Consider the following 144,179-nt stretch of genomic DNA (forward strand, 5'->3'; position numbering starts at 1 on the left):
CACCAAAAGGCGCCTCTAATGATTAGTTTTCCCATTTTCAATATATGATTCGATTCACTCATGTGTCCCGCATTCCACTACCCTAGCTAGCCTGCCATCCTCGGATCGCTTTGCCGGGTCGGGATGTCACACTATATCAGCATACCAGGGGGCTTGAGTATTTGCCATTAGCAAAAGTTGCTCATGGGGAAAGCTTTATTGATTTGTAGCTTGGTTGTATCTTCTTCCCCCAACTCTAGCCTGGAAAGGTGGTCAGCTACAAGATTCTCGGTTCCCTTTTTGTCGCGAATTTCCAGATTAAATTCCTGCAATAAGAGAACCCAACGAATTAGTCTCGGTTTTGCATCTTTCTTCTCTAGCAAATATTTGATAGCTGAGTGGTCTGTGTAGAATATTGTTTTGGCTCCAATTAAATAGGCCCTGAATTTGTCAAAAGCAAAAACAATAGCTAACAATTCTTTTTCAGTAGTTGCATAATTCAATTGTGCATCATTCAATGTACGACTAGCATAATAGATAACATGCAACTTCTTATCCTTTCTTTGCCCAAGAACGGCCCCAACAGCATGATCACTAGCATCACACATAAGTTCAAAAGGAAGAGTCCAATCTGGTGTAGTGATGATAGGTGCTGAGATCAACTCCCTCTTTAACCTGTTAAAAGCATCTAAACACTCTTTGTCAAAATTAAAAGGCACATCTTTTACTAATAAATTACAAAGAGGTTTTGTGATTTTCGAGAAGTCTTTGATAAACCTTCTGTAGAATCCTGCGTGACCAAGAAAACTTCTTATACCTTTCACTGAGTTAGGAGGAGGTAGTTTCTCAATTACCTCGATTTTGGCTTTGTCTACTTCAATTCCCTTTTTAGAGATCTTATGCCCTAAGACAATACATTCACTAACCATAAAGTGACATTTTTCCCAATTTAAAACAAGGTTAGTGTCTTCACATCATTCATTACTGAGGATAAATTATGAAGACATGCATAAAAAAAAGAACCAAATACAGAGAAGTTATCCATAAATATCTCAATAGATTTCTCTACCATATCAGAGAATATGGACATCATGCATCTTTGGAAAGTTGCAGGGGCATTGCATAGTCCAAAAGGCATTCTCCTATAGGCAAAAGTGCCATAAGGACAGGTGAAAGTAGTTTTCTCTTGATCTTCAGGAGCAATAAGTATTTGAAAGTATCTTGAATAGCCATCCAAGAAACAATAAAAAGGATAACCTGCAAGTCTTTCAAGCATTTGATCAATAAAGGGTAAGGGAAAGTGGTCCTTACGTGTTGCTTTGTTTAATTGTCTATAATCTATGCACACACGCCAACCTGTGACTGTTCTAGTGGGAATTAATTCATTGTTTTCATTAAAGATAACAGTCATACCTCCCTTTTTTGGCACAACTTGAACAGGACTTACCCAACTACTATCGGAGATTGGATAGATAATGCCAGCATCCAGAAGTTTTATGATTTTAGCCTTCACTACCTTCATGTTTGGATTCAATTGTCTTTGATGCTCGATTGAGGGTTTGTAGTCTTCTTCCATCAGGATCTTATGCATGCATACACTCGGGCTTATCCCTTGTAGATCAGAAATTGACCATCCTATTGCTTTCTTGTGCTTTCGAAGAACCTGCAACAACCCTTCCTCTTGATCAAGCGTTAAGTGAGAGGGAATAATAACAAGAAAGGAGTTGTCCTCACCTAGAAATGCATGCTTCAAATGGGGAGGGAGCTGCTTCAGTTCTTGTTTGGGTGGTGTATCTTCTTTTTCTTTTTCTTCTGTATTATTTTCATTATTATCTACGCTATGTAAAGTGTTCTCTACACATTTATCAATTACATCTATTCTAAAACAATCATCACTGTCTATAGGAAATTTACGAGATTTTAACACATCAAAAACAACTTCTTCCTGACCTACTCTCAATGTCAGTTTCCCGTCATGTACATCAATTAGAGCTCTTGCAGTTACAAGAAAAGGTCTTCCAAGAATCAATGATCCTTCTCTTCCTTCATCAATGTCAAGGATGACAAAATCAATTGGAAAAATGAATTTTCCTACCTTGACTAGTACGTCCTCTACAATTCCTTTGGGGTATTTGATCAATCGATCGGCCAATTATAGAGACATCCTCGTTGGCTTGAGTTCTCCCATTCCTAGCATTGTAAAAACTTCATAAGACATTAGATTTATGCTAGCTCCTAGGTCAGCTAAAGCCTTTTCAAAATTTAAATTGCCAATATTACAAGGAATAGAAAAAATCCCTGGTTCCTTAAGTTTAGGAGGCAATTTATTTTGAATGATTGCACTGCATTCCTCAGTCAGTTTCACCATGCCCTAATCATCAATCTTTCTTTTCTTGCTCAAGATTTCTTTTAAGAACTTTGCATAGCTGGGCAATTGAGCAAGAGCTTCAGCAAAGGAAATGTTTATTTGAAGCTTTTTGAAGACGTCAAGAAATTTCATGAAGCTTTGGTCATCCTGCGTCTTTTCAACCTTTGTGGAAATGGAACGGGTGGAACATAGGGTTTCACTTCTTCCTTCTCCACCAGATCAATGATAGATGCCTTTCTCTCTTCTTCTTTTTCCTTCTCTTTTCTGGGCTTGTCCTCCAATTCTTTACCACTCCTCAAGGTTATGGCTTGTACCTGTTCTTTAGGATTTTTCTCAATGTTATTAGGTAACATACCTTGAGGTCTAGCTACCATCATGTTTGCAAACTGTCCCATTTGGATCTCCAGATTTCTTATCGCAGCTTATTGGATTTTGTTGTGTTCTCTTGTTTCATTCTTGAAATCCATGTGTGATTTCGAAAGGGCAGTAAGGAGATCATCATAAGACTTTTTCTCAGGAGGCAAGAAACCTGATGGTGCATTTAAAGTGTTGGTAGAATTACCGTATGAAAGATTCAGATGATTTCTCAACCTGTTATCGTAAGGATTCGAATATGGGTAACTCCTCCTCTGTTGGTTCATCACATAGTTTACTTGCTCCAAAGTTTATGGATTTGTAGAATCTAACATGCATTCTCCAATCCCATGTGGTTCATTACATCTGTCACAAGTTTGTATGATGGAGTTCACAGATTTAGTGGTTAGTAAGTCTAATTTCTTACCATGTTGTCAACCTTTGCATTTAGTGTTGTGATGGCATCAATTTCATAGATCCCAGCAGTTTTTCTTCTTTCAGAACTGCTTTGATAATGGCTATTGCTTGCCATTTTTTCTATTAAATCGTATGCCTCATCGATTTCCTTTCTTTCGAAAGATCCTCCTGCAGCTGCATCAAGTGTAATCTTAATATTAGGTGACAATGAATTATAAAAAGTTTGAACTTGTAACCATTTGGGCAAACTATGGTGAGGACATTTTCTCAACAAATCTTTAAATCTTTCCCAAGCTTTATACAAGCTTTCTTGATCATGATGAACGAAAGTCATGATCTCATTTCTCAATTTGGTTATTTCAGAAGATGGAAATAATTTAGCCAAAAAATTTCTGGGCTAACTCTTCCCAAGTTGTAAAACTTCCAGTAGGGCAAGATTGTAAACATGATCGTGCTTTGTCCCTTAGAGTAAAAGGAAAGAGTCTTAATCTAATGGCATCTTCAGAAACACCATTTTGTTTAAAAGTATCTCAAATTTCTAGGAAATTAGTGATGTGAGCATTGGGATCTTCACTAGGGAGTCCTCCATATTGAATAGAAGTGGAAAGCAACTGAATAATTACTGGTTTGATTTCAAAGTTATTAGCTTCCACTCTTGGTCTAGTGATACTAGAGGTAGCTCCATTAAGAGAAGGCGTGGTATAATCTCGCAATGTGCGGATATTTTGTTGCTGTCTGTTCTGAGGATTCACAGCAAGGGGTATGTTCGGAAGTTGAGGATTAATTTCGTCCATATTTGATTGTTGTTCAGATTTATTTTCTCGTGCTCTCCTTGCTGCGTTGTTTCTTCTGCAAGTTTTCTCAACTTCTGGATCAAAGATCAGAGGTTCTGTTCTTCCAAATCTTCTTTGCATAAAACCTGAGATATTCTATAGAAAAATTAAATGAATAAATAAATGAATAAATAAATGTCTAAATTAATAATAAGATAATTCGTATTGATATTGGTATTGCCAATTCCCCGGCAACGGCGCTAAAAACTTGACAGCTTATTTCGCAAGTGTACGAATCGCTACAAGTAATATATGATGAGTAAGATATCATTCCCACGAGGATTGTAATCCAAATACCAACATTATGTTATCTTGTTATTATTTAAAAGATAATTGAGAGAATTATTTTTATAAATGTAAAATAAACAAGAGTCAAGTAAACGAAAATTGATTAAAAGAAATCAAGGAATTGAAACTACTAGGGGTTTTGGTTTCACTTAATTCTATCCAATTTATTTCATTAGTTCATTAATCAATTTAATTATTCAAGTAGAGGAAACAACTCTGAATTCACTAACAAACTCTTCCGATGTATTGTTAGCTATTTTAATTCCATTTAATTACCTATCTTCCAATAGTGCAATCAAATATGAATTAAATCATTAAGTTATGTAGTTGTTTATAAATTTACAATTTAAGGTTGATAAATCATAAAAACCCCCCATGAGTCAAACCATATAGCTTCCGCATCAAGTTATTATTCTCATGTGTTTTATTAACCTTTTCTTATCAAATATCTTTCTTTCGATAGTGATAATTGAAATAAATCAATCTAGGGGAAAATTCTGCCTAGAAGCATTAAGTTCATTAATAAATCATAACTTGAATAAGGAAAAATAAATCTAGTTGCATAAATTGGAAAAGAGATTAAGCTACATCAAACCCCTAGTATAAGATTTTAGTTACACATAGTACTTAAATAAAACTCAATAATACTTGATAAATATTCCATAATCAATAAGAATAATGAAAGAAATAAACAAGATTAAGAGTTTAGAAATAAGAACTAGTGATAAATTGCTTAGATGGCTTCCTTGAAACTTTGCACGACTCTTGAATACTTAACTTCTAAAGAAAATGAAACTATGTACAAGACTAAGAGAAAGAGAGATATATGAGATGATCTTGGATATGAGATCTTCTCCCCTTTATATAGACTCCTTGGAAGGAAAATTCCACATAGTTTAGGGAATAACGTCCAACTTTGTTAGGAATTAAAATCCTCAATCAAGCCTTAATTTTCTCTCAATCATGACTTTCCCATGTGCATAGCTTAAGGATTGATTTGCTTGTGAAGAAAGTATCCAAAGTGATTTCATGAAAATGGTGGGAATAAGTTGGCAATTTTTGACTCAAAATCAAGATTTCTTGCTTGGCACGGGCATGCTGCCTGGCACGGTTTGGAGCGTGCCAGGTTCTGGAAGTCTAGAGGCTTCAGCACGGGCCGTGTTGTTTAGCACGGCCAGGACAGGCTTCAGCGCATGGGCGTGCGCTTTGACACGGCCAGAGGCGTGCACGCCTCTGGAACTCTGGAGCATATGTAGCACGGGCGTGCTTCAGCTGCACGGGCGTGCTTCAGCTGCACGGGCTAAGTCTTTTCCTCCAGTGCGAACACGAGCATGCTCCTTGGCACGGGCTGGGGCGTGCGCGCCTCTGGAAGTCTGGAGCAATTGTGGCACGGGCGTGCCGCTCAGCATGGTCTGGGGCGTGTGCGCGTCCTTCCTCTGCCTGTCTTGCTTTGCAATTGGCACGGGCATGCTGATTAGCACGCCCTTGCGTGCTAATTTATATTATGCCTCATCTTTGTCTTTTTTTTATGCAAAACCCTACAATTTTCCTCAAAATCAAGTGAGTTGTGTTTTCAAGGAAGCTTTTAAGTAAAAACATAACAATGTTGCATAAAAACAAATTGAGATAAATTAAAAACACTATAAATCTTAGTAAAAATTAAAATAGAAATACTATAAAAATTAACACTATCATCTAGCATGAGGCTATCCAACTTTCTTCGCGGTTTGGCTTTTAATAAAAATATTGTATCGAAGCATGAGTCTGTTTCGAATTAGCTGATGGAATATATATACACCAGCATTAAATTACTCCTCACGTGTCAAGATATAAGTCATTGAGTAAATTGACTATATTACACTTAATTTAATATTAATTTTATAAGAAAACCATTAAATTGAAGTATTAATTATTGGTTATATAAAAATGGTAAACATGGAAAAAACTATTTATTATTTTTTGAAACTACAAATGTGACAAGTATTTTGAAATAAACTATTTTTTTCAAATGTGACAAGTATTATGAAACTGATATAATATATTTGGAGCTCTAAAACGATTTATATATTAAGATGGAGCCAATATACTCAAGCTATTATTAATTTACGTTCAACTCCATAATTTCCATGTTTTTTGTTTTTCACAACTGAAATTCTTAAAGGGATTGGTAGGGTTTGAATCATTAATCACCCAAAATACAAATACCTTTACTGTATACAAAATTTATAACTTGCACTACTCATTACTCTGTCTAAGCAAACTAATGGTATTTCATAATACCCACAAAACTCTTATCTATCAAAAGTTTGTCTATCCTCACCATAGACATTGTCTCTGCATTACACTTTACTAAATTTAGCACTTCCTATTGAAATAACCTCACTCACCCATATCTCACCCCCATATTGTACTATTAGATCATAGTCTACTTCTACAAAATCTGTACATTACAATAGTATAAATTAATTAAAATGTTCATTGCAACTAGGAATGCCACGATTTGGTTTCAAACTAGAATAAAACCGAAATCAAATTAATCAAAATCAACACTAAATCGTAGTCAACAATTTTGGTTCCAAACCGTAACCAAAACTGTGCAACTTAAGGTTTGATTTTGGTTCTTTATTTTTTGCAATCGAAATAGGCGATTCCTGACAGTGCTTTCGCAAGTGTACGAAATCGCCACAAGTAATACATGATGAGTAGAATATCGTTCCCACGAGGATTGTATACCAAGTACCAAAATTATGTTAACCTATTATTATTTAAACGATAAATGAGGAAATTGTTTCAAGAATTTAAATTCAACAAGTAAAAATAAGAAGAGGTCAAACAAACAATTATTGATTAAAGAAAAGAAGGATTAAAAACTACTAGGGACTTTGATTTCATTTAATTCTATCCAATTTATTTTATTAGTTCACCAATCAATTTTAATTGTTCAAGTAAGGGAAACAACTCTAAAATTACTAACAAGCTCTCCCGATGTATTGTTAGCTATTTTAATTTCGTTTAATTACCTATCTTCCAATAGCATAATCAAACATGAATTAAATCATTAAGTTTGTAGTTTGTTTATGAATTCATAAATTAAAGTTGTTAATTCATGAAAACCCCCCATGAGTCAAGCCATATAGCTTCCGCATCAAGTTATTATTTTCACGTGATTCATTAACTTTTTCATATCAAAAATCCTTCTTCCGATAGTGATTAATGAAATAAATCAATCCAGGGGAGACCATCTGCCTGGAAGCATTAAGTTTATCAATAAATCATAACTTGAACAAAGAAAAACAAATCTAATATTATAAATTGGAAAAGAAATTAAGCTACATCAAATCCCTAGTATGAGAGTTTAGTTAAACATGGTACTTGAATAAAATTCAATAATGCTTGATAAATATTCCATAATCGATAAGAATAATGAAAGAAATGACAATATTAAGAATTTAGAAATAAGAACTAGTTAATAATTGGCTCGAGATGGCTTCCTTAAATCTTTGCACAACTCTTGAATACTTGAACTCTTAAAGAAATGAAACTATATACAGGACTAAAAATGAGATCTTGGACGAGATATGGGATATGAGACGGGACGAGGATGGGATGATTTTACAATGCATCCTTCCTCTCTTTATATAGACTTCTTGGGAGAGAACTTCTACATTGTTTAGGGAATAAATCCACATTGTTTAGGGAATAAATTCCACTTTGTTTAGGGAATAAAGTTCTCATTAGGCCTTAAATTTCTCTCAATCATGACTCTTCCATGTGCATAGATTAGAACTTGATTTGCATGTCAAGAAAGTATCCAAGGTGAGCTCATGGAAATGATAAGGAATGGTTGGAAATTTTGACTCAAATCAGCACTTGATTTTTAACATGGGTGTGCTGCGAAGCACGGTCTGGGTGTGCCAAGTTCTGAGTCTATGGGGAGTTCAACACGGACCGTGCTCAGAGGTACGCTTGGATAAGGACTTGTGGCACGGGCGTGCTAGGGAGCATGGCTTGGGCGTGCTAGACTCTGAGTCTCCACTTGATCTCCTTGATTCCAGCACGTGCGTGCTGATGTGCACGGCTTGGGTGTGCTAAAGCCTGAGTGTTTTGCTTTATTTTACTCTTTTCTGTGCCAAAACCCTACAAATTTCCTTAAGATCAAGTGAATTATGATTCAAGGAAACTTTTATATGAAAACATAAATAAAATTAAGATAAAAACTAAATAAAGTAATTAAAAATACTAAAAACTCCTAATAACACTATATTGAAAATACTATAAAAATAACACTATCAAAATTCTCCAAACTTAAACCATTGCTTGTCCTCAAGCAACAAAATTAAAAGCTAACAAAGCTAGCTTAATATAGTAGGGAATAATTATTCACAATTTCAATAAGTATCAAAAGTCATTAACATGAGAATAAATCATGTGTTTCCTATGCTAATTATATTCTAACAAAAAAAATTAATTTTCAATAAAACACAGTCCTTAATTTAAAAAAAAATTTACCAAGATTTTTAACACCAACAGTTATTCAACTTATGATAGATAGAGTATGAATTTTCACAAAAATCATTTAACCTTTAAATAAGAGGTTTAAATATAAGATCAACATTCCCATAGGCAAAATTAGTCATCCCTTCTCCACAATTATAATGCATTGTCACGACTCATTTCCATGGACCGAATCGGCACTAGGACCTGGGTGGGCTTAAGGCCCCCGAAGCCCGCAGTAAGCCTGTATTATTTAAAACTCGCATTCTATTCACAATTGTGGATTCAGGCCTAATAATTGATTTCACAATTATATCCAAAGTACAATCTAAATAATAAATGTTTATACTCTATTTATTCATTAACAACCAAGTTGGAATACAATTGCGGAACTCTACTCCATAATTCACTAACCTTTGCATTTACGTATTCAATACAATGATTATTCTCCTATCGACCCGTATCTTGTTCGTTCGATTGGACTCTAGGATTCTTTTTTCCATCTATTACCTAGGGAGGTTGGAGGGGGGTGAGTACTAGACTCAGTGAGTAGGATTAGATAACCCTCTCATCCCACACAGTCATACAAATGCTAAAATATTTTAATGTGGTCACCCGTTTAGTTATATGATCATGCAGTTTCACACAAATGGCAATACAACAGCAATCACAGTTATTATCACCTTCATATAATCATATCACATGGAAATTAGTCAGTGGAGTAACCGAAACCCGATGAGCCGTCCTCACACATGGCCCATCCATGTGCACCAGGGAGCCAATCCCCCATTCTGGCTGGCCGGTATAATCCTCACACAACCAGTCCTCTCATTATTTTGCCAATCTCTCTTTTTTCTTTTCTTTATATATATATATATATATATATATATATATATATATATATATATATATATATATATATATATACCAACAAGAGGCAACCCGGTCGTCTCTATCAAATAGAGATCATCAGGCGCTCAAAATAGGAGGCCACCCTGCGAGCTGCGATCAGATCTAAATTATCAGGTGCGCCCAAATAAAGAAGCCAACATGTGGTTAATGGTAACGGTAGGTGCACACGGGGGCGCCGATCTCCCATTTACCCGACTAATCATAATCAGGATCCATATAACGGTAACGGTCTCACAAACCCATGGTGATCCACTTCATCCCAATTCCACACAAACAAGGCACAGCAATATCACAGCACAAGTAATCAAGCAATATTTAATATCAACAAATAGTGCATCACAATATGGCGATAATGCATGATAACATTTAGTCGTAAATGCATGAATGCAGGCAGATGAGGCGAATTATCTAACATTACTCACAGTTTTTGTTGTCCTTAAAAGGATTGCCTTTCTTATTGTGCGCTTCTAGCCTTTTTTGTTCACATTCCGACACTTTATAAATATCTATATAATAAGAAAATTCTAAATAAGATTTCTAATTTGGGAAATGCAGTTTACATTCATTTATTTGTTTTTGTTATCCGTCGGTTTATTAACTTATCAAACTAAACTGTATCTCTATAGTGTATCTTTATCTGATTTATTTCTTCTAACTTATTCTTTAAATAAAATGTCTAGTTATTCAGTAAGTAATATTTTATGATAATCAAAATATTAATATTACTAATAATAATAATAATAATAATAATATTAATAATAATGATAATACTATTGTCATATATTATTCATAACGATAATAATATATTAATTTATTAAACTATATATAAATTCATTATTCTTGTTTATTTATTTATTTGTTTATATCAAAATTAATGTAATTAATCATACTTAACGATATTTACGTATTAATTTGATTGATATCTTAGAATTTAAGCATTTCTATTTTTGGTGAAAATCTTTATTATCTATTAACTACCTAGAAGTCCAATTTATAATTGATGTTCATATACTTCAATTATCTGTATCTAAATTCATAAATCTCCAATTTTGACTAATTCAATTAATCTTATATTCAATTAATTAATTAATCCAAGTTTTGAAATTTATACCGAAAACGAGCAACTAGGCCTTACAATGTACCGATCAAAAATCGGATTCGATTTTCGTGATTCGCGCGAAGAGTAAATCATTCTGCCTCTCGGAGTCCTCGCCGGAGTATCACTGGACCGCCGCCACCGCCGCCGTGCACGGTGGCTGGACACATCAAACCGCCCAGAAATTCACAACAATCACACCACTCGACTCAAAATTCACCAAGGATTCCATTTCTAGTGTTAATTTAGTGAGATCAGTCCTCTAATTGGCTGGATCGGGCCCGATAGCTGCTGCACCTTCGCACACAACCACGTCTCAAACTTCGATGAAATCGCAAAGTCATGGAGGGGAATTACTCACAGCGTCGTGGAGAGTCGATTGGCGCCTGTCTCCTCCACTGGGACCGCCGGAAACAGCGTAGATCGCCATAGATGAAGAAGAGCGACTGTCGCGAGGAAGACAGCTCCATCCTCGCCGCTGCAGGTCCGATCGGCGTGAAGGGAGGCTAGAATCGTGACCACCGGCGTCAGACGAACCTATCACCACTCGTTCAGATCGAGTAGTGGCCGGAGATCTTAGAGAGCAAAGGGAGAGGGTGCTGTCGTGCGAGGAAGAATAAGGAGAGAAAGGAAGGAAAGAAAAGAAAGAAAAAGAAAGGAAAGGAAGGAAAGTAGGCAGAGCCACTTCGGTTCGATTCGAACCGATTTGGTCCGATTTAGCAGTTTGGCCTTATTTTCTTTGGTTTTTGAGTTTTTCGCTCGGTTTTCCGGTCATTCATGTGGTTTTTCTACAAATTAAATTAATTTTCTAGTTCGGTTCAATTTATGTTGATTGTTTAATTTGGTTTCGTAAGATTTTTCCCATTTACTCAATATTAATACAAATAGTGACAGTAATGATATTTTATTTTAGTTTATATACCAATTACATACATAAACATAAATTTAAAATCAATTAATAATTTGTATCCCATTTTACTTCATCAAAATTTTAAGCGTTGTCCAATCAAAAATTTCAAATAATCCGTTTTTGGGCTTGGGCCCAATTCAAATTTGGGCTCAAGTTAGAATTGCTCGGTCTTAACAACCCATACTATCAAAAATTCGAATTTTTGATTTAATAAAAATTCTAAAGATTTGAAAATAAAAATTCGGGATATTTCATGCATAGAATTTAAAAGATCAAAAGGTCTTTATTTAGGTTGTAGTGGGGTTTTAGAGATATAATTTTAGCTAAACAAAGAAAAGGATAACATGGTAGACAAAAGTATAAAGAATGTTTAATATCAGGATTTTTATTTATATTAAAAACAAATTTTGATTTGTAAAGGGAGATTAAATTGAAGTTCCTTACCAGCTCAAAATTAGAGGTAATTTTTGGCAAGGTCTCTTCATAGCACTTTTGATAATTTCTTCCTTGCTAAAGTTCTCCAAACTTGAATTCTTGATTAATTGCTTCTCTTATGGGGTGTTTTTTCTTTTTCTTTTTTTTATTTTTTTTATTTATATTTTTTTGCTTTCCTCATTTGCTAGTATTAATGAAATTTTCTCCCTTTGTTGCTATGTTTTAATAAAAATCAAATCCTTCAATTACACATTATTGCACTTAGGATAGAAAATTAATTTGGTTTAATGTTTAGGTTTAAATATGGGTGAACAATAAATTTTTGATATAGGCTTCAAATTGATTGCAAGGGTCATACTTTAACTTAGGTGGTCTAAGCTAAATATGAAGTTTTAACAAAGAATGCCTAAATCATCTCTTTATAAATGTAAGCATTTAAAATTTTTGTCTTGAAGAGAATTTTAATTTGTTCTAGGAATGCGAAGGTTAAATAAATTTTAATTAAAACACATCTATATATCATAGAATTCACAAAATTAGTGTTTATAATCTTAGAAACAAATAGTTAAATCAAAGAATCATATTAAGTCAAAAATTAAAATTCAAGCTGAAAAATAATTAACTTCGAAGAACAACTAAATTCATTGCAAGTTAATGAATTATGATAATTTTTAAACTTGCTCATAATTATTCCAACCATATTAAACTAATGAAATAAACAAACGAAATAATAAATAAAAAAATAAAATTTTAACTGAATTTTCCTTTCCCCAACTTACTCTAGCACATTGTCCCCAATGTATATAAAAATAAGACCAATTCTCCAAACTTATCATAAATCATCAATGCAGGTAAGAAAACAAAAATAAAGTAGAAAACACCTTACCACCGTTGTATTGACGAATACAATAAAAGACAAGGAAATAAAGGGCATGATTTTAATGGCTAAATTCTGAAAATGGGAAAGAAAAACATAACACAATAATAATAATAATAATAATAATAATAATAATAATAATAATATAGACCTAATTGTTAAGGAGAGAAAAAAAAATTGAAACAAAAATAATAAAAAATGGAAAGAAAAATTCCTATAAAAATAATTAAAAGCAAATAATTAAAGACAAAAAAAAGTGAACGTAAGTCAAAAAGAAAGAAAGAAAGAAGGAAAAAGTGGGTAGAGTAGGACAAAAAAAAAAAGCAGAGAACAAAAAAAGAAAGAAAGAAAGAAAAAGTAGTTAGAGTAAAAAAAATAATAATAATAATAATTAAAAGCAGAGTAAGGAGGTGCGCCTGACCGTGCTGCCTGGGAGTGCTAGGAAGCACAGGCCTTGCATGGCCACCGGTTCGGTTCTAACCGGAATCGAACCGTACTTAGATAAATTGGAACCGGACCGAAACCAGTAGTTCATAATTTTGAACAGAAACCGACGGTTCAAGGGCCAGTTAAAATTCATGTGAATGTTAAAATATGAACCGAAATCGGTCCGAAATTGGTGGTTAACCTGCGGTTCCGGTCCGGTTCGAACCAGATGCACAAAAAATTGTAGCTTAAAATTTTTATAAAAAAATTTATATCACTTGATTTGATTGTAGTTGATTTGATTTATGGTGAAAAGAAGTAAAATGGTACATAAGTTATAAAAAGTTGTGAAAAAAATACACATTTTTTAAACTTAATTTGTATAAAAAATGGTACATGAATAGTTGATTTATATAAAAAAATACTTTCAAGTGTACAAAAAAAGAGTGTAACAGATAGTTTTTGATATGATAGGTTTTTTATTTATTTTTTGGTAAATAAATTTTATTCATTTTTAATCATTTATTTATTTATTTACTGTAATTTACCAAATTATCCAAAAATATAGCTATTATTTTTCTGTTATAAAGGACAATTTGGAAAACTAATAAATGAGAAACATGTATAAATATGATGAGTTGATAATTTTTTATTTCACAATCAATTATATCCTAACTCTTTTCTTATTCTCAATCAAAATTCTCTCAAATTTCCATAATTCATTATTTTTTCTATTGCTTTATTTTCCTTAATATTGGAATTATCTATTGTTTATTTTTTATTTTCTTACATCCAATTCCAAATTCTTTCTCTAATCTCAAATTTTTCCATTCATAAATTTACTTCATTTGATTTTTTAAATAATTTTCTTAGTATTTAAAAATAATAATTTCCAACTCATTCCATTAATTTTATATTCCATTTATAGTTTTTTATATTAGTAAATTAGCAAAAATTGTAAATTTAATGTAATAATAGTTCTAAGTTAGTTAATAGAAGTTTTTCTTTTAAATTTTATAATAATTCATTTAGTTAATAAAATTTAAACATTTTAAAATTATTATTTATTCATGAATTCGGAATCAAAATTTTATTATTTTTTTAAAAATTTGCATAATGCCGGAACCGAATCGGAACCATAATTTGAACCGTCAGTTCGCCGAAACCGAAACCGGAGGTTCAAGGGTCGGTTCCAGTTCAAAATTTTAAACATCTCGAACCGGCGGTTCACTGAACCGGCCATGCCTAGCACAGGGGTGCTGAGGAGCACGCCCTGACCGTGCTAGAGTCTGACTATGGGCGTATTTTTCTCTGAAAACAACACAGAGGTGCTGGACAGCATGCCCTACCCATGCTAGAGCCTGACTGTGGCACTTTCAATCAATTTTCAAGCCTCTTAATCCTTCTTTGACCTGCAGTATGAGTACAAAACACCAAAATAAAAGAAAATAATGGTTTAAAGATGGGAGAACAAAATGAAAAATACAAGTAATAATAAAATAAAATAAAAAAGATTGCAAAGGAAGAGAAAGAAAATGATGGGTTGCCTCCCATTAGCGTTTTGTTTAAAGTCTTTAAACTCTACTTTTAAGAAGTTTATCAAGTAACGGCATTCGCCCATAGTATGTATCATGTTGTATCACACATGGGTCTTAGTTGAAAATGCCCTCAAGATTGACTAGTTTGAGAAAATTTATGCTCGTCATATCAACAACATCTCGCTTTGAATGATGAACTTGGGGAAAAACCTCATTTTTTTATGATCATTAATAATCATGTTTGGAAACAAGAAATTGAGATTTAATCCGTCTTCAAAGGAATAGCATTTTTCACATGTAGGCTTTACTTCTTCTAAATATGCAATTTTCCATGAAGTTTCCTCAGGTTCACCTTGTACTCATCATCTTGTTATCTATTAATTGCCATGGTCATCAATTCCGTTGCTTGTACCTCCAAATTCTTTATTGCTGCTTGTTGGATCTTAAAACTCTCGCGAGTTTCATTCATAAATTTAATGTGAGATTTAGTAAGGGCAGCAATCAAATTCTCTAAATTCTTTTGTTTTTCTTCTTCATACTAAAAATTTTGAGGATATTGGTGATTCCAACCCCGCAGTGAATGATCCCAATGCCAACGGTAGTCAAAATCTGCCATGTCATTTAACATGTAAAGTAGATGTAACACCCACTGCCCGATCCCGAAAGACCCGACGCTGGATGCCACATTCGGTGCCGGAGGCACCGTCCTAACCTACATATAAATCATACAATCATATTATGAATTAGAAGTGACTTAGTATTCATAAGTTTAGCAAGTAATAATATTTTGTTTTGAAAATGATTTGGGAGAGTCCTACAGAAAAACTGCAAGAGTTTCTCCTAAAAATAGAAGTTGCCAAACATATGAATACAAAGCACTCCCAATTCCAAACTCCAAACTCCATCAAACTTCAATAACAACACAATAGCACTTCTATCATTTCATATCCTCAATAACATTATAATATTCATCAATTCAATACATTCATTTAAACATATCAACTTCTAATGTTCTAACCATTAAATAAGTCCAAGTTTATCTCCCAATATATACACCAAAATAATTTACAACAATATGCTTAAGTTATAAATTAACTAATACAGTCTCCAAAAATTTAATACTTATACATGCCATAATTCTTAGTTACCAAAAAAAAAAAAAAAATACTAAGTAACTATCAAAATATCTCTTCAGCTCTGATGCTACTCTTCAGGTCTTTAAGCAGCAAGCACAATCTCCAACCTGCGCGTGATAAAATCAACGCGCTGAGTATAAAATGCAGTGGTGCTCATAAAACACAACAAACCAATGTTGTGATGACAACATACTTAAAAAAAATCATTGATATACATAAAATCATTAAATTTGAACATGTATTACATATGCACACCAACACATCATACTTTAGAAATTCATTTGATATCATAAATACGTTGTGGTAAACTAAGAGTTATTAACATAATGTGATCTCATTTATTTCACTTCCTTAAAAATATTGTATAAGGGCTCACATACACTTAGGAGAAAAAGAAGCAGATAAGTTTTCATAGCTTATTCATAATGGCCTTAGGTCACCAACCTTTTCATAACATATAGAGCGCGTCGGCCCTAACATAAGACACCCACGTGCCTAGCATATGATCATAGCTTCTTATCATAATGGCATCAAATGCCGAGCATGCTCATCATACATAATAAAATCAAATCATGCATCAAATCCACACCAATTTCCGGACCAAAAATAACACCAACTTCCGGACCGGTGGTACTATTCACAGACCAGTAAACTACTATTGAAACACAAGAAAAATGGGGCGTTACAGTACATCTTCATAGTTGCTTTCCAGAAGGTGAATGCCGGTTTTAGAAAATCCATTAGCTACCCAATTTCTAGTTTCTTCATTTAATCTACAATAAAATATGTAAGTGAGATATTTATTTGTAAAATTATAACAAGAAAATCTCTCCAACAATTCATTAAATCTTGCCCAAGCTGCATAAAATGGCTCTAAATGTTAGTTGAATAAAACTTGCAACTACTTGTTGATGAAACATCTCAAAATACTTCGCAAGAAAGATAAAAAAAATCGATAAAATAAAAAAAATTACAAATAATATAAACAGATATTTCAATTAACCAACAAAAAAAAATGTCTAAATTAATAATAGGTTAATTAGTATTGATATTGGTAACGCCAATCCCCGGCAACGGTGCCAAAAACTTGACAGTGCTTTCAAAAGTGTACGAAATCACCACAAGTAATACACGATGAGTAGAATATCGTTTCCACGAGGGTTGTATACCAAGTACCAAAATTATGTTAACCTATTATTATTTAAACGATAAATGAGGAAATTGTTTCAAGAATTTAAATTCAACAAGTAAAAATAAGAAGAGGTCAAGCAAACAATTATTGATTAAAGAAAACAAGGATTAAAAATTACTAGGGATTTTGATTTCACTTAATTCTATCCAATTTATTTTATTAGTTCACTAATCAATTTTAATTGTTCAAGTAGGGGAAACAACTCTAAAATCACTAACAAGCTTTCCCGATGTATTGTTAGCTATTTTAATTCCGTTTAACTACCTATCTTCTAATAGTACAATCAAACATGAATTAAATCATTAAGTTTTGTATTTTGTTTATGAATTCATAAATTAAAGTTGTTAATTCATGAAAACCCCCCATGAGTCAAACCATATAGCTTCCGCATCAAGTTATTATTCTCACGTGATTCATTAACTTTTTCATATCAAAAATCCTTTTTCCCATAGTGATTAATGAAATAAATCAATCCAGGGGAGAACCTCTGCCTGGAAGTATTAAGTTTATCAATAAATCATAACTTGAATAAAGAAAAACAAATCTAATATTATAAATTAGAAAAGAAATTAAGTTATATCAAATCCCTAGTATGAGAGTTTAGTTAAATATAGTACTTAAATAAAACTCAATAATACTTGATAAATATTCCATAATCGATAAGAATAATGAAAGAAATAACAAGATTAAGAGTTTAGAAATAAGAACTAGTTAACAATTGACTCGCGATGGCTTCCTTGAATCTTTGCACAACTCTTGAATACTTGAACTCTTAAAGAAATGAAACTATATACAGGACTAAAAATGAGATCTTGGATGAGATATGGGATATGAGACGAGATGAGGATGAGATGATTTTACTGTGCACCCTTCCTCTCTTTATATAGACTTCTTAGGAGAAAACTTCTACATTGTTTAGGGAATAAATTCACATTGTTTAGGGAATAAATCCACATTGTTTAGGGAATAAAGTTCTCATTAGGCCTTAAATTTCTCTCAATCATGACTCTTGCATGTGCATAGATTAGAACTTGATTTGCATGTCAAGAAAGCATCCAAGGTGAGCTCATGGAAATGATAAGGAATGGTTGGAAATTTTGACTCAAATCAGCACTTGATTTTTAACACAGGCGTGCTGCGAAGCACGGTCTGGGTGTGCCAAGTTCTGAGTCTATGGGGAGTTCATCACAGACCGTGCTCAGAAGCACGCTTGGATAAGGACTTGTGGCACGGGCGTGCTAGGGAGCATGGCTTAGGCATGTTAGGCTCTGAGTCTCCACTTGCTTTTCCTTGATTCCAGCACGTGCGTGCTGATGTGCACGGCTTGGGTTTGCTAGAGCCTGAGTGTTTTGCTTTATTTTACTCTTTTCTGTGCAAAAACCCTACAAATTTCTTTAAGATCAAGTGAATTATGATTCAAGTAAGCTTTTATATGAAAACATAAATAAAATTAAGATAAAAACTAAATAAAGTAATTAAAAATACTAAAAACTCCCAATAACACTATATTGAAAATACTATAAAAATAACACTATCAGTTCCGATTTAAAACTGTGAAAACATGTTTTGATCAAGTGAATTATGATTCAAGTAAGCTTTTATATGAAAACATAAATAAAATTAAGATAAAAACTAAATAAAGTAATTAAAAATACTAAAAACTCCCAATAACACTATATTGAAAATACTATAAAAATAACACTATCAGTTCCGATTTAAAACTGTGAAAACATGTTTTTTATAAAAAAATCCCAATTTATTTCTTTTTGTTTTATTATATTTTTTAAAATAACTTTTAAGATTTTTTATTAAATTGGTTTAATTTCTTTCAAAAGTAATATTTATTATTATTATTTATTCAAACTACAAATCTTTAAAAAATATTTTAAAAAGTTTAAAATATATGATTTAATTTCGGTTCAAAATCAGAATAAAACTGAAATCGGCAGGTTCAAAACTGTTTTAAAAACCACTTAAAAGCGGTTCGGTTCTGATTCTACCTTTTTTATACCTGGAACCGACAATTTTAATACTGAAATTGGCGATTTTGAAACCATAGCGTAGCCGTGCCCAATTGCAACCATAGGTATCAAATGTCATTAAAAGCCTAAGCATTTTCGAACAATTACGTCACTGCATTACATAGCGAAAAGAATGGCAGTCAAGCAACAATAAATGCACAACTAACATACAACTATCTCACAAGCCATTTGAATAAAATCCCTAACTATTAAAGTTGTTTTCCCACATCAATTTAATCCTAATTACTTAATAAGAAAACTTAACCACACTTTTGTCATAAAAAACCATGACCCTAATTATAATTTAGATAGTATAGCCATAATAAATTAATGCGAACTATTGAAGCAATTAATATTTCTAAGTAGTATATATTATTATGAAAATATATTTTGTCATCATATTTTCATTCCTAATAAAATTTTTGGTTTATGTCCTAGGAACTAATTTAATATATATAAATTACTATTTCCTCAAATTAATAACATCTATGACAATGGTATTTTCATAATTTTTGTATTGAATTTTACTTTCGGTATCATGAAATCAAACAAAATAATATTATTAAACCTTCGCTTACCTTATTTTTTCCCCAAACACAAAAAACCCTTTCACTATACTTTCTCATAATTTACTTTTCTGTACCTTACTTTAATAAAACTTCCCTCACTCCATCCAAACAAAGTCTGAATGGCCTGTCGTTCAATAGACAGCGACAAATTTTCGAGTTGAACAGTATCAAACCTAAACTTAATAAATAAATAAAATTAATCGTAACAAGAAATAATTGACGGACAACTATTGTTAAAAAAGGAAATGAAAAAAGATGAAAGAAAGGGCCCCTAAAAGATCGAAACCATTGTCAAAGTCTAAAACCATATGCTCATTATCATAATTAAAGAAGTAAGTTGCACCCACCAGTGGCAAGGTGCCTAACCTGATAGCCAGACACCTAGCTCTATCTTGGCCTTGGCCATGGTTATTTGTGTACTTGAATAAAAAATTAAAAATTAAAAAGAAAAGGCACAGCTTTTAGCTAAAAAAAAAGGAACATTATGTATACTAATAAACGATGACCTTTCTTTTCAGGAAGAAAACAAGGAGCTTTGTATCCTGGGTTTAGCTTCTCTAAACAGTCAGACATAGATTTGAAACTAGTACAAGGATGATAATATCCAGCCAAATTATTTAATTTGACCACTAGTCTGTCTTGCATTCCAAATGTGTTTTCATCAAAACAAAAACTAAACAAATAATCGATTATAAACCACAAAAATGAGCACAAAGATTAAGAAAGTGATCTTTGTCTAATTCTGCTTATTCAAGAACCAAAGTAGTACAAATAGGGAATGAAAAGACCCAGTTAGGGCAAGAAAGCACCTAAGTAACCACAATATCGTTCCTTACCTATGGCAAATTATCTAAGTTACATTTTCTATGCTATAATTTCAAGCATAACAATTACTACTCCAACCAGCCAGTGCATTGCTCAAGCAAAGAGTTATAGCCATGAACATCAACATCAGCTCTTGTTTGTTTTTGGAGACTCACTGTTTGATCCTGGGAATAACATATTCCTTGATCCTACTCAACATATCCCTTCCTATTACTACCCTTATGGAATGAGCTTGAGAAATCATTCAACTGGCAGATTTTCTGATGGCCTTGTTGTCCCTGATTATATTGGTATCTTTTTCTTTGTAGAATGTTTTCCTTATTTTTTCAAAATTTATTATTTTTCATTTTTTTCTATTAATTAGACCCTCGTTAAGGTTTGAATTCGCAAGCTGATTTTTTTTTTTTTTGCCGAATTTTTTTTTTATTTGTTGGAAAGTCCGATGGGCCTAAATAGCACTGCGAGGTACATAATAAGTATAACCACGCTCTAGACTCGAGCTTGAAACCTCTTACTATATAAATGAGAAAACCAACCAAATCAGATTTGATTGGTTATGGAGAAATTTTTTTGTTTTTTCTAATTCACTAATAACAATTTTTTTTTTTAAAAAAAAAGCCTTATTTAATGCAAAATGTTCTTCACTTTTTCGTAGCCTTGTCAGCAAAGTTGCACATAATTCCACCATTTCTTAAACCAAATTCAAATTTTGTTGATGGAGCCAGTTTTGCTTCAGCTGGGGCAGGTGTTCTTGAAATTCATGCTAATGCGGTATGCAAATTGCTCTGCTTTTCTCTGTTTTACATCCTCTAATAAAGCAAAATGAACAAAAAGGAATGCCTTACTCTTGTTGATTATATATATTTTATATTTCAGATGAATCTCAAAATGCAAGTAACAAACTTGATGAGAGTGCTCAAGTCAATGAAACATAATTTAGGTAGCAAAGCGGCTAAGAACCTTACAAAAGGATCAGTTTACATGTTTAGCTTGGGAGGAGATGATTACTTTAACTTTGCAACCAATTATCCTAATGCTACCCAAGCTGAGATGAAAGGCTTTGTTAATTTGGTAATTGGCAATTTGACAAAAGGCCTAAAGGTATGATAATTTATCATTTTAGCAATAACACTTAGAAATATGAAGTTATTTTTTCATATATGTATATTGCTACTAGTATTGTAAAAGGATTTAAATGGAATCCCTGATCAAAATTTTAATATTTTTTCCATTAATTTCGTTTTAATTTAGATTTCGAGCTTGTGACCTCCAAATTCTAGGACAACTTCAAATTTTATTCATAAATACAATTGGTTTTTGTAATTATATTTTATAATTAAAATAGTAGATTTTGAAAGGAGAAAATATTGTAAAACGATTTAGTATTGGAATTTGGAGATCAAAAATTTAATTTTTTTAATAATAGCTTCATTTTTCAATACATTCTAACTAAATTTCGAGCTTGTGAACTCCTAATTCTAGGACAACTTTAATAATATTAAGTCAAAGTTGATTGATAAACACAATTGGTTTTTGTAATTACACATTTATGGTTGAAATAGAAGATTTTGAAAAAAAAAAAAAAATTTGCATTTAGATACTAAATTAGCTTGACCAACTAATTTATTATTTTAGGAATGGATAAAAACATCCTTGAAATTTAAAAATTTTGTAGCTAGGCTTAATCATTACTTGTGGTCTACTCTGTTTTGAAGGATATACATGAAGCAGGAGGAAGGAAATTTGCATTTCAGAATGTGGCCCCCATTGGCTGTCTGCCTATGATGAAGCAAACTTTCAACTGTACACCTGATCAATGTGCACAAGGACCCCTACAATTGGCAAGACAACACAACCTTGCCTTGTCCAAAGCCTTGGACAAACTTCAAAGAAACCTTAAAGATTTTAAATATTCAATTTTTGATTATTTCACTGAGATTGGCAATATGATAGATAACCCTTCTAAATATGGTAAGTCATATATATACAATTTATGCTTTAGTTACCCTTTACATTTTATATATTAATTGAACCATATTAAAACAATGATATCATATTTTTTAATTGTAATTTTGAAGGGTTCAAGGTCGGTAAAGTTGCATGTTGTGGCAGCGGAGCATATAGAGCATCTAATTGTGGAACTGAACCTTATGAGTTATGCAGAAACCCAGATGAATATGTGTTTTTTGATGGTGGCCATACCACTCAACATGCAAATTTCAGATTATCAGAATTAATGTGGAGTGGATCAACAAATATCACCTGGCCTTATAATGTGCAGCAATTATTTGAACTTCCATGATTTGACTAATTTATGTTGTGAGTCATCAAATAATTTCTCTAATTATTTCCTGTAAATAAAGCAAGGGCATCAAGTTAGTTCTTGCACTTGATAATCTTCTTTCTTTTCTTTTCTTTTTTTTTTTTTTTTTAAATTTTGTACTTAATAATCATGTACGATGCTTTAGCCTCAAAATAAAATATTAGCCCCTAATAACTATATAATAAATCTCCTATTCCAATGTACTTACTATGTCCTTTTCTTGAAGAATGTTGCACACGCCTATCTAGCACGAGGATATCTAACTTTCTTCGTGGTTTGGCATTTAATAAAAATATTGTTTAGAATTAGCCGCTGGTTCACGGAATATATATATATACCAACTTGGCATTAAAATATATTCAAGCTGTTATTAATTTATTTTCAAGTCCATAATTTCCAATTTTTTCATAACCGAAATTCTTAAAGGGAGGTAGGGTTTGAATCACTAGTCACCTAAACTACAAAATACTGTATTACCCTAAAAATATATGCCCTGAATTTTAAGTTAGCACTCAATTATCTTTACAATATAACCAAAAATAACCAAACTTTATAACTTGAACTGCTTATTACTCTATCTAAGCAATTTTCTTTCTCCTTTGAAAATATCCCAATTTTAGTTTAGATGATTCTTTTCTTTTCTTTTCTTTTCTTTTTTTTTTTTTTTTTTTTTTTAGTATTGGAGAAGAGAACTGGTACCTGAATTTATTGTCAAGTGATACATGCCTCCACTTCACTTATCTCTTGATGTGTGTAGTTAAGACATTGTTCAGCTTTTAAACTAACTTTTAACCTTTGATGAAAACTCTATTTCTATTAATTGTAGTATTCGCTAACATAGTTTTTATAATAGATTTTATAGGTTGAGGGAGCTTTTTTTTATGAAACCTTCAAGAGTACAACATTTCCTTTTAGCATTTAATTAAATTTTTTTGACAATCATAACCATTGTTTTTTTCCTTCCAAATTCATTTAACATTTAAACCGCTACTATAATAGCTAATCCCTACTAAAACAGTTAATATTGTCCAACAGACATTAGATGAAGTATTTTTAATTATGCTAGAGACGTACATGTAAAAAATAACAGGCTCCTAATTATATAAATCTGAAAGTTGCCAGTATTGAAACTGCCAGTCAACTATGTATATATAAATCTGAAGTTCAAAATCAAGTTCTTTGTAGCTGTAGAATAAAGAAAAGACCACAAGAATCTAGCTTATCAATACATTAAAAACGTGCTATCTAGCTCCCCATAATTTTTGACTCCAACCAAAATTCAAAATCATGCATAGATATTAGAAAACTTAACACTCTAATTGATACATTTCATCAGCCTTTTACACTTGCAGATGAGAATTCAGATTTCCAAAGCTTAATTGTCGGTGAATCATCACAAGAAGGCATATAAGCCGGCGGTTCACGTAGAGAGGTCTGAGGAGTACCGCCATTCTTCACTATAATAACTGTATCCATTCCCCAACTGTAGTGGCGATCTAAGTGACAATGCCATAACCATACTCCTGCAAGATTAATAGAAATTAATCCGTGCCTAGTTATTGAAAAAAGATTTAATTTAAGGTTAATTATAAAACTCCCATTACCAGGATTAAGTGCTTTGAATCTAACAGTAAGCCATCCATTCTTTGGAAGAGTAGCAGTGTTCAAATACGGTGGATCAACCAAATTGTATGTTTTGGGATCTTCTTCAAAATCGAAATTTCCTCCTCCAGATCCAACAACATAGAAACTGTGTCCATGGAGATGCATTGGATGATCCTCTGAAGCATTCAGTACATTAGATGATTGAAACACCATTTCCACTTCTTCTCCATATTCTAGCACTTTCACCTTCGTCCCCATTAACGATTGCGTAGTATTAGTTGGCAACCCTTCTGCAACGAAGTCATAGAACACCGGTGGCATGTCTGGGAAATCTTCAGTGTAAAAACCACTCATGTTGCTGTAACAAAGATTTCACATTTAGTTTCTAACTTTTGTCCTCTAAAAATATTACACTTCATTATATCTATCAGGAGGTAAAGAACCGCTAAGTTGGTTATAATGTATTCAAGTATATCTTTAGTAAAAATAAATTACAGAACCAAACATAAGCTAATCAAGGTGTAAGAAAAGAGCAAACCTGTAGTAAGCCTGAAGCACATCCGTTTTAGGATTTACCCAAGTAACGTTGTTTAAGCTTGCAGCAAGAGAGATAGTAACATTTCCTGAATTGTTAAACAAGAACTGGTTCTGAGAAGCCACTATATACATCCGGGTAGTGATATTCTTAGGGACGGTCTGATTATAAAGGCTTCTCAATTTATTCCTGAAACTAATTCCTGCATGATAGTCTGTGTAAGAAGGAAGGGTTGTGTAAGGGAAAGAAGGAGAAGCTTGTGGTAGAGTATAGTTGCCACTATATTCAAGAATTGCAGTAACATTTGTTTTGTCATATTCAGTAAAGATTGCTTTGTCTGTATAAAATTGTCGAGCAGCAATATAATATCGGCCAACAGACTGGTTTGTCGTCACAAGAATGTCCATGGTTTGTCCTGGACCTATCATTATATAGCTTGTTACAAAAGGTTTAAGATATGCTGCATCCATCCCCACAACAGTGAGATTGTGTTCTGCAATTGCCAAGAATACTTCTGCGTTCATAATTGCATTCACTATGCGAAGAAGATAAGTCTTCCCAGAATCAACTTGCCAACGGTATGTTGATTCTGCAACCAAAATGGCAATGTAGGTCAATTAACCTTGTAATTTGAGGTATAAATAGTCAAAACTTTGAGGTCAATTTACCGTTGGAGCAAGCGCAAAAGTCTCCCGGTTGGCTATTTATGGTGTAAGCATCAGAAACAGGCAAATCTGCACCAGTTGCTAGATCTTGTTCAACTACTAGATTCACATCATAGGTATACCATGAACCTGCAAGCAAGGAAATGAACCAAAAAGCGAAAAAGAAGAGTGGTTAATTAGAACCATTTAACATTTTATAGGTAAAGATTTGGAAAGAAATTGAGAAATTTTTGCATACCCAGTACAAGAATTTCTTCTGCATCAGGTTTGGGATAAGGGTAGGATTTTCCTTCTTCGGGATAAATTACAATGGCTCCATGGACAGTGTTTCTTGTCCAGTCACTATGGGCATGCCACCAAAGTGTACCTTCCTCATCAGAAAATATGACCTCTTGGGTAAAGTTTGTACCAGGCTGGATTGCACATTGTGTAACGTATTCTGGACCATCAGACCATGGGTTTCTTGGTTGCTTGACTCCATGCCTGCCACAATTTCAATTAATACTCCTGAATTTTTACAGGGAAAAAGGAAGAGAAGCTACCCTTTGGTGGGTACCTTGAAACTCAAATCCAAATCCATATGCATTTTAAATGATTATTTGTATAAAGTTGATTTACAAATCCATATTTTTATGTTTTGTATAAAAAATTTATTTCAAATTTTACATTTTTAATTTTGTGAAAATTACTGTGCTTAAATGAAGTTTACCTACTATTAAAATTTATAAATAATCTAAGCTTGACAAGGATATAAACTATTAAAAAAAATAAAAATAAAAATTCAAAAATTTATGTAATTCTAGCTGCATTTAAGGGACTTGATACTACCATTTGGACGTGAAACCTACACATTGATGCTCACGATTTCGATGGTGGTACCAATGATTTAATTAGAGGAGGAAAGTATTTAGTGCTCATTTTGGCTAACTCTCTATCATTTTTCTTTGGCTGAGTGGCATATATTTCCACTTGGCTAAGTGATCCTACTCACATTAGACTCAGCGCCCAAGTAGTTTGGCTGATAGGGGGTCAAGAAATATAAAGATGTTGTGGGGGAGGGGTTTCGACGAATACAAATAACCTTTGATTTTTTCAGATTTGGACAGCATCTAAGGTTTTCTATAAAATAATCTGCAAGAAAATATTTTCTCTAATTTTCTATTGTTTGGAACATTAAAAGAAAATAATTCAAAGAAAATAAGTTGTTGATCAATGGAAAATGAGTTATCAATTAAGGAAAAAAATTAAATCACATTATTAGACTAAATTAATTATCATTCTAGTATTTATACTATGAGAATAAATTTTAAATAGAAAATCTAATTATTATAAAAATTTATCTTTAATATAAATTCTTATAAATAATATGATAGGTGTAAATGCATTTACACAAAGGAAAATTAAAATTTTTAATTTATATCAAAAGTTGAAAAATATTTTTCAAAAATGTTTATATAAAGCCAAACGTGGAAAAATAATGTGTTTCCTGTAAGTTGTTTTCAGCAAATTATTTTCCGAAAACCAATAGAGTCTAAAAATAACTAATGAATTTATATTGTATTGAGATTGGTAAAGCAACTTTAAAGCTTTTTTCTGGTTGGTAAAGCAATATTTTGGATTAATTTTTTTTCAAAAAAAATAAAATTATCGCTTCTTATAAATAATCCACTAAACTCTACAAATTAGAATGCTAAACAAACACCAAATGATAATTTTAAAAATTAAAACAAGTAGTTTTCAAAGCACAATCTCCAAGAATTAGTTAAATAAGAAAAAAAATGATGGTGGTTCTGCAATTACATACCAGTGAATAGTGACTTTAAAGCCTCCTTGGTTGTGAACATTAACAAAAACTGTATCTCCCTTGTTCACATAAAGCACTGGCCCTGGAAGGCTTTCATTCACTACCAGAGCAGATTTTGTGCTACACAACCTTGTAAAATTTTTATCTTTCAGCTGAAAAAATAAATTTTTATCAATTGCAATTAATTAAACAAAAATTTACTGATTTAAATAAATAAATAAATACAAAGTGATTAATAAGAAAAGAGTTTATAATGGACTTACGACAAAATCATGATAATGGACTTTTCCTTCAACAGTAAGAAGAAGCAGAAAACTCAAAGCCAAAATTATCAGTAGTAGAAACTCCTTCTTTAACCCCATTTTAGTCCTTTCACTTGCTAATGACAGTGAAGACTAATTTTGGATCTCTTGATTTCTAGTTATGTGCTCGTAATGCTTCTTTTATATCGCAATCTTATCCTTCATTTGCAATTCTGACTTCTTGTTAATTTGGTTAGGTAAAGAAATCTTGTTATACTTTTTTTTTTTTTTTTAACTATTATATATAATACAGCTGAACTACCCTCCGTTCAACTTATCACTCTAGTACTGCGTTCCTGCTCTTTAATTGGACATAATGTGCTTGTTTTTTTAATTATTATTTTTATTATTTTATATTAAAATGGTGTCATATATTAAATATAATATATTTTATTAATTCACTATTATTTTAGTCCCTCACCCCCTCGCCATGTAATTTTTTAATTTTGCACCTTATGGATTGGGTTATTTTCTTTAATAATAGATTTTGATGTAATTTGTAATTATGTATTTGAAATTATATATATTTTTAATTGTTTTCTCTTGTGTATTATTTTCACTATAATTAAGAAATTAATTTATTATTTTCCTAGAATCAATATTAATTTATGCTAATAATTTATACACGAAATTAATAAATAAATGCGACTAAAAAATTCACAGTATTGTTTTTTTTTTTTTTTTTTTTTTTTTGTTGGTACTAAGAAAATTTATTAGATTCAGTTGAAGTAGATAGATTAAATATTTGAAATAATTAGGGTGTCAAAGTGTATATGATGATTGGATACAGTGACTCATTTATGTGCTAAAAAATCTTTAGCCTAAATATTTTTGAGCACGTGAAAAACACATGTTCTTCTTTTCTAAAAGTTAGCTATTGATAACACATGTAAATTTATTTTTCAGTCAAATTGAATGTGTTTTTGTTAATTAGCAGCTGGAGAGGGAGAGGAATAACAGTTGGAGACAAGATGAAGCTGAGGATGCCATACGTTCCAGTGAATATGAACATAAAAAGGAAACTTTTTTATATGGTTCACGAGTTTCGTATATTACGTTGAATTTTTTCAATTATAATAATTATGGCACTTCAGCTCGTAACCTAGTGTCGGCTTGCAAGCTTCCACGGAAACGTGGTCGTTTAGTGTCAATTTTGGGAATTTATAGAAAAGTTATTGGCTAAATCTACAAAAATACTCTCGATTTTAAACTTGTTGAACCCATTTTGTCATTTTTTAGATTTGGGCTTTCTATTTTATTTAATTGGGCCCGATTAATATTATTTTAGGTAATTAATTGATTAATTAATTTTAATTAATTGATTAATTAATTAATTAAAGAGATAATAGAAGAAGAGAGCTGCAGTTGGGAAAAAGGAGACAACTCCTCAAGCAATTATTCACCACATACAAAAGGTAGAAACCAAAGGAGCCAATGAGGGTAACATGCATCAGTGGATCTTTTGGTAACTGTCTGTGGAGCCTATAAAAAGAGGAAGAGAAGAGCAACCCAAGACCAACCAAATTCTCCGATGAATTTAAGCAAACTCTCCAAAGAGTCAATCAGTTTAATTTCAAAAGCCTTGTCTTTATTTTTTTCTAAGCATTATTTATTTATATTTTATGTAATTACAAGCTCTCTTTTCAATACAAGCAAGCAATTTATATTTCAAGCAATCAAACTTCTTTACAATTTTCTCTGTTCAAATTTATTTAAAATTGCACAATCGGTGAAGCATTTACTATGGATCCAAACCCACAGCTTAATCAAATCAATTGCACTTTATTTTTCAGTTAGTGTACTTCATATACCTAGCACGTCCGCAATTCTTCAACCCAAGCTGTCAACCAGCAGATTCGTTACTCTTTTCTAAAAAAAAACAAACAATCTTCAGTGGCACGCTCAGTGGAACCACTTTTGTGCATTCCATCTTTCACCTGAGTTTTAAGAGAAATCATCATGACTCAAAAAACTCGTTATGTTGTTGAAAAAGAAACTGCTACCGGGTCTCCGGATTCGGATGGAGGACTTATGAGAGTAGGCCTTAGAAGCCCTGAAAAAGGAGCATCTCCTCATAAGGAAGGAGAAACCAATTCTCCTGCTCAAAATCCCCAGAGGTTGCAGTTACCTCTGACGATCTCAATAAATGCTCGGTTAAAACACCTTCTATTTCTAATGATGTTGTCATTAACTTTAGTTCTTCTAATGTGAAGGCGATACTGGAAGCATAGAGGAATAATAGTCAGATGATGACCCAATTGCTGCAAACCATGAATATCTTTATGAAGAAGGTCACTGGAAAGAAGATTGATGTTGTGGACTCCCCCATCAATCCATTCATAGTAGTTGTCCACAAAGCCATTCTTGCATAGATGAAGCTTGGTTGTATCAATATCAAAGAATGCTCTGTTTTGCACTTTTTATTTTTATATGGATACCTCAATTTGCTACCATCCATATAACTCGGATTGCCAACTGCAAACTGCCAAATAATTCCAATCCTACCAAAAATTCTTTTCTAAGTATCTCATTCACCTCATACCTCTTGTACATCCATTCCCGATCACTTCGCATTTTTTTAGGTACTGAACACTCTATTTTCCAATTAAGGATAAAAGATTAATAGGATTTAAAAGGTTGTTAATGTTTTCCTAAGTACATTATTATTCATAATCATTTAGTTATTGTGCATAAATTTTAGCAGCACTTCCTCGTAAAAGTGTCAAATATAAATTGAAAACAATTACAATAACACTTCATATATCCAACACCATTCTCTAAACCACATTGTGGCCACAACTAGGCCTCCAATTCACATAATTTTCCCAATTTCACCATCATAACACAAATATATAACACATTTTTATTCTCTAATGCAAGTACAAATCCAGGGGCGAAGCCACATGCAACCAACCATTGACATCTGCCCACCCTGAAATAGGAAAAAAAGAAAACTTTAAGTTTTCATGCATTTGGGTAGAATCTAATTAAACTAATGCTTCTCATGTTTCATATACAAAAAGATGATTTGTAACACCTGCCACCCAATCCCGAGAGACCCGACGGCGGATGCCGCATTTGGTGCCGGAGGCACCGTCCTAACCTACATATAAATCATATAATCATATTAGAAATTAGAAGTGACTTAGTATTCACAAGTTTAGCAAGTAATAATTTTTTTTTTTTTTTGAAATGATTTAGGAGAAAACTTCAGAAAAACTGCAAGAGTTTCCCCTAAAAATAGAAGGCACCAAACGTGTGAATACAAAGCACTCCCAAATTTAAACTCCAAACCCCCATCAAACTCCAATAACAACACAATAGCACTTCTATAATATTTGTGGAGATAAATAATATTTTGAAAGAATTTAATTGGGGAATATTTGTAGCCATTAGATTAGATTACTAGTGACTTAATCCTAGCCATCCAATTTGGGGAAAAGACCAAATACCCTTGTTGCTTTATATAAGTCAACCATCAATTATTGAGCAACCATTTTTCTTTCTTCTTCTTTTCCTTACACGTCTTCTTCTTCTTCTTCTTCTTCTCCTCCTTCATTTTCTTCAATTCTTACTTACTAAACACATCAAATTCACCCCATCCAACTTGATTTAAGTAATTAATCTTAGAGAGTGAAGCTAGAGAAGTGATTTTTGGTGACTAATTTCAAGGAATTTGGAGATTTTCCTACTTGGGTCAAGTAAGTGATTTTATGATAATCTCATTATTTTTGGGTTTAGAGTTTTCTTTTAGCCTATACATGCTTAATCATGCTCCAATTTCTTCTTTTATTTGTTTTCTTTGTTTGATTTTGAGTTTCTTCCATGTAGAGGGTGGAGAGCCTTCTAACAAAGATAAGGGTAAAACTAAAGCTTAAGGAGCTTTGATTAAAGCTTTCTAAAGCTTATTTTGAAGGTTAGTGTTCATAAACATAATTACTTTAATTACTCTAATTTTTGATTTTGTGCCTTTAGGCTATCATGTGTATATTTTGGGATTTTAAATGAAATTATTGATTTGTTGAATTTGGGTTGTAATAACATGCACTTGGGTGATGTTTGATGAGTAATTATTATGTGGTAGACATTTCTACCTTCTATCTTTGTCGTTCATGTTCTTTTCATGGTTGAAGAAAGCTGAATTTGGGAAAAACGTGTTATTGAGTGAGATTAAGGACCATTTTTTGATCCTTTCTAGTTTCCATTTGTGTCTGAGTCCTTCATAAAAGTTGTAGGTCTACTTCTCAGCTTTCCAACCCATCCTCTTGGGTCAAATTTGGAGGTATATAGCTCAACTTATGATTGAAACACCCCAATTGACTCTGTTATGTCGGGCCATAAGCATCACTGAATTGAGTGCCCATTTTGACCACTATAATGACAAGATTAGGTTCTGCGATCTTCATGAAAGTTGTTTCCCTGTGTCTTAAGACTTCCCTGGTTCTGGATTGGTTTAATTTGAGTGTTTGGTTAAGTAGGACTTCAATAAACATTGGACTTGCTTTTGCTGAATCAGGTCTGGTCTATTAGTTTGTGTTCCTAGCTTTTGTTTGCTATCTTAAAAATTGATCTGGGATTTGATCCCTTCATAATATTTGTAGAATTGTTTCTTATCTTTCTAATGAATCTAATTTCATTCAATTTGGAGACCCATAACTCAAGTTATGTTTTGAAAACACAGCAAAGGTCAAGGTTACTTTTATGCTGGAAATTTTCTATGTTAAGTCATTTTGTTTAAGTATGAGAATTTTTATGAATTACTTAAGTTTAAATTAAGTTTCTATTATGATTTTAAGAAGATTAAAGAAAATATTCATCAATTAATTACAATCATTTAAACATATCAACTTCTAATGTTCTAACCATTAAATAAGTTCCAAGTTTACCTCCCTATATATACACCAATATAATTTACAATAACATGCGTAAGTCATAAATTAAATAATATATTCTCCAAAAATGTAATACTTATACATGTCATGATTTTATACATGTCACCACTGAGTTTTATACTCAGCGCATTGATTTTATCACGCACAGGTTGGAGACTGGGCTTGCTGCTTAAAGACCTAAACAGTAGCATCAGAGCTGAAGAGATATTTTGGTAGTTGATTAGTATTTTATGTAACTAAGAATCATGACATGTATAAGTATTACATTTTTGGAGACTATATTATTTAATTTATGACTTACGCATGTTATTGTAAATTATATTGGTGTATATATAGGGAGGTAAACTTGGAACTTATTTAATGGTTAGAACATTAGAAGTTGATATGTTTAAATGAATGTAATTAATTGATGAATATTTTCTTTAATCTTCTTAAAATCATAATAAAAACTTAATTTAAACTTAAGTAATTCATAAAAATTCTCATACTTAAACAAAATGACTTAACATAGAAAATTTCCAGCATAAAAGTAACCTTGACCTTTGCTGTGTTTTCAAAACATAACTTGAGTTATGGTCTCCAAATTGAATGAAATTGGATTCATTAAAAAGCTAAGACAAAATTATACATATTTTGTGAAGGGACCACAGCTCAGATCAATTTGTAAGATAGAAAACAAAAGCTAAGAACACAGACCAACAGACCAGACCTGATTCAGCAGAACCAAGTCCAATGTTTATTGAATTCCTACTTAACCAAACACTAAAATTAAACCAATCCAGAACCACAGAAGTCTCAAGACACAGGGAAATAACTTTTATGAAGAACTCAGAACCTAATCCTGTCATTATAGCGGTCAAAATGGGCACTCAATTCAGTGATGCATATGGCCCGACATAACAGAATCAGTTTGGGTGTTTCAATCATAAGTTAGCTATATATCTCCAAATTGGACATAAGAGGATGAGTTGGAAAGCTGAGAAGTAGACCTACAACTTTTATGAAGGACTCAGACACAAATGGAAACTAGAAAGATCAAAAAATGGTCCTTAATCTCACTCAATAACACGTTTTTCCCAAATTCAGCTTTCTTCAACCATGAAAAGAACATGAACAACAAAGATACAAGGTAAAAATGTCTACCACATAATAATTACTCATCAAACATCACCCAAGAGCATGTTATTATAATCAAAATTCAACAAATCAATTATTTCATATAAAATCCAAAATATACACATGATAGCTTAAAGGCACAAAATCAAAAATTAGAGTAAGGTAAGTGTGTTTATGAACACTAACCTTCAAAACAAGCTTTAGAAAGCTTTAATCAAAGCTCCTGAACCTTTGGTTTTGCCCTTATCTCTGTTAGAAGGCTCTCCACCCTCTACATGGAAGAAACTCAAAATCAAACAAAGAAAACAAATAAAAGAAGAAATTGGAGCATGATTAAGCATGTATAGGCTAAAAGAAAACTCTAAACCCAAAAATAATGAGATTATCATAAAATCACTTGCTTGACCCAAGTAGAAAAATCTTCAAATTCCTTGAAATTAGTCACCAAAAATCACTTCTCTAGCTTCACTCTCTAAGATTAATTACTTAAATCAAGTTGGATGGGGTGAATTTGATGTGTTTAGTAAGTAAGAATTGAAGAAAATGAAGGAGGAGAAGAAGAAGAAGAAGAAGACGTGTAAGGAAAAGAAGAAGAAAGAAAAATGGTTGCTCAATAATTGATGGTTGACTTATATAAAGCAACAAGGGTATTTTGGTCTTTTCCCCAAATTGGATGGCTAGGATTAAGTCACTAGTAATCTAATCTAATGGCTACAAATATTCCCCAATTAAATTCTTTCAAAATATTATTTATCTCCACAAATATTATAGAAGTGCTATCGTGTTGTTATTGGAGTTTGATGGGGTTTTGGAGTTTAAATTTGGGAGTGCTTTGTATTCACACGTTTGGTGCCTTCTATTTTTAGGGGAAACTCTTGCAGTTTTTCTGAAGTTTTCTCCCAAATCATTTCAAAAAAAAAAAAAAAAATTATTACTTGCTAAACTTGTGAATACTAAGTCACTTATAATTTCTAATATGATTATATGATTTATATGTAGGTTAGGACGGTGCCTCCGGCACCAAATGCGGCATCCGCCGTCGGGTCTCTCGGGATTGGGCGGCGGGTGTTACAAATCATCTTTTTGTATATGAAACATGAGAATCATTAGTTTAATTAGATTCTACCCAAATGCATGAAAACTTAAAGTTTTCTTTTTTTCCTATTTCAGGGTGGGCAGATGCCAATGGTTGGTTGTATGTGGCTTCGCCCCTGGATTTGTACTTGCATTAGAGAATAAAAATGTGTTATATATTTGTGTTATGATGGTGAAATTGGGAAAATTATGTGAATTGGAGGCCTAGTTGTGGCCATAATGTGGTTTAGAGAATGGTGTTGGATATATGAAGTGTTATTGTAATTGTTTTCAATTTATATTTGACACTTTTACGAGGAAGTGCTGCTAAAATTTATGCACAATAACTAAATGATTATGAATAATAATGTACTTAGGAAAACATTAACAACCTTTTAAATCCTATTAATCTTTTATCCTTAATTGGAAAATAGAGTGTTCAGTACCTAAAAAAATGCGAAGTGATCGAGAATGGATGTACAAGAGGTATGAGGTGAATGGGATACTTAGAAAAGAATTTTTGGTAGGATTGGAATTATTTGGCAGTTTGCAGTTGGCAATCCGAGTTATATGGATGGTAGCAAATTGAGGTGTCCATATAAAAATAAAAAGTGCAAAACAGAGCATTCTTTGATATTGATACAACCAAGCTTCATCTATGCAAGAATGGCTTTGTGGACAACTACTATGAATGGATATTTCATGGTGAAGATAGGATTTCTAGTGATTCGAGTCTGTTGTATAATGTATCATTTGTCGGTCAGCTTTCTGAATTTGAGTCAAATCCAACTTGGCAATATAATGAGATGGTTACCAATGCTGCTGGGCCAGAATTTCATTGGGAGAATATGGAGGAATTGCCTAACTTTGCGGCGCAAAAGTTGTTTGACATGTTAAGTGTCGCTAACACTGAAATGTGGCTTGGGTGCAGAACTCATTCACAACTATCTGTAGTGGCACAATTGTTACATATGAAGTCGAAGCACCGCTTCTTAGAAAGGTGTTTCAATGATTTTGTTCAGTTAATGAAAGAATTGTTGCCAGACGATAATTCTTTGGTGGATAGTTTTTACCATACAAAGAAATTAGTTCATGGTTTAGGACTACCTGTGGAAAAGATTGATTGTTGTCGGAATAACTATATGATATATTGGGGCATCGACTCTGACTTAAGAGTTTGTAAGTTCTATAATCTTGCTAGATTCCAAAGGCGGGGTCAGGGGATTAGGAGAGTACAAAGAGAGAAGGCCTTCAAGAAGATATATTACTTCCCTTTGATTTCTCGTCTTCAAAGGCTATACGCATCTAATGCAAGAGTTAAACACATGAGATCGCATGCTGAGCATCAATCTCAAGATGATGTAATGACTCATCCGTCAAACTCTAAAGCATGGGAACACTTTGATAATCAGCATCCTATATATGTTTGCTTCTGAGATCAGAAATGTGAGATTGGGGCTCTGTATGGATGGGTTTCAACTGTTTGGTCAATCAGGACAATAATATTCGCCATGGCCTATGATTGTAACACCCTATAATCAATGTGTATGAAAGAGGAGTACATGTTTTTGTCCATAATTGTACATGGCCCAACTAATCCAAAGTATAAAATAGATGTGTTTTTACAGTCTTTGGTTGTCGAATTGAAAGATTTAGGAGAGTTGAGGGTTGAAACATTCAATATTTCGGCAAATCAAAATTTCTTACTTCGAGCAGCTTTGCTTTGGACAATTAGTGATTTTCCCGCACTAGCAATGTTATCTAGCTGGAGTACTGCTAGCAAACTTGTTTGTCCCCATTACAAGGAGTATAATAGTGCTTTTACATTGAAAAATGGAGGAAATCAATGTTGGTTTGAGTGTCACCATAAATTTTTACCAGATGACCACCCCTAGAGGTGGAATCGATAATGGTTTAGAAAAAACATGATTGTTTATGATCTCCCACCACCTGTGAAGTCAGGAGCACAAATATTGGAGGAAATTGAAGATTTGGTTCTGATGAAAGTGACAGATTTAGGTGCAAAAGAGGTAAATGGTCGATTTGGGCGTAATAGTGGATGGAAAAAACGTAGTATCTTCTGAGATTTGCCATATTGCAGTACACTTCTTATCCATCACAACCTCGATGTGATGCAAACAGAAAAGAATGTATTCGAAAATATCTTCAACACTATGATAAACATTGAGGGGAATCAAAGGATAATGCCAAAGCTAGAGCGGATATGAAAGAAATCTGTCGTCACCCAAAACTTGAACAAAATGCAGTTACAGGGAAGCATCCAAAGGCTTGTTATGCATTAGATAAGTCACAAAAACAAGTATTGTGTGAGTGGGTTCGAACATTGAGATTTCCGGATGGATATATATCAAACATAGCATGATGTGTCGACATGAATAAATACAGATTGTTTGGCATGAAAAGCCATGATTGCCATGTTTTCATGCAAAGATTGATACTTGTAGCATTCTGGGAACTATTGCCAAGAAGAGTTTAGGAAGCAATAACAAAGTTGAGTATATTTTTCAAGGAATTGACCACAACTGTTATTCGGATAGATGATATGGACCGATTAGCACGAGAAATTCCGTAATCTTATGCAAATTGGAGCATATATTTCCACTTGGATTCTTTGATTCTATGGAGCATCTATCTATTCATCTGCTAATATGAATGTCAGATTGTAGGACCAGTACAATATAGATGACTGTATCCATTTGAAAAGTGAATCATTTTTATCATATTATAATGTCCTATAAAATGAATTATAAATTGAATTCTAGACACAATTAGATATATACCCTTTAAGTTGAGCAGTCATTATTAAAATTAGACTAATGTTTATGCAATTAGTAGACCGTTAATAATCTTTAATTAATTTGTTCCAAGCATCATTCGTGCCATATATCGGTGCCTTATTCAAAAACTATACCATCCATACGAAGCTTAAAAAATTCTTAAATGAACAAAAAAAAATCTTCATCTATAATTTATCTCCAAAAGTTAAAAAATAAAACTGGTATAGACTCCATTGATTAATCCATCTGAGGACCAAATCAAAAATAGAGTTCCACTTTATTCATTTTTCTTTCTAGTGAAAAATACCCTTATTTTCATAAAAAATTATTTTTTATTGATTTCATCCATAATATGAATTGAACTCATAAATGAATCTAGCAAGTCAATCCCAAAATTATATCTCCATTAATGAAGTCAGGAGTAAATCCGTTTGCCAAGCAAGTGGAAAGCCAATACCGATACCAACTAAACTGAGCTTTGAGATAAATTTTTTTTTTTTTTTTTTTTTGGAGAAAAAAAAAATACAAGGGTTTTTTTTTTTTTTTTGAGAATAGATAGATTGAGGGATTTGAATCCCTAAAATACAAGGTTTTTAATTGCATGAACTTTAACACATTCAATGAGTTCCAAAAATCCTTAATCTAAATATAAATAAAAACTTAATCTTGTTCTAGAGGTGCCTCCTGTCCAGTGACATTTAGTTTCGCTTTTCCAACTGGAGTAGCGTGTCACAATCAAGACCTGCGTGAACTACAAACCTAAGTAGGCTGCAACTGAACCAAGATCAGTTCAAGCAGCAATATCAAACACACCCTCAGCTCCTTTTGATAAGCCATAATAGAACACAGTGTAATCTAATTAAATAGGTTACCGCTTATTTAGTGGAGCCTTAGGACATTGAACTTCCAATAATACTTTTTCAAGATTGATGATTACAGGAATTAGACTCCTAAGCATCCATACTTAAATCAAGGTAACAGCATCCCAGGATCAATCTGATACTAGATCCTACAATTTTCAACTCATAGTTCATCTTTTACCAAAAATGGTACTGTACTACATTTTTAAAATGGCAATTTAACTATCAAGGAACATCTCATCTCGAAACCTTGGTATACAATGAGTAATCAAAAACAAAAAATTGAATTGCACTGACCACCAAAAAGAAACAAAGAAATGAACTAGGACACCATGAATACTAAAGGAGAGTCTGCAATAATTGGTCCCAATTCAGCACGCACAACCGCCTCTTTGCTCAGTTTCGGAAACTGCCTCAGGGATGCCTTGGAAGTATCTGCAGTTAAAATCAAGACAATGCAGTTCAAAAAGTTTGTTAAATATGCTTCACTGGTCAGTCATTTACATTTTAGAATCAAGTACAAGGATTCATGTGATACATATATAAAAACAACAAGAAAGAAAAGGGGATAAAACCAAAAGTTCATATCTATAAATCCAAAAAAACTGAGAGAATTCATATGTCGTTGAAACTTACATGCCATATCATATACCACAGTGAAACACATATTGCATTAATATGGTGTCAAGAATACAAAAGATACAAACATATCTATGATAAACAAACATAATCTCCAAACATCTCAAGCATGTACTGCCAATTAATAGCAAAAAATCAGCAATTGAAAGCATGTGTAAAAGAAATTCTACATTTTCTGAACTGAAAATATTAACTCAAATCTGCCCAACTGTGGTTACAAGTCCAAGACTTGTACTAAGTGATGGCCCCAATCAAACCACTTTTTGTATTGGTCCTTATTGTAATGGGTACTGAATAGTTTTAACTTTACATTTAGTCACTTAAAACGTTGTGATATCAGGAAAATCATAAGCAGAATTTTAAAAAGTGGTTTTGAGTTCCTAAAACTCAGAGATTGTAAGAGTTCTCTCTTAACGAGCTCTAGGAAATTACAGATTCCCTCTAAGTCTGACACCATAGAAAGAAGGACGAAAACTCCTTCTACAACACCCATTCTCACACCAGATCTCCCTAATTGAAAGACCCATAACTAGATCTAAAATTGGGACAATAACATTTGGTATCAGAGCCAAAAGTTATAGGTGACTATTCAATAACAACTTGATAGAATTCGGACATTATTCCTAGAGGAACAAGCTGCCAACAAAGTCCGACATGAAGAACTAGAATCGAAATTAGATGCCCTCACCCGTGTTTTTCTGATTCAAAACAAACATCAAGAATGGAAGGGAGCAGCCATAGTCAAGCACCAAAAGTGAAAGGTCCAGTAGATTCAGCCGGTCTAGAAACTCCTAGGGGCGCCACCGTCGTTTCAAAATTCCCAAAGTTGGATTTTCTTGGACCACCAATAAGGAGTGATACCTTATGAAAGTTGGCAAAATTGAAACAACCTAGAACTGCCGCAGAGCGAATAGTTTTCCAACGACCTTTTCAAGTTTTAATAGCTGTTTGTATAGCAGATAAAGCAGAGCAAAAGAAAGAAATAATCGAACAAAATCAATTGTTAGCACAACTAGAGAGTCTTGCTTGTAATTTGGCAGCCTCTAGACAGGAAGGGATTGGAGAAAAGCAATTTGAGAATGACGTAAAGGAAACATTTGAGGAGCTATTTGATCCAGGAATATTAATTAAATATAGAAGCACAATAAACAGCTCCTTATCTGTAGCAATAATGAAGGATGATAAGGAGTTTGTTTGCATCACATTTTTACAAGTTGAAGATTGCATGTCATCCATCCTTTGCGCTTGAGGACAAGCGCCTTTTCGAGGGGGAGTGTAATGTTATGGAGCTGCTGTACTTAGCTTAGGTTTACTGCTGTATTTAGGGTGTTATTATTTAGTTATTCAGTTTTTATCATGTTATTACTGGGGTGGTTAAGCAAGTTATTTCCTGTAATGGGTAGTTATTGTAGTGGGTAGTGATTAGCTTTACATTTAGTTGTTTAAAAGGATGTGATATCAGGAATTGTAAGCAGAATTTTAAGAAAAAGTCTTGAGTTCCTAAAACTCAGAGATTGTAAGAGTTCTCGCGTAACAAGCTCTAGGAGATTGCAGATTCTCTCTAAGTCTGTTTAGCTAGAAGGAAGAAAACTCCTAAGACGCCCCATCTCAAACGGGATCCCCCTAATTCAAAGACCCATAACTAGGTCAAAATTGGGGACTATAACAATGTGGTATTTGTTCAATGAGGGATTCTTAACAGAACCCTAATATATTTACAATAGAACCCTAATGTATATGAACAAAAGGGCTAATATGCACAAAAAGGGACCAGCTTTCCGAGAAACTCATCCCTAAGTCGGTTAAGGCCGATAGGCCATGAGGGAGCTAAGCGCACACTTCCTCAATTCCTTGGGCCATCTAGTTGAGCCCACAATGGGAATAGGGTCTTCTACTTCTCTAATACACTCCCCAATGAAATGGGCCAAATTACCAATGGGCCCACTATGTGGCATTGGGCCAATGTCAACAGTTCAACAGTTTAGACTAGAATATGAACAAAAAAACCTGAAGGGCCTGATTGCTATATTATCATTTAGAACTATGACTATAGTTACTATTATTTATCAATTTTAACTTACATGTCCTGTTCATGCTCATTAGCTAGAGCAGTTTTGGCAATACACAAGAATGCAGGATCAACATTGTAATCTTCTTTTGCTGATGTCTCGTAGTAAGGGATGTTTCCTTTTGAAGCACACCAGTCCTTTGCTTTCTTTTCAGAAACCTGCATAGCCATAAATTAGAACAAGACTTAATGAACAAAGATAATTAGCTTAGTGTATATCCTTACCACTCGACTATTTCCACCATCAATATCAATCTTGTTTCCAAGCAATATAAATGGAAATGTCTTTGGATCTGGTGGGTTTGCCTGGAACCAACAGCAACAAAAACCACGTTTTACTGTTGAGATTATTCAAGAAAGAACAAAAATAACAAGAAAGACAAAGAAGATGACATATCCATGAAAAATGAATAAACCAAGTATACAGATGCAGACAGTCAACCTCGAAAGAGCAGGCTATTATACATGGCCATTAAATTATCAGAACCGGCTGAAACTAAATCCTAGTCAACACATAGCTTAAGCTGCCTATTCAATAGAGGAGAACTATGTAACCCAGAATTGTCATGCGCTCTGCTAATGATCCAAGCTAGCATTAAACATAATCTTGGACAAATAGTTGTTAAAGGCACAAGGCGCACTAAGGCGGTTCCTGGAGCCTAGGCGCAATGCAAGGCGAAGGCGCGCGTCTGAGCGAGGTGAGGCGCAAAAATAAAGAAAAAATTTGAAAAATATAAAATAATTCTAAAATTGAACAAAAAATTCATATTAATAATATAAAACATATAAATTCTTAATTCACACTATATAATACTTGGAATTTCTAAATATAATTGAAAGTAATGCATAATAAGATGTTAAGAATTGTAACCATAGCTTTAAATAAATAAAAATTTCAGCAGCCTTAAACTAAAAGTAATAACCATTGCCTCAATTCAGCAACACAAATAAGCAAAAAATTCGGCAGCACAACAGCTTATAGTTGAAGCTATTGGACTTGAAAGAGAAGGGAGTAAAAGCTGATTGTTGAATCAAATTAAGAGGGAAATTGAGAAAAAGTCAAGAGAATAGTTGAGAAACATATCTTTCCTTTATGTTAATTAATTGCTGAATTAGAGGAGAAGACTCTTTGTGAAGGCTTTAATTGATTTAAATCATCTAATTGGGGGCTTTCTTTGATTGTTGATGAACTGGTGTAGAGGAGTTTGATGTAGAGTGGATCTATGTTTTTTCTTCTGCAAATCTACCAATATCTTCTATTTCTCTTACTTTTCTTTTTATTAATAGAAGTCTATATAAACAGAACCACATATATTAAAAAGAACCCTAAAAAATCTGTTGAAAGACAAAAGGTGCGCTTTTTTTGTGCTTTGCGCCCTCGCCTAGGAAAGGGCTTTTCCCAGAGGCACGCACCTCAGTAAGGTCGCCTGCCTTTCAGCTCTTGAGGCTCCATGACCTGCGCCTTGAGTCAGGCGCGCGTTTCACAACTATGCTTGGACATCATATGGTCAGTGTCATCTCAAGTAAAGTATCTTTGTTCTATAAACTAAACACAATTCGGTTGATCTCTAAAGTCCAATATATGTACAGCTCGTATTCTCATGCAATCATTCCGTAGAAGCTACTTATCCTTTCCCAATACTTGCCAAAAATAACAAAAGTTGTTTTGACACATTAACCCTGTCTCATCATAATAATATGTATTTACAACTGTATGCTTTTCATAAATTAGCTGCTGTCAAGTGTACTTAAGAAAGTTTTCAAGAAGAACAAGGACAAACACCAAAAAGTTAAAATTAAACCAAGTTTCAATGACGATCATCCATCCCCTGCTTGTTTATCCAAAAAAAGTTTCAATGACGATCATCCATCCCCTGCTTGTTTATCCCAAAAAAAAATTAAAAGGGAAAAAGAAAGACTTCATTGTTTTTTCCCTCTCCTGTTCCCTAACCTGTGGTCAAAAAGTTTTCAGTCAAAGTACCAGCAGGCCTATTCCAATCGATAAATATGGATACACATAATGCACGTGTACATTTAGAACTGCAGTAACTTGATGAAGTAACAATTTAGTCCTTATATAGATATTCCATCTATCAGATTAAAATGATATGAAAAGAAGATCAAGTTTTCCATGTCTGTCGAAATCTGAAAACTTTCAGATAAAGTAATCGGTTTCAGTTGTGTCATGTGTAACCTTACCTGTTCAGAGAACAAACTGCATTTGTATATCAATGTTTTGACACTAGGATTGATCCAAGAGTGTCACTCCAGCTATGACACCATCATATTCTACGATATTGCTCCAAAAAGATATAGCAGCCTCCAAATTGATCAGTAGAAGTTTCACTAGATTCAAACACAATGGTCCCAAATTCCATATAAACAAAACTGTTTCACCGCATCCTAGAGACCTCTATAATGTAGCCAACTACATGATTCAAATGCATACTTGAAAGGAAAAATCATCCCTCACTGAACCCAATAGCACTCTATATTGTTGCTAACCATACAATTCCAAAACACATGAAAGAAAGATAAAGTAGTTTAACATGAAACTCAAATTAAACCCAGCACCAGTCCCAAAAATCAAATGTTGCATTATAATATGACAGTTAAAGAACCATGCAAAAAAAACAGGGAAGTAAATTTCAATTTATTGCCTTCATACTCTACCTGTGACTCCAATTAACAAAAAACCAAAGGTCATCAATGGACTTAAAGTGGCCTGTGCCTAGTACTCTAGTTCTAGATGGCATTTTAACAATGCTAATGCTAACTTTGATTGAAAACCAAACCAAAATTGCTCCTAGGTTTATCTTTTCTTGGCTGCATAATAATGTAAGCAAGAATGTTTGATTGGAAACCAAATTAGTAATTTTGGTTAACAAATTTTCAAATCAAACTAAACTATTTTCTCAGAAAACAAACAAAATATTACAAATAGATTCAGAATCTAATTCGATTCACAACATCCATTCAGCTTACAAAAATGATATTCTATATAATATCAAACTAACTTATAGTTAAGAGTTAAGATTTGATTTAAGTATGGGTTAACAAGGGGCAACTAATAACTTTGGCATTTTATCATAAATTGGTAAATTGAAAATTCCTCACCCACCAAGTAAAACCAATGGTTTCTTGTTCACAACCAGATAAAGATAAACTTACATTAAATAGCATTACTTCATGGTATGCCTTCATCACACATATCCATTTAACAGGTTATTGTCTTTCACATTAATTCAATTCTTTCATAAGCTTGTTTGGTAGGACATTTAAACATGTGGAATCCATTTGCAAATGAATTTCCATTTTGCCATAATAAGTTTAAAATATAAAACTTAATTGAATTTCATATATATTGCATGTGAAATAAATTTATCATTCAATTTAATATGAGAGAGAGAGAGAGAGAGAGAGAGAGAGAGAGATAAAGAAATGGAGGAGCTAGAGGAGAGAAAAAGAGGAGAGAGAGGAAAATGGGCATTGTGGTCTAAAATTTTAGTTGCATATTGAAATTTTTTATGCAAATTGATTTAGTTATGTTTAATTACACAAAATTGAATTCGTCTAATTGAATTGCACATTTTTTAACATAACAAAAATTGGGAATTCAACTGAATTTCACAAAATTTATACTGAACGAGGGGACAAAGAAGAAAGAGTACCCTTTTCTATTATAGTAAGGTTGATTGTTTTTCACTTGTAGTAGGATTATTTCTGTTGTTTCTCATACAACGTAATGTACTGTCAGTTATGAGCCTGCATTTTATCTGAAGTCCATTTGACAAAAGGTATTAAAACTTCATGTCAAAAGTGAAGACTGAAAGAAAGTGCTAAGCTAAGAGCTACAATAGTAGGGAAGAACAAATAAATAAATATTCATGCTTGCCACTACCACCACCATGATTCACTAGTGATTCCCAACAACCATCACAAGCACAATTCTAATAAAACAAAACAGATCACAAAATGAAAATTTTCCATTATTTGATTTTGATGATATTGGTTTTTAAGCTCATACCAAACGTACTACCATCCTTTTTCACAAACACATGCTATACTTTAAAATTCAGTTAAGACAATTATATCCACAAACCAAAAACACACTCCTGTAAAATTTCAGCCCCATTTTTAACATACTAAATCAAAAATCAATTTCAAGAAGCACCAATCACAATTCTTGAAACAGTTCTTTTGGGATTAAGTGCAGGTTTGATAACATTGGTCTTTAAGCTCATACCAAACATAATTCACTACAAACTATGCCATCCTTCTTCACAAAATGCTATACTTTAAAATTTAGCTATTTACAATTATATCCACATACTCAAAAACATACTCCTGTAACATTTCAGCCCCATTTTAAACATATTAAATCAAATTATGTAATCAATTTCAAGAATCTCCAATAGCAATTCTTGAACAGTTTTTTGGAATTAAGTGCAGATTTGCGATGAATATCAAATTCATGTGAGGTTGACTCAGAGAAAATGTGATCCAAGTTTAATGGAACAAAACAATGGCATCAAGAATTTAAATTTATTTGCAGGAATTTCGACACTCTAATATTCTAATGAAGAATGGTTGACAAGTGCCAAGCCTCAAATTTTTGAACAATGTTCAAAAAAAGACATGATTTAAAAAAGAAACACTAATTGCAACAACTCCTAGGATTACATATAGATGCGACCAGTCCCTAGCTTATGACAAAACCAAGAGTATATAGCAAGTTTTCCTTACTTCTCAGGGAAAGCTTTTTGTTTCCTTAAATGAAATCAAATGAACCAAGAATTGTTCAGTTTGGCTTACAATTCCAGTATCCAGCATGCCTCCATCATGAAATATTAATTACTTCTTAAAAATGAAGTCATATTCTAACATTTGCAAGAATGAGAGGAAATGACACAAAAACAAGCTCATACTGATGTCAACTTCAATAAGACTAAAGGCACAAACAAAATTTACGAAAGCAAATTAAAAAACAAGCTAGATCATAGGAAGAAACAATATATATGACTTTTCTAGTTTACTCTTTTAATATAACTTTGTCTGATAAAGCCCCCAATGCGATGGAAATTAAGTTCTCTAAGAGGGTCAAGATGATGGCTAACTTGCTAGCCAAAAATTTAGCAGAATATATAAGAGCTAAATGATTGAATCCAAGTCCATCAAAGTTATGAGTAAATAGTAAGGGCATAACAAAGCAGTCTCCAGTGTACAGAAACCAGAGCCCAAAGCTCAAATTCTCAGCATGTAGCCTCCACCACCATTTATGTAAGTGCTTTGTACATCATGATTTTAAATCATTGTGGAAAAATCATAGATAAGGAACACTATTAAAAACAAGCGAAGAAAAGCAACAAATAACCTGCTTAAGAAATTCCTCATGCCAATTTTCAAGAGCATCAAATGATCGCATCACATTAACATCATAAACTAGAACACAGCAATCTGCCCCTCTATAGAATGCAACTCCAAGACTCTGAAATCTTTCTTGCCCAGCTGTGTCCCAAATCTAAATAGGTGAAATTTCAGCAAAACACAAAACATATTTACAAAAACTCCAAAACCAAATTACATAAAACATAGAAGAACCACTTGAACTAGAAAACCTACTTGCAGGGTGACAAGCCTGTCATCAATTTGTAGTTCTTTGGTGACAAAATCAGCACCAATGGTTGCTTTGTATTGCTGACTGAACTTCTTATGTACATATCTATATAAGCAATTAAGGAGCGAAAGAAATGCTACAGCAAATTTTGTTCATAATAGCTATTTATTTTGGGGGGTGGGACTAAAGCATAAAATTATGTCGCATAAAAATTTTGCTTGAATTAATTGTGTTCTCCAAATTATCATTCATTCCAGCTAATTGATTACAAGAAAAGTAAAATACAGGATTTCCAATCCTAGCAAGAAAAGGAGGGAAACCGATAATTATAAATAAATGCGGAAAATAATTAACAAACAAAATATCCAGATTAACAACAAATCATTTTCAAAAATCAAAAGAAATACAAAAATTAAAGATTTTCGAGAAAAATGCATAAAGCAAATTAATTAAAAGAAACCACAGAACAAACTACTTGTCCCTGGAAAAGGATACTGATTCATCAAAGACGTCTTGCCAACCCTGACATTCATCAAAAAAATAAAAATAAACAAACAATTTAGGTTGTTGCAACAATTGCTTCTGCCGAGACAAATACACCGAAATGAAATGCGGGAAACAAAACCCTAGAAATCGTACCCGCTATCGCCGAGAACGATCACCTTCAGCAAGGTACGCCTACGCACTGACATGGCGCTATATTACTTCGAATTATGCAACAGATTGCCGACAATAGAGCTGTTCAATTCAAACTCAAAAATATATAAATTAAAAAAGAAAGAAGAAATAAAAGCTTTCTTTTTCAATTTCTTTCACTGTTCATAACTTTTTATGAATAAGAAACCACATGGAGAAAAACAGAGATGGAGAGGACAGAGAAGGAGAAAGAGAGAAAAAAAAAAAAAAAAAGAGGAAGAAAAAAGGGGCGCCAATATCGATCTGCCTTTTTTGTTTACTTTCTTTTTTTTAACGAAAAAAATATTTTCAATTGGAGTTTTTCGTTTTTTCTAGCGTTTGCCGGCAAATTAATTAATTTACCTAATAATTAATTAAGTTGCCTCGAGCTCGTGCGTCTTGCAATTTTTTTAGGTAGGGACCACTGGTGATGACGTGTAATGGAGTGAGGCAAATGGTGGGCCCGTTGGTTGGTTAAGCACAAAGGATATATTCAGTAAAATTATCTGTTACGTGTTTTATGCCATATTCAGCAACAATGTTTAAAGTAACATTGCCATGTTTGACAGCAGTGTTTAAAGTAGTGTTTGGGTCAAAATTTTATCTTAATTAATTATAAAATTTGGTAATATAATATTTATCCTAGCGTTTAGAATTTGAGACATATTTCATGAAAAGCGTTTAAAATTTGAAACATGTTTCATAAAACATTATCTTTATTATTATTTAGTGTTTTATAATTTTTTTATGACACTTATACCTATCACTTATCTTTATCTTATTTCATGCTTTTATATCATTTTTTGTCATTTTATATTAAACAGCTAATCAAATAGTTATTTGTATCGAACACTTTTGTTCTAAACTGAACAACTAACTACTAACCGCTAACATATCTAACAGTTAACCACTAGTAACCACTAGTAAAACAGTCGACCGTTATTAAAACAACTAACAGCTATTAAAATAGCTAAAATTGTCTAACAGGCGCTTGGTAGAATTTAGTTATTTGAGTAATTTTTCATAAAATATTAAAAAGCTAAACATTACAAGAGTTGATCTTTGATAAGATATTATTTTAACCTCTAAAAACTTGTTCAAATGTTATATTATAGATAAATTGTAGTAGTGGTCACTTAAATTTACATTTAGTTTCATAAGGTCATAATTTTAATTTGTCACTTTTTAGTCACTAAACTTTGATGATTGTTTCAACAAGAGGTACTCACTGGAATACCATCATCGGAAATTCTAAATTGGAAATAAAAAAATTATTTTAAAAAATTCATGTTTCTCCTAATATATTAATTTGGAATCTACCTATTAATTTATTTAACAAATAGCGTCATTTACATTAAATAAGTTTAAAAAAATAAAAGAGAGAAAAATTTTTTCTCTATCATTTAGATTATTTAGTATTATTTCCTTTTCTTTTTTATACTCCTTTGTATTCATGATTTTATTTTGTGATATATGTAATTTTTAATGTCATATTAATATTTTGATTACCGGATTCTAATAAGTGATCTCCTGTTGAAAAAAAATTAAAGTGGAGTGACTAAAGAATGACAAATTGAAATTATGTGACCTAAATAAAACTAAGTGTAAAATTAGGTGACCATTTGTATAATTTACCCGCTATATTACCAAACACTATAAAAAAATAGCGTTTAAAAGTTACTCAAAAAGCTATTGCTGAGCACAACCAAATTAACAATGACTAGTTATAAATTTGGTATCTCAACTTATCAAAATTTTCTATTTTTGGTGTCTCGATAAAAAACAATTGCAAATAGGTATTTAAACCGTTGAAAAATTTTCAATCAAGTGTCTTCAGCTTACGTGGCTCGCTGGAATTACAAATAAGAAATGTGATGTTGTGCCACGATGGAATGTTTGTTGAGATATCAACTAATGATTTGTCAAATCAGTCTTAAGCAAATCAACAACTTTATCAAAGCAAATACGTTGTCTCTCACTCTATCCACGACTGTTGTCACTTCATCTTTCCTCCAAACCCTAAAACGCTTCATCAAGAAGTCATGGGAGATCCGATCCTCTTTAGATAGAATCTTATTTCTCTTTCTTTTTTTATTCAAATCTCAAATATGTCTCCTCCTACACGGAGAAGTACTAGTATGGCTTGTAAACATAGAATCCTAAGATATTGATTACTCTGGTTAAGCGTGGTTAGGCATGGCCATTATTCCGGAACCGCCTCTTTCGGTTCCAAAAAATTTGGAACCAGAACCGAACCAAAAATTTTCGGTTCCGATTCTGGTTTGGAATCGAACAGTTCCGGTTCCGGTTCCGGTTCCTTAACGGTTCCAAAACTGACGGTTCCGTACGGTTCTCCGACCAGTTTTCCGACGAATCGCATACTTTTAAATTTTAAATTTTGAAGACCGGTTTTCAAATTTTAAAAATTTGTGAAAATTATTTCTAAAAAAAATACACTTAAAAAATTAAAAAATGCTTTAATTAAAATTTTTTTTTGAAAGACTTGAACTTAATTATTTTTTTTAAAAAAAGTCTTCAACTGAATTTATTTTTTGTTTAAAAAAGTTGGAACATAATTTTTTTTTTTAAAAAAAAAGGGCTTCAACTTAATTTAAAAAAAAAAAAAATTAAGTTGCCTACGTATCTTCTTGGGGTTTAGAGGAATCAAAGTCCACGTAGTTCTTACTTTCCTTGTACCAATTTCACCCCTTTTAGCTTATTCGCTATTTTCACCACTGGTTGATGTTCCTATTGAGGACCCATCATAAAGATCATATAAATCTTCATTTTCTTTTAGATTTTCTTGTGCTATTAATTCGGCCTTGCTCCAATCATCCACGCATGATTGTGCTTCTAGTGAATCGGGTGTCATACGAGATCTTGTTTCATCAAGTATGTTTCCTGCTTGACTAAAAGCTTGTTCAACCGCAATAGTGGAGACCGGAGCTGCTAAAACTTGTTTTGCAATTAAAGAAAGTATTAGAAAGATATTTGCGTGACGACTCCACCAATCTAAAATTGGAAAATTATTATCTGCATAATTATTACCAAACTCAAAAGAAGTGGTTAGATAATTATCAAATTCAGAAAAAGAACCGGGTTCCCTTTGTCTTTTTTGTCTTTGTAGTAAAACCCGTTCAGCAACACCAACACTACTTACCCTTTGAGTTGGAAATTGTTGAATATTAAATTGAGAAGAATTAGAAGTAGATGAACTAGAAAATTGAACAAATTCATTATATAATTCTATAATATTTTGTCTAACTTCATGCAATACTACATTTATATTAACACTATCATCTATATTAAGATTTAATAATTCATAATAAGTAGTCAAATATTCATATAAAATATCAATTTTATATCTATGATCAAATACAATAGCAACAAGATAAAGGGGTGGTATATTTTTAAAATAAGATAACCATTTTTTTTTTCATTGAAAAAACACAATCTTTTAATATAAAATCATTTTCAAATTCTTGGAGTGTACTAACAATATTAATACACATAGGTAAAAATAAATGAGATGTGGGATAATAAACCCCACTAAATTTATAGGTAGCATTTTAAAATATCTAAAATTTTTGCACAAATATCCCAATTTTGTGGATATAAATTAATTTCTTCAATATTATTAGTAACAAAAATGCACAATAATTCTTTATAAGAAAAAGAGTCGTTTAATAATTCATAGGTTGAATTCCAACGAGTTGGGACATCCCTTGGAAAACGTTTTGGTCTTTTATTATTTTCCTTATAAAATTTAGCCCAACTTTTCATTACTTGGGGATGTCCCCATAAATATAAAATAGCTTTTCTAATTGGAGAAATATAAGATTCAAGAATTTTTAAACCATCTTGTACACATAAATTTAAAACATGGCAAGCACATCTTATATGAAAAAATTTTTCACCAATATTTGGTTCACAAATATTTTTAAGTTCAATAATTGATTTAGTATTAGCATAAGCATTATTAAATGAAATTGAAAAGATTTTCTTTGTCAACTTATATTCATTTAAAATTGAAACAATTATTCTATGAATATTATTTGCAGTATGTTTATCATCAAAAGCACGAAATGCAATAATTCTTTTTTGAATTTTTCAATCATTATCAATCCAACGACATGTAATGCCCATATAAGAATACATTTGCCAATGATCACTCCAAATATCACAACAAATTGAAACACGAATTTTCAGTTCAGAAAATAAAAGCTCTAACTCTTTTTTTCCTTTTTTCTATAAAGAAATAATAGTTCATTTTACAATCTTTCTTGGCACTCTTTTAGCAGAAGGATTTAAAACTTTTTGACAATATTGATTAAAACCTACTTTTTCACCAAAACTAAAAGATAAATGTTTCATAGAAATCATTTTTACTAATTCTTCTTTTTGTGTTTTTTCAGAATATTGAAATAAAGAAAGGTTAGAAGATGCGTACCCGGAAATTTGTGTTTGAGACCAATCAACTCCTATTTTTGTTGGATGTTTTGTCTCCAAATGCTTCCAAAATGATCCATAGCCGCCTGATTATTTAAATTTATAAGATTTTCCACAATAATTGCAAATTACATCGAACATTTTGTCACCTTTGAATTTTTTCGTGAAATGAATGGCGAATATGTTGGAACTCTGTCTTGCTCTTCGAAGAAGTTGTGTACCTTTCTCTTGCTCTTCCTCTTCCTCTTCCTTTTGTTGTAATTGCTCATTATTAAATTCAGATTCTTGAGTTGAAATTTCCATATTTTCATTTGGATATCCCTCAAAATTAAATCAGTTGGGAGTCAAATCGAAGATGTCTTTTGTAGGGATAGATGAATATTGTGTTTCTCCAATCTTTCCCTTGCCCTTAGCAGAATTTGAGTTTCCTCCACTTGCCATTATATGAAAATAATATATAATTTGGAAAATTGAATAAAAAAAATTAGAGAGAATAATTAGAGATTGGAATTAGAGATTGGAATTTCAATAAATTAATTCACAATAAATTGAGAATGAAAATTAGAGAGATTGTAGAGTAGAGAAGAATGATATAGAGTAGAGTGTAGTAGAGTGTAGAGAGAATAGAGATTTTTGTGTGAGGAAATTGTAAATGGAATGGAATGAGGTATTTATAATAAATCCAAAAAATCATTTTTCCACAAATACCTTAAAACTAGCCGTTATGCAGCCGTTTATAGTTGTTGGGAGGGGTAATTAAGAGATTTCACAACAAAATTAAAAAAAAAAGCTGCTGACAGTTTGTAACAGCTAGAACCGCCGGTTCAAACCGGTTCGAACTGGGCAGTTCTAATCGCTTGGAAAATCGGCGGTTCCATTCGGTTCCGACCGATTTTTGGAACTGCCGGTTTGCGGTTCCCAGGATACTGGAACCGAAACCGAACCGTATACTTCCGGTTCTGATTTCAGTTCGGACCGATTTTTCGATTCGGACTGATTCCGGTTCCGGTTTGGATCGGTTCCGAACCACCGGTTCCGGTTCTGAGAATCGTAATTGTGAACCCCTCCCCAAAATGCCATAGGCATGTGAATGCATGTGACATAAAGGAAGAAATGCACGTGAATGTATGAGTCGCCACCTTGTTTAATTGTTTTAGGGTAAACTAGGAAAAACCCTAAGTGACTCCAATTTTAATTAACCTAGTTACTAGATTAATTAGCCCAATGTCTAAGGCAAGGTCTTCGAACCCGAGGTGGATCCCGAGACTATGTCATGCTGATGAAACTAACCTAAGAATGAATGTTTTGCAAGGAAGATGAAATAATTTAGACCCATGAAAAAGATGTTTATGTGATTCGACTTGCCGCCCGGGGTTAGATCCCGAACGTGCCTACGTACTTCCGTTTGAATGGAAGATCAAAGTCAACGTAGTTCGATAGGCCTCTTTTAGAGGGCTTTGAATGGGATGCTTTATGCATGAGTGTGTGTATGCTTTGTGCATTTTGTTCAGGCATTGTGCCAAAGAATTGATTGTTTTAGGCATTTTGCCAAAAAGTTTTGATTGGACTTATTTGTGTGCCAGAAAAATGTTGATTGGACTTATTTGTGTGCCAGAAAAATGTTGATTGGACTTATTTGTTTGCCAAAAAAAAAATGAATTAAGGCTTTTAGCCAAAACATTTTGTGATTTAGGCAATTTAATTGCCGAAAAAATTGATTTTAAAGGCTTTTAGCCAAAATGTGTTGATTTGAAAGCTTTTAGCAAAAAGTGCCGATTTAGGCAAGATGTTGCCAAAATTGATTGATGATTTATTTAGGCGACTGTCGCCAAAAATTGAATGATTTAAAGCTTTAAAGCCAAAAAGATTGATTTAGTTTTAAGGCATTTTGCCAAAACTTTGATTTAAGCGTTTTATTGCTAAAAAATAACTGATCTTACTTATTGGCAATTTGTTTACCAAAAGTAATTAATCAAACTGCAATGTAGGCAATTTAATGCCAAAAGAACGTGAATAATTTAGGCTACTTAGTCACAATTATTGATGAACTGGACTTAAGCCGAAAATTGTTCGAAATAAAGGCAATCATACCATAGCCATTAATAGACTAGATATTTTAAGCCAATATTGTCGGATTTAGGCTTTAATACCACGATTATTAATTAACCTGGCATTTAGCTTAATCATACTTTAATTGAGGCAATTTACTTGCCTATATGATGACATGAATGCATTTATGCAGTTGTAGAATTAAAAGGAGTAGAAGAGAAGCATGCATGAAGTGCTAAAATTAAATAGGCAGAGTTTTGTTTACGTACCTGATTTAATCGTCGACCGCTTCTTAACTCCAGGTTAAGCTCCTCGTTAAGGGAATTAATTTTAATTTAATTTTAAGTGACCAAATATCACAACAATAAAATGAAATTAAAATTAAAAAAAATGCAAGAAAGCAGTAAAGAATCGCAAAGAGCGTAGGGAGAAGGAGCGTCCGTCAACACAGACTGAGTGAGGAAAAAAGGAGGCCCGAGGCCTGTATTTATAGGCGCAAAACGGACTGTTTCCGGTGGCTGGGTCGCCGGATGGACCGCCGGCTCGGCGGCCCGCCCGGCGGCCGGGCCGCCGGCTGAGCCGCCGGATCGGCGGCCCTCCCGGCGGCCGGGCCGCCGGGCCGCCGGCTGGGCCGCCGGATCGGCGGCCCTCCCGGCGGCCGGGCCGCCGGGTCTCAGCGGTCGGGCCGCCGGGTCTCGGCGGCCCGCCCGGCGGCCGGGCCGCCGGTTCGTCGGCGGCCTGCCCGGCGGCTGGGCCGCCGGGATGGGCCGCCGGCTCGGCGGCTGGGCCGCCGACTCGGCGGCCTTCCCGCAGCCAAGCGCCGGTCTTTCGGCGGCTGGGCCGCCGGCTCGGTGGCTGGCTCCGGTGGCTGAGCCACCGGGGCAGGCAGGTTTATTCCGGGGGCTTTTCCGGGAGTTCCGGACCTCCAAAAAATATTCCGAGACCAGTTCCGAGATCCTCGTAATTTTCCGGACGTTTCAAGTACCATATTGGCATATTTCCGATGAACTTTCCGAAAGGCCTCCGGTCCGGCCGGACTGTTCGCAGTCCGGAAGAAAACAGGCTTTTGAGCCTCAAAATTTGAGTGTTCACAGTAATATGGCCACCCCTAAGCGTGGTGGCCACTTCGGGAATAACAGTTTGGAGGCCTTTACTCTCCCTCTTAGAATGACTTTTGTTACTATTGTTTCTTAGGTTCATAGAAAGTTTCAATTTTTGGTATAATATAAATATATTTTGATTGGGGTTTTAAAGTTCTTAGTTGTGTGTTCCTTTTTGGATTTTTATGTGTAGTTAAAATTTTATTGCTATCTTTCTAGGTTCTTTTTTATTTGCTTGGTACTAAACTATTTGAAATTTTGTACTAATTGTTTTATTTTGTTGAAAATTGATTCTTTGCAATTATTTATTAGGATAATGATAATTCCAAAGCTTAAACTTTCACATTTTTTTTATTTGAGTGCTTGACCAGAAAATATTTTCAGTTGAATGTCCAAACATTTTAAAACAAACAATTAAGTGTTTATTGTTGGTTTTGTTCATCGAATTACTGACTTCGTAGATGTGGGTCATAGTTTGAGAGAATTAGTGACGTTTTATAACGAAAAAGGATATGCTAGGGAGTATTCTTTAGTTAAAAAATATTCAAAAATGTTTTACAACACTAATATTAAGTAAAGTCAAAACACTCAACAAATTCAATTCATTGATGGCCATTAAAGAATTTAAATTGAAGGCCAAGATTTCAAAGCAAGTTGCAGATTAAAGAAAGAGACAAAATCAAAATCAAATACGGTCAAGGTCAAAGGATATAAGAGAAGAGATAAAGATTGCCCCTTTCTCGAATGTAAAAAGCAACCATGAATGTACATAGAAGAAGTACAAACACGAAAACTCTAAAAAGATTCCTGGATCTTGAACTTTTTGATGTTGTTGCTTAAAGAAAAGAGAAGAGAAAGAATAACAACACCGGTAATTACGTGGTTCAATAATTGAGGCCTATGTGCACGGAATATTTTATGATTTATAAATTTTCACTCACACCAGTACATGAGTGAACACACACACACACACACATGTACACAATTATATACAGAGTCCATAGATTATGATGCGGAAATAGTTGCTAGAGAGTGATTTGCTTTCTGATATGATGGAGCAACAATTCACTTCAAGTTGACACTCATAGCCATTGTATTTTTTAAATAAAAAATAAACTACAAAAGAAAACATAGAACATAATATCAGAAATTAGCAAGCTAAGCAAAAAGAAATCTAATTCTATGAAGCATCAAAATTATTAACAAAGTCCAAAGGAAAGGTATACTTTTTTCCAGTGCAAGGGCTCCATTATCAGCATGTTCAAAAATAATCATCCAAAGTCGATTAAATAAATCAAGTGTAGCAAAATAACCCATATTATCAAATCATTAAACAAATCCAAAAGCCCTAGTATTGATAAGGAGGTCGCAAAGTGAGAGAGGATGAAGAGTAGATGAAGAAATCAATCTCAAAAAGGGACTTGGTTCATTTTGAGGCAACAATTAATGAAGGACAATTCTAGAATTTCATTAATTCATCCATGTGGGGTGCATTTGGCTAAGCTTTTTAGTCCATGTTGATTGCACATAAGTTAATATGGGGCCCACATCTACGAAGTCAGCAATCCGGTAGCAAAACTAGTAATAGACACTTGATTGGTTGTTTTAAAATGTCTAGACACTCGATTGAAAATTTTTTCAGATAGGCACCCATACAGAAAAAAATGTATAAGTTTGGGCATTGAAATTATCATTATCCCTTATTTATTTAGTCAAAGTTCTATTTTTTTTGGATGAGGAATTTGAGTTGAAAGAAAATGAGGTATATTTTATGATTGGTTGTTGATAAATTGTTAAGTTGGAGAAGATGAGTCTATCAAATGCAATTAGTTCCAAATCTTAAATTTTTAGACTAGACTATATCAAGAATAAGAAATGGGTTTTTGAGTTAAGATAGTAATGATCTTGTTGATAATGATATCGAAGTATTTTAATAAAGGGTTAAACATAATTGATGATGAAGAAGAGTGGTGGTTTTGTTGTGGTGATTTGTTAGTAGTGATGGTAGTGGCTTAGACATGGGACCAACATATGTTAATGAATTGAAAATTATAATTTTGTCCCTATAGTTTGCTATAAATAATAACTTTTTCCTTGTATTTTTAAAAATACATTACGATATCCCTAATGTTTTCCCCATTACATTAGTTTATCCTTCCATCTAGTTTACTCCATTTTAGCCATTAAAAACATAAGAAAAGACAATATTAGCCCTCAGCACACACAGATTTTTCGCTCTCTCTCTCCATCTCGGTTGAGTGACCTTGCCTCTCTCTTCCCTCCTCGATTTTGGCCACCAAACTGATGAAGGAAGGAGGTGGTTGACTCATCTTATGCTCCTAGTCAAGTTTTCGGCCTCCTCTCATGTGAAAGAGCCTCTGTTGACGTGAATCAGAGATGTTTTCCTTGACAGCTCTTGTTCATCGATTTCTAGTGATTCACACCGTTTCCGGCAGTTCCAGCGTTAGGGGCAAGCACCTGTCGATTCCCCACCCTCGTGTGACCATTTTCCCTTCACCAGTTCCGGCTATGGAGCCTGGATGGCAAAACCACCATATGTGATTGCTGATATACTTAAACAATACCTCTTAAGGGTGTTTTGGGGAGAATTTATGTTCTCTCTCATCTGACTAACACTTTCTACATTGATTTCCACTAAAAAATGAACAAATTTGGACGGAAGGATAAAATAATGTAAAAGAATTAAACATTAGGGATATATGTGGGTCCCGAATATATATGGCACAACCCTAGAGGGGGGTGAATTGGGTTTTCTAAAAACTGAAATAAATTTTAGAAATTCTAAAATAAAAAATAGAATTCTAAGTGCAGCGGAAAACACACGGAACCTTGTGAGAATAGAATATGGATTAGAATATCCTCACAATGTTCTAATTATAAAAGATAGAAAGTCTGTGCGAAGTGCAGCTATTGATTAGAACAGCTTCTCACTGACTTATATACTATCAGAACTTCTTTATGAAGGAAAGTTATAGAAATTGGAACTTCCTCATAAATTTTGAGAAAACATATAAAGCTATGTGAAAGACAGTTATTAAATTCAGAACTTCTTCATAGAGCCTTAATCAAATATTAAAGTAACTTTATGATGGAAAGTTATCAGGATTAGAACATCCTCATAAAGTCTAGAAAATAAAATAGAAACCCAAACAGTGAATTATACTGGGAATATAACAATAATTAGAACATTGTATATTCACTATATTAGAATACCAGAGTTCTAATGTTCAGGATAGATAAGACTTATTGCCGTTTTAGAACATCTGAATTATTAACAATTTCAGCGTTTCTAAAAATTAAACAAGAGTGTAAAAGAGACAGTATCAACCAAACTTCAGAAATAAGGAGATCAACACCGAGAGTTATAATGGTTCGGCACTAACTCGCCTACATCCACTCCCCAAGACGCATCTTGAGATCCTCAACTAAGTTATCTCTTTTAAAAGGTAAGAGACAAACCAACAGTACAAGGCAATAGATCAACACCTAGATCTACCCTTTTGTCCCACTAGATTTTCCAAAGGTTTTAGTTAACCTCAACCCTTTCTGTTTTTGGCAGAGTACAGAAAACTCGATTCAAGACATTACTATCCCACACATGGAGAAGGTCGCTTGATAACCTCTATCTCAATAGCTTCTAACCTAAGCTATTACACACAAAAGTTTAACAAATAAAGAGCCTGTCTACTATAGATTACACAATCTAAATAGACAGAAAGAAACGCCCATATAAGCACAGGAAAAACAATTTTATCAGATTAGAAGATCGATTAGAACACAGAATTGTTTTTCAAAAGCAATTGTAAAAATTCTTTTCACTTTAAATATTGAAAACGTTAAGAGTAGAGATGAAAAGAAAATGGGGGTAGAGAGTAAGTTTTGAGAGATAAGGATTCGTTCAATGAGAGAGTACTCTTAAAACAAAAACTCTTACTTCACCAAATGTTTGAGGCATGAACGTTCCTTTATATAGGAAGCGAAGAAGCTGTCGCCTTTTGGAAAGAGATTGAAACCAGAATATCTTCTTTCCTTATTTAGAAGATATGAAAATCTTTGTTACCAAAAATTATTTTATCCCTTTTTGGTAAGAAAATAAAACCCGATTTTCACTTTTCTTTAGAAAAGATTTTCGACAGCGTTTATTTTGGGAAGGATATTTTTGTGGAAGGATATTCTTACTAAAACCGAAGAGATTCTCTTTCGTTTTTAAGGAAGGAAAATAACTTTAAGTGTATTAGATCTTTCAAAAATATATTTCCGAAAAGAGAGTGATTTGTATTACCAAAAACATTAAGAGAAGAAATCTCTTTAGTTTTAGGAAAATAAATCTTTTCGATTTAAAGGAATATTTTCGAAAATAAAATATTTGAAGAAAACTGATTTTCCGAAAAATATTTTTGAGAGAGAAAAAGATTTTTGTGCTCATATATGGATTTTCTCTCTATCCTACAAAGTTTCCTAAATACCTAGCTACTAGGTTCTTCGAAATCTTCACACTCGATGTAGGATTTGCCTTGTACGATTTCTTTCCATGGAAATTCTGCATAAAATAAACTCAGCACACATAACATAATTTTAAATTTATTTATTTTGAATTAATCATCAAAATCCAAGACTTAGAAATTGACCCTTGAGCCAACAATATAATAGTGTATTTTTAAAAATACAAAGACAAAGTTATTGTTTATGGCAAACTATAGGGACAAAATTATAATTTTCTCCATATCATTATTATTATTCAAGAAATTACAAAAACAAAGCATGAGGTAGCAATAGTAATGTTAAACACAACTTTTTAATTGATGGCTACAGAGAAAGAAAATGATTTTGGGTTTGTGTTTCCTTTGTTTTTTTCTGCAATATCAAAATTAGAGTTTTTTCGTTTTATTCAAGAAAGGAAAGAGACAAGGAATTGTTTGGATGGATTTTGTTATATAGTTTAACACATGAATCTAACCTGGCATATCCACTGCCTAATCAGCGTATTTTAAAATATCTAGTTAGCCCCACTTTCCTATTTGTTATTCTGGCAAGCCATATAATTTTGAGACAATCAAGTGAAAATTTTTTAACAGTTTAAACACCTGATTGCAAATTTATAATTTATAATTAACCCAACTCTTTTAGGGTTGGATTCAAGGCTTTTACTACTATATAAATATATCAATTTATATATGGCCGAATACATCATTTGCCCCTGTACTTGTGCAAAAAAGTCTTTTAGCCACCTCAACTTTCAAAATGACCTTTTGGCCTCCCCACACTTTTTTTTTTGTAATTTATGCACACCTGTGCAAAGAGATGTAGCTTGAGAGCGCGCTATGACGTGGAAAAAGACCAACAAAAGTAGCCAAATAGTTGCCACGCTAGACGCCATGTAGGAAGAGTCAGTCTCCCTCCCTTGTCTTTGTTCTCAGTTTTCTTATTTCCTAAATCGCCAAAACCAGTGAGAGAAAGAAAGCTTTTACATCTAAGTAAGAAATCCTGCTCCATTTTAGATTAGGTAAGAAAGCTTTTTTTGCTATTTCCATTTTTGGTTAAGTAAGAAAGTCAGAGAAAGCTTCTTCCTTGAAGCGCTAGTCCTCCATTGAAGGTAATCTAAAGCTGAGGAAGTGAAGCGCACCCACTGAAAGAGACCCACAAAGTTAAGTCCTTTACTTTTGAAGCCTATTTTAGACGTTTCCATTATTTTTGACTTTTTTTTTTCAAAAGCGTGGTTATTACAGTATCGAGGTTTAACTTTATAGTGATTTATCGGACCATATATGGTTTTTTCAAAAATATGCTCAAGATTTAGGGTTTTTTCACAAGCACAGTGATAAATTTATTTGTTGTTGAAAAAGTGTAGAATATTTTATTGAAAGTTGAACTTTTTATGTTTTGTTTGTTTCTTTATCACTAAGATTCCTTATTTTTGTTCATTTCTTTATTAGTATCTACAATGGGTAATAAATTGATCAATCTGAGATGGCATCATGGTGGGTATTTTGAGTTAGAGCCACGAACTAGGTATTTAGGTGGTCATGTGACTATAAAAAAAATATGGGTAATGACTGCTTATCAGTGCCTGATATTGTTCAAATAGTAAGACATATGGGGTATAGCAATGTGTTCAAGGTACACACTAATTGGTTGGTTACTGGGAAAACTGAAGTTATAATTGCATCATATAGTGATGAATATATTTTAATGATGTGTCAATTTGCTATAAATGGTGACACTCTGGACTTGTATGTAGAGCATGACATTGATATAACTGAGGTTATTAATGATATCCCAGCCCTTGAGAATGTGGTAAATGAGGGAGTAAATGAAGTGGATGGGATAGGTGAGCTAGGAACCAATGTTGAAAGTGGCAATAATAGTTGTGGGGCTGTCTTGAGAAGGGGTGATCTGTAAGATGAGGAAATAGGGGTTGGGGCAAATATGCAAGAAAGAAATAGTGCAGCGTTCAGTGTGCAAAGAGAGAATGTTGGAGGGGCATAACAAAATAAGGTAAAAAGGGAAAATGTGGGGCTACCAACAGAACAAAACCAAATAAGAAAGCTTTTCAAAACATTAACTTTGTTAATTGACATGCAGAATCAGGTAAATCATCTATAAAAACGAAACCAAATTGTAACTCCTACATTTTCTTCACATTAAAGTGCGATGCATTTTTTTTCAAACAATGATAAATAATTTTGGAAATAGTACCCTATATCCATTTTTCACTATTCCATTGGAATTCCCATAAAAGCAAAAATTAGACACAATGAACATTCAAAGTCCTATGAATCAATAGGGGTACAGTTGGGGCTCAAAATACTTGCCAACAAAATCTTAGGTACAAAAGTTTTTAAAAAGTGCAGTATGATGTCTAGCAAGTTCAGTACTCCGGATAGCTTAGAAAAAAGCTTTTGCATCTAATACAATCAATAGGCTTTCAATAATCATGGCAAAATTCAATTTCAAATTCAGTATTGTAAGAACTTGAATTATGCTGAAATGCAACAACCGATCAAAAATAAGTAATTAAAGATATATAATGTCAAAATAAATTTTAAATAATTAGGGGGCTTAACTGGAAATTGTCATATACCAAGTATACAGTCCCTTCCTCAACTCTGAATAAAATTTTCTTTCGGTGCAAAAGATCCAACCACTCTGAGCTATGCTTTCTGATATAGATGCCCTAGCATCCTCGAGTTCTGCTTCATAAGAAGCTTAGTGGAGTGAACAATTCTTTTGCATTAGTTGCACAAACTGCATCCAAGTTTTTTGGTTTCACTGAGAAAGGGGTTTTAAGAGCCATTAGGGTTCTCTCAATGAAAACTGATCTTGGCATATAATCCTTCATTCGACAGGGAAATTCATTGTGATTTCTTGCCTACTCGTAGACCAAGCTTCAGTAATTAATGAGGTCATGCAATGTTTGCTGCAATTAATGCTTTCAGTGTGTATACATGAAAAATACGTGAGAAGGAAAAAGCAAATAATATCAAGTAAAGAGAACAATATGTAATATACAATTACTCCCACTCATTTTTGCTTCCACATAATTTTCTATGTTACACAACAACAAATTTCACGAAAAACAAGAGCACATTATCTCAATATGAATATTCACAGTAACATGCTAAATAACAACTTGACCTGGCACTACAATTTTTTTACTTTTGTTTTATGTATTAATAGTGAAAGTAAATGAAATAATTGATAAATCACATTACTGCAGGATTCATAAAAATTTTAATAAAAAAAATAGTCTTGTTAAAGAAAGATAATGGAGGAGAAAACAAAATAACAACTTACAAATCTGTACTTGGGAGCCCGTGCAGGTAGCTTCAATTAAGCCATGTTTTTAACATCGTAATCTTATAAAAGGAAAGTGTGGTGCACCCACCGACTTTTTATTTAGATTGGGCATTTCCACCAAACATGTGATCACCGAACACATAATCTGCATAAAAATTAGAAGTCTTAAAAAAGCTATAAGAAATAAATGTAAAATAGACACCACATTTATGAAGAAACTTTCAGATGAGAATTGCAAAGTGCTCAAATGGCCTACTGAGTAATAATGAAACAAATTATGCTTCAAGTAGCTAGAAACAAATCTATAATTGAGCTAGAAACAACTTTACAAATTTATAATTGAGCTAGAAACAACTTTAAATTTCATAACACAAATACACTGAGATTTAGACGTGATAGCCAAGTAGCTAAAATAATATTGCATATGTTGTATGGAATGTTGCAATAACTTATAAATTACATGTCTTTCTTTGCGATTGTTATCTAATACCACATAGAAATGTCTCGCAATGATAATGAAAATATTCCAAGTTATGTAGAATAGACAACAAATAAACATCAATCTCTATGCATGATTACATCAATGAAAAGTTACACAAAATTATATTTTCTTTTTCTATCTCACTTCTTTCAAGTATTAAAGCATGCAGAGATCTGCATATGCAATCCTCTAAAACAAATGTTACTCTTTAGTGTCACTTCCACTGGTGCACGACATATGTATATACCCTAAAAAAAATTTAATCCAAATTCTAATCTATGTACCATTCTTGGGAAGTTAGAATCACCAATCCCTTGAAACACTTCATTATACAACACACCACTCCAAGACAAGATGGAATGAGGATATGATTGCACTCCAGGAACATCATCCTTGTTGTATATGAGAGTGACAAATATAGTTCCATTGTCAACAATAACAGTGCCACCCCCAGTAAATCTTTTGATAACAGGAACATGATCTCGCAATATAGGTCCAATTTCAAGAAGTTCAGAAGGCTTCCTATCTAAACATCCACCTCTATGAATGCACATATCCGAAGAAAATGCATTATGACTAAAAAGCCACAAAATATATAGATATATACAATTATTTTCTCATGTATCCAGTAAATATTTACTAAGACAAATATATTACTACAATTACCAATAGCTATCTTAATCTGTTATTATCTTAATCTGTGAAAAGTAATCTAGGTAAGTACACTCTTTAAATTTAGAACATTGTAAATATTTTTATCCCCACAACATATGGTAAAGCAATTTCCATCACAATTTAACTAATTGTTGAGTTGGAAAATTAACATTAAAAAGCATCATGCTGGAAAAGCATTCTGATCATTCTAATTAAATAATATGTAGAGAAAAAATTTTTACTGTAGAAAACAGATAATCCAATAACAGCTTATCCAGACATTCCCATGACTATAGCGGGGGCATTTGTTCCATCATTTATAATACACCAATTATCTGAAGAGGTGTAAAGCAGCTTTTCCTCCAAATGATGTTGCTTAAGATGGACACTCCTTTGAATCTAACAAGATTCATCAGTGGACGCCCCACTTTTGTTGTTTGATATAATACATCATTAAGCAAGAGAAAATAGTATAACACTTCACCCTTCTACTTTATAATATCACTAATAAGCAAAAAATGCATCAACTTTTACGACTTATTTAAGTAAAAGGGTGAACAAAAACTTTACAGTTCTATAAGGCTCAAATTAAAAACTTTCAAGTTTGATTACAGCTCAAATCTTCATACATAATGGTAATAAAATTATGAATAACTATATATTCTTTATAAGTAATAATGAACATTTAAAATGAATGAGACTGCTATCAAAAAGCTATCAGCAAATTCAAGTTTAAATTAATCATCATAAACTAAATTTGGCTTACTGATAGAGAATCAAAATACACATGAGCTGAACTGTTAAACAATTGTGCAACTGGTTATTCGTTTATAATTAACAAATATCTAATATTCAGCTAAAAAATATTTGGGTTCCATTAACATCACTTCATTTCACATTATTGCTCCCCAAGCTAGGGTTTCCATACTATAAATCTCAAATAGGCACTTCAACAATAGATGTATAATTCCCAACTATGCCCATTTCCTCCAAATTAAATTATAATAACAAGCTACAAGCAGCTAGTAATGAAAATTTCATTAAATCTTTACGTACTGACATTGAAAATAACCAATAAATTGAATTGCAAAAGATCTTATTCCTCAAATTAACATAAGCTTGCTTTTCCACGCGTTTAATGATTAGAAAAGGCCCTTCATACCTCCATATTAGCCATCAGTGTAGACTACGGGTCTTGCTTAGGGCAGTAAATGAACTAAATTGTTTGTGAACTATTTGAGGCTCGGCTCAATAAAAGTTCGGTTTGGTTTGAGTTCAGTTTCTAAACGAACAAAACTTGAACAAAATTTTAAGCTCGATTAAACAAACGAACCAAACTTGAGCATGAAGTAGTTCGGCTCGGTAAAGCTCGCTAACTGCATCATTTGTGAGGCTCGCAAACAGGTTCGCGAACAGGCTCACCAAACAAGCTCATTTAATAGGCTCGTGAACATGTTTCTTTAAATTTTGATAACATTACACACTTTTTGACATTAATATCAACATTTTTAGGATTCTTGGATTTTATATGTAAAATATCGACTTAGTATGTAGCTGGCATGACTTCTGGAATAATAATTTTCATAAAGGTCAACTTTTTATGAGTGCTTAATTGATCTAATTTTTGCGAGTTGAAATATTTAATAAAATAATTTTTGAAAATTAAAGTGTTTTGCTGATGTAGTTTTATAAGTTGAGGTGTTTGATGGGTCAAAGTAAAAGTTAAGGGTGCCACAAGGTTAAATGAAAAAGTTCAGGGGTGAATTTATGTATTCAACCCATTTATAATTAATTATGTGAAGATAACTTCATGGCATCACAGCTAGCATCTCAAGTCTCAGTCACTGAACTATCATCATCATCATCACTATCATTTGCAGGACACAAAGCAAGCAACCATGTTCAGACCTCTATATCGCCACCATTATAGTTTTTCTTGGAGAAGGAGCCTCTTGATGCACTAGGAGTATCCAAAAACTAGGTCAAAGTGAACATTATTTAATTATTAGGTACATGAACTGCATATCATTACAAAAACTCAAGGAGAGAAAGAGCAAGCACTAAGTTAATCCAAGCTTTGTTAAGCTTAAACTTAGCTCACTAAAGGTATACTTGAGTTCGCGCTCAATCTAACGTGAAAAATTAAATTGGAACTCAGAGTGTTTACAATTTATAATTCAAAAAATAATAAAAGGAAAACTTAAAATGAGCTAAAATTCAATTCATTTATTAAACTAGTTTGAACGAACTTTTTTTCAAATCAAGTTCCAAGTAACTCAAGAGCCAAGCTATTCATACGGATTGCATTCTTAAATTAGCTCACTTGCACTAGTTTAAAATATCTTAAAATTAATTAATTTTTGGAAGTTCACAGTTTAACCATATTTTAAACCTCTAAGTCAATTTATTTTTTGTTTAATTTATCATATTATATATGTAATTATGTATTACTATATTGTGCACATCATGTGAATTGAAGGTGGTGGGGGGTATATTAAAGATTGCAATTACTTTGAATTGAGATTCTGAATGTCATTTTCCTATATGGCAAAAATGGTGACACTAACCATTAACAAAAATAGGTAAAAAAGGAAAGTGTAGGGCTACCAACTAACAGAACAAAACCAAATAAGAGCTTTTCAACACATTAATTTTGTTAATTGTCATGCAAAATTAGGTGAATCATCTATGAAAACCAAACCAAATTATAACTCCTACCTTTTCTTCAAACCAAAGTATGGATAAATTTTTCTCAAATAAATAATTCTGGAAATGGTGCCCTATATCCATTTTTCACCGTTCCATTAGAATTCCCATAGAAGCAAAATTAGACACATTGGTGGATAAAACTTGGTAATTCCTGGACATCTTTGTAACTATTATTTTGAGTATCCTTTAGTTAAAAATTTCCTTTAGTATGTTCTACTTTACTGTCCATATTGAAGGAAACTCTTCTTGCCCTTTTTAACCTTGATACTTAGAAGTCGATTATTGGAGGAATTCATTCTTGTTTTTATCAAATCGACACTTTTTTTTTTCAGTATATACTATCACTAACTCTAAGAATAACAATCTGGTTATTTGGCTAATTCTAAGATCAAGTGTCATCATTTTTGGTTCCTTATCTTGAAGAGTCATTGAAATGAGACCATCTGGCTTGATATATTTTTCTTATTTTGAAAGAAGTTATTTCAATGAAAATTGAATTTATAGTTAAAGAGTTTCATTTGTAAGCATGTTATATTGAGCTTTTTATGAAAATACTGTTTAAAAAGAAGTATTTACAGAAATGGTGTCTCCCAAAAAGTATTTGCAAATATCCTTATTTTGAAAGAAGTTGTTTCAATGAAAATTGAATTCATACTTAAAGAGTTTCATTTGTAAGCATGTTATATCGGGCTTTTTATGAAAATAATGTTTAAAAAAAAAGAATTTGCGAAAATGGTGTCTCCTAAAAAGTATTTACGAATATGGTGTTTTATTTCAAAGGCATTTGTTACACTTTGAATGTAACAAATGTATTGTTACACTATCACTATAACAAAAGCAATAAGTTTAATTTTTAAAATATTGGCTAACAAATTTTATCGAACAAATATTCTCTCTCTCTCTCTCTCTCTCTCTCTCTCTCTCTCTCTCTCTTCTTGTTAAATGTTGCAGTTATAGTGTAACAATGTCAAAACAGTAAGTTGATGAGATTGATAAGTGAGATTCGAACACAATAATATGATAGCTTTGTTATAGTTATAGTATCACAACCTAAATAGTTGCAAGAATATGTGCTAGGTGTTATTGTTATACTTATATATAATAATGTTATTTAATTTTAACTTTTGTAAATTAATGTACTTTAACTTTAACTTTTATAAATTGTTACACTGTAAGTGTAACAATGTAAATTTATGTTGTCAAAATCTATGTCATATCCATGTCTAACATTGGTACATTATAACTGTAACATATAAAAAGGAGAGAGTAAAAATAATATTTATCTAGTAAAGCTATTGGCAAGCATTAAAAAAATTAAATTTATTGCTTTTGTTACAGTTATAGAGTAATAATGCATTTGTTACATTCAAAGTGTAAGAAATGTCTTTGAATTGTCAACAAAACACCATATTCATAAATATTTTTGGAAGAACACCATTTTCTTAATTGCTTTTTTTAAACACTATTTTCATAAAGTTGTATTATATCATCTTCTCTACTATTAGTTTGACAGAGAAAAATTAACTTGACTCTGTTAATTGATTTCAAGATGATGGATTGATACAAATCAAAAGCGATCCATTTTCATCCTCTTGATGTCATTGTATTGTTCTACTTGCTAACTTCTTCATAATTCATGGGAGGCAGCTCAAGATTTTTATATCTATTTCTATATCAAGGTTTTCTAATAAATGCATTCTAGTAAAAAATGTGTAATCTTTTCTATATCGTGTAAGCGTATGAAAAGTTTAATTTTTACATAATGAGATACATATACAGGATACGACTCTCAACCAAAGAGTCACCATAGAGGTTTTACTTAATAGTTTGAATGTTGTATAGTCAAATAAAACTATATGTTGTTGAGCAAAATTATTAGAAAATCCTGCTTCCACGCATTATTTACATTGTTTTAGGTTACAAATGGATACCTAAATATACTCTACACCAATAATTTTAAACCATTGAACTAATGTCTGATTTCCACTTAATATTTGAAAGACAATTTGTCTTTCAAAGTAAATATTGCTCTCCACAGTGCTTAAGAAATTGATGTTGATGGTAATAAAGTTAAAATTAAATTTAAGGTGTACATTAAAATTAAAGTTTCCTATCTTTTATAACATGATTAGCTAATTAAATTAAGAGAAGGTCGGTGTGAGCTAATAAAAATAATTCCTCTAACATTTAGAAATTTATAGTTACTAGTTTGTTTATGACGTACCTTGCACGTTGACTATGCTCGTTATATACCCGTCCTTTATAGTCGTTTATTTTTTATTTATTTATATAATATTAACACACAAGTCCTTATTTAGATTAAAATAAATACAAGGGTTAATTAAAATAATATATTTATGTAATGAGTTTTGTTTATACATTTCTAATTGAAATAAAGATGATGTTTTTGCATGTACCTTTAAAATAGCACTTTGAATATGAAATTTGCCATTTCCACTCTCTTTGAAATACTTGTTCGATGCAACGTGAAAGACACTATATTAGTATTCATTATTATTCAAACTATAAGCAATGATTATTGTAAATATTCTTGAATATAAATATTATTTTTATATTACCTTTTTGGTAATAAGATCTCCTTACAGACTACATTTTTTGTGCATACTATCATTTTTTTTTTTTTTTCTTTTCTGATTTTACAAGGACTTTTGTTGTCAACATTGATCTACCTCTTGATAGTGCCACGTATAGTTTTCCATAAGAGAAAACATCTTGTTGTAAATATACACCAACATATGAGATTGTTTGTCCTTAAGCTTTATTTACTGTCATTGCAAAACATAAATGGATTGGAAATTGTGACATCCCGACCCGGCAAAGCGATCCTAAGAGGGCGGGTAGAGCGAAGCTCCTGGCTAGCTTCTAGGATGGCAAGCTAGCTAGGGTAGTGGAATGCGGGACTCAGGAATGAATCGAATCATATATCGAAAAGGGGGAAACTAATCATTAGAGGCGTCTTTTGGTGGAATGGTTGGAGAGTTGGAAGAACTCCAGGGTTAAGCGTGCTCACTTAACGGAAATCCTAGGATGGGTGACCTCCTGAGAAGTTCTAATTTCACCTGCGGGACAAAACCGTGCGGGTCTTGCCAATCTTGTATGGGGGATTTGGGTTGATTTAAAGCAGACAATTCCTCTGGTGATTAGAGTCGGGCGTGACAGTTGGTATCAGAGCCGGACCCCCTCCAGTAAATGTATGGTTCAAGGACGAACCATGCGGAAGCTGGTGGGCCTGTGACATTCCGACCTGGCAAAGCGATCCTAAGAGGGCGGGTAGAGCGAAGCTCTTGGCTAGCTTCTAGGATGGCAGGCTAGACAGAAACTGTTTTCTTTTGAAACGGAATGGATATCCTTCATTTTCTATAGGTGACAATGGTATTCTCAGCAAAAATACTTGTTTTCCAGCATGTTGTCCCATTTCTATTTCTGCATGAATTACATTGGTCCCAAAATTTCTGCAAACCATTCTGGTCTCATTGCATAAACCATTTAAAGGATCCATGTTTCTAAGTAATATTATTGGACAGTTTACTTTCAGTTCAAGCTTGTGTGTAGGTAGTCCATTCGGTAACAAAGTGTTCCAAAAATTCCTCTTGGTAGTAGTTATTCGTGTCATCTATTGCTTCATCAAAACTGTTGTAGATCTTGCTTTAACCAGGGAATATATGTATCATCTTTTGATTCAAGCTGTCGACATATTCATTTTTTATTGCCAATATCACACGATTAGTCATTTATTATGCCGAGCTTGCATTATCATGCAATGATGGAAATATTACATCAACTAATGCCCTCTCATAGTTGTCGTCATTTTCATGCCTAACTGTCATCTCTTCTAGTATCAGTATATTTCCTTCATCATTTGTTGCCTCTTCTCCATCACCGACTCTAAGTAGGAATTCACTAAAATATCTATCTTTTCTGGTTCTCATATTGTTTATCAATCTCAACACCTCCATATTGCTCCATAAGTAGGACTTCACAAGACTTGCACTGATTGTCTCTTGTCTTGTAGCTTTAGGAACTACTGGTAACACCTACTTGAAATCTCCCCCAAACACTATTACCTTTCCTCCAAATGGTTTAGGACATTCCATTATATCCTTCATGCTTCTATCGACTGTCTCTACTGCTAGTCTCTTAGCCATGGGTGCCTCATCCTATATAATAAGTTTTGCCCTATGGATTAATTTTGCCTGTCTGCTTTGTTTCGATATGCCATATAAACTTGATTCCAATGGATTTAATGGTATGCAGAATTGCGAGTGTGCACTCCTGCCTCCTGGCATTATCACCGCTGCTACACATGAGGTTGCTGTTGCAAGCACTATATTTCCTATAAATCTTACATTTGCAAGTAGTGCCCGATATAAAAATGTCTTCCTTATCCCACCTGGTCCATCCACGAAGAAGGCCCCGTGGGTGTTTGAGTTCACCCTGTCCAGTATCGCTCTATATGCATTTAGCTGCTCATTGTTCAATTTTGAAACTACATCGATGTTCTCTTGAGGTATTTCAACTACCATTTCTTTATAATTTCTTTTGAGTTATTGATTGACTGATGTGTTTGATCCTGTGCTATCTCAAGCAATTCATATTTCTTAATGTCTTTTCCTATACTCTGTAAGTGATACACTATGCTCTTCAATGTGCATGAGATTTGTGTATATATTGAGTTCGGGTGCAATCTACTAAAATCATCTGACATGGCATCAATGTAATCATCCCATAATTTCCTCACATTTGTTGGCTCATAGTATACTAATATTGCAGCAAAGAGTCTCCTTAATCCTCATGGCAACTGGTATGCTACTGCTTCTCTCATACATTGGGATGCACTTTGATTTGATTCAAGTAGTCCCCTTTTGATTGTTGAGTCTTTGAATGTTCGGCGTGGAAAACTGTCTACTGTTAATATATTGTCAAATGATTGTGGGCCCTTGTCACGCCCGACTTTAATCACCAGAGGAATTGTCCGCTTTGGATTAAGCCAAATCCCCCATACAAGATTGGCAAGACCCGCACAGTTTTGTCCCTCAGGTGAAATGGGAAACTTCCCAGGAGGTCACCCATCCTAGGATTTCCGTTAAGCGAGCACGCTTAACCCTGGAGTTCTTCCAACTCTTTAGCCATTCCACCAAAAGGCGCCTCTAATGATTAGTTTCCCCCTTTTCGATATATGATTCGATTCATTCCTGTGTCCCGCATTCCACTACCCTGGCTAGCCTACCATCCTAGAAGCTAGCCAGGAGCTTCGCTCTACCCGTCCTCTTAGGATTGCTTTACCGGGTCGGGATGTCACAACCCTTCACATGGCTCAAGAATAGTCTCTAAGTTTTCCCCCTCAATTGGATTCGTTGCATTTACACGTCCTATTATTTGCCTCTTCTTCCGCTTAGACCATACTTTACCTTACTTGTTCCACACATAATGCTCGAGAAATTCCCTATAAAGTAGTTTTGTTGCTTCTACATCGGTACAACATCTTCTGAAATACTCTATCAGCATTGTTCTTGATACATGATCCCATTTTATAAGATGATTAAGCTTCTCATTTTCCAAAAATGATACCATCTGTTCATGAGGGTTTATTTCATTTAGTTCAAACTCGTAGATCCTCCACATTGCTTCTTGAGCAGACACCCATCTTGCATTTTGAAATTGTCGTATCTCATCTACTTCTTCATCTTCATTGGAGATATATACTGCAACCTTGTCGTGCCCTTTGTAGATATATTTGTTAGATATTTGACTGTCTTTATGCTAGCACAAACCTCGACATTGATATGGCAGTTGTATCTTGTTAAAAGATATGGATTATAAGGGACAACCCATCTGTTGTCTAACCTATTCTTTCTTGTTGTGACTTGTACCAATGATTTTAAATACAATATTTTGAATTTACAATTAATTGTATTTATTTTTATATCAAAAAATTAACACAAGTAATATGACATGCCTCTCGTCTGTTGTTTGGTCTCTTGTAAATAGGGTATCCATCTTTTCCTTGTGTAGTTTTCGAAGAATATTGCCTCAGATTAATGAAACCTGCATTTATTATTTATCATACAAGGATATTTTGCATTTTGTCCTCCGCACGACCCGTGCATCGTATGTTTCGCAACCATTTTATATAATTTTGGATATTACTCCTCATCTGGTATCTCTGCACTTACATGTTTGTCAAAATCGTCTGGACTTGTTAATTTGTGTGATGGTTGAAGAATGGCTAACATATGTGCATGTGGCAATCCCCTCTTTTGAAACATGCACATGCACTGCAACTTTGCCGAAGATCTCTTTCTTATACAACTGTTCTTTTAGGTCTTGCAGTTTCACTCGGAATACTCTAGAAGTCAAGCTTGATCTGTTTTGAGCTGTTTGTGGTCAACTCCTGTTTAGTCTCCTCCCAATTCGGATTGCAGGTCATTATAATGAAAAGATATGGCTTGCCATGCTTTTATAACATAGTCATTGCATTAAGATATCATTTTTGCATATCTCTCGGGCCTCCAATAAATGATGCTGGCAACACAGACCCCTTACCGACTTTCTTCTCTCTTGTTTCTTCTGCTTTAATACTGTCCACAATTCCTTAGTATAATTCTAACCTGATTTGTGTCTGTTGTGTTTTGAAGTAATCAAGTCTTGTTAACTCTAGTTTGATATACATGTCCACAATAAATCGTTGCAAAAGGCATCCAACCATAAGAAGCACTGATTCATCAATTTCTCTAACTTGCAATTTATAGCAATAATACTCCTTGCATGACACTTTATTCAGTCCACCTCTTTTGATAATTACATTTATTTTTAATAGCATATTTGTTAACGTTACTTTAATGCTAATGCGTTTATTGATTTTATCAGTTATTATTTTCATATATAAAAGTAGTTTACCTTGTTCCTTGCTTTGTATCACCTCTGCTGCTGATCTGAAACGTAGGAAACTTTATTTCAATTTGTGTAATTGGGGCTAGTCCTCTCTGTGAAACATTTATTTGCTTTAAAACGTTTTGATTTCAACCGTTTTCTCCTTTGGGATTAAGCAATGGATATCGTAGTGGATCGTAACAGCCAAAGTAATGCTTAACTCTATGCTTATATCCAGAATGGGCCTCAACAATAATCTCTCTTTCCAATGATGCATTTGGATTGTTTCCTTCCACCCAAATGGCTCCCACTTCATTCGATATTGGAGAGTTGTATACCCTTTGATGTTCTCTTGCATCTGCTGCTATTTTGATTGTCAAGCTATTTTTTTCACTTGTATTGTTCAAGGATCGAAACAATTGAGCATAAGGGTTATCTTGAAGCACTCCCATGATCTTTTTTATGACATGTTCATTCAGTTGCGTGTTGCTAATGCTTCTCATCCTATTATGCAACTCATTATTATTATCATAAAAATATAATTGAAAATACTGTGGCTGACCATTTATTAGCAGTAGATTATGGGGTTCATGGTATATTTGTCCTTAAGCTCGAAAAGTGTAAACTCCTTTTCTGCCCGATGATAGATCCTTGTCCAAATTGTTGGTTATGTGGCAAATATCCCACATCAGGATTTTAGGAAGGGAGAGGGGCTCCTTTTGGCTATAAAAAGGAGCCTAGTTTCTTCATTTTAATCATCCCAACTTGTCTTCCAATACCTAGTGGGTTAGACAAGTTTCTCTCCTCTCTCAATTTGTATATTTCTTCAGTGAAATATAAATTTTGGTAGTGTCCGAGGACGTAGGCAAAATTGGCCGAACCTCGTTAAAATTTTGGTGTTCTCTCTTATTTATTGCTTTGTCTTTATTTATTTAATAGCTATTGTTGGGCAAAAATATTTTGGTGGTTATTGTTTGATTAATTGCACGTCTAGGTAAATTCTGTCAAACGACACGAATTTAGTCCAAGGCAAGTGGATTTTAAGTGAGACTGTTTGTGACTCCTCTACTTATCTGGGAATTGACCTGGTGTAGTTACTCAGTACAGTAATTCACATATTATTTTTAATTTGTTGGAAAAAGCCCAATTTCAACAACAAGTGGTATCAGAGCCAAGGTTACTAAGTATTCACTGTGGTTGCAGCATAGTCTGATCTGCCACATAAAAAAGGTTCCTTGGTTGTGTTCCGCATTTTGAAAATTGATTTTATAGCTATCAAATATTTAAAGCAGAAATGGCAAACGGAAAGAAAAATACCACACCTGCAACAACATCAACCTTAGTAAGAAATGTCGTATCAAATGCAAGATTTACAGTGGAGATTTTCGATGGCACCGGTCATTTCGGCATGTGGCAGAGTGAACTTCTAGACGCTCTCTTTCAGCAAGGTCTAGATGTTGCTATTGAATAAGAGAAACCAAACGAGATGGAGGAGAGTGAATGGAGGACCATCAATCGTCTGGCATGTGGTACAATTCGGTCGTGTCTTTCTAGAGAGCAAAAATATGCTTTCTCAAAAGAAACTTCTGCAAACAGATTGTGGAAGGCATTGGAGGAGAAATTTTTAAAGAAAAACAATCAAAACAAACTCTTCATGAAAAAGAATTTTATCGCTTCAATTATGTTCCTGGTACCACTATGAATGAACACATCACAAAGTTTAATCAGTTGGTGGCTAATTTGTTCAATTTGGATGTGACATTTGCAGATGAAGATTTGGCATTGTTGTTGCTGGCTTCTCTTCCTGATGAATTTAACTTTCTTTCAATGACTCTAATCCAAGGGAATAAAGATGTGACTTTCAGTGAAGTTTGTGCTGATCTTTACAGCCATGAATTGAGAAAGATAGAAAAGAAGGAAAAGGCAACTGAAGTAGAAGCTCTAGTGGTTAGAGGTCGTTCACGAAGCCAAAAGAAAGAGGGAAAGAAAAGTAGATCCCATTCAAAAGCCAAAGTTGTAAAAGATGAGTGTGCCTTTTGTCGTGAGAAAGGTCACTGGAAGAAGATTGTCCAAAGCTGAAAGCCAAAGGCAAAGCTGTTATTGATTCAAACATAGCTGGGTATGATGATGTAGACTCAGACTTCTCATTAGCTGTCATGGCATCTATAGACAATTCATCAGCAAATTTGACAAGTTTTGGTCAGGTATGGCTGCTAGACTCTGCATGCAGTCATCATATGAGTCCCCATCGGGACTTGTTTTTTGACTTTAAAGAACTTGAAAATGAAGTCGTCTATACTGCAAATAATGTTCCTTGCTTCACAGAAGGGATTAGTTCAATCCAGTTGAAGAATCATGATGGGTCAATCAGGATCCTGACTGATGTTCGATATGTACCGAGTTTGACAAAGAATCTCATTTCAGTGGGAGTCCTAGAATCAAAAGTACTCACTATAATTGTGAAAGATGGAATGATGAAAGGCATCTCGGGTGCACTTGTGGTGATGAAAGGAGTTCGGAGAAGGAATAATTTGTACTACTATCAAGGTAATACAATTATTCAATCGACAACAGCAGTTGTTTCTAGTGATGACAAAGAGTTGGAAACAACCAGATTGTGGCATAGGCGTTTGGGACATGCAGGTGAAAAATTCTTGAAAAGATTGTTAGATTAGGGATTATTGAAAGATGTCAAAACCTAGAAATTGGACTTCTGTGAGCATTGCACCAAAGGAAAGCAGTTAAGAGTGAAATTTGGCACCAGAATCCATAATACCAAGGGTATTTTGGACTATGTTCACTCTAATGTATGGGGACCCTCTACAACGGCTTCTTTGGGTGGCAAACACTATTATGTGACCTTTGTTGATGATTTCTCTCGAAGAGTTTGGGTGTATACTTTGAAATCAAAAGATGAAGTGCTAGGAGTTTTCCTCAAATGGAAAAAATTGGTGAAAACTTAAATTGGCAGACGTATCAAATGTCTCCGAACAGATAATGGAGGAAAGTACAAAAATGATACCTTTGATAAAATCTGCGTAGATGAAGGCATTGTTCGGCACTTCACAGTTAGAAATACACCATAACAGAATGGGGTGGCATAACGCATGAACCAAACGTTGCTGGAGAAAGTTCGGTGTATGTTGTCTAATGCTGGGTTAAACAAGAAATTTTAGGCCGAGGATTTGTCATATGCGTGCCGTCTCATTAATCGATTACCATCAACTGCTATTGGTGGCAAAACACCTATAGAGTTATGGTGGAGAGAACCTGCTAATGATTATGATTCCTTACATGTATTTGGTTCCACTGCATATTATTATGTTAACGAATTGAAGCTGGATCCAAGAGCTAAGAAAGCCATTTTCATGGGGATAAGCACAAGTGTTAAAGGCTATCGGCTATGGTGTACAGAATCAAAGAAAATAATCTTTAGCAGAGATGTCACTTTTGATGAATCTACCATGTTAAAAAAGATGACAGTAGAGCGGTCAGATGGTACTCCACAACAGGTGGAGTTTGACAGAAAAATCCCAGTGGCAGGTACTGAATCTGTAGAAACTCCTGAGGTAGAAGGAGGTTCAGATGAAGAGGAGGTTCAACTCCAAGAACCTCCACAGCAACTTGAGTCAATTGCACTTGATAGACCAAGAAGATCTATAAGAAAGCCTGTTCATTTTGATGATATGGTGGCCTATGCATCTTCAATTGCAGATGGTAGCATTCCATCCACTTTTAATAAAGCTGTCACAAGTTCAAAAGAAGTAAAGTGGAGAAAGTTATGGAAGATGAAATGAAGTCCCTTTATAAGAATCAGATGTGGAACTTAGTTGATCCACCAAAGGGAAAGAAGGCGATCGAATGCAAATGGGTATATGCAAAGAAAGAAGGATTTCCTGATAGAAATAATGTTCACTATAAGGCAAGGTTGGTAACTAAAGGCTACGCTTAGATGGAGGGAATTGATTATAATGAAATGTTTTCTCCAGTTGTAAAACATTCCTCCATTCGAATTTTGTTAGCTTTGGTAGCATAGTTTGATTTGGAACTAGTTCAATTGGATGTAAAAACTACATTTTTACATGGAGATCTGGAAGAGGAAATCTACATGACTCAGCCAGAAGGATTCAAAGTTGTTGGAAAGGAAAATATGGTATGCAAACTTGAAAAATCGCTTTACGGATTGAAGCAATCTCCGAGGCAGTGGTACAAGCGATTTGATAAGTTTATGCAAGGGCAGAAGTACACAAGAAGCAAATAGGATCATTGTGTGTATTCGCGCAAGCTACAAGATGGCTCTTTCATTTATCTACTTTTGTATGTTGACGATATGCTGATAGCTTCAAAGAATAAAGAAGAAATTGAGAATTTGAAGAATCAGTTGAATCAAGAATTTGAAATGAAAGATCTGGGCAAAGCAAAAAGGATTCTCGACATGGAGATAACCAGAGATAGGAAATTGGGGAGACTTTGTCTGAATCAGAAGCAATATCTGAGAAAGATACTAAAGCGTTTTGGTATGGATGATAAAACCAAGCCTGTTAGTACACCTCTTGCTCTTCATTTCAAACTCAGTGCAGCTCAGTCGCCAAAAAATGATGCAGAACGGGAATACATTTCAAAAGTTGCCTATGCAAATGTTGTAGGTAGCTTGATGTATGCTATGGTGTGTACAAGACCAGACATTTCACAGGCAGTTGGAGTTGTGAGCAGATACATGCATGATCCTGGCAAGGATTATTGGCAAGTTGTGAAATGGATTCTACGGTACCTTTTGAACACCCTGGATGTTGGATTGATTTTTGAGCAGGATAAGAATAGTGGTCAACGCATAGTTAGATACTGTAATTCTGATTATTCCGATGATTTGGATAAACGTCGATCAACTACCAGTTATGTGTTTACTCTTGCAAAAGCACCAGTTAGTTGGAAGTTTAATTTACAGTCAACAGTGGCTTTATCTATAACAGAGGCAGAGTATATGGCAGTTACAGAGGCTGTGAAGGAAGCAATTTGGCTTCAAAGATTGCTTGATGAATTGGGAATTAGGCAAAACAACATTGTTGTACATTGTGATAGCACTTTGGCAAAGAACCAAGTTTATCATGCAAGGACGAAGTATATCGACGTTCGATTTCATTTTGTTAGAGAAATTTTAGAGGAAGGACAGGTTCAACTCCAGAAGATTCAGATTGCTGAGAATCCTGCTGATATGTTGACAAAAGCGGTGATAGCTGTCAAGTTCAAATACTGTTTGGACTTGATTAACATTGTTAAAAATTGAAGCTTGGCACGACCAAGTGCATTTGTAAACATTGCAACTTTGTGAGAGATCGAGCAGAAGCTTGCATTGGTGGGATTTTCGCCAAAGTGGAGATTGTTGGTTATGTGGCAAATATCCCACGTCGGGATTTTAGGAAGGGAGAGGGGCTCCTTTTGGCTATAAAAAGGAGCCTAGTTTCTTCATTTTAATCATCTCAACTTGTCTTCCAATACCTACTGGGTTAGACAAGTTTCTCTCCTCTCTCAATTTGTATATTTCTTCAGTGAAATATAAATTTGGTAGTGTCCGAGGACGTAGGCAAAATTAACCGAACCTCGTTAAAATTCTGGTGTTTTCTCTTATTTATTGCTTTGTCTTTATTTATTTAATAGCTATTGTTGGGCAAAAATATTTTAGTGGTTATTGTTTGATTAATTGCATGTTTAGGTAAATTCTGTCAAACAACATGAATTGAGTCCAAGGCAAGTGGATTTTAAATGAGACTGTTTGTGGCTCCTCTACTTATCTGGAAATTTACCTGGTGTAGTTACTCAGTACAGTAATTCACAAATTATTTTTAATTTGGCAAAAAAAGTCCAATTTTTACAACACTAATTAACTCCGAATGAAGTGAATGCAAAGATACTATTGTACAATCTAATATTCCTTTTGAATTATTTTGCTTCATCATTAGTTGAGGTGAATAAATCCAGCAAATGTTTTGATATTTTTTATGTTGCAAGCTTCACTTTGCTATTTTGACAACAGAATATGGGTGTGTCATATTCAAACCTCTTAGCGCCACAATAGTTGCACGGAGAGACATTCTTTAGTTTCTAAAGAGCTGAACACATAGGATGATATAATAATTGTGCTGAGAGAGTACTATGATTTAATAAATTTTAACATGATATATTTATTTATTGTTACTATAACGTGATTTTGTCTTACCGTAGTATTCGCAAAATTGTATTTGTGCTCTAATAGCCATTCTTTCCTTTGCTTCTTTGTATTGCATTCATTTCAATCACTTGGGTCATTTGTTTGCTGTAATTTGTTGAAATCTCTCTTCCTTCTTTGTTTAGTTTTTTTTTCTACAGTTGTTAGTTTTTTTTATCTGTCTTTTCATTGTATACTTCTTTTACTTGTTCATGTAATTGTGTTTAATAATTTAAAATTTGGTTCTTTATTAATTGAAATAAATAAATTTAAAATAAATAACATACCATATCTTATGTTGCTCGATAAAATTGTCCAATGCGAATGTTGATTACTAATAAAATGACATAATAATACAAAATTATATTACAACAAATTGAGGTGCGAAATTACAATAATATTTATATGAAATTGGTATTTTATGAATATAAAATTAAGATTCATTTGGTAATAGAATAATTTTAGAACCGAGTAACTTCAATTTTTTATTAAAATTTCATTTTATAATTTAATGGTTTATAATAATTAGGTATTTATTTTAAATTATTTATATATTCTGTATATATATATATATATATATATATATATATATATATATATATATATATATATATATATATATATATATATATATATATATATATGTACACGCGCTTAGTCAAAGATGATTTAATAAATTAATATGAGTTGTTATTTCTTCTATATCTAGTTAGTTATTAAATGAACTAAATATTTATCAAATTTACATACTATAATAATGAAATGAGCAATAGAACCATTAAATCATGTAAATGGCAACGTAGACAATTTTTAATTCTGATTTAAATATTATAAAATTTTATTACTATTTTAATCTAAAATAAAAAAAAAATCACTATTGAAGTACACAGAGTCTTCAATATTTTGCATTACATGAGTAAATCATTTTTTTCCGAATCATTTTTAATAAGTAAAGATAAAAACATATCTCATGATAAAAACATATCATTTTTCTTTAGTCTTGTTCTATTTTCGACGTCTTCTTCATCATCTTCAATGACTATCGTTGGTCTTTCCAATTAATATTTCAGCTTCCTCAAACATTGTTGCTAAAAATGATGTCTTTCCACTATAAATGTAGAACATAAGCAAGTACCTGCAATATCTTCTTTTCCACCATCATAGCATCTTGCTTTACCATCACTTTGTTCATAAACTTTTTTACCACACATGTTTTGCAAGTTTTGAACCATGAAGCATCTTTAGTTACAATGCTTCTTATTTCCCCCTCAAAATAACATTCCACACCCTAGATATTTTAATTGTGTTATTATTAATAATAACAATATTAATAAAATTTATAACTTTAAATAAATATTAAACTAAAATACAAACTTTAAATGTTTGTCATTTTATTTCTTCTAATTCAACTTTTGGTCCCCGTTCAAAATTTTCTGAATTTGATAAAAAACAACTTTGATATTTTCCTGCCATATAAAATAGCTGAAAAAAAGAAAAAGTAAATTAGATATATTAATATATTAATATATGATTTTCAATAATAATTTCATAATATAGTTTGTTATTTGAAATTAAAATTATATAACTTACGTATTTCGAAGCTTATCTACCAACGGAGTATTTGAATTAAACAATATTGTACTTACAGAAGTAGATTGGATTTGAAGATCACCTATAAAACAAATTATAAAATCAAACTTTAAAATATTAATGTTAAAAAGCAAATTTTTAATAAATATATTTATTGACATCAAATAATATAGAAAAATAAAAATTTTTACCTTCATAATATTCAGCATGAACATTTGATAATGCTATAATTGGAAACTGGCCATCTTTATAAAAATACTCAAGAATTCGTCCTTCGTTCACAGCGACATCTTTCCATAAATATAGTTGTTCCATTCTAAATATTAACAAATAAAATCATCTAAGTTAGAAAAAAACATTTAAACAATTAAAAATATTAATTTAGTGAAAATTAAAAATAAGAGTAATAATTACTCTTCATTGACAATTTTGATGTCTCTTTTCATGCCACCATCGCTGGTTTGACTTGAACAAGTACACACAGAAAATCTAAAAATGCAAGAAAATATATATAATAGATGTTGTGGCAATTTTTAAAAAATTAATTTTAGAAAAAAGAACAACAAACCTAATAAATTTTTTTCTTCAGCATACTTCTTTAGATAATTCAGCTTTTTTTTCAGTATATTCTTCGGCATATTTGTTTACAATATCCAGATTCACAAAATTATACGTTACAATTTCTTTTGAAATTTTTATCCACAGTACTATATTTGTTGAGCGAAATTTCAAGCACATTGTGAACATTGGCATAGTGATCATTAATTTTCTTCACCGCACCATGTAGGTGTTTTCTTAAGCTCTCTTGTAACTCAGTTAACAAGTCAATTGTTGGCTCTGTGGTAAACACCTTTTAGAAGGACCAAAGACTCAAATGAGTACTCAAAAGTGCATTATAAGTTTTCATATGATATGCATGCTTAGCGTGCACCTTGTTGGTTATAATTGGAAAATAAAACATTACTGCTTTCTTCTTGTTGTAAATGAAAAAATGTTTTATTTTTAGTTCACCAAGTTAGAGAGAACAAGGTTTGCTAATTTCTTTTTATACATTGACAGTGAAACATCATATAATCAAAAGGTGAAAACAGAAAAATCAGGAAAATGGTGACTTAATAATTGATAAACTGTTCATCATGTGCAACGAACAATTGTCACCTAGTACTGAAGCATTGCTGTCGCTACAAAAAACAATGATGATCTCATCATTTTGCTTATAGAGGGAGCATTATTCCCATTCTAGGTAGTAGTTTTCAATATGACAATGAATGCATGATTCACATGACTGCTTTGGCGACTTACATAACTTGTAGGTCTGATTTTTGTGGTGTTACATTAGAATATAATTAAAGATTAGTTTTTTAACCATGGCACAAAAGAATGAAAGGAAAGGGTGTCGTGAACAATTCTTTATTTTTGGATGCTTGAACTTGTAAGAAGAAATATTTTAATGCTCCACTTTTAGCTAGCCAGTGTTGAAGAAAGGACGGTAATAATTATTGGATTTGGGCTATTACATCCTTATTGAAAAATATATATTTGTAACTTGGTTGGATCCCGGATTAAATTCCATTAAATTAAGGCATTCATTCCCTTCATGTAAAGGAGGAGTTCAACAGAAGTCATCTTTTACCTCAACCCATCATATATGGCACTTGTGTAACAATAGAATTTCATTGTGCTTGTATCATGGTACACGATGCTTCTATTGCCCTTCCCCTCATTCTTACTTTTTATGTTGTCGCATCGATGTTTCATTTTGTTTTGTTATGTAACTAAGATACAATGGCTTCACTTATATTTGGTTTTGGAAAAGAGAAGATAATATAGAATATAAATTGAAACTTGGTCTTGGACATGTTATGCTGATGGCATAACTAATAGAGTTATTTCAGTTTGACTTATTGGCAATCAGTTGGAGTTAAAAGTTTGGAGCAAGTGTGGTAACTCGTTTCGTATGTTAATTTTTCATCTTAAGCTTTTTAATAGTTGAGACACTGAATAATTATTACAAGTTATATGGCATAAAAGGAAGTTCTAGAAAAAAGAAAATTGTCTTTAGCTGGCACAAATATGGAATATCATTTTAGGATGATAACCATTCATAACAATCATTAAACATCTATATACTGGTGAAGAGTCCTCAAATATAAATTTAGAGATGCCACCAGGTGACCAGGTCTTAATTCATTATATAATATATATGCTGACATTGATTTGACTAACATCCATGAAAACTGCATTTGAATTAGCAGATCAAAATTTGTGCTTGGAGGTAATTTACATTTTTCCTTTTCTTTCCCTTTGCAGGAATTCCCGAGTTTATCTTGATCTCGGTGCATTATTATAATCTACAATCATTTTTGCTTTCATCTGGATACTTTGCAGGAAAGAGGAAAGCAGAGTCGGAGGTTCTTTCAAAGAATCCAAACTCCGGTACTACTTCTTGGCATTGCCTTAATGACTCTAAGCATATGATTTTGAAGATGCATTCCTGTTGCATATGATGGCTTAGAACTATTGATGTCTTTCATGTGAAAAAAAAAAGGTAAATGGATGTGATAAATACGATATGCATCTGAATAGAATTCTGTGGATGATCAAGATTCTTTGAGTTGGAATATCAATTACAAAAAATAAAAGGGCCATAAATCTACTAATGAACATTAACTTGTATCACTGCATGTTTATGATCGTTCTTGAATTTGAATGCTCTCAGGTGTTGTGTTAAGACCTGCCTTCATCTATGGAAAAAGAAGGGTTGATGGTTTTGAGATTCCTCTAGATTTGATTGGGGAACCAGTGGAGAGAATTCTCCGTGCTACCCAAACCTTCACCAAACCATTAAGTTCTCTTCCAGCATCATATCTCATTTTGGCACCACCAGTTAATGTCGATGATGTTGCACTTGCAGTGATAAATGCAATAACAGATGAAGACTTTTTGCAGTGATAAATGCATCAGAAACAGATGATGATACGGATGCATAAAAAGTCTGCAAACTATCACAGCCTCTGTGAATGTCTAAAATATTGGGTTATAATTTTCGTGAGGATAAAACTTCCTTAGATCCGGTTCATGGGTAACATATGGAGCAAATATATGAAAATATAAAATTTATTTCTTGAAAGAGCTTATTTAAGAAAGTGTTAGATGTGTCATTTGAAGATTTCCAACAAAATGATAAAAGGAAATTGATCAAACATTGTGAAGAGTCATGCAACAAGTATACATTCTGAATCATTCACCCGTCTCTAACAAAATCCAAAAACTTTTAGAAGGCAACAACCAAATACATTGTCTACCTAGAAAAAAAAAATTTCTGAGATCAATATTATTGGTTCAAGGAAAATGCCTAAAGATTTTGATGATTTACAAACCAAATAAATTTAATATTATGTATGTGTTAAATTATTTTATATAGAATTTTTTATGGTGAACTAATGAAGATTTGTGATTCCTATGACTGGGAAGATTATTGAAGACTATGAAGATAAAGTGAAGATTAATTTAGTTAGTTTGTAAGAGTTATTAGGATAAATGTAGGATATAGAGATTTATGTTATTATAAGGGCAAATTACTTATATTTTAAAATTTTCTTTTAAAATTATTTTTGAAATCTTTTGAGTAAAATTTTTTGAGGGAAAAATGCCTTTGATTATTGTGTTTCATGGAAATCAAAATACAAAATGGTTTTGGCAAAAATTTTGGAGGTTATGTCAAATCAAAAAAAGATTTTCTATAAAAAGCAGTTCTGTTCTGTTCTGACAGAATTGATCAGTTTCTAATAAAAGCTAACTAGTTTTTATATACTGCATATCACCTACCCGGTCTTGCTTGTTTTAGTACAAACAAATGACTAGCATCTTTTCTAACACCATCCCAAGCCATTCCTTTTAAACTTTTATGTCAGAAAAATATCTTCCTTTAAAGATATCTGAACGTTGCATTTCTAATGGGAAAATATTTTGTCTAAGTATAAAATGACTTCCTCTATCAAATCAAAAATCAAGAGTAAAAGATCAAAGTTTCAAAATATTCAAGGTTCTTCTCTTCAGCCTCCTTATTTCTTTTCTCCTACAAGTTTACTGAAAATTTTTAAGGGAAGAAATTTACAATAACTCTTTTGAAGAACAATTTTGATATTAATTTTTGTTTCAATCTCTCTTTTGTTCTTCCTATGCTTATAATGCATTTTTCTCTATTTATATAAATTTGTTGTAATTTGTTGTAGACTAGAGGTTTTAAATAAAAAATATTTGTGTATAGCTTAGATTGAAAAACTATGTTGTAAAGGTTATCAAACAACCGTCTCCTTTAATGAGATTTTAAAGATTGAATTTGAATTTTTTGTTCTTTGTAAAATAAAAAGGTAGAAGTTGACTAGAACCTTGTAAATATAGTGCGTCAAAGGTTAAATATAGGTATTTGATCTATTTTCTCTGCAATATTGGTTTGTCTCTTACTCTTTAAAAGAGATAACATAGTAGAGAATTTCAAGAGAAGTTCTTAAGGAGTGGATGTAGGCAGGTTAATGCCGAACCACTATAAATCCTTATGTTTATCTTCTTTCTAGTTTGAGATATTGCTTGATTACACTTGTTTTACACACATCTGTTTATGTTTCTAGAAATGCAAAATTATTAATGTTTTTCTATTTCTGAATGTGTAAAAGCTCTATCTTTGTGGAAGTAATAGAATTTGGATTTCTATTCATGATTTCTCCAATTCTAATTTATTCTACTATATCCTAAAGAAATTTGAATTTGAATAGTATTTTGTGCTCTAATTTTTTATAGCTTTATGAGGAAGTTTTAATTCTACTACTTTAGAATTTTGATCTTTGGTTTTAAAAGTTAAATTTTTTAAAAAACTCAATTCACTCCTCTTTTGGGTTCTGTCATATAACAGGACTCACAAATATATAATAAAAACAAAATAAAAAGAGTTCAATTTTGATTTTAAGAAAGGTTAATTTTAGAAAAGTGTATGTATATTTAAAGGAAACTTTTAAAAAAAGAGGGGCCAATTGTGGCCATTTCACAGTTTTCGGAACTGGAACCATGAGAAACTGGAATTGGTCAGAATCAAAACTGGAACCGTGAGGAATTAGAACTGGTAAGAATCAAAATTGGAACTAGAGGTCTGTGTCCGATTCCGATTCCAACTTCTGAGGAACCGTGAATCGGTGGTTCCAAGAATCGGCTGGAACCGGCGATCTTTCCAACCAAAACTGCCGGTTTGAACCGGCGATTCCACCCTGTTCCAATAACTTTTTTGCTGAATATTTTTGTAAAATCTCCAAATTAACCCTCCTAACAACCATATAATGGCTAGTTTTTTAAGGGTATTTATGGAAAGTTTATTTTTTTGAATTTACTGTAAATGCCCATTTCATTTAAAAAAAATAAATTAAGTTCAAGTCATTTTTCTAAAAAAAGAAAAAATAGTAAGTTCAAGCCTTTTTTTTTAAAAAAAAATTAAGTTAAGCTTTTTTATTAAAGTTTTTTCTAAAAGTTATTTCATAAATATTTAAATTTTAAATTTTAAAAAATTATTTCCTAATTTTTGATTTTATAATTATACGATTTGCCGAAAAATTAATCAGAAAACCGGCCAAAACTGTCAATTTTAGAACCGTTAAGGAACTGAAATCTGAATCGTACAAATCGTAACCGAACCGTCAGTTTCTAGTTCGATTTCGGTTTCAGAATTTTTGGAATCGGAATTGACAGTTTTGAAATCGTGGTCACCCCTAGGGCCAATTGATCCCCTTTTTTCTAAAAGTGGATCTGCCACTAATTGTTTAGAGAATTAAATACATGTATCAGACAGTGAACTTTCACTAATCTGAATAGTATATTTATTGTGCATTAGTTTTTTAAAAATACTCATTATTTTTACTCGTTATATAATTTTATTTTTTCTTGATTTATTTCAAAAGTTTATTATTTGCATGATAAGATATTGAAAAAAAAAAAGAGATAGATAAACCCGGTACTTTTTATTTAAATATCTACTATAATTTTACATATTTAAAAATAATAATATAAATTATTTATTATACAATTGTTCCCTTGACCAGGTCAATCTCCTTCTCCCTTTCAAAGAGCTGTCATATTTTAATAAGTGATTTAGCTTTTTAAGAAAACTGTTTCACTGAAACGTTGAAATCACTATCTTTATTATTTTGAATATTGGTATCTTTTTAACATTATTGATAAAAATTTTAAACGTACTCTGTTACTTATTTGGTAGCATGAATTCCTTGTCGACAAGGTTATTTATGAATGTTGCATCCTTTGTCTTTTTTTTTCTTATTCAACTTTACAAGAACCTTTGTTATGGACATCCATATCCCTTTTGATAGTGTCACATAGAGTTGTCCGTGTAAGAAAACATCGTGTGACCTATATTTGATATCATTTGCATTTGGACTTTGTTTATTGTAATTGTGAAACATAGAACAACTAGAAATTGCTTTTTCTTGAAATGAAACGGATATCCTTCATTTTCAGAGTGTTATTCAACTATTATAGGTTATATTAGCTCCAAAATTTTTATTTTCCATTATGGTTCTATTACACAGACAATTTGAGGCATCCAAATTACAGGCTCTATCACTTTATCCTCCTTAAATTTCATTTCGTCATTTAAAACTCCCTCACTATTATTGAAGTAACATTATAAAAAAAATTGTTTATTAGTTTCCGATACTCAACCAGTTAAAGTTGACACCGAGAGACTCAATAATTTCTACCGTATAGAAAGGGCCCACTTTAATCCCTTACTAAACTTACGTGATTTGAGTTGAAATTTTTTTAATTTTATAATGTCATTCGCTTGCTCCACTCATCATATAAAAGTGTGTATTTCACAAACCCCCAACCACATTATTAAATCCTTCTTTCCAATTTTTTTTTTTAAATTTTCACAAGAATTCTTTCATCAATATTGGCTATTTTTCGTTTTAAAAAATATAAATTAATTATTTCTCTAATATATCAATATTTAGTTTACTTATTGTCAATTTTATTCAATTATTTATAAACCATCAAATATTAATATAGGAGCATATTAGAAAAAAGTGTAGTTAAAATTAATTGTTTAAACTATATTAGATAATTTTCTTTAATTTTTGAAAAATAGAAAGAAACATATTGTTTGGTAGAAACGGAGGAAATAATAATATAATATAAATATTTTTAATTTCTTTTAGCAAACGCATGAATATTCTAAAATAAATATATATAGATATAGAGAAGAAAAATATAATATATTGAATTTAATTAATTAAATTTTATTCTAAATTTCAACATTATATAATAGAAGAGGAGAAATTAAATGAAAAAAAATAAAATACTCCCTCCGTCCCATTTTGTTTGCATGGTTTGACAAAACACGCGTATTAAGGATTTAATAAATAAAAGTTATTTTTCTTTTTACCCTTAACTCATTGAAAATATTAATAAAAGTCTCTCATTTAATGAAGGATAATAAATATTATTATGAGAAAAATAATTATTTACATATCGAAATTTAGAAGTCTTGCAAACATTTTGGGACATCAACAAACAAAATGGAACGGAGAAAGTATTTAATTTCATTTTGTATAATTTTGTACAAAAGCATATGTTCAAATTGTGTATTTTAAAAAAATTATTTTTTTTTTCTTGTTCTTTCCATTCTGTAATGTGGGGATTGTATGCACTTTATAATGATAGGAGCATTGTTCTGAAAATCGAACCGAACTGACCGGTTCAACTGGAAATCAAATTGTATTTCAATCTAGATTGCATAGGAAAATTAGATGTCTATAAAACTGGCTAAAAATCGATTAAAATCGGCGAACCAGACTGATTAAGAATCAGTTCGGTTCAATTTCTGGATTTTTCCTTAAGATGAGGACCTTTTTTAAAATTTAGGCTTCTTAAAAATTAGCCCAATGAATTTTTAATTTTTGGGCTTCTTTATTACTAAACCGAAAATCTTAATATGTTAATTAAAATAATTAAATTACCTAACTTTAAAACCACACGTGAAAAATAATAATAAATTTTATGGTAATTAATTAATTTTTTTTAATTAAATTTATTCATATTTTATTCTTTTTGTATAAAATTATTTACTAATTTTATATTCTTTTCGAAAAAGTCAAATTTGAAAATGTTTTTTTTATTTAAGATCAAAATTTTTTTATAACCTATATTTTCAATTTTATTTAATAAATATACTTAAAATACTAAATATAAAAATCCAGTTGAATCATATTGAATCGGTCGAACTCCTCCGTTTCAGTGAATCCTTACTTTCACTGGTTTTAAGTTTTAAGTTACCATGATTACTTGTGCTAGCAACATGCAAAAGAGAGAATTATTTATTACTAACTTCGATGATGTGGAATCTTTTTTCAATTATTTACTAAAAAAATCTATTTATATCCTTTTAACTCTGACTAATGACTGGGAATTGATAAATAATATTTTATATTACTCCAATAATAATTGAGAAATTTTTAAGTGTTAAATTGAAGTTTAAGGACAATAAGTTAATAAGGAAAATTATAAACCCATCTTCACATTATGGCAATTAACTATTTTGTGCTTATATTTTTTAAAATATACTACTTTGTCCCTATATTTTCATTCCGTCCAACTATTCTATCCTTCCGTCAATATTTTTGATTTTTTTGATAAATTTAAAGAAAAATACTGAAATATCCTCTCGTCTTCTTTCCTCTTCTTGTTTATTCTCTCTCCCTTCTGTCTCGCCTTCCCCCTCTATCTCCTTCTCATCAATTCATGCAATACCCTAGTTAAAGTTCGACTTAAAGAAACCAACTTACAGGAAAACATACCAGAAGATTTAGGCTTACATCCAAACTTGGATTATATTGAATGAGCTTCAATAAATTTTATGGGGAAATATCAGAAAATTGAGGGAAGTTACAAAATTTAACACGCTTGAAAATTTCCAACAACCAAATTTCTGGTAGCATACCAACTGAGATTGCCAAAGCAACTCAATTGCAGGAGCTTGACCTTTCCTCCAATGAACTAGTCGGAGAGATCCCAAAAGAATTATGCAAGATGCCATTGTAGGTTCTTCAGATGAATAACAAGCAGCTTTCAAGCAATATTCCTACTGAACTTGGAACGATGTCTAATCTGGAGCAGCTTAACCTAGCAACAAATGACCTACATGGATCTATTCCTGCTGATTTTCTTGAATGAGTTGCAATACACCAGCAACAACATTCCTTTAGTAGAGAGATAAGGATGTTTGTGTCCTTTCACAAACCTTTTAACAAAGAAATTGAAAATATTGACCAAAGGAGAAAATAATTGCTAGGAATCAAAACATAGAAACACATCAGCGTATTTTCAAAAAAATAGGGACACAGAATTTAATTTTGACATAACATGAGAAAACATTTATAATTTTCCCTAGAGTGATAGGATTTATACTCTCGCGACGGCCAGTGAAAATAAGCCCAATTGCCTACCAAAGTATGCTCTACGATAATAATTTTAAACCATTAAATTAAAATCTGATTTCCACTTGATATTTGATAGACAATTGTCTTTCAAAGTAAATACTGCTCCCCTCAATGCTTAAGAAATTGATGTTGCTCCTAATAAAGTAAAAATTAAATTTAAGGTGTGCATTAAATTTAAAGTTCCTTATTTTCTAGAACACAATTAGCTAATTAAAATTAAGAGAAGGTCAGTGTGAGCTAATTAAAAATAATTCCTCTTAACATTTAAAAATTTATATTTATAATTAGCTATGTAAAGATCACTCATGGCATCACTGCCAGCATCTCAAGTCTCAATCAGTGAAAGCCATCATCATCATTACCAAAGCAATCACCCATATTCTAACCTCTATATCACCACCATTATAGATTTTCTTGGAATAGGAGCCTCTTTATGTCTATAAGTGTCCGGAAACTAGGTCAAATAATGTTTTAGAAGGCAACATTATTTAATTATTAAATACATGAAATGCATTTCATTAGAAACACTCTAAGGGAAAAAGAAAGCGAGCACTAAGTTGAGCCAAGCTCTATTAAACTCAAGCTTAACTTGATAGAAATATATTCGAATTCAAGCTCAATCCAACTTGGAAATTCAAGTTGGAATTCAATTTATTTATAATTTATAATTAAAAATAATAAAAAGAAAACCCAAAAGATGCTAAAATGAACAAACTTTTTTTGAAATCAAGTCTCAAGTGACTCAAGAACCAAGCCGCTCAAAAATGGTGTGACACGAATCATTAACAAAATTAGGTAAAAAGGAAAAGTGAGGGACTACCAACTAACAGAACAAAACCAAATAATAGCTTTTCAACACATTAATTTTGTTAATTGACATGTAGAATCAGGTGAATCTTCCATAAAAACCAAACCAAATTGTAACTCCTACATTTTCTTCAAACCAAAGTGCGATATATTTTTCTCAAACAATGACAAATAATTCTAGGAATGGTGCCCTATATCCATTTTTCACTGTTCCATTACAATTCCCATAGAAGCAAAAATTAGAGACACAATGAACATTCAAAGTCCTATGAATCAATATGGTTAGAGTTGAGGCTCAAAATATCTGTCAACAAAATATTAGCTGTAAAAGTTTTTAAAAAGTGCAGTATTGTAAGAACTTCAAAAAAGGTTTTTGCATCTAATACAATCAATAGGTTTTCAATAATCATGACAAAATTCAGTTTCCAATCGAATATTGTAAGAACTTGAATTATGCTCAAATGCAACAATTGATTAAAAAATAAGTAACTAAAGATATACAAATGTCAATAAATTTTAAGTAATTAGGGGGCTTAACTGGCAGTTGTCATATACCTAGCATATGTCCATTCTCCAACCCCGAATAAAATTTTCTTTTGGTGCAAAAGACTAACCACTCTGAGCTATGCTCTCCGGCATAGATTCCCTAGCATCCTCGAGTTCCTGCTTCATAAGAAGCCTAGTGGAATGAACAAATCCTTCCGTATTAGTTACACGAACTGCATCTGAGTTTTTTGGTTTCACTGAGAAATGGGTTTCGAGAGCCTTTAGGGTTCTCTCAATGAAAACTGATCTTGGCAAATACTCCTTCATTCGACAGAGAAATTCATTGTGATTTCTTGCCTACAGAGTACAACAATAACATAAACTTCATACACCAGCTTAAGTAATTAATGAGGTTAGGCAATATTTGCTGCAGTTTTCAGTATGTATACAGGAAAAATAAGTGAAAAGTAAAAAAAAATAAAAAAAAAAGTCATCAAGTAAAGAGAACAATATGTAAACTACAATTACCCCTCCCATTTCTGCTTGCACAGTTTTCTATGTTACAACAAATAAATTGCACGAAAAACAAGATTACATTATCTCAACGTGAATATTCACAATAACACGCTAAATAACAACTTGACTTGACAGTGCAATTTTTTTACTTTTGTCAATCACAGTAATAATACACTGTAATGTTTTATGTATCAGTAGGGAAAGCAAATGAAATAATTGATAAATCACATCACTACAGGATTCACAAAAATTTTAATAAAAAATAATATTGTTGAAGAAAGATAATGGAGGAAGAAACAAAATAACAACTTACAGATCTGTACTTGGGAGCCAGAGCAGGTAGCCTCAAGTAAGCCATGTTCTTAACGTCATAATCCCATAAAAAGGAAGTGTGGTGCACCCACCGACTTTTTATTATAGATTGAGCATTTCCACCAAACTTGTGATCACCGAACACATAATCTGCAAAAAATTAGAAGTCTAAAAAAGCTATAAAAAATAAATGTAAAAATAAACGACAGATTTATGCATGAACTTCAGATGAGAATTACAAAGTGCTCAAATGGCTTACTGAGTAATAATAAAACAAATTCTGCTTCAAGTATTAATGAAAGAGCAAACTTAAAATGTTTATCTACAAATCTATAATTGAGGGAGAAACAACATTAAATTTCATAGCACAGAAATACACCAATTTAGATATAATAGCCAAGTAGTTAAAACAATGTAGCATCTACCTATAAATTACATATCTTTCTTTGTGATTGTTGTCTAATACCACACAAAAATGTCTCGCAATGATAATGAAAGTATTCCAAGCTATATAGAATAGACAACAAATAAGCATCAATTTCTATGCATGATTACATCAATGAAAAGTTACACAAAATTATGTTTTCTTTTTCTATTTCATTTCTTTCGAGTATTAAAGCATGCAAAGATGTATATATGCAATTCTCTAAATTAATGTTATTCTTGAGTGTCACTTCCACTAGTGCATGACATAGGTACATACGCCAAAAGAAATTTTAATCAAAGTCCAATCTATGTACCATTCTCTCGAAGTTGGAAATCACCAATCCCTTGAAACACTTCATTATACAACAGACCACTCCAAGACATGATGGAAGGAGGATATGGTTGCACTCCAGGAACATCATCCTTGTTGCATATGAGAGTGACAAATATAGTGCCACCGTCAACAATAACAGTGCCACCCCCAGTAAACCTTTTGATAACAGGAACATGATCTCGCAACACAGGTCCAATTTCAAGAAGTTCAGAAGGCTTCCTATGTAAACATTCACCTCTATCAATACACATCTGAAGAAAATGAATTGTGACTAAAAAGCCACAAAATACATGGATATATATAGTTGTTACCTCATGTACTCAGACAAATTGAATATGTATTAAGACAAATATGTTACTACAATTACCAATATCTATCTTAATCTATTATTATCCTACTCTGTGAAAAGTAATCTGGGTAAGTACGCTCTTTTCAAATTTAGAACATTGTAAATATTTTTATCCCCATAACATACACCAAAGCAATTTTCATCACAATTTAACTAATTGTTAAGAAATTATTAACATTAAAAAACATCATGCTGGAATAGCATTCTGATCATTCTAACTAAATTACAGCGGTGCAAAGCAAAAACTTTTACTGTAAAACAACTCCAATGATAGCTTACCCAGACAGTCCCATGACTATGGCAGGGGCATTTGTTCCATCATTTACAATGCACCAATTATCTGAAGAGGTACGGAGTAGCTTTTCCTCCAAATGAAGTTGCTCCAAAATGGACACTCCTTTGAATTTGACAAGATTCATCAACGGACGTCCTACCTTCGTTGTTTGATATAATACGGTCATTGAGCAAGAGAATAGTACAAATTCTTCACCCTTCTACTTCAAAATATCACTAATAAGCAAAAAATACATCTACTTTTATGAGTTGTTTAAACAAAAGGATATACAAAAACTTTACAATTATACAAGGCTCAAATTAAAAACTTTCAAGTTTGATTAGAGCTCAAATCTTCATACATAATGGTAATGAAATTATGAATAACTATATATTCTTTATATGTAATAATGAACATTTAAAATGAAGGAGACTGCTATCAAAACGTTGTCAGCAAATTCAAGTTTAAATTAATCATCATAAACTTAATTTGAATAACTGATAGAAAATCAAAATACACATGAACTGAACACTAAACAACTGTGCAACTGTAGTTGCATTGATGGTGGTAGTAGAGTACTGGTGGTTCCAGTGGTGGAGTGGTGGCTGCGATGGTGGTTGTGGTAGAGCGATGGTTGCAGCGGCAGTGGCGGCAGCAAAGTGGTGGTTGCAGTGATGGTAAAGCGGTGGTTGCAGTGATGGTGAAGTGGTGGTGGTGGTGGTGGTGTTGGTGGTGGTTGTGACGGTGATAGTAGAGGTGGAGTGATAGTTGCAGTGGTGGTGGTGGTGGTGATGGTGGTGATGGCCGGCGGCAATGGAGTGGTGGTGGTGAAATGATGGTTGTGATAATGGTTGAGAATGGTTATGGGCTTTGAGAAATGTAATGGACTTTACACAGTTTTTTTTTATATAAATAATATTACATTAATTTAGGAAATGAAAATTACACATGTAATCTCAATTACATTACATGATTAAAAAAAGTCTAACCAAACAATGTAATCAGTCATGTAATATAATTCCTATTCCATTACATGATTGATTACATCATACCAAACATAGCCTTACGTTCTTGGCTTCCATTTCTACCTTACAGATCAATATGTATCAAGAAATTCAAATCCTCAAGTTTGAATATAAAGAAAACTAACAACTCTAGCCTTCCAACAGTTTTATAAAGACAATGCCATTGATGATGATCAATGGCCCTGAATAATGGGAATTAGTTAGAAAATTAGAAAGTACAGATGAACTTTGCATGCCATTCATAGCACAAATGCAAGATCTACTAATCTACAGAAGTGTCTCATCAGAAGGACAACAAGAACCCAGTCAAATACATTAGATAATGAAGAAGACTTCAGATGGTACGTATTACACTACAGTTACACAATTACACTGCAATTATGGTCCTGTGACCTGGAATGTCCACTTTTTCATTACATGAAACAGAAACTCAACTTCAGATCTATGTAATGATCCAATTATAGATGCAATAATTGCTTATCCATGAAAGTAATGATCCAATCATAGATTTAATAATTGCCTGCAGTACATGATTTAAATAAAGAAAGTCATCATGGCATAATCTTTTGACCAAAAGACACATGAAACCATTTACACAGAGCTGTAAGTGACCACTACAAGCACACAATGGCTTTGTAATCTTAATCCTATTTCGCTTATACTTTTAAACTAGGATATTTAAAATTTGAAAGAAAGAGAAGAGTCCGTAGACAGCCAACAGAAAATATAACCAACAAAGAAAATGTTGCAGTAATGGTACTACAGTTCATCTCTCACTTTTGCATGCATGTTCCCATGTAGACATGTGCCCTACGATGTCAAGTGTGCATGTCTACAAATAGATTGTACAAAGCGTTATGCCTACGCACTCCACATCATAACACCTCTAGTGCCCCATGCCCCATGCTCCATGCCCATACCCCTATCATGAACCAACACATGCATGGTCCATGTGATTAAGATTTTGACATGTATAAAAACAAATAAATCAAAACATGATTCGTTTCAATCCACTTGTTCATCCTTCTCATGAAAAACTTCCTTTTCATGTCCTCAACTTTTCTATTCCTCCTCTATTTTCAATCATTCCACTTTTCTATGCTTCCCCCTGTTCCCCATCTTTCCACTTCTGTAATCTTGATACCAAGTAACCCTTTGTTATAACAGCATTGAATCCAACTCCCAGCCATGGAAAAACGGTGCAAAATTGCATGAAAAAAGAACTGCAATGTCGATGATAAAGTTTTAAGCTTTAAAAAAAAATCTTTCTCAACTTCCACATTACAAACAAAGAAAATAATTTGGATCTCAAAACAATATTCTCAACAAACTAAATTTAAAAAAAAATAAAAAAAAATAAAAAAAAAACAAAAAAAAAAACAGAGAATTGCAATTCAGTTGTGGAAACTTCCATTCCTCTCTCGACATAAGTAGTAATAGAATCCAAAAAAAAAAGTTGGAACTTTTTCCTTTCATTAATTTTTTTTTTTTTTTTGTTCCAATAAAATTGACAAGCCAAAATAACTTAAATTTCAGAAATATACAAGTGCTTCAAAGGAAGTTCAATACAACTTCCCTGCACAGCGAACACAAATGCAGGCAAGAGACCAAACATGAAATGTGCTAATTACACAAAATGTGATCTCGGCAAGTAGGAGAATGCATTCAACAGGAAACATACTTAGAGAACCAAACATGATGGTCCATACATCTCACATCCATAATTACTTCAATTCTAGAACTGAAGAAACTACCATTCCAATGGAAACACAAAGGATCAATACAACAAAATAGAGAGACATAAATAACAAAAGAAACGCATACCTAGTACTGCAGTTAGTTATCATTCTGAAAATGTTCCTCTTCTATACGACCGTCACAAAATGCAAAGAAGTAGAGCCACTGTTATTTATTCTGCAGTCTTGAGTAGCTCTGTTCCTATAATCATCCAATATCAACAATAATACCCCAAAAAAAAAATCTTTATTTCAAGCTCCAACAACTAATTTTCTGTCAACCAAATTAAAATAACAAAAATTTTGGTTAATTTAACTTCGTTGAACTTGATCAACCTCAAATTATTAATTTTCTTAACTATCAGATAGTTTAGATTAAAAAATACCAAATCGAAATTGACCCGATCTACTCATTTCTATCACAAAATCCAAAAAAATAATACAATTTATATTAATCCGAAAATCTCAAAAAAATAAATAAATTAATAATCTTTCGAATTCAAGTCATCAAAACATGAATCCATAAGCTATTTTTTTATATTATTCGATATTTAATTGGAAAAAGAAAACGTAGAAAAAAAGAAATAAATTGAAACAGTATTACCTGCAGATGATACAACAACTAAAAGCATGTATAACTTGTGAGGTTCGTTTCTCGCCTTACAGAGGAGAAGAAACCCTAACTAGAAAGAAGAGGAACAGTGAGAGAGATACGACGCCGTTGATCTGGAAAAAATAGATATGGCGTTGACGGTGCAAGTTAAGTCGGCGGTCATCGACAGGTTCTGCGATTTGTTATTTTTCCTTTTTCTTTTACTACGTTTTTTTTTTTTTTTACCTGCGTTCCACTTTTATTATAATCGTTATTTATATTCATTTAATATTTTTATTTATACAATTTAAAACATAAATTTTTATTTAAATTAAAATAATTACAATATTTATTTACATTACATTATTACTCTAAAATTATTTATAATATTAATTTTATATACTTAATTTTATTATATATAATAAAATGATTTCAAAATAAAAATCAACTCAACGCCTAAATTTAAATTTTATGTAAACTAAATTGTAGAAAAATAAAATTTTATTTTAAAAATAAATTAGAAAAATTAAAAATTTTCAAAGGCTAATTATGTGTAGATATATATTTAAAAATAAATTTATGAAAAAATCCTATCAAATTTTAAAAAATTAAAAAAAATTCAAAAGTTAGTTCTAATCAAAATATTTTAATTGGCTATAATTAAAGTTATCTTAGAATATTTTAAAATTTCACTAAATACACTATCAGAAATCTCATTATTCATTCCTCTGTTCTCACATTTATATACAGTATAAATTATAAATTAAGTATTGATAATTTAAGCTTAAGAATTTGCCAAATAGAGCCTTTTTAAAGAGCTTCAGCTGAGATTTTGTAATTTTTCTCGGATATCATCAATTATCTTCAAGCTGCAATGGTTGTTGAGGCACACTTTGTTGTCCCATTTACTTTTTGGCCTAGCAAAGTTTGGTTCCTACAGGTATTTTAATATATTATATCAGTGAATGAAATATTTTTATATATCCATTAAAGTAGATATAGGTAAATAATTACTTACTCATTGTGGTTGTTGTCTTTTTCTTCTTTGCTTTTGTTGCCGGCGACTTAGTTTTTGTTTGCTATTTTTTTGCTAGGCATTTCTTTTTTTCTGTTGTTTTGAGTTCAGGCCTTATATCTTTTATTATGACAGTGCTGCTATTTATTGTAGCCAAATATATTCACTATCATTTTGCTCTTAGAATCAGAGTATATATTATTTTGTTAAATCTATTAAATTTTTAACAAGTATTTTTGCAAACATACACCAAAATATATTTTTACTTTATTTATATTATCCAACCATAGTAGATATTTTTGTGAGACCATTTTCCTCTTAAGTCAAAGTACATATCAACTTATAGATCTATGAATTTTTAACATTGATTTTTGAATAGATACACCAGAAAGATTTATTTACTGTATTTACAATAGTCAAACATACTCAATAATTTATTTTCTAAAGTCGTTTTTCTTTTAGAATCAAAGCATATATCATCTTGTAAGTCTATGAAATTTTAACATGAATTTCTAGAAACCAATGAAATTTTTTCTTTATAAAATTTCTAATAATTTTTTAGTAATTCTGTGAATATACCATTTGATATACTAGTCATATTTTGACATGCATTATTTGAAGGAGTAATAAAATGGCTTTTTAGAGATTAGATTTGTGTTATTAACCTATTGTTGATTCTTTTGGTTCTGATTTGCAGAATATGCCAGATGATGTTGAGATTTTCTCATTGAATCACAGAAGTGCATTTTTTACTTGTTTTTCTCCAATTAAGTAAATCAAACCGGAGATTTGCTCTTATAAAAGTTCAAAAATCGCAATTCAAGATTTTTATTGCGGTTTGTAGGGTTTTTCACCATGGTGGTCGGAGGAGGAAGGATTTGTTTTTGCATCTTGGGTAGGAGATTTTATTTTGAATAAATTGTAGCAAGTGGTTAGTTTATAGGTTAATGGTGTCTATTTATTAAGGTTAGTTTGGGTATTTTTATTTTTATTTTTTTGTTTTAAAATGACATTCTCCTAATTTTATACTTTTATGAGATTTGGTTAAAATTAAAATGTTATTTTTTACATTTGTTAAAAATGCTTTTTTGTAACACCCACAGACCAATCCCGGAGAACCAGACGGTGGATGCCACAATCGGTGCCGGAGCACTATCTTATGTCATTTATTAAAGCTAGATCACAAATTAGAAGTGGTTAAATTTTCATAAGCAGGCAAGTATTAACATTTTGTTTTTTTTTTTTTTTTACAAAAATAATGTTTAAGGAAATTCCTACGAAAATTTCTCAAGAGTTTCCTCTAAAAATTAACTTGCCACACAAAGAAAATATACACACTTCCAATTTTCTCCAAACCCCCAAAACTCCAATTCAACACAACATACCACAAGCACTTCTAAATATCCATCAACATACGCATAATATTCGAAACACATTCTTTTCAAGGAATCTATAATCATCATACACCAAAAATATAATAAGATGTTATTTCCTTAAATAATCATAACTCTTAATACATGACAAACTTATTATATCCAACCTTCACAACCCAATATTTATATACATGCCAAAAATCACCATTTACAAAATATCCTACCCAAAATGCGATATCTACTCTGATGCTCGTCCTCTGGTCTTGAAGAACACCCTCCGCTCCTAACCTGCGCGTGATAAAAATCAACGCGCTGAGTGGAAGACTCAATGGTGCTAAATAACCAACAATTTAATTAACAATAATAGTCAAGGCAAAACTTAAATTACTCAACTATATAAATACCGAAATCGCATTCATTTAATTTAAATACTTTGAAAGCAATGAGAAGATTATAAATACAAATATGTCTTCATTCTTTTATAGCAACAATAAAATTTCATTTTTCGTTAAGGCTCATACTCATGCAGAATGAACATAAGCAGATTTGATCGTGGCCTATGTTAGCGCCACCCCCATCACATACTCGTGGCCTATGAAAGCACCATCGTGGCCTATGAAAGCACCACCCCATCACACAAATAAGCGCGTCCGCCTATTTATAAGGGCTGATAACCCTAGCATATGATCATAGCTTCACAATAAGAAAATCCATCTCATCATACCACGTCTCAATCATGCATAGTAGAGCCCAAATCAAAATAATTCTTTCACAAAAGCAATAATTCTTAATCAAAACCTCTTCATTTAGTACTCATCAGTTCAAAATTTTTACTCAAAACACTATAAATGTATATATACTTAATATAGTATAAAAGTACATAAATCAAGAACTTTTCAGCATTTTCATAAACTTGACCTTTGCTGGGTTTTCAACACATAATTTGAGTTATGGGTCTCCAAATTGAATGAAATTAGATTAATTAGAAATTTAAGACAAAATTCTACAAATTTTCAGAAGGGACCACAGCCCAGATCAAACAGTAAGATAGCAAACAAAAGCTCAGAACACAGACCAACAGATCAGACCTGATTCAGCACAACCAAGTCCAATGTTTCTTGAATTTCTACTTCACCAAACACTCAAATGAAACCAATCTAGAACGAGAGAATTCTCAAGACACAGGGCAACAACTTTTATGAAGAACTCAGAACCTAATCTTGTCATTATAGTGGTCAAAATGGGCACTCAATTTAGTAATGCATGTGGCCCGACACAACAGAGTCAGTTTGGGTGTTTCAGCCATAAGTTGAGCTATATATATCCAATTTGGACACAAGAGGATGGGTTGGAAAGATAAGAAGTAAAGATATAACTTTTATGAAGAACATAAAGCGTTATTGTTCCATTTGAGTGGTCAAAATGGACAATCATTTCGGATAGACAGGTAAGATATCATAACAGAACCAGTTTTGGTATTTAAATCATAAGTTGAGCTACAAGTATTGGAATTAGACATAAGAATATGTTTTGGAAAGCTGAGAAATAGAGCTACAACTTTCATGAAGAAGTCAGAAACAAATGGGAAGTATAAAGGGGTCAAAAATGAGTTCCAATCCCACAGCAGAACACATCTCACATAAAAATTCAGCAATTTCAACAAAACATACAAAGTTCCCAAAATATATTCAAAACCCTAACCATGTAAAAACAACTTAAACAAGTGAAATTATGATTGCACTAACCTTATTAACAAGCTTGAATAAGCTTGGAAAGCCTTACTCCTTGGCTTTCTCTTTACCCTTTGAGGATGGTTCTCCAACCTCTTCAAAGCATGAAAAATCAACATTACAAGCAAAACATGACAAAAGAAATAGTTGGAGCATGATTTAATGCATCAATAACATGTCTAAACCATGAATTCTACTTAACAATTCACAAAACTCAAAAACCACAACTTACTTGCTTCAATGGTAACTTCACTTCTCTTTGCTTTTAATCACCAATCTCAACTTCTACTCCTTAATTCTTAAGCATTAAGTCCTATTCTATGGTTTAATTAGGTAGTTTGGTGGTAAATTTGGAGGTAAGAAAATGAAGAAAATGAAAGAAGAAGGAAGAAGATGGAAATGGCGTGGAGAAGAGAAGAGAAGAAAGAAAAAAAAAATGTTGTGGTGTTACTTTAAGTGCCAAAGTCAAATTTGACTTCCTAAAATCATGCCAAATGTGTGGCTAAGATCAAGTCCTAAATAATCTCATCCAATGACTCTAAATATTCCTCAAATAATTCTCTTCTACTTATTATTTAACTCCACCAATTAATTAAATTAACTCCACTAAAATAATTCCTCTAGCATACCACACTAGAAATATTATGCATTTAATACATAAACTCTCCAAAAATATTCATTAAATATTTTCTACCCACCTAAATCATGCAAACATGCTCCAAAAATAGTAAATAAAATATTAACTATGCATAGTAATTTTTTCGGACTAAAATAATACCAAGTCCCGGACCGATGGTACTATTCACAGACCGGTAAATCACTATTACCGACACTAAAAGAAAAATCAGTCTGTTACAGTTCTCCCCCCCCCTTAAAAGAAATTCGTCCTCGAATTTACCTGGTGTAAATAACTGAGGATGCTGTTGTCTCATAATATCTTCACTTTCCCATGTAGCTTCCTCGGTCTTATGGTTTCTCCAAAGGACCTTTACCAAAGGAATTCTCTTATTCCTTAGTTCCTTGATTTCCCTTGCAAGTATCCTCACTGGTTCTTCCTCATAGGTCAAATCTGGCTCTATGGTAACAGACTCAATTGGTATCACATGTGATGGGTCGGACCGATACCTCCTCAACATAGGCACGTGAAAAACATTATGTATCCTATCCAGGTCTGGTGGTAAAGCTAGTCTATAGGCTAATGGACCCACACGCTCAATGATCTCATATGGACCAATGAACCTAGGACTAAGCTTACCCTTTCTTCCAAATCTCAATATCTTTTTCCACGGAGATACCTTAAGGAAAACCTTATCACCCACTGCATACTCTATATCCCTCCTCTTCAAGTCTGCATAGGACTTCTGACGATCTGAAGCTGCTTTCAATCTATCTCTGATAATTCTGACCTTATCCTCTGTGTCTCGAATCAAATCTGGACCTATAATCTTGCCCTCACTCAATTCTGACCAACATAGTGGAGTCCTACATCTCCTGCCATATAATGCTTCAAAAGGGGCCATCTGAATACTCGACTGATAACTATTATTGTAGGCAAATTCTACAAGTCGAATGTACTTCTCCCAACTGCCCTCAAACTCAATAGCACAAGCTCTTAACATATCCTCCAAAATCTGAATAACCCGCTCTGACTGACTCTGAGGATGAAAAGCTGTGCTGAAATTCAGCTTAGTACCCAGGGCCTCATGTAGCTTCTTCCAAAATCTAGAAGTAAATCTCGGATCTCTATCTGAAATGATGGAAGAAAGAACCCCATGTAATCTCACTATCTCATCTATATAAAGCTCTGCATATTGCTCCATGGTGAAGTCAGTCCTAACAGGAAGAAAGTGTGCCGACTTAGTTAGCCTGTCAACTATTACCCATATAGTATCTTTCTTTTTAGGAGTTAAAGGCAATCCAGTCACAAAATCCATAGTAACCTTATCCCATTTCCACTCTGGAATAGAAGTAGGGTGTAACAAACCAGAAGGAAACTGATGCTCTGCTTTCACTTGCTGGCACGTCAAGTACCTCGACACATAATCTGTGATATCCCTCTTCATCGCCGGCCACCAATAGTGTGATTTCAAATCATGATACATCTTATTACTGCCAGGATGCATAGCATAGGGACTACTATGAGCTTCCTTCAAGATACTCTTTCTCAACTCTGAAATTTTAGGCACACAAATCCGATCCCCAAAGTACAGGCAGTCGTCATCTTTAATCATAAATCTCTTTTTCTCACCCTTTTTGACTAAGCCTTTCCACAAGGTAATAGTCTCATCACCCTGCTGTGCATCTCTAATCTGCTGTAGTAGGCTAGGTTTCACCATAAGCTCTGCTACAAGAGCACCATCTCTAGTCACAGATAAGTGTGCATTCATAGCACGAAGAGCAACTAATGCCTTCCTACTGAGTGCATCTGCCACTACATTAGCTCTACCCGGGTGGTAATCAATAGTGAACTCATAGTCCTTAAGTAGCTCTAACCATCTGCGCTGCCTCAGGTTAAGCTCTCTCTGCATAAGCAAATACTTAAGGCTCTTATGATCCGTATAAAAGTGGCATTTCTCACCATATAAGTAATGTCTCCAAATCTTCAAGGCAAACACAATAGCTGCTAACTCCAAATCATGGGTAGGGTAGTTCTTCTCATGTGGCTTTAGCTGCCGAGAAGCATAAGCAATCACCTTGCCCTCCTGCATAAGCACACAACCCAGACCATTATGAGAAGCATCACTATAAACATCATATGGTCTGCCTGGAGCTGGCTATGTCAAAACTGGAGCCTCAGTAAGCATCGCCTTAAGCTTCTCAAAGCTACTCTGGCATCTATCAGTCTACTCAAAATGGACATCCTTATGGAGAAGTCTAGTCAAAGGGGCTGCAATAAGAGAAAACCCCCTTGACAAATCTCCTGTAATATCCAGCCAAACCTAAGAAACTGCGAATCTCTGTGACATTCGTAGGTGGCTTCCAATCTAGCACTGCCTCAATCTTCTTCGGGTCCACCCAAATACCCTCTGCAGAAACCACATGCCCTAAGAAAGCAATCTCAGTCAACCAAAATTCACACTTACTGAGCTTGGCATACAACTGTCTGTCTCTCAAGGTCTGCAGAACTGTTCGTAGGTGATGATCATGATCCTCTCTAGTCGGAGAGTACACCAAAATATCATCAATAAAAACCACCACAAACTGATCCAAATAAGGATGGAAGATCCGGTTCATCAGGTCCATAAACACTGCTGGAGCATTAGTCAACCCAAATGGCATCACTAAAAACTCATAGTGACCGTAGCGTGTCCTGAAAGCAGTCTTAGGTACATCTGATCCCTTCACCCTTAGCTGATGATAACCTGATCTCAGATCTATCTTCGAGAATACACTAGCCCCTCTCAACTGATCAAACAAATCATCTATCCGAGGCAATGGATATCGATTCTTCACAGTAACTTTGTTAAGTTGTCTGTAATCAATACACAATCTAAGTGAGCCATCCTTCTTCTTTATAAACAATACTGGAGCACCCCATGGAGATACACTAGGACGAATAAAACCCTTATCAAGCAACTCCTGAATCTGTATCTTTAACTCTTTCAATTCAGCAGGTGCCATCCGATACGGAGCAATGGATATCGGTGCAGTACCAGGCATAACCTCAATACCAAACTCAACCTCTCTCTCAGGAGGTAAACCAGGCAACTCCTCTGGAAACACATCCGGAAAATCACATACTGTGGGTATATCATGGACACTAGGAGACTCTGACTCTGGAGCAAGTACACAGGCTAAGAATGCCTCACAACCATGCTGTATCATTCTCCTAGCGGTACTGGCTGAAATAACATTAGAGAGGTAATCCATCCTCTCCCCCATAACTACAATCTCCTCTTCAGACGGAGTCTGAAGCGAAATCCTCTTATGTCTACAATCAACAATGACCCCATGTCTAGACAACCAATCCATACCCAATATCACATCGTACTCTCGAAAAGGCAACTCTATCAAATCACCCGGAAATACATACCCATGAATGACTACATGGCAATCTCTATACACCCGATCAACTACTACACTCTGACCCAAAGGGCTAGTAACCTCAACACTGTGCTCTAATGTCTCAGCATGCATACTACCCAGTCTACCCACATGTATGCATATGTATGAATGCGTGGAGCCCGGATCAATCAAAGCAAGTACAAAAGTGTCAAAGATAGAGAAGGTACCTGCTATGACGTCCGGCGCATCCCGCTGCTCCCTGTTCCTGATGGCATAAGCTCTCGCCTGTGCTCTAGCCTCTGGTCTCCCCACAGTCTCAGACACGGGTCTCTCACTCCTAGTACCATATCCCTCACTACGGCCTCTACCTCTGCCTCTCTGAACATAGGGAGCTGGCCTCCCAACCTAGTGAGCTGGATGAGTCACAGTCATAGGACAATCCCTAATTATATGCTCAGTGGATCCACATCTATAGCAAGCTCGTGTAGCTCTCCAACACACCCCAATATGTCTCCTGCCACACTGACTGCAAATTGGTATACCTGACCATGCAGCACCTCCACCACTAGCAACAGATGAAACCGGAGGAACTGATCTCGGAACTATACCCCGACCAACTGTCTGGCCCGGTCTGGCCCCCATCTGCGGTCCGCCTCTAAATCTCTTGCTACTAGATTGGATCCCTGAAGTCTGTCCAGATGTAGCACTCTGAAATCTCTTATACTGACTGCTCTGTGTGAATACTCAAATTTTGAGGCTTAAAAAGCCAGTTTTCCCAGACTGCAAACAGTCCGGCCTGCAACAGTGCCATGCCAACAGTCCGGCCTGAAACTCACCGAAAGTATGCCAATATGGTACTTAAAACGTCCGGAATGTCGCAACGATCACGGAACAGGTCCTGGAATATTTTTCGGAGACCCGGAACTCCCGAAAACTCCTCCGGAGTGAAAAAGCCCAAGTAACCGCGGCCGAGCACGGTGGCTCCGGCCACCGTGGCACCTGCCACCGGCACCGGCGGCACCTGCCGCCGGCCACGGCGGCACCTGCAGCCGGACATCCGGCGGCACCTGCCGCCAGCGACCCATTTTTTGCCTATAAAAGGCCACTTACCTCTTCAATTTTGACACCCCTGTCTGTGTTGACGGACGATCTTCCTCCCTCCCACGCTCCTTGCGATTTCTTTACCGCTTTTTGCATTTAATTTAATTTTTATTGCATTTTTATTGTGATATTTGCCCACTAAAATTCAACAAATTAAAATTAATTAATATTTCCTAAACGAGGAGCTTAATCTGGAGCTAAGAAGCGGCCGTCGATTAAATCAGGTACACAAACGAAACTCTGCTCATTTAATTTTAGCACTTCATGCATATTTCTCTTCTACTCTTAATAATTCTACAACTGCATAAATGCATTCACGTCATCATTTAGACAAATAAACTGTCTCAATTAAACACGATTAAGTTTAAATGCCCGGTTAATTAATAATCGTGGTGTTAAAACTTAAATCCGACAATATTGGCTAAAAGAATCTAGTTAATTAATAACTATGGTTCAATCGCCTTATTTCGAACAAATCTGGCTAAAAGTCCAATTAATCAATAATTGTGGCTAAAAGCCTTAATCAATCGCGTTTTGGCAACAAATTGCCTACAGTTTAATCAATCACATTTTGGCAACAAATTGCCTACGGTTTAATCAATTTTGGTAAACAAATTGCCTATAAATTAGATTAACCACTTTTTAGCGACAAATCGCTTAAATCAGAAGCTTTGACAAAATGCCTTAGAATTAATCAATCTTTTGGCTAAAAGCCTTCAAACAATCATTTTGGCGACAATCGCCTAAATCACATCAACTTTTGGCAAAAATTGCCTAAATCAACTCATTTCGGCCAAAGGCCCTAAAATCAACCATTTTGGCGACAATCGCCTAAATTACACATTTTAGCAAACGAATTGCTTAAATCAACACTTTTTGGCCAAAGGCCTTAAAATCAATCATTTTGGCGACAATCGCCCAATCAACACTTTTGGCAAACAGATTGCCTAAATCAACACATTTTGGCTAAAAGCCTTAAAATCAATCATTTCGACAATAATAAGCCCGAACATCAATTTTGGCAATAATAAGCCCAAATATCAATTTTGGCGACAAATCGCCCGACAACCGTTTTTGGCACAAATGCCTTAAAACCAACATTTTTGGCGACGAACGCCTAATCGAATCAATCGATCCTTTGGCAAAATGCCTAAACAAACATGCACGAAGCATATACACACTCATGCATTAAGCATACACCCTCAAAGCCCTTCAAAGAAGGCCTATCGAACTACGTTGACTTTGATCTTTCATTCAAACGAAAGTACGTAGGCACGTTAGGGATTTAACCTTGAGCGGCAAGTCGAAATCACTTAAACATTTCATTTGGTCCAATTACATCATTCACCTTGCAAAGCATTCACTCTTTTTGGTTAGTTAATCAGCATGACATGGTCTCGGGATCCACCTCGGGTTCGTAGATTGTGCCTTAAACATTGGGATAATTAATCTAGTAACTAGGTTAATTAAAATTGGAGTCACTCAGGGTTTTTTCCTAGTTTACCCTAAAATAATTAAACAAGGTGGCGACTCACACACTCACGTGCATTTCTGTCCTTAATCATATGCATTCATATGCCTATGACATTTGGGGTAGGGGTTCACAGTTTGGCGACTCTGCTGGGGAATGTACTTATGTAATCTTTTTTGCATAAAAGTGGACTACAATTGCTGTGTAAACTAACCAGCCCTTCTTTAGGGTTTTATTTTACTATGCGTTGTTTTGCAGGGTACCTTAACATTGAATCAAGTATTCTTTCTTTAAGAATACGAGATAAAGAGAATTTGGACTTAATTGTACAATTTAATTAAATCATTTTAAATTGTTGATTTATTTGCACGATTGAGAATCATTTTCTCCATTGCATAAAAAATGAATTTCAAATGAATTTCTTCCCTCTCTGTTCAAACTTCTGAGTCTGGATAGCAAGTAGCGCTGATCGGCAGGTCTCTTTGATTATGTCGACGGACAGCCAAAGCGTCCTCCCTGTTACCGCAAACCATCCCTAATCCTTTTGGGGATGGCCCATGGGCATGCGTACTGTTGGACCCACGCGAAACTCCTTGTTTCACATGTGGTTAGGTATATCCATGCTCAAGGTTCAAGGGTCCCTTTATAAGCCTATTCTCTATTTGCGTCATAGCCTATAGAACCTATCCCTTAGGACTGTATGCACCCAATAATGTGAAGCAAATCATGAACAGATTATGTTGTGATGTTGTGCGCATTCACGCATTCATCCCATACTTCACAAATAAAAAAAACATTCCATTTCAAAGAGGGAAAATCACATTTTGGTCTCTGAGACTTGAAAAATTACATTTTGGTCCCTGAGACCTGGAAAATTACATTTTGGCCACAGAGGCCCAAAAATTCACAATTTGGCCCCTAAGGCCCAAAAATTTCCAATTTGGCCATAGAGGCCCAAAAATTTTCAATTTGGCCACAGAGGCCCAAAAATTTCCAATCTGGCCACAGAGGCCCAAAAATTCTCAATTTGGCCCTAGAGGCCCAAGAATACCCATTTTGGCCCCAGAGGCCCAAAAATTTCCAATTTGGCCCATAAGGCCCAAAAATTCCCAATTTGGCCACAAAGGCCCAAAAATTCACATTTTGGCCACGAAGGCCCAAAAATTCTCAATTTGGCCCCAAAGGCCCAAAAATTCACAATTTGGCCTAAGGCCCAAACATTCACAATTTGGCCACTAAGGCCCAAAACTTCACAATTTGGCCACAAAGGCCCAAAAATTCCCAATTTGGCCCCAAAGGCCCAAAAATTCACAATTTGGCCTAAGGCCCAAAACTTCACAATTTGGCCACAAAGGCCCAAAAATTCCCAATTTGGCCATAAAGGCCCAAAAATTCCCATTTTGGCCACAAAGGCCCAAAAATTCACATTTTGGCCACGAAGGCCCAAAAATTCCAAATTTGGCCCCAAAGGCCCAAAAATTCACAATTTGGCCTAAGGCCCAAACATTCACAATTTGGCCACTAAGGCCCAAAACTTCACAATTTGGCCACAGAGGCCCGAAAATTCACAATTTGGCCACAGAGGCCCGAAAATTCACAATTTGGCCTCTAAGGCCTAGAAACTCACATTTTGGCCTCTAAGGCCCAAAAAATCTAAATTTGGCCCTAAAGGCCCGAAAATTCCCATCTTGGCCCCTAAGGCCCAAAAGTTCACATCTTGGCCCCAAAGGCCCAAAAGGCCCAAAAATTCACAATTCGGCCACAGAGGCCCAAAAGTTCACAATTCGGCCCCTAAGGCCCGAAAGTTCTTATTTTGGCCACAAAAGCCCAAAAATTCTCAATTTGGCCCCAAAGGCCCAAAAATGCCCAATTTGGCCCATAAGGCCCAAAAATGCCCATTTTGGCCACAAAGGCCCAAAAATTATCAATTTGGCCCCAAAGGCCCAAAAAATTCCAATTTGGCCCCAAAGGCTCAAAAACTCACATGTTGGCCTCAAAGGCCCAAAAATTCACATTTTGGCCCCTAAGGCCCAAAAAAAAAAATTCTTTGAGAACCTGGGGCCTTTCGAAAAGTCGAGGTGTCCAGCCCTAAGCACTCTACCTTACATATCACATCCCATTGGGTCCTATCCTAGGTGTCCTAGCCTACCAACACTACCCTACATTGTTTGGTCATACCACCCCACATCACAAGGGTCAAGTCCAAATACCTTACCCTTACACTACCCTACCTCACACTATCTCACATCCCCTATGAAAACACCTTATATAGGATAGTCTAATCATTTTGACTATATCCTTTCACAGGTACCCCTCCAAAGACCACCTGCACCCGAAACGCCAACTGAGCTCTCACCCACAAGACCAATTTCACCAATCGCACCAATGGCATCACTCACCGACATCTAGAACCTCATTGAACAACTGGAAGCCAGAATGGAGGCTAGAATGAATGAGGCATTGGCTGCCCAGAGGACTGCCTTAATAGCTGAACTAGGTGGTGATAATGGAAATGGGGCTTCCGCCGGGGGAAGTGGACCTGCTGCCTCCAATCAGGGACCCGGTGCTGCACCGACGTCCTCAAACCCTGCCCTGGATGACGTGCCCTCCAGAACTGCTTCTGAGCTGGAAGCTCAGAAAATGAGAGAGAAACTAGAACTCCTGGAAAGGTCTATTACTGCCCTTAAGACACACAAGGAAGTGGTGGACATGGACTCCTTGTCCTTGTTCCCTGAAGCAAGACTGCCCACGAAGTTCAAAATGCCCAACATGGACAAGTTTGACGGAACCATTTGTCCCAAAACGCACCTGAAAATGTATGTGGGTGCCCTCAACCCGTTTGGCCTGAACAGTGAGCTCCTTGCTCAGTTGTTTCAGCAATCTTTGACTGGTGCTGCATTAAGATGGTTTGTAAGCTTGGATCATTCAAAAATGAATAATTGGGAGGACATATGCAATGCTTTCAACATGCAGTACCATTATAATATCGAAGTGGATGTTACTCGAAGGGAACTAGAAACCACCAAGCAGAAAAACAATGAACCCTTTTCCTCGTTCCTTACGAGGTGGAGGGCCAAGGCCGCCCAAATGATTAATCGGCCTTCTGAGCAAGAACAGGTGGACATAATAATAAAAAACCTACAACCTGTCTACCAACAGCAGCTACAAACCCAGTACCTACCAACATTCCAGTCGCTCATTGCAACTGCAACTAAGGTGGAAGACTTAATCCAGTTGGGCCACCTCAAAGAAGACTCATACAAGAAGCAGAATCATGCTGGACTTTAAAAAACCGCCTACAAGACCTGGTTGACAATGGGTCTATCATCCCCAAGAGCAAACTGAACATCAACCAATCCCTTGCCTAACCATGGGATTAATGCAAAAAAAAAAAAAATTGCTGAACAAGAATTGTTCGATCCTTTCGAACTTTTCTTAGAAATGAATGAAGTTTGTGTCTGAGAAGGTTGAGATCAAACCTCCAAAAGAACAAAGGAATTGTTCATGACCAACAACAACCTGTCTGATCGATTTAAGCATCGAGAAGAACAAAGTCACTACAGTCAATCCAATCCTAGTCCATCACAGTCCACCTAGAGTCTATCTCTTAGGGTCTAGTTTTTTCTTGTCATTTTCATTTCCATTCAAGTTTTCATCTGTAAATCTAAGTGTCTTTTGTACACAAATTTTGTCTTATCAATAAAAAGTGATCAGTTTACGTTCCAATCATGTTTATACTCTTTCCTTATCCTTCCCTGTGAAAAAAAAAATCGAAAAAAAAAAAAATTAAAAAATTAAAAAAAAAATGATGATGAAAAAAAAAAAAAAAGATAATAAAAATTGGCAAAGAAAAATGCATTCATTTGCTCTGCATCAATCAAAGCTGGGGGCATCCTAAGAAGCACCTTCAAAAGGGAAGTTTTGAAGGGTAATCATGGAAAGGATCCAGCAAAAGGGTATGCAAGACTTCAAACAGTACCGAGGTAAAGCCGATTGAAGGGGTTAGGGCCATAATGGTTTCTCCGAAAACCCAGGAAAGGAAGATGCTCCGACGGAGAGGCGTCTGAATTTTGAGCTTAAAAGCGACAGAATAAAGAAGTTATGTTTGGAATTGGGTTGGGTCTGCACGAAGTCGCAATGCTATCCATACACTACTCAAGTCATCTCAGAATCAAGTTGCCTCGAAATTCTTTATGGAGAGGTTGCTTCTACGCAAGCAAAAGGAAAAACAGGACGAGAGGAACCCCTGGTCAAAAGGAAGCAAACAAGCAAAAAGAAAAAAAATAGGTGAAAAGGAACTTCTGCACAAAAGAAAGAAATCAAGGACAAAGCTACAGGAAATCAAGTTGTCAAAAACGGGTCAACTGCAAGCTCTCCGTTAAATTCAAGCCCATCAAGGGTAGATGACAAATCATTTCAGCCATAAGGACAAAGACCAAGCGGCTGCTCACATTTTTGAAAAAGCAAGTTAAAAGAAGCAGTCATTTCCACAAATTGGATGACAACAAACACCTTGAAAATCAAGCGCCAAGCATGGCACAAGTACAAGTGTCCTTATAAACAAGGACCATTTCTCAAATCAAGGAAAAGGAAGAGTCTCCTCAAAATTCCTTATGGAGAGGAGAACCATTGAGGAAATAAGTTTCAAATTCAGAGCAAGATAAAGTTCAAGAAAAAGAATCAAATTGACCTCAAGAATTCAAACATGGCGAAGCCACAAGCTCAAAGCATAAAAGCTTCTTCAACACTCAAGCCACTCAAGTTACCACCATAATGTGGGTATTCAAAACTCTTTGTGATGAATACAAGTCATATTTCAGTCAACCAGTGGTAAAACCACTACAACAACAAAGTCAGATTCGCCTAGGGTCATCTCTATCATACGAGCTCGAGTCAATAAGTTGATTCAACAACATCAAAGTTGGGAATGAATCTCGTAAAGACATCAAGCCGGGAAGGAATCCCGCGACGAAATCAAGCCAGAAATGAATTCTGCATCAACATCAAGTCGGGAATGAATCTCGCAAAGACCTCAAGCCGGGAAGGAATCCCGCGACGAAATCAAGCCAGAAATGAATTCTGCATCAACATCAAGTCGGGAATGAATCTCACAAAGACCTCAAGCCGGGAAGGAATCCCGCGACGAAATCAAGCCAGAAATGAATTCTGCATCAACATCCAGCCGGGAAGGAATCCCGCAAAGACATCAAGCCGGGAAGGAATCCCGCGAAGAAATCAAGTCAGAAATAAATTCTGCATCAACATCAAGTCGGGAAAGAATCCCGCAAAGACATCAAGCCGGGAAGGAATCCCGAGAAGAAATCAAGTCAAAAATAAATTCTGCATCAACATCAAGTCGGGAATGAATCTCGCAAAGACATCAAGCCGGGAAGGAATCCCGCGAAGAAATCAAGTCTGAAATAAATTCTGCATCAACATCAAGTCGGGAAAGAATCCCGCAAAGACATCAAGCCGAGAAGGAATCCCGTGAAGAAATCAAGTCAGAAATGAACTCTGCATCAACATCAGTCGGGAAGGAATCCCGCAAAGACATCAAGCCGGGAAGAAATCCCGCGAAGAAATCAAGTCAGAAATGAATTCTGTATTAATATCAAGTCAGGAAGGAATCCCGAAGAAATCAAATCGGAAATGAATTCCACAATCAGCATTAAGTCGGAATTGAATTTCGCCCCAACAGCAAGTCGAAAATAAATGCCGCACCAAGACGGAAAGGAATTCCGCACTAACATCAAGACGGAGATGAATTCCGCACCAGCCGAGCACGAAGTTCGCATCCCGGAAGGAACTACGAAAGACCTGATTCTCCCCATCCCCCGAAGAGTTCTTGGAGATACGTAGGCAGCCACAAAGGCGCGGTCACAAACATAAGTGTGCATCATAAAAAGCATTTTCTCTTTGCCAATAAAAAAATATAATAATAAAAATAATAAAGAAAAGAGAAGGAAAGAAAAATAAAAGCTGGAGTCGAAAACCCGAAAGGGCGGCTTCAGGCAAGAATTGAGCCCGCTAGGCTGAAAACCCGAAAGGGCGGTCTAGGCAAAAGTTAGGGCAAAGAGCCTGCTAGAGTCGAAAACCCGAAAGGGCGGCTACTAGGCAAAAGTTAAGGCAAAAAGAAAAAAAAGTGCTTTCAAAGGTCTTCTCAGGAGTATATAAATCATTTTTTCCAGGAACCACTGAATCCCTTCGAGTCAAAATTCACTACAAGAAAAATTTGAGTCTCTAAATCGAGTCTCCATCACCAGTGGTCATTCCACTACGAGTCACAAAAATCGAGTCATTCTCAAAAGTTCATTTTGAAAGCGTTACTCTTTGAGTCATTCCTCGAAAAAAGAGAGAGAGGAAAATGTCAATTCAATCCCCGGGGTTTCCAAAACAACCCTAAAAAATGTCAAACATAATCGTTGGGAGGTAATCCTTTAATACCTCGTCTCCACTCGGACCATCGTTTCTTCGATCCTTTCAGATGAGCGATGTCATCCACATTGTCCGTTTCCTCGAGTCATATAAGTGGCTTTGTTCTCATTGATTCCTCAATCGATTGGACAAGTACAACACCAATGTTTTGAAGTATTCCATGGTCAGCACCATTCTGGGGGCAAGAAGTGATAAAAACCTTCACCATTCTCCCATCACAAAAGTAGTCACGGAATTTTTAGTCTTTCATTAAGAAGAAATTCTATTTCAGCTAATGAGGGCATCAATTCTCTCAAGCAGGGGGCAAAATCCTCCGAGTCAGATTCAGGGGCAAGTATTATAAAAAAAAAAAAAAAAAAAGAAAAAAAAAACACATACACAACCCAGGGTGAAACCCTAACCAAGAACCAACCATTTGTCATCCAAAACCAAGCCATTTGACCATTTGATCATTTCGACTTTAGGTGGACCCTTGGTTCTCAAAAAAAAAAAAAAATAAATAAATAAATAAAACAAATCTCTTTTCAAGCCCTCATTAAGAGGCAAAACATTTTTTCAAGCCCTCATTAAGAGGAAAAATCTCTTTTCAAGCCCTCATTAAGAGGCAAAACATCTTTTCAAGCCCTCATTAAGAGGCAAAACATCATTTTAAGCCCTCATTAAGAGGCAAAATCTCTTTTCAAGCCCTCATTGAGAGGCAAAACATTTTTGCAAGCCCTCTAAGAGGCAAAATCTCTTTTCAAGCCCTCATTAAGAGGCAAAACATCTTTTCAAGCCCTCTAAGAGGCAAAATCTCTTTTCAAGCCCTCATTAAGAGGCAAAACATCTTTTCAAGTCCTCTAAGAGGCAAAATCTCTTTTCAAGTCCTCTAAGAGGCAAAACTTCTTTTTAAGTCCTCAAAAAAAAAAAAAAAAAAAAAAAACATCTTTAAGTTACAAACATATATCCATGCATTTGATTATTTCATTTCAAAGAAAAAAAAAAAAAAATACAGCGGCGAGGTTTCCTCCTCTGCCCATCCTCAAAATTTGCTCCTTCAGACAGCCACTGGCTCTCATAAATCATTTTTATGATAGCCAGTGGGGGACAACTGTGAATACTCAAATTTTGAGGCTCAAAAAGCCAGTTTTCCCAGACTGCAAACAGTCCGGCCTGCAACAGTGCCATGCCATTTTGGAAACTCACCGAAAGTATGCCAATATGGTACTTAAAACGTCCGGAATGTCGCAACGATCACGGAACAGGTCCCGGAATATTTTTCGGAGACCCGGAACTCCCGAAAACTCCTCCAGAGTGAAAAAGCCCAAGTAACCGCGGCCGAGCACGGTGGCTCCGGCCACCGTGGCACCTGCCACCGGCACCGGCGGCACCTGCCACCGGCACCGGCGGCACCTGCCGCCGGCCACGGCGGCACCTGCAGCCGGCACCGGCGGCACCTGCCGCCGGCCACGGCGGCACCTGCAGCCGGCACCGGCGGCACCTGCCGTCGACCACGGCGGCACCTGCCGCCGGCGACCCATTTTTTGCCTATAAAAGGCCACTTACCTCTTCAATTTTGACACCCCTGTCTGTGTTGACGGACGATCTTCCTCCCTCCCACGCTCCTTGCGATTTCTTTACCGCTTTTTGCATTTAATTTAATTTTTATTGCATTTTTATTGTGATATTTGCCCACTAAAATTCAACAAATTAAAATTAATTAATATTTCCTAAACGAGGAGCTTAATCTGGAGCTAAGAAGCGGCCGTCGATTAAATCAGGTACACAAACGAAACTCTGCTCATTTAATTTTAGCACTTCATGCATATTTCTCTTCTACTCTTAATAATTCTACAACTGCATAAATGCATTCACGTCATCATTTGGACAAATAAACTGTTTCAATTAAACACGATTAAGTTTAAATGCCCGGTTAATTAATAATCGTGGTGTTAAAACTTAAATCCGACAATATTGGCTAAAAGAATCTAGTTAATTAATAACTATGGTTCAATCGCCTTATTTCGAACAAATCTGGCTAAAAGTCCAATTAATCAATAATTGTGGCTAAAAGCTTTAATCAATCGCGTTTTGGCAACAAATTGCCTACAGTTTAATCAATCACATTTTGGCAACAAATTGCCTACGGTTTAATCAATTTTGGTAAACAAATTGCCTATAAATTAGATTAACCACTTTTTAGCGACAAATCGCTTAAATCAGAAGCTTTGGCAAAATGCCTTAGAATTAATCAATCTTTTGGCTAAAAGCCTTCAAACAATCATTTTGGCGACAATCGCCTAAATCACATCAACTTTTGGCAAAAATTGCCTAAATCAACTCATTTCGGCCAAAGGCCCTAAAATCAACCATTTTGGCGACAATCGCCTAAATTACACATTTTAGCAAACGAATTGCTTAAATCAACACTTTTTGGCCAAAGGCCTTAAAATCAATCATTTTGGCGACAATCGCCCAATCAACACTTTTGGCAAACAGATTGCCTAAATCAACACATTTTGGCTAAAAGCCTTAAAATCAATCATTTCGGCAATAATAAGCCCGAACATCAATTTTGGCAATAATAAGACCAAATATCAATTTTGGCGACAAATCGCCCCGACAACCGTTTTTGGCACAAATGCCTTAAAACCAACATTTTTGGCGACGAACGCCTAATCGAATCAATCGATCCTTTGGCAAAATGCCTAAACAAACATGCACGAAGCATATATACACTCATGCATTAAGCATACACCCTCAAAGCCCTTCAAAGAAGGCCTATCGAACTACGTTGACTTTGATCTTTCATTCAAACGAAAGTACGTAGGCATGTTAGGAATTTAACCCCGAGCGGCAAGTCGAAATCACTTAAACATTTCATTTGGTCCAATTACATCATTCACCTTGCAAAGCATTCACTCTTTTTGGTTAGTTAATCAGCATGACATGGTCTCGGGATCCACCTCGGGTTCGTAGATTGTGCCTTAAACATTAGGATAATTAATCTAGTAACTAGGTTAATTAAAATTAGAGTCACTCAGGGTTTTTTCTTAGTTTACCCTAAAATAATTAAACAAGGTGGCGACTCACACACTCACGTGCATTTCTGTCCTTAATCATATGCATTCATATGCCTATGACATTTGGGGTAGGGGTTCACACTCTGCTGGATCCTCTGACCTCTGGCCTGTCTCTCATTCCGAATAAGCTCTAGCTTTGTAGCAGCCTTCACCAAACCAGCTAATGTAGTGTGGGGCTGGGATGTCAAGTGCATCCTATACTCATCCAGTGACCCCTTCCGAAACCGCTTACACCGATCTGCCTCAGTAGGGACCAACTTAGAAGCATACCTACTCAACCGCAGAAACTCCCGCTCATACTCGGAGACAGTCATCCGTCCCTGCCTAAGCTCAAGGAACTCTGCTATCCTCTGATCCGTGTATAACTCCCCTACATATTTCTCCCGAAAAGCAGAGAGAAAGAAATCCCAAGTAACATCCTCAGCTCTCGCTGTCTTCACCATAGACTCCCACCATAGGTAAGCCTCTTCCTTTAGCAAGGAAACAGCACAAATCAATCTATCTGCAGGAGTACACTGCATCTGGTCCAAAACCCTCTCTGTAGCTTGGAGCCAAAATTTTGCTGCAGAAGGATCATCATCTCTCCGACCCATAAAATCCTCAACACGATACTTCCTCAGTCTCTCTACCGGGGTATGAACTGGAAAAGGGGCTGGTGCGACTGGAGCCTGGGGAACAGCTCCCGTAGCCTGCCTCAATGCAGCTACCAACTGCTGTACCAAATCACCCTGATTAGGCCCCGCAGGACCCACAGTAGCCTGCCCTACAGCTGAGGCGCGCTCTGCATCAGAACCCAAAATGCCACCAGCAACACCACCGGCTGGCCTACTGCCCTCTAACATAGCACCCTCTAGAGGGGCATAACTGTCCACCTCCTCATCTGGCAGGCGCTGAGACATCACTAAATACCTACAAAGACCAGCGGATTCGCATCAGAGAGAAATTCCCACAACAGACTAATATGGCATGTATTTAACTTAAATCACTTATATCATTACTCCAAAGCGGATAAACTCTCATACCAAATCATATCTCCTAGAATCGTCTAAACCTATGCTCTGATACCACAAAATGTAACACCCACCTACCAATCCCGGAGAACCAGACGGTGGATGCCACAATCGGTGCTGGAGCACCATCTTATGTCATTTATTAAAGCTAGATCACAAATTAGAAGTGGTTAAATTTTCATAAGGAGGAAAGTAATTAACATTTTGTTTTTTTTTTTTACAAAAATAATGTTTAAGGAAATTCCTACGAAAATTTCGCAAGAGTTTCCCCTAAAAATTAACTTGCCACACAAAGAAAATATACACACTTCCAATTTTCTCCAAACCCCCAAAACTCCAATTCAACACAACATACCACAAGCACTTCTAAATATCCATCAACATACGCATAATATTCGAAACACATTCTTTTCAAGGAATCTATAATCATCATACACCAAAAATATAATAAGATGTTATTTCCTTAAATAATCATAACTCTTAATACATGACAAACTTATTATATCCAACCTTCACAACCCAATATTTATATACATGCCAAAAATCACCATTTACAAAATATCCTACCCAAAATGCGATATCTACTCTGATGCTCATCCTCTGGTCTTGAAGAACACCCTCCGCTCCTAACCTGTGCGTGATAAAAATCAACGCGCTGAGTGGAAGACTCAGTGGTGCTAAATAACCAACAATTTAATTAACAATAATAGCCAAGGCAAAACTTAAATTACTCAACTATATAAATACCGAAATCGCATTCATTTAATTCAAATACTTTGAAAGCAATGAGAAGATTATAATACAAATATGTCTTCATTCTTTTATAGCAACAATAAAATTTCATTTTTCGTTAAGGCTCATACTCATGCAGAATGAACATAAGCAGATTTGATCGTGGCCTATGTTAGCGCCACCCCCATCACATACTCGTGGCCTATGAAAGCACCACCGTGGCCTATGAAAGCACCACCCCATCACACAAATAAGCGCGTCCGCCTATTTATAAGGGCTGATAACCCTAGCATATGATCATAGCTTCACAATAAGAAAATCCATCTCATCATACCACGTCTCAATCATGCATAGTAGAGCCCAAATCAAAATAATTCTTTCACAAAAGCAATAATTCTTAATCAAAACCTCTTCATTTAGTACTCATCAGTTCAAAATTTTTATTCAAAACACTATAAATGTATATATACTTAATATAGTATAAAAGTACATAAATCAAGAACTTTTCAGCATTTTCATAAACTTGACCTTTGCTGGGTTTTCAACACATAATTTGAGTTATGGGTCTCCAAATTGACTGAAATTAGATTCATTAGATATTTAAGAAAAAATGCTACAAATGTTCATAAGGGACCACAGCCCAGATCAAACAGTAAGATAGCAAACAAACGCTCAGAACACTACCTACAGATCAGACCTGATTCAGCAGAACCAAGTCCAATGTTTCTTGAATTCCTACTTCACCAGACACTCAAATGAAACCAATCCAGAACGAGAGAATTCTCAAGACATAGGGAAACAACTTTTATGAAGAACTCAGAACCTAATCTTGTCATTATAGTGGTCAACATGGGCACTCAATTTAGTAATGCATGTGGCCCGACACAACAGAGTCAGTTTGGGTGTTTCAGCCATAAGTTGAGCTATATATATCCAATTTGGACACAAGAGGATGGGTTGGAAAGATAAGAAGTAAAGATATAACTTTTATGAAGAACATAAAGCGTTATGTTTCCATTTGAGTGGTCAAAATGGACAATCATTTCGGATAGACAGGTAAGACATCATAACAGAACCAGTTTTGGTATTTAAATCATAAGTTGAGCTACAAGTATTGGAATTAGACATAAGAATATGTTTTGGAAAGCTGAGAAATAGAGCTACAACTTTCATGAAGAAGTCAGAAACAAATGGGAAGTATAAAGGGGTCAAAAATGAGTTCCAATCCCACAGCAGAACACATCTCACATAAAAATTCAGCAATTTCAACAAAACATACAAAGTTCCCAAAATATATTCAAAACCCTAACCATGTAAAAACAACTTAAACAAGTGAAATTATGATTGCACTAACCTTATTAACAAGCTTGAATAAGCTTGGAAAGCCTTACTCCTTGGCTTTCTCTTTACCCTTTGAGGATGGTTCTCCAACCTCTTCAAAGCATGAAAAATCAACATTACAAGCAAAACATGACAAAAGAAATAGTTGGAGCATGATTTAATGCATCAATAACATGTCTAAACCATGAATTCTACTTAACAATTCACAAAACTCAAAAACCACAACTTACTTGCTTCAATGGTAACTTCACTTCTCTTTGCTTTTAATCACCAATCTCAACTTCTACTCCTTAATTCTTAAGCATTAAGTCCTATTCTATGGTTTAATTAGGTAGTTTGGTGGTAAATTTGGAGGTAAGAAAATGAAGAAAATGAAAGAAGAAGGAAGAAGATGGAAATGGCGTGGAGAAGAGAAGAGAAGAAAGAAAAAAAAAATGTTGTGGTATTACTTTAAGAGCCAAAGTCAAATTTGACTTCCTAAAATCATGCCAAATGTGTGGCTAAGATCAAGTCCTAAATAATCTCATCCAATGGCTCTAAATATTCCTCAAATAATTCTCTTCTACTTATTATTTAACTCCACCAATTAATTAAATTAACTCCACTAAAATAATTCCTCTAGTATACCACACTAGAAATATTATGCATTTAATACATAAACTCTCCAAAAATATTCATTAAATATTTTCTACCCACCTAAATCATGCAAACATGCTCCAAAAATAGTAAATAAAATATTAACTATGCATAGTAATTTTTCCGGACTAAAATAATACCAAGTCCCGGACCGATGGTACTATTCACAGACCGGTAAATCACTATTACCGACACTAAAAGAAAAATCAGTCTGTTACATTTTTTTTTAATTGACTTGCCGTAGTGCATGTGAGACGCCTTGCCTTTGTGCATGAGAGTGGCATTTTGCGAATGATGGCAAATCATTAAGGCATTGCTACAATGGATCGTGACTTAGCCATGATGGCTCTTTATGCGGAGGAAGATTAGGTTATTGACGTAGGACAGTTACAAGCTCCCGCTGAGGACATTGATTACTCTCTATGTTTGGTTGGCTGACTCTTAATGAGCAATAGGGTTAACTATGGTGTTATGAAATCTGCCTTTGCTAATCTATGGCAGCCTGGTCGTGACTTTGTGTGACCGAAGTGGATCCAAAAGTGTTTTTATTCCGATTTTTCATTCGGTTGATCTGCGACGAGTTTGGAATGGAGCCCCGTGGTCTTTTAATAATCATGTCCTTGTCCTTGACAAGATATTGGTGAATACAGAGCCTCAAGATGTTCCACTTTTCTACTGTGAATTTTAGAAGCAGATTCATAGGCTACAGTCAAGTTTTATGTCAGAGGGTGTTAGTCGAATGCTTGGTAATTTTACTGGATCTTTTGTATCTTATGATCTAAATAATAATGCTACAATCTAGAGGAGTTTCAGGTGACTCTGTAACACCCACCGGCCAATCCCGGAGAACCAGACGGCGGATGCCACAATCGGTGCCGGAGCACCGTCTTATGTCACTTATTAAAGCTAGATGACAAATTAGAAGTGGTTAGATTTTCATAAGGAGGCAAGTAATTAACATTGTTTAAAAATAAAAAAAAAATATTGAAGGAAATGTCTACGAAAATTTCACAAGGGTTTCCCCTAAAAATTAACTTGCCACACAAAGAAAATATACACACTTCCAATTTCTCCAAACCCCAAAACTCCAATTCAACACAACATACCACAAACACTTCTAAATATCATAATACACCAAAAATATAATAAGATGTTATTTCCTTAAATAATAATAACTCTTAATACATTCTAGACTTATTATATACAACCTCCACAACACAATATTTATATACATGCCAAAAATCACCATTTACAAAATATCCTACCCAAAATGTGATATCTACTCTGATGCTACTCCTTTGGTCTTGCAGAACACCCTCTGCTCCTAACCTGCGCGTGATAAAAATCAACGCGCTGAGTGGAAGACTCAGTGGTGCTAAACAACCAACAATTAAAATAACAAGAATAGCCAAGGCAAGTCTCACAAATGCTTTGAATTACTCAACTATATAAATACCGAAATCGCATTCATTTCATTCAAATACTTTGAAAGCAATAAGACGATTATAAATACAAATCTGTCTTCATTCTTTTATAGTAAAAATAAATTTCATTCTTTAGTTAAGGCTCGTACTCATGCAGAATGAACATAAACAGATTTGATCGTGGCCTATGAAAGCGCCACCCCCGTCACACAATCGTGGCCTATGAAAGCGCCACCCCCATCACACAATCGTGGCCTATGAAAGCGCCACCCCCATCACACAATCGTGGTCTATAAAAGCACCACCCCCATCACACAAATAAGTGCGTCCACCTATTTATAAGGGCTGATAACCCTAGCATATGATCATAGCTTCACATAACAAAATCGATCTCATCATACCACATTTCAATCATGCATAGTAGAGCCCAAATCAAAATCATTCTTTCACAAAGTAATAATTCTTAATTAAAAATCTTCATTTCTTAATACCCCTCATTTCAAAATTCTTACTCAAAACACTATAGATATATATACTTAATATAGTATAAAAGTACATAAATCAAGAACCTTTTAGCATTTTCATAAACTTGACCTTTGCTGTGTTTTTAAAACATAACTTGAGTTATGGGCCTCCAAATTGAATGAAATCAGATTCATGAGAAAGCTAAGACAAAATTTTACAAATGTTATGAAGGGACCATAGCCCAGATCAATCGGTAAGATAGCAAACAAAAGCTAGGAACATAGACCAACAGATCAAACCTGATTCAGCAGAACCAAGTCCAATGTTTATTGAATTCCTACTTAACCAAACACTCAAATTAAACCAATCTAGAACGATAGAAGTTCAAGACACAGGGCAACAACTTTTATGAAGAACTTAGAACCTAATCTTGTCATTATAGTTGTCAAAATGGGCACTCAATTTAGTGATGCATGTGGCCCGTCACAACAGAGTCAGTTTGGGTGTTTCAGCCATAAGTTGAGCTATGTATCTCCCAATTGGACACAAGAGGATGGGTTGGAAAGCTAAGAAGTAAAGCTACAACTTTTATGAAGAACATAAGACGTTATTTGGCCATTTGAGTGGTCAAAATGGACAATCATTTCGGATATACAGGTAAGACACCATAACAGAACCAGTTTTGGTATTTAAATCATAAGTTGAGCTACAAGTATTGGAATTAGACATAAGAATATGTTTTGGAAAGATGAGAAATAGAGCTACAACTTTCATGAAGAAGTCAGAAACAGATGGGAAGTATAAAGGGTCAAAAATGAGTTCCAATCCCACTTCAGAAAATATCTAACATTAAAATTCATCAATTTAACCAAAACATACAAAGTTCCCAAAATACATTCAAAAACCTAACCATGTAAAAACAACTTAAACAAGTGAAAGGGAAAGAGAATATGATTGCACTAACCTTATTAACAAGCTTGAATAAGCTTGGAAAGCCTTACTCCTTGGCTTTCTCTTTACCCTTTGAGGATGGTTCTCCGACCTCTTCAAAGTATGAGAAATCAACATTAAAAGCAAAACTTGACAAAAAAAATAGTTGGAGCATGATTTAATGCATCAATAACATGTCTGAACCATGAATTCTACTTATTAATTCACAAAACTCAAAAACCACAACTTACTTGCTTCAATGGTAACTTCACTTCTCTTTGCTTTTAATCACCAATCTCAACTTCTACTACTTAATTCTTAAGAATTAAGTACTATTTCATGGTTGTTTTCGTCGAAAATCCCCCCGGATGACCCGAAAACATCCTTTTTGTGATTTTTGATGAAATATATATATATTTTTATTTTGGATGCGGTGCCGATAAATTGGTCTTATAAACAATTTTGAGTCACCACCCATTATTTAGGCAATGGGACAGTTTTCATAAAAATGACTCCATTATAAACCCAATTTTGTTTCAAGGCCAAATTATTTCAAAAAGACTGGTCAGGTGCACCAATGTGATTCTGGGTAAGGGAATTAGGTACGCTGGCCCGTTGGAAGCCGACGCCCGGAAAACTGGCCTCTATTAACCTATGATTTCTAATTTATTTTAGTTAGGAAAGCCAAATTATTTATTTATTTAAACCCAACCCAAACGAATCGGACCGAGTTCTTATGTGGAAAACTATTTAATCGTTCCAATCAAATCTAATTATCACATAATAACCATTCAATCAAAACAATTAAAATCAAACCAATAAAAGACCCGCTCTTGCCTTATGGTTAAAGGCGGGCAACAAACCGAATAAAAAATATTAAACAGAATAAATAAACAACCCGCTCTTGCCTTATGGTTCAAGGCGGGTAACAAACCGAATATGAAATAAATCGAATAAATAAAAGATCCAATTCAATATTAAATCCAAAAAAAAGAACAAAATAAAATCATGCATATTTATTATTTAACATCTAAGTCACATTTTATTTTTATTTTTATTTTTTTATTTAATTTCATTTTTGCATTCAACCAAAAATTATAAAATTCATACAAATAAATACACAAAATTACATTTTAGTATTTTAAGTTTAATTAAACTTTGATCTGTTCATAATTGGGCATTTTCAGATTTATTGAAGAAATTAAACTTTATTTTTTGTACAAAATTTATATATATATTTTTTATTATTTTTTTTATTATTTCTGGAAATTCGATGAATAGTGTGATGAACAGTGTGATGAATAGTAATGAATAGTGCGTGAACAGTGTGCGAACAGTATGATGAATAGTAAAACAGTGTGTAAATAGTGTGCGAACAGTGCGTGAACAGTGTTACTGTTTATCGATTTCTGGAAATATTGAAGAACAGTTACTGTTCATCGATGAACAGTTGCGTATTTTTGCCCAGAATTCATTTTTAAGTGATTTTTTACATCATTTCTTGTTTAAATATGATTTAAGGACATATAAAATGGCTAAATATGAACAGAATACAATTTAAAGAAGCTTAAATTACTAAAATCACAAAAATATGTAAAAAAAAAACACAAAAATGTGTAAAACTGATCCTTAGATTGAGGATTGTAAATGGATCAAATGTCTTTTTAGATCTCCCAGAAACTTTGCTTCCAAGGATTTAAGTGTGTTTTCTTTATATTTATTTTTTTGTTGTTTTCTCTCTTTTTATGCTTTAATTCACCTAAAATTGATATCTAATGGCAATTTCTCTTCAAATCAATTCACAAGAATTTTTGGAGAGAAATATGACCGCACAATATTTTTTTTAGGGTTTTTTGAAGATTGTGAAGTAGTGTAAAATTGTGAGAAAAAAGGCGTATTTATAGAGGTTGGTGATAGGTGTTAATTTTATAGTGTTTTTAATATAGTTTTTATTAGAATTTTAGTAAGTTTTATTAGTTTAATTTGATTTTAAATTCAATTCTAGTATAATTTTGTTCAAAGCTTCCTTGATTCTTAATCCGCTTGATCTAAGAGAAAATTGTAGGAATTTGGCACAGAAAAGAACATTTCAAGGCAAGACACTCAGCCTCTAGCACACCCAGGCCGTGCTAGAAGGCACAACCGTGCTAAAAGCTAAGGAAATCAAAGGAGAGACAGAAGAGAGCACGGCCAGGGTGGTGTCAAAAGGCACGGCCGTGCCAAAATGGGATCAGGGCGTGTTAAGCCTAGCACGCCCATGACAATTCTAAAAGGAGTGACAGAAGCAAGCACGCCCTGCCTGTGCTTGGTGGCACGCCCGTGCCTCAGGGATTCATCAGGGTGTGCTTGCCTAGCACACCCCGTGCTTCACTAGCCAGACTTCCAGACTAAAGCACACCCTGCCCGTGCCCAATGGCACGCCCGTGCGGCATAGACAGAACTAGCGTGAAATAGATACGCAAATCAATCTTTTTCTGACATGGGCCGACCTCGGGGAGTTTCCTAAACACACTAAACAAGACCTAGACCTATTTTGGGAGAGAAAGGAGTCCTAATCAAGAAGAGATCAAAAGCCTAAACAGTCATGATCTCCTATAGAAGATTTTGCACTAAATAAGGATTCTATTTCCTAAAAGGAGTCAGACTTACCTTCAGGAGCTCTATATAAGGAGGGGAACTTCTCATTGCTAGGGATCTCATTTTTTTGTGTTATTCTCTACATAATTCTCTTTCTCTCAAGACCTCAAGCATCCAAGTTTTGTGCCAAGAATCAAGGAAGCCATCTATATAGCTGTGATAAAGTTTTTATTTCTAAACTCTTCTTGTTTTTCTTTTCATTATTGTTTTAAGTATGATGAATGATTTAAACATGAATGAGTTTTATTTAATTACTATGTCCAGCTAAAACTCTTATACTAGGGATTTGATGTAACTTAATTCGATTCCAGTTTATAATATTAGATTTATTTTTCTTTATTCTCGTTGTAAATTATTATTGTGCTTAAAGCTTTCAGGTAGAAAATTTCCCCTGGATTGAGCTATTTCAATAATTGCTATTGATATGAAAAAGATAATAATTTACTTGAGAATAATAACTTGACGTGGAAGCTATATGGTTTGACTCAAGGGGGGTTTTCATAATTTAATAATTATTAGGTTGTGAACTTACAAAACAATCACAAAACCTAAGGATCTGATTTATGTTTGATTTCACTATTGGAATATAGGTAATTATACTAGATTAGAATAGCTAACAATACATCGGGAGAGCTTGTTAGTGACTCTAGGGTTGTTTCTCCTACTTGAACAATTAAAATTGATTAATGAACTAATAAAATAAACTGGATAGAATTAAGTGAATTCAAATTCCCTAGTAGTTTAATTCCCTGATTTCTTTTCACCTAAATTAAGTGTTTGGTCTCTTTCTGTTTTTACTTTAAAATTATTTTCCTTATAGCAATCTTTCTGATTGCCGTTTAAATAATAATAGGTTAACACAATTTTGGTACTTGATAAACAATCCCTGAGGAGACGATACTCTACTTACTTTATATTACTTGCTACGATTTCGTACACTTGCGAAAAACGCTGTCAAGTTTTTGGCGCCGTTGCCGGGGATTGGCGTTTCAATATCAATACGAATTACCCTATTATTAATTTGGACATTCTTTTGTTTTTATTTAATTTTTCTTTTAAGCACTATTCCAGGTGTTTTATGCAAAGAAGATCAAGGAAAACTGAACCTCTAATCTTTGATCCGAAAATTGAAAGAACTCTTCGTAGGCACAACGCTGCAAGAAAAGCACGAGAAATAAAACTCGAACAACAAGCAGACATGGCCGACGAAAACGAAAACAGAAACGAGAACATAGTTGGACCACCACTTCAACATCCGGTCCGTACCTTAAGGGATTATACAACACCTAATCTGAATGGGACAACCTCAAGTATTATAAGACCTAGGGTAGAAGCTAATAATTTTGAGATTAAACCCGCAATCATTCAAATGCTCTCTACCTCAATCCAATATGGGGGTTTTCCTAGTGAAGATCCTAATGCTGACATCACCAATTTTCTGGAAATTTGTGACACATTCTAACAAAATGGTGTTTCTGAAGATGCAATCAAGCTAAGACTTTTCCCTTTTACTCTTAGGGATAAGGGAAGATCTTGGTTGCAATCATGTCCCGCTGGGAGTTTCACCACATGGGATGAATTAGCTCAAAAGTTTCTAGCTAAATTCTTTCCATCCTCAAAAACCACCAAGTTGCGCAATGAGATAATGACATTTGCTCATCATGATCAAGAGAGCCTGTATGAAGCTTGGGAAAGATTCAAGGATTTGTTAAGAAAGTGCCCACATCACAGTTTGCCCAAGTGGCTACAGGTACAAACTTTTTATAATGCATTATCTCCTAACATCAAAATTACTCTAGATGCAGCTGTAGGTGGATCCTTTGAAAAGAAGGGAATTGATGAGGCATATGAGTTGATAGAAGAAATGGCAAGCAAAAGCCATTACCAAAACAATTCCGAAAGAAGAAGAACCGCAGGAGTCTATGAAATAGACGCCATTACAGCACTTAATGCCAAGGTAGTTAACATGGTAAGAAAATTGGACATGTTAACTACTAATCCTGTAAATTCTGTTATGCAAGTTTGTGATAGGTGCAATGGACAACATGGAATTGGAGAATGCATCATGGACTCTTTAAATCCACAAACTTTGGAGCAAGTGAACTATGTGATGAATCAAGGAAGAAAGAATTACCCCTATTCAAATTCATATGATAACAGGTTAAGGAACCATCCTAATCTATCCTATGGTAATCCCAACAATGCCTTGAATGCACCACCGGATTTCCACCCTCCAGAAAAGAAATCCCATGATGACCTCCTCACCGCTCTTTCTAAATCACACATGGAGTTCATGAACGAAACCAGAGAGAACCATAAAATCCAGCAGGCTGCAATAAGAAATTTGGAAATTCAGCTAGGGCAGTTTGCAAACATGATGGCATCTCGACCTCAAGGTACGTTACCTAGCAATACTGAAAAGAACCCAAAAGAATAGGTGCAGGCTATCACCTTGAGAAGTGGCAAACAATTAGATGAACCACCAAGGAAAGAAAAGGAAGAAAAAGAACAACCAAAGGTGCCTATCATTGACTTAGAGGAACAAGAAAAGGTAAAACCCTATGTTCCCCCTGTTCCCTTTCCACAAAGATTAAAGAAAGCACAAGATGATAAGAGCTTCCTCAAGTTTCTGGATGTGTTTAAGAAGCTTCAAATCAATATTCCTTTTGCTGAAGCTCTTGCTCAAATGCCTAGCTATGCTAAATTCCTAAAAGATATCCTAAGTAAGAAACGAAAAATTGATGATCAAGGAACGGTAATGTTAACAGAGGAGTGCAGTGCAATTATTCAAAACAAATTACCTCCAAAGTTAAAAGATCCAGGAAGTTTTTCTATCCCTTGTAACATTGGTAATCTTGACTTTGAAAAGGCCTTGGCAGATTTAGGTGCTAGCATTAATCTTATGTCCTATGAAGTTTTTAAGATGCTAGGTATGGGAGAGCTCAAACCAACAGGGATGTCTTTGCAATTAGCAGATTGTTCTATTAAATATCCTAGAGGGATTGTAGAGGACGTGCTTGTAAAGGTAGGTACATTCATCTTTCCTGTTGATTTTGTTATTCTTGACATTGATGAAGACAGGGAAGGATCTCTAATCCTTGGAAGACCTTTTCTTACAACTGCAAGAGCATTGATTGATGTCTATGAGGGTAAGTTGACTCTAAGAGTTGGACAGGAAGAAATTGTCTTTGATGTACTTAAATCTTGTAAACTTCCTATGGACTATGGAGATTGTTTTTGAATTGACGTTGTTGACGAATGTGTGGAAAACACTTTGCATGTCGACAGTAACATTAATGAATCAAGCATCTTAAATGAAAAAGAAAAGGAACCACCGAAGCAAGAACTGAAACAACTTCCACCTCATTTAAAACATGCATTCTTAGGTGAGGACCATTCTTTTCCTGTTATTATTTCTTCTCACTTAAGCTTGATCAGGAGGAAAGGTTGTTGCAGGTTTTAAGAATGAATAAGAAAGCACTAGGGTGGTCTATCTCGGATCTACAAGGAATAAGCCCAAGTGTATGCATGCATAAAATCTTGATGGAAGAAGACTACAAACCTTCAATCGAGCACCAAAGGCGATTGAACCCGAACATGAAGGAGGTAGTCAAGGCTGAAATCATTAAACTCCTGGATGCCGGTATCATTTATCCAATTTCCGACAGTAATTGAGTAAGTCCTGTCCAAGTTATTCCAAAGAAGGGAGGTATGACTGTTGTCTCTAATGAAAACAATGAATTAATTCCCACAAGAACAGTCACAGGTTGGCGTGTGTGCATAGATTACAGAAAACTAAATAAAGCAACACGCAAGGACCATTTTCCCCTTCCCTTTATTGATCAAATGCTTGAAAGACCTGCAGGTTATCCTTTTTATTGTTTCTTAGATGGCTATTCAGGGTACTTTCAAATACCTATACCTCCTGAGGATCAACAGAAAACTACTTTCACTTGTCCTTATGGCACTTTTGCCTATAGGAGAATGCCTTTTGGGCTGTGTAATGCCCTTGCAACCTTCCAAAGGTGCATGATGTCCATCTTTTCTGATATGGTGGAAAAATTTATTGAAATATTCATGGATGACTTTTCTGTGTTTGGTTCTTCTTTCGATGCATGCCTTCATAATTTATCTTTAGTAATGCAACGATGTGAAGATACTAACCTTGTGTTAAATTGGGAAAAATGTCACTTCATGGTTAGTGAAGGTATTGTCTTAGGGCATAAAATCTCTCAAAAAGGGATTGAAGTAGACAAGGCAAAAATTGAGGTGATTGAAAAACTACCTCCTCCTAACACAGTGAAAGGAATAAGAAGTTTTCTTGGGCATGCAGGGTTTTACAGGAGATTCATAAAGGACTTCTCAAAAATCACTAAACCTCTTTACAATTTATTAGTTAAAGATGTTCCTTTTGATTTTGACAAAGAGTGTTTAGATGCTTTTAACAGGTTGAAGAAGGAGTTAATCTCAGCCCTTATCATCACTACACCAGATTGGACTTTACCCTTTGAACTCATGTGTGATGCTAGTGATCATGCTGTTGGGGCTGTTCTTGGACAAAGAAAAGATAAGAAGTTGCATGTTATTTATTATGCCAGTCGCACATTGAATGATGCGTAATTAAATTATGCAACTACTGAAAAAGAATTGTTAGCTATTGTTTTTGCTTTTGACAAATTCAGGGCTTATCTAATTGGAGCTAAAATAATAGTCTACACAGATCACTCAGCCATCAAATACTTGCTGGAAAAGAAAGATGCAAAACCGAGACTCATTCGTTGGGTACTTCTATTACAAGAATTTGACCTTGAAATTCACGACAAAAAGGGAACCGAGAACCTCGTTGCTGACCATCTCTCCAGGCTTGAATTGGGGGAAGAAGATACAAGCGAGCTACAAGTCAATGAAAGTTTTCCCCATGAGCAACTTCTTCTAGTGGCAAATGCTCAAACCCCTTGGTACGTTGACATAGTTAATTATCTTGTTTGCAAAATTCCTCCTCCCAATTTTTCTTACCAACAAAGGAAAAAGTTTTTTCATGATATCAAATTCTACTATTGGGAGGAGCCCTTTTTGTTCAAGTATTGCAGTGATCAGCTATTCATGAGATGTATACTGGAAGCGGAAATGGAAAGTGTCCTTAAATTTTGCCATTCAATGGAATGTGGAGGTCACTTTGGAGCAAACAAGACAGCTGCGCGTATATTAGAAAGTGGACTATATTGGCCTAACCTATTTAAAGATGCTTTTAACTATGTTCGTCTTTGTGATCGCTGTCAAAGGTTAGGTAACATTTCGAAGAGACATGAGATGCCCCTAAACAACATCCTTGAAGTCGAAATCTTCGATGTATGGGGACTGGATTTCATGGGACCTTTTCCACCATCATACTCCAATCAATACATTCTAGTGGCGGTAGATTATGTGTCAAAGTGGGCAGAAGCTGTTGCTCTTCCAAATAACGATGCCAAAAGTGTGATGAACTTCATCAAGAAAAATATTTTTACAAGGCATGGCACTCCCAGGGCAATAATCACCGACGGATGTAAGCACTTTTGCAATAGATATTTAGACTCCCTTCTTGCAAAATATGGTGTTACTCATCGTGTAGGTACTCCATATCATCCTCAAACAAGTGGACAATAGAGGTCACTAACAGAGAAATCAAAAAGATCCTCGAAACCACTGTTGGACAATCAAGGAAGGATTGGTCCAAAAAGCTGGACGATGCTCTATGGGCCTACAGAACTGCATTCAAGACACCTATAGGTATGTCTCCATATCGCATGGTGTACGGTAAGGCTTGTCATCTTCCTGTCGAATTAGAACATAAGGCGTTTTGGGCCATTCAATTTCTTAACTTTAATGCAAAGGAAGTTGGTCAAAAGCAATTGTTACAGCTAAACATGATGGATGAAATGCGCCTCCATGCTTATGAAAGTGCCAAAATATACAAAGATCGCACCAAACACTGGCACGATAAGCGCATTATCATGAGGGATCTAAAGGTAGGCCAGCAGGTGTTGCTCTATAACTCTAGGCTCCGGTTATTCCCTAGTAAGATGCGCTCTAGATGGTCCGGACCATTCACAATCAAGGAAATCTTTCCTCATGGAGCAATTGAAATAGTGGATGGTAAGTCAAATCGAAGTTTCAAGGTAAATGCTCAACGTTTGAGAAATTATCACAGTGACAATTTTGAACCCATCAAGAGCACAATTGGTCTCGTTTAGCCTAAGCCAGGTTTAGTGCGCCGAACTTAACGACGTTAAACAAAAGTGCTTGTGGGAGACAACCCATATAACTTTCTTGTTAATTTTCGTTTCATTTACTTGTTTTATTTTCTGTTTCATTATTTGCAAAATTCCCAAATTTTCTCCATAATTGTTCTTTTGTTTTAGTTAGAGTTTTAATTGTAGGAAAAAGTGAAAATCCAGAAGCCAGCACGCCCGTGCCATAGGGTGAGAATCTAGCACGCCTAGGCATGCATCGCAACACGCCCGTGCGTTTTCCAAAGGTGGTGACACTTGAGAGTCAGAGGAGAGCACGCCCGTGCCATAGGGTGAGAATCTAGCACGCCCAGGCATGCCTCGCAACACGCCCGTGCGTTTTCCAAAGGTGGTGACACTTGAGAGTCAGAGGAGAGCACGCCCTAGCCGTGCCCCTCAGCACGCCCGTGCCATAGGAAAAGGAAAAGATCACTTAAAGAGACAGAGACAAGCACACCCTGGGCGTACCGTACAGCACGCCCGTGCTGTCCACAAGAAATTTTTCAACTTGAGAGGCAGAGGAGAGCATGCCCTTGGCGTGCCCAGTAGCACACCCATGCTAACTGCGCGAAAAATCTCAGCCCAAGGGTCAGAGAAAAGCACGCCCTAGCCGTGCTTGGAAGCACGCTCGTGCCAGGTACGCCTTCTCGTTTGTTTTGCAGGTCAGAAGAAAGCATGCCCAGGCCGTGCTTCGAAGCACGGCCGTGCCACGATCAGACCCACTCATTAATTGGCGCCCCTATTTAAAGAGCACGCCTTTAACCGCCCCACTTCCCATCTTGCACGCCCTAACTGTCACCTCTTCTCTCTCAAATTTTCTCTCTTCTTCTCCTTTTTCTCTCAAATCAAACACCCTCCATACCAAATTTTCATATAATCATCTCCAACCATGCCTCCTAGATACAAACGTAGCAGACCCGCATCCTCCGTTGCTGCTCGAAAACGCGCAACTACGCGATCTTCCACGGCTCCTCAACCTCCGTCACCACCTGCACTTCCATTCGAGTTTGCCTCGTCCGAGCAACAAGAAAGGTACACAAAACTAACTCTTCGGCCTATTTTACCAAATCGATTCATTGATGAGGCTGCTTTAGCACAAGTGGGTCTTAGAGATATTGTGTTAGAACCTCTTAGACGAATAGGGTGGGGGCAATTTCTTGATATGAAGGATTTAGTATATGCACCATTAACTCTAGAATTTCTAAGTTCTTATTCCTCTTTTATCCGATTTTTGCCTACCTCTCCCCCGAGCAAGATTCGCTTTAGGCTTCTTAGAGGAGATTTTGAACTGTCAATGAATGAGGTTAGCCAAATTTTCGGATTTCCCACAGAAAATAGTCAGATACAAGTACCTAGTGATTTTAATGAACGTAATGCTTGGAACCATTTTACTGATGAAGTGAATTACAATCCTAGGTATTCAAAAGCCTCTAAATTGAAAAATCATGGTCTTAGATACGTGCATAAATTCTTATCTAGTACTATCTTTGGAAGGAGCGAAAGTGATGGGGTTCTGAGTTTAAATGAGTTATACTTTTTATGGGCCATTGAAAGAGGAATTCTACTCAATGTTGGGTATTGGTTGTGCCAAAAATTTGCAAGGGTGGCTAGAGCCGACAAAGGGGCTATAATGATAGGGTGTTTTGTGACCCGAATTGCTAGATACTTACAGGTTTGGAACCCGGCTAGGCCAATCTATGATAGTGTAGGGGGGGACGTGGTACCAGACTGGATTTAGATGTTATGATACATATGAAATTGATTAAAAAAGTTGGGGATGCGTATCGGATAGTAGGTACTCCAGCAGTTGCTTCTGATGATGCAGGAGCCGAGGCCGCAGGTGGTGCTAACATGGAGGAGGATATCCCTCCACCTTTTACCTCTTCTTTTGGTGCAGGTACATCCGGCACTGGTCCATCGTTCCAAGGCACGTCCAACATGTCAAATGATGAAGTCCTTGCGAGGATGATGTCTCGAATGGACCTTTTTGACACGCGCCTTAACGGGATGGAAACGATGATCGCAGACCGTTTCCAGTCCATCGAAATCATGAATGGCAGCCTTGATTCTAGGATGGATACCATGCAAGGCCAGCTCCAGACCATTCTCTAGCTTCTACAGCCACCCCCACCACCGGAAAATTGACGGATTTTTCACTTATCTTTTGTTTTGTTTATGTTCTAATACATTGATCTATTTACTTTCATTTTTCTTTTTAGTTTGTTTGAATTCTTATAACTTTTAGTAGTTTCACTTTCTTAGTGTTTAGTTGTTCTTTTAGCTAAGACACATTCCGCACCCGTTCTATTGTATTGTTCAATACAATGTTGGTAAGGTTTCTTCTACTCTCTTACTGCTTTTCTTCTAAATACTGCAATAAGTTTGGGGAATTTATTCACATTGGGGACAATGTGATTGATTGAATTGGGGGAAGGAAATTTTAGCTAGAATTTTTTGTTTCTTGTTTAACATGATTGGAATGATTAAAAGCAAGCTTGAACGATCTCATGATCTAGTAATAAGTGTTGAATTGGGTTCATTCTAAATTCTAGTATATTTAAGCTTTGAATTCTGAATTTTGACATAAACATGTTCATTGATCTAAACTATTTATTTATAGAATTTAAACACTGATTTTTATGAAAATTATGATATATAGGTGTGTTTAAATCTAAAGCTATTTAAACCTTGGCATTCCTAGAACAAATTAGAACTCCCTTCGAGGCGAAAAATTTTAAATGTTTGCATTTTGAAAGAGATGATTTAGGCATTTTTTGTTGAAACCTATATTTAGCCTAGACCACCTAAGTAAAAATATGACCCTTGAAACCAACTTTGAAGCCTATAAACCATAAAATTTTCCTTTTCACCCTCAATAAACCTAGCCCTTAAAGCTAATTCCAAATTTCTACCCTAAGTACAAAGGATGGTATGATTGAAAGATTCGATTTTTAATCAAAATATTGCAACAAAGAGGGAGAATTTCTCAATTGATACTAGCAAGTTTACCAAATAAGAAAAGAAAAAAAAAATCAAAAGAGACACATGAAAAACAATCAAAAGAATTCAAGATGAATAGAAAAAGCAAGGAAGAAAAGTACCAAAATATCATGGAAAGACCTTGCCCAAAATGTCTCTAGCTAGTAAGGAAATTCAAAACAAACACTCCCTAGAACTAGAAAAATTTTGATTAAAATAGAATCCTGGATATCATACATTCTCTTGTACTTTTTGTCTAACTTTTATCCCTTTCTTTGATTAAGCAAAAATTTACACCAAGAAAGCCCCATTACAACCCAAAATAAAGACCTTTTGATCTTTTAATTGTATGCATTTAAATTGTGGAGAAGGGATGACTAATTCTGCATATGGGAATGCCACATTTGCACTATCAATCGTCTTATTCTTAAAAGGTTGAAAATTCTTTAAATGATTCATGTCCTATTTATCGTTAATTGAATAAGTATTGGAGTTGACAATCTCTTTAAACTTATATTTTATTCAATGAACGTGCTTTATTCAAGAATCAAAATCAAGCTTAAGTGTGAGTAGCATGGAGAACAATTGAGTTTATTCACTTGTTTACTAATCGTGATACCTTGAAAGTTTATTGAAATCATCTCCAACCATGGTAAGCTAGTGTCGTCAAATTATTTTTCTCTCTTAAAATTTAGTTTTGTTGCTTGAGGACAAGCAATGGTTTAAGTTTGGGGAATTTTGATAGGTGTTAATTTTATAGTGTTTTTAATATAGTTTTTATTAGAATTTTAGTAAGTTTTATTAGTTTAATTTGATTTTAAATTCAATTCTAGTATAATTTTGTTCAAAGCTTCCTTGATTCTTAATCCGCTTGATCTAAGAGAAAATTGTAGGAATTTGGCACAGAAAAGAACATTTCAAGGCAAGACACTCAGCCTCTAGCACACCCAGGCCGTGCTAGAAGGCACAACCGTGCTAAAAGCTAAGGAAATCAAAGGAGAGACAGAAGAGAGCACGGCCAGGGTGGTGTCAAAAGGCACGGCCGTGCCAAAATGGGATTAGGGCGTGTTAAGCCTAGCACGCCCATGACAATTCTAAAAGGAGTGACAGAAGCAACCACGCCCTGCCTGTGCTTGGTGGCACGCCCGTGCCTCAGGGATTCATCAGGGTGTGCTTGCCTTGCACACCCCGTGCTTCACTAGCCAGACTTCCAGACTAAAGCACACCCTGCCCGTGCCCAATGGCACGCCCGTGCGGCGTAGACAGAACTAGCGTGAAATAGATACGCAAATCAATCTTTTTCTCACATGGGCCGATCTCGGGGAGTTTCCTAAACACACTAAACAAGACCTAGACCTATTTTGGGAGAGAAAGGAGTCCTAATCAAAAAGAGATCAAAAGCCTAAACAGTCATGATCTCTTATAGAAGATTTTGCACTAAATAAGGATTCTATTTCCTAAAAGGAGTCAGACTTACCTTCAGGAGCTCTATATAAGGAGGGGAACTTCTCATTGCTAGGGATCTCATTTTTTTGTGTTATTCTCTACATAATTCTCTTTCTCTCAAGACCTCAAGCATCCAAGTTTTGTGCCAAGAATCAAGGAAGCCATCTATATAGCTGTGATAAAGTTTTTATTTCTAAACTCTTCTTGTTTTTCTTTTCATTATTGTTTTAAGTATGATGAATGATTTAAACATGAATGAGTTTTATTTAATTACTATGTCCAGCTAAAACTCTTATACTAGGGATTTGATGTAACTTAATTCGATTCCAGTTTATAATATTAGATTTATTTTTCTTTGTTCTCGTTGTAAATTATTATTGTGCTTAAAGCTTCCAGGCAGAAAATTTCCCCTGGATTGAGCTATTTCAATAATCGCTATCGGGAGAAGGGTTATTGATATGAAAAAGATAATAATTTACTTGAGAATAATAACTTGACGCGGAAGCTATATGGTTTGACTCAAGGGGGGTTTTCATAATTTAATAATTATTAGGTTGTGAACTCACAAAACAATCACAAAACCTAAGGATCTGATTTATGTTTGATTTCACTATTGGAATATAGGTAATTATACTAGATTAGAATAGCTAACAATACATCGGGAGAGCTTGTTAGTGACTCTAGAGTTGTTTCTCCTACTTGAACAATTAAAATTGATTAATGAACTAATAAAATAAACTGGATAGAATTAAGTGAATTCAAATTCCCTAGTAGCTTAATTCCCTGATTTCTTTTCACCTAAATTAAGTGCTTGGTCTCTTTCTGTTTTTACTTTAAAATTATTTTCCTTATAGCAATATTTCTTATTGCCGTTTAAATAATAATAGGTTAACACAATTTTGGTACTTGATAAACAATCCCTGAGGAGACGATACTCTACTTACTTTATATTACTTGCTACGATTTCGTACACTTGCGAAAAACGCTGTCAGTTGGGCGGGACATTGTGGCACAGTAGTACAGTCACTGTAGCACAGTAGTACAGCTATTGTAGCACGATTACTGTAGACAGACACTGTAGACGAAAACTATAGATGGACACTATAGACGGAAACTGTAGATGGACACTGTAGATGGACACTATAGATGGACAATGTAGCACGCAGCTCTCTTTTTTTTTTTTTTTTTTTTTTTGACTTTAAATCCTTGGATTAAAAGATTTCTAGATAGCATTAACCCATTAATCCTTATGTCCTCATCGGATCAAGCGGGGCATAAAAAATATGCGTCAACAGTTTGCCCCCCACTTTAGCATTAATTGCATAAATAATTAATGTTAAAGTGGTCCACTGACGCGCCTTCAATCTGGTAATCATCTTCAAAGCTCGGTTTGATTGGCTTGAAGGATTTTGGGTTGACTTGATCATCTGGTCACCTCCTCAACTCAGTTTGATCGGCTTTGTTGGCTCCAGTCTGTTCTGTGAACAACTCCAAAGCGCGGTCTGATCGGCTTTAGAGGGTTTGATGGTGTCCAAAGCTCGGTGTAATCGGCTTTGTTGTTCACCTCTTCAGCTCAGTGTAATCGGCTTTAGAGGATTTGATTGTGTCCAAAGCACAGTGTAATCGGCTTTGTCCACCTCCTCAGCTCGGTGTAATCGGCTTTGGAGTGTTTGATTGTGTCCAAAGCACAGTGTAATCGGCTTTGTCCACCTCCTCAGCTCGATGTAATCGGCTTTGGAGGCTTTGTCCACCTCCTCAGCTCGATGTAATCGGCTTTGGAATGTTTGATTGTGTCCAAAGCACAGTATAATCGGCTTTGTCCACCTCCTCAGCTCGGTGTAATCGGCTTTGGAGTGTTTGATTGTGTCCAAAGCACAGTATAATCGGCTTTGTCCACCTCCTCAGCTCGGTGTAATCGGCTTTGGAGTGTTTGATTGTGTCCAAAGCACAGTGTAATCGGCTTTGTCCACCTCCTCCGCTCGGTGTAATTCGCTTTGGAGTGTTTGATTGTGTCCAAAGCACAGTGTAATCGGCTTTGTCCACCTCCTCAGCTCGCTGTAATCGGCTTTGGAGTGTTTGATTGTGTCCAAAGCATAGTGTAATCGACTTTGTCCACCTCCTCAGCTCGCTGTAATCGGCTTTGTCCACCTCCTCAGCTCGGTGTAATCAGCTTTGGAGTGTTTGATTGTATCCAAAGCACAGTGTAATCAGCTTTGTCCACCTCCTCAGCTTGGTGTAATCGGCTTTGGAGGATTTGATTGTATCCAAAACACAGTGTAATCGGCTTTGTCCACCTCCTCAGCTTGGTGTAATCGGCTTTGGAGTGTTTGATTGTATCCAAAGCACAGTGTAATTGGCTTTTTTTTTAATTAAAAAGAGCAATTTCTGTGTACAAACAGATTTTGCCTTACGGGATCAAAGAGCAATTTCTGTATACAAACAGATTTTGCTTTATGGGTCAAAAGAGCAATTTCTGTGTACAAACAGATTTTGCCTTTTTTAAGTGTTGGAGCGTCAACGGCTTTGAGAAACTATCACTGGTTGACCTGAAAACATTCTCAAAAGAAAAGAGTAATTTCTGTGTATAAACAGATCTTGCCTTTGTTAAATATTGGAGCATCACATGCCCCCATGCATTAGAAATCATAAACTTTGAAATTTGAAATTTTGCATCAGGACAAAAGATTTTATTTTTGCCCCCAGTCTGAAATTTTGTCCTGAGACCAAAAATATTATCTTTTACACAAACCTTGAAAATCTTATTATTTATTTTTTTTTATCCAAAATTTTTTCTTTTTTTTTATTATTATTATTATTTTCAGATATACTCTTCCTGATACGGTGTTGAAAGGAAACTTACCTGAGGGTATTTTGGCGAATTTGGTGATTTTGCCCCCCGTGTGGCGAGCCGCACACCGACTCCAGATTGATTGATTTTGATTTTTTTTTAATGAATAGTTCCAGCAGTTCTCTCTTTATTGGTTCTTGTTTCCTGCACTAAAAGACAACAAACGACAGCAACAAATCTTTTCTTTTGAAATTATTTGCTGGATTAGCATTTGGGTCTCCTGCCCTTGGATTAAGGAATGAAAGAATATTAAACTGGATTATTTAACTAATGGACAGAAATTTACATTTTTGACAAAAAGGAATGGGGTGACCATTTTATCACCTGCAATATTTAGAAAGAAATAAAAATATGCAACTCCCTCATGTATGCATGAACCTATCTAAGTGCTAGGGATTTATTTTTTTTTATTTTTTATTTTTTATTTATTTTCATTATTTTTATTATTTATTTATTTTTTATCGATCCTTCTAAGGAAATCACCGAGAAAATAACATTCGATCTCCTGGTCGCCGTCCGAAAGAATTCAACACTCGGGCGTGACCAATCGCCAAGGGTCCTCAACACAAATGAGCAAATTCTGACCAGATAAGTAGAGAGGAAGGTCTTGTAATCAGCAGTCATACCCCAAAAACACAAAGGGAAGAAAAATACGAAAATCAAGCTTCTTATTGATCTCTTTTTTTTTTTTTTTTTTTTGCTTTAATACAATAGTCATTTATTCTAACTACTCATTCGCCTATTCTCCTTCATGAGTTTTCAACCCAGCGAGCTCATTTCTTTCTTTTTATTATTATTATTATTATTTTATTTTATTTTATTTTATTTTTTCAATGATTGAAACCATCATCTCAGACATAGAACCTTTTCATTTGGTCTTGATTGAGGATCCGACTAAAAGGTTTCCCTTCCGTAGTGACCAATTTAGCGACACCCTTGGCCAACAGCTTCTGAATTCTGAACGTTTCATGCCGGTTGGGTTTGAATTTCCCTCTAGGATGACATCTGTTTGGAGGCAAAAATCATTGCCTGTAATTATGTGATGAGGAGCACCATAGTGACTGAAAATGTTCTGTTCAATAAATCTAGCCACCTGTTTGGCATTCAATGAATAAAACAGACTTTTGAAAAACTCACTTTCGGCTCCCCTTTTTTTTTTTTTATTTTATATTTTTTTTGAATGACATCCCATTCTTGCAGTACTGTCGATCAGAATATCTATATATGGAAGAGGGAAGTCATCTTTGGGCGAGACTTTGTTTAATTTTCTATAGTCGACACAGACTCTTAGCCTCCCATCCTTCTCAAGCACAGGGACTATGTTTGCTAACTACTCAGGGTAGTGCCAACCTTCAAGAACCTGCATTTAGCTGCTTCAGAATTTTTAGCCTGGACCTTATCTTGCCGCTTTGGTCTGACCCGTTTTCTTGGCTTAATATTCAGATTGGTAGAGGTGAAATGCTCTGCAATTAACTTGTTAATCCCCGGCATATCAGCATAACTCCGAGCAAAGATTTTTGAATTCCTCTTGATGCATTCTTGGAGATCCTTTTTGAGCTCAAGCTTAAAGTCCGATCTGATTTCGATTATTTTGAGATCTTCGGTGGTGCTTAGGTTAAATATGAAATGAGCAATGCATTTATGTCAAATATTCGTGTGGTATAATCAACGCCATAAACATGACAATCAGGAAAATGAGAAAACAAGTAATCAAAATTCACTTCTATTGATTAAAATGGTAAATGAAATTCATCCAAATTGTTCCCAAAGCAACATTCAAAAAACAAAACAGGTTTAAAAGCTTGTTTAATATAGCTACTTCGTCGGCACCAGGAGCATCCTCGGTCTTTGGAGCAGCTTTTTCTTTCACCTTTGTATGCTTTGACATCTTCAGCATCTTCCTCTCAGCTTCCTCTGCATCTTCCGTTGCAGTCCTCCCGAATGTTTAGCACACATCCTCTCTTCCAACCCCGCCTCTGCCAATATCAGCTCTTCAGGCAAACTGCTTCCAACTGCATTAATTGATCCACCTGTTTGAGAGTCATGAGGTGGATAGTTATACTGATACTACGGCAGAAAATTATTCCATGTGCTCGGCTTATTACGCTCATTAGGCTTAGTGATCTTCCCACTATCTATCAAATCTTGTATAGCGTCCCTGAGCTGGAAGCAATTGTCAGTAGAATGGCCTTTGCACTGATGGTATTCACAGTTTTGATCAATAAACCTACCCCAAATAGGTTTAGATGGATTAATTGGTAGCTTAGACAATACGCCATTCCTGATGCAGGATCTCATGACTGTGCTTAAGGGCTTGCCCAAATCAGTGAATTGCCTTCTCACTTTCTCGTTAACAGCTCCAATTGTATTGCTACTCCCCGGCTGGTTTGTAGCTGCATTTCTAGCATTTCTATTATGATCACTGTAGGAAGACCGGTAATTGCCAAATCCTCGGTTTTTCTTCTTCTCTTCATTGTACAGTTCTTCAATGTTCAATCTAGCCCTCTGCACTAGAGAAAAGTCGACGAGAGGTTGGGCTAGCATCCTATCCTTGAAGAAAGGTAAGAGGCTTCGACTGAAAATCCTGATCAGCTCTTGATCCTTAGGCCTTGTCTGGACCATGAACAGTTTTGTCCTCCACCTCCTGTAATAATCCGAGAAGCTTTCATCCTTTTCTTGCCTTAAGCTCTCCAAATCACGCAGACCGAACTCATCACTTTCATCCGTTTTGAAGTGCTTAAGAAAAGCGGTTTGAAGTTTGACCCAGTTTCTTTGTACTTCCATCTCCAGATTGTCATACCATCTCCGGTAGTTTTTGTGTAGTGTCTGAAGAAATGCCCGCAACACATCCTCTTCATTATAACGGTTCATTTGGGCGACCCGGATGAATTCAGATAAGTGGGATCTCGGGTCATTATCTCCTTCAAACAAGGTATGCTTGAAGGTCTTGAAGGAAGTAGAATTTGTGGGACTCAGAACATATTCCGTTACATGGAAATTGGTAACAGGGTCCTTCTCTTTTGCAACAGTCATTTTCTCGAACTTATCTTTCAGTTCGGCAAATTGCTTACTTAGATCATTCTCAATTGGAGCAACATTACCAGCAGATGCTTGATGACCCGAGGTGGGTTCCGGAAACTCTCTTTCCTCCACTGCAGGATGATTACTTGAAGCAGGCGGAACCTAATTCTGGGCTCTATCTTGAGCAAGGGCAGCAGCTATTATTTCAGTAATGGTCCTTATCTAGGCTGGAGAGAAACCTGACTCATTCACAGTGTTATCAGCCATCTCAACCAAATCTGAATCAGAAACTGAATCCGACGAACT

General features: G+C 34.5%; 5 protein-coding genes, 3 non-coding genes and 2 pseudogenes across 15 annotated transcripts; 3 read left to right on the top strand and 7 right to left on the bottom strand.

Moving 5' to 3' along the window:
- Nucleotides 1–3,363: 3,363 nt before the first annotated feature.
- Nucleotides 3,364–3,470, top strand: LOC119369976 (small nucleolar RNA R71). Its single transcript, XR_005177520.1, has one exon. It is a non-coding gene; the product is annotated as a small nucleolar RNA R71 (small nucleolar RNA).
- Nucleotides 3,471–20,590: 17,120 nt separating this feature from the next.
- Nucleotides 20,591–23,952, top strand: LOC105635943 (GDSL esterase/lipase 1). Its single transcript, XM_012219080.4, has 5 exons — nt 20,591–20,960; nt 21,326–21,441; nt 21,547–21,771; nt 22,386–22,641; nt 22,749–23,952. Exons 1-5 carry the CDS (start codon nt 20,684–20,686, stop codon nt 22,970–22,972), a joined length of 1,098 nt encoding a protein of 365 aa, XP_012074470.2. The 5' UTR covers nt 20,591–20,683; the 3' UTR covers nt 22,973–23,952.
- Nucleotides 23,953–24,091: 139 nt separating this feature from the next.
- On the bottom strand, nt 24,092–28,026 carry LOC105635927 (putative laccase-9). The gene is made up of 7 exons (XM_089726246.1): nt 27,866–28,026; nt 27,603–27,754; nt 26,037–26,281; nt 25,802–25,927; nt 25,137–25,722; nt 24,598–24,956; nt 24,092–24,516 (listed from the first exon to the last, which is right to left on the bottom strand). The coding sequence occupies exons 1-7, from the start codon at nt 27,962–27,964 to the stop codon at nt 24,326–24,328; spliced, it is 1,758 nt and encodes a 585-aa protein (XP_089582372.1). The 5' UTR covers nt 27,965–28,026; the 3' UTR covers nt 24,092–24,325.
- A 10,656-nt stretch (nt 28,027–38,682) lies between these two features.
- LOC105635928 (ras-related protein Rab7) lies at nt 38,683–47,901 on the bottom strand. The gene is made up of 7 exons (XM_012219067.4): nt 47,608–47,901; nt 47,464–47,490; nt 46,974–47,073; nt 46,726–46,872; nt 41,577–41,657; nt 41,365–41,510; nt 38,683–39,079 (listed from the first exon to the last, which is right to left on the bottom strand). Exons 1-7 carry the CDS (start codon nt 47,658–47,660, stop codon nt 39,016–39,018), a joined length of 618 nt encoding a protein of 205 aa, XP_012074457.1. The 5' UTR covers nt 47,661–47,901; the 3' UTR covers nt 38,683–39,015.
- A 14,420-nt stretch (nt 47,902–62,321) lies between these two features.
- LOC105635944 (uncharacterized) lies at nt 62,322–65,362 on the bottom strand (annotated as a pseudogene).
- A 734-nt stretch (nt 65,363–66,096) lies between these two features.
- LOC149493635 (uncharacterized) lies at nt 66,097–70,537 on the bottom strand (annotated as a pseudogene).
- Nucleotides 70,538–70,658: 121 nt separating this feature from the next.
- LOC149493636 (uncharacterized) lies at nt 70,659–71,447 on the bottom strand. Its single transcript, XM_089726296.1, has 3 exons — nt 71,271–71,447; nt 70,989–71,081; nt 70,659–70,874 (listed from the first exon to the last, which is right to left on the bottom strand). The coding sequence occupies exons 1-3, from the start codon at nt 71,445–71,447 to the stop codon at nt 70,659–70,661; spliced, it is 486 nt and encodes a 161-aa protein (XP_089582422.1).
- Nucleotides 71,448–83,747: 12,300 nt separating this feature from the next.
- On the top strand, nt 83,748–84,538 carry LOC105635945 (uncharacterized protein At1g32220, chloroplastic). The gene is made up of 3 exons (XR_016322684.1): nt 83,748–83,757; nt 83,897–84,022; nt 84,306–84,538. It is a non-coding gene; the product is annotated as an uncharacterized protein At1g32220, chloroplastic (transcript).
- Nucleotides 84,539–92,224: 7,686 nt separating this feature from the next.
- Nucleotides 92,225–98,188, bottom strand: LOC105635929 (uncharacterized). 8 transcript variants are annotated; one of them, XM_089726441.1, is made up of 6 exons: nt 97,956–98,188; nt 97,440–97,547; nt 94,596–94,750; nt 93,948–94,186; nt 93,209–93,357; nt 92,225–92,736 (listed from the first exon to the last, which is right to left on the bottom strand). In XM_089726441.1, exons 3-6 carry the CDS (start codon nt 94,733–94,735, stop codon nt 92,503–92,505), a joined length of 762 nt encoding a protein of 253 aa, XP_089582567.1. In that variant the 5' UTR covers nt 94,736–94,750; nt 97,440–97,547; nt 97,956–98,188; the 3' UTR covers nt 92,225–92,502. The 8 variants fall into 8 exon arrangements, with proteins under 8 accessions (XP_089582567.1, XP_089582565.1, XP_089582566.1 ...); XM_089726439.1 differs by having other exon boundaries at nt 94,596–94,810; XM_089726440.1 differs by having other exon boundaries at nt 97,440–97,553.
- A 30,749-nt stretch (nt 98,189–128,937) lies between these two features.
- On the bottom strand, nt 128,938–129,043 carry LOC149493637 (small nucleolar RNA R71). Its single transcript, XR_016322781.1, has one exon. It is a non-coding gene; the product is annotated as a small nucleolar RNA R71 (small nucleolar RNA).
- Nucleotides 129,044–144,179: the final 15,136 nt, after the last annotated feature.

This window comes from Jatropha curcas, chromosome 9 (genome assembly GCF_041381405.1).
Source record: "Jatropha curcas cultivar XTBG-Jc1 chromosome 9, XTBG_Jcur_1.0, whole genome shotgun sequence".
NCBI classification, from domain to species: Eukaryota; Viridiplantae; Streptophyta; class Magnoliopsida; order Malpighiales; family Euphorbiaceae; genus Jatropha; species Jatropha curcas.

What these genes read in the sequence shown, in the direction of transcription:
- LOC149493636 (XM_089726296.1), bottom strand. Translation starts at nt 71,447, where the DNA reads ATGGTAGTTGAAATACCTCAAGAGAACATCGATGTAGTTTCAAAATTG. An exon ending in ATCGGGCACTACTTGCAAAT is followed by an intron (nt 71,082 to 71,270) that starts GTAAGATTTATA and finishes CTTATTATATAG; the next exon opens with GATGAGGCACCCATGGCTAA. An exon ending in CTAAACCATTTGGAGGAAAG is followed by an intron (nt 70,875 to 70,988) that starts GTAATAGTGTTT and finishes AGCAATATGGAG; the next exon opens with GTGTTGAGATTGATAAACAA.
- LOC105635929 (XM_089726439.1), bottom strand. Translation starts at nt 94,777, where the DNA reads ATGACCGTATTATATCAAACAACGAAGGTAGGACGTCCGTTGATGAAT. An exon ending in TTTCCAACTTCGAGAGAATG is followed by an intron (nt 93,358 to 93,947) that starts GTACATAGATTG and finishes AATTTTTTGCAG; the next exon opens with ATTATGTGTTCGGTGATCAC. An exon ending in TGGCTCCCAAGTACAGATCT is followed by an intron (nt 92,737 to 93,208) that starts GTAAGTTGTTAT and finishes TGTACTCTGTAG; the next exon opens with GCAAGAAATCACAATGAATT.
- LOC105635928 (XM_012219067.4), bottom strand. Translation starts at nt 47,660, where the DNA reads ATGTCAGTGCGTAGGCGTACCTTGCTGAAGGTGATCGTTCTCGGCGAT. An exon ending in ATGAGGAATTTCTTAAGCAG is followed by an intron (nt 41,658 to 46,725) that starts GTTATTTGTTGC and finishes TGTTGGTTCCAG; the next exon opens with GCAAACCCACCAGATCCAAA. An exon ending in AATGAGCATGAACAGGACAT is followed by an intron (nt 39,080 to 41,364) that starts GTAAGTTAAAAT and finishes TTTTAACTGCAG; the next exon opens with ATACTTCCAAGGCATCCCTG.
- LOC105635943 (XM_012219080.4), top strand. Translation starts at nt 20,684, where the DNA reads ATGGCAAATTATCTAAGTTACATTTTCTATGCTATAATTTCAAGCATA. An exon ending in TTGAAATTCATGCTAATGCG is followed by an intron (nt 21,442 to 21,546) that starts GTATGCAAATTG and finishes TTTATATTTCAG; the next exon opens with ATGAATCTCAAAATGCAAGT. An exon ending in AGATAACCCTTCTAAATATG is followed by an intron (nt 22,642 to 22,748) that starts GTAAGTCATATA and finishes GTAATTTTGAAG; the next exon opens with GGTTCAAGGTCGGTAAAGTT.
- LOC105635927 (XM_089726246.1), bottom strand. Translation starts at nt 27,964, where the DNA reads ATGGGGTTAAAGAAGGAGTTTCTACTACTGATAATTTTGGCTTTGAGT. An exon ending in CTTTTGCGCTTGCTCCAACG is followed by an intron (nt 25,723 to 25,801) that starts GTAAATTGACCT and finishes TTTTGGTTGCAG; the next exon opens with AATCAACATACCGTTGGCAA. An exon ending in GTGCTTCAGGCTTACTACAG is followed by an intron (nt 24,957 to 25,136) that starts GTTTGCTCTTTT and finishes TCTTTGTTACAG; the next exon opens with CAACATGAGTGGTTTTTACA.